The sequence below is a fragment of the Monodon monoceros genome, unplaced genomic scaffold, assembly GCF_005190385.1.
Source record: "Monodon monoceros isolate NGI ecotype Baffin Bay Population unplaced genomic scaffold, NGI_Narwhal_1 Super_Scaffold_5, whole genome shotgun sequence".
Lineage (NCBI taxonomy): Eukaryota > Metazoa > Chordata > Mammalia > Artiodactyla > Monodontidae > Monodon > Monodon monoceros.
This window is the reverse complement of record NW_021703782.1, coordinates 86,246,199-86,390,377: the sequence shown is the minus strand read 5'-3', so window position 1 is coordinate 86,390,377 and position 144,179 is coordinate 86,246,199. Positions and strand designations below refer to the sequence as shown.

General features: G+C 39.3%; 1 protein-coding gene, 1 non-coding gene and 1 pseudogene across 2 annotated transcripts; 1 reads left to right on the top strand and 2 right to left on the bottom strand.

The window, feature by feature from the left end:
- Window positions 1–41,745: 41,745 nt before the first annotated feature.
- On the top strand, window positions 41,746–41,853 carry LOC114884907. Its single transcript, XR_003790968.1, has one exon. It is a non-coding gene; the product is annotated as a U6 spliceosomal RNA (small nuclear RNA).
- Window positions 41,854–66,943: 25,090 nt separating this feature from the next.
- Window positions 66,944–135,423, bottom strand: TMEM38B (transmembrane protein 38B). The gene is made up of 6 exons (XM_029201346.1): window positions 135,221–135,423; window positions 114,378–114,534; window positions 97,449–97,633; window positions 96,548–96,635; window positions 90,781–90,898; window positions 66,944–67,702 (listed from the first exon to the last, which is right to left on the bottom strand). The coding sequence occupies exons 1-6, from the start codon at window positions 135,330–135,332 to the stop codon at window positions 67,481–67,483; spliced, it is 882 nt and encodes a 293-aa protein (XP_029057179.1). The 5' UTR covers window positions 135,333–135,423; the 3' UTR covers window positions 66,944–67,480.
- Window positions 135,424–137,957: 2,534 nt separating this feature from the next.
- On the bottom strand, window positions 137,958–138,305 carry LOC114884473 (annotated as a pseudogene).
- Between the last annotated feature and the right edge of the window lie 5,874 nt (window positions 138,306–144,179).

The window sequence follows — 144,179 nt, the reverse complement described above, 5'->3', positions numbered from 1 at the left end:
CAGCAATGCCTCTGAGCAAAAGGGGTTCAAAAGTTGGCAATGAGAAAAATATTTTTAGGAGGGAAGAAAAGAGGGTTTCGTGCCTCCCTCACCCAACAGCTTGGAAGTGGGATGTTAAAGGAAGCAGAGTTTAGATCAATATTTAAGGAAAGTGTTTGTAATAGCAACTGATGGGCTGTTTCCAGAGTGGTGAGGCCACTAGCTTCAGACGCTAAAAGATCACTGGTCAAGAATGCCATAGAAGCGTTTAGGGTGTCAACGATGCTGGCTTGATTTGTTTAATCAGAAGATTTTATAGATGGTGATTTAAATAATTCAATACTTAACTCGGGGGAAGTGGGGTGGGGAACAGCTAGGTCGGATCTTTGTAGGTTCCTGGAGGGACAGAGGTCCCCAGTAGCCCACGGAGAAAGGGGGTGGAGTGCTTTCTCCTCCAGCGCCCTCTTGTGGTGACCCGCTCATCCGCATTTGGGCTGTAAAAGAGCCCACGCCTTTCAAGGCTGAGTCAGTCATTCAAGAAGCCACAAACTCCCATCACTTCCTCGTGCTCCGAAAGCCTTTCTAGAAGTATGGTGAAAAAAGTCCCACAGCTAACCAAGTGACCCTTATTTCAATCTTTTTTTTGGCCTAAAAGTACTTTTTATTTTTACACTGAATTTAACCTCATGGCCAAAGGCATTTGAATGCAGGTGTGCAACAGACTTTCATTACAAATTGTCAAGTAGCCCTAAATACCATTTAGCACACCAAGTGGGCTTGGATTCTGCCCATAATTCCCAAAGATAATACTTTGTACCTTTCCTGGAGCCATTCGGCAAACATTTAGTAAACTCATCGTGTGCCAGGAACTGTGTCAGGCACTGAGGACGCAGAGATGAACCAAGCAACAATTGAGAGACAGAGAGAGAGAGAGAGAAAGGTGCTCAAAGTAAAATTACGTATCAAATGTGAGAAGAGCCAAGAATGAAGCACAGAGCATAATCTGTGGGATTCCACAATCCTTCAGAAATAGGTGATATCTCACCTTGAAAAGGAAAGTCAGAATTGCTCCAGATGGAGAAGGTGACACAGGATGTGACAGGAGCTGACATTTGTAGGGAAAGATGAAAGAGGTGAGTTTACTAATGTGTCAGGAGGTTAAATTGAAAAGAGAGGTCTCCTGGAGAGGTAAGGAGAGTTCTGATCGTGAATGGTTGTTCGTGCCAAGCCTAAGAGTTTGGGTTTTATCCTGAAAGTCACGGGGATCCATGGGGGTTTTCAAGCAAGGATCCACTGGAATTTGTGTTTTTTATTTTCATCTTTCTGGCGTAGTGAGAGGATGGACCAGAGGCAAGAGGGACAAGTGACAGGAAATTATAACCATCTCTTATAATTTAATCTGTCTCATTTAATTCTGGTATCATCACCATGATTACCTGTCCCTCATCTGACAGATAACCCACTGTGATGCAGATCTGATTCTGTATTGGAAAGATTCCCTGGTGTAGCTGAAAGAGTATAAGGGCTGGAAACAGAAGCCCCGGATTAGAATTATGGCTCCTTTACCAACCAGCTGTGTAACCTTGAAAAAGCCACTTAACAACACTGATTCCTGGCTTGCTCAACTATAAAGAAGGAACACCTCCCTCCCAGGGATGTTGTGACCATCCTGAGACACAGATGTGAAAGCTCTTGGGAAATCACAGAGCTCTGTGAAAATGCTAATACCACTGCCCTCTTGCTACACTGGGATAAAGAGGTTATCATTCCCCTTGGCATTAACTTTGCAATGAGGATCCACCCAGATTTGGATTTCATTTTTGCATCGTATGAAGAGAGTCTCAATAACGTGTCTTTTGACAAAACTGTACTACATGAAACAAAGTGCCAGTCTTTCTATATTTACCTGTTTCCCCAAGCAAATGAGGTTGTTCCAAACCACACTCTGCCACTAGAGGGAGCTCATCCTTTAGCATCAAAGAAGTCATTCAGCTTAAACTCAAAATAGAGATCATCTGTTAGGGGAGACAAAAACCTGGAGAGGGTTGCTTGGCTTGGTGGTGGTGGCGGGGTGTGTGTGTGTATTCTAATCATTATTCATCATTAGTCCAAGAGTAAAATCTGTGCAGTTAGGCAGACTAGAGTTCAAAATCCCAGGGCCACCATTTCTTAGCGTATGGACTTGGGCAACTGACTTAATTTCTCGGAGCCTAAGTTCCTTCATCATACCTACCTGATGGTGATGATTATATGAGATATTAGACACAGTGTCCAGTGAGTACCGAGCACAGAATTGGAACTCCATAAATTTTAGAATCCTTTCCTTTTCCCATTCTGTTACAAATAACAATAATTGAGAAATATATTTAAGTGATATTGAAAGGCAAACAGGAGAAAACAGAGTGGAGAGAGGCATGAAGGGATGGCAAACGCACTTGGTGTTAGACGTGGACGTCCCTCATCCTCACAGCTGCTGAGTGAAGGCATCCATGGATGTGGACACCGTTTTATAAGCCCCCTGGCTAGACCAGGCAGTCACAAACAGATGGGCAGCTCGGAGTAACTGCAAAATGAAGCAGGCATATGGACCGCAACTAGGGCTCCCTCTCCTTCTGTTGGAGCCATTCCCCTCAATCCTGCAGTCGTTACCCCGAGCTGGGAGGGGGAAAATGCTATTTAATCGATTTCATGTCACCCTATCTTATGTTTCCAAAATCACCATATCAGTTCTGCCTTGTATTTCCACAGAGCCTCCTCTTTTAGTATTCTAGCAAATGGCTCTGACAAAGGTTAAGCCTAGACCCTGCCAACGCAACTGGTGGAAAAAGAAGACTTCAGTCAAACAACCGGGTTCCCTTGATTGAATTCCAATTATTTGATAGGGCGATTTTTCTTGTCTGAATTCATTTTATTTTAAACTAAACCAACAGAATCAAATAGATCTTTTGGTTCCTCTTAGACAGAAGGAAGGGGAAATTCACATTTGTTAAGCACCTGCTGTGTGCCAGGCTCTGTGATAGGCATGTCACTAACACTGCCACATAACACTCACAACCCTGTAAGGAAGAAATGCTTGTCTCTGCTTTCCTGGCGTGGCACCTGAGCTTCAGAGAGGTTGAGTAACTTGCCTGAGGTCACACAGTTAAGTGTATGGGAAAACCAGGTCTAGAGCTTTTAGGTGCTAGACACAAAAGTCTGAGTTTTTCCAACAAGTACACACCAAATACGATAAAAGTCTCTCTGAAAGCTTCCACTTCCAAACGTCCCTGTGTGATGTGCCCCTTTTTAGATCTCAACCATCTCAATTCTAAGTCTTTCTTGAGTTTTCCTTGTTAAAAATTTTCCCATTTAACCCATCTCAAATGATCTTACCCTCTTTATTCTCTGTAACAATGCCGCACAAAAGATAAGAATAGCCTGTTTCACAAGCAAAGAAACTGAGGCTAGGAGTGACTTAACCATCTAAGGCCACTCAGTTGGCATGCCTGGAACCATAGGAAAACAACTTTCTCTCATGTAGAAACTGCCTCTAGGCTGAGCTGGAAGAGCTCCACAGTGTCCCGGACCTCTGAATACAGAATCCAGGAGTCTAGCTTGAAACTGGAGTGTCATCCTTAACGCTTTTCTGAACCCTCATCTCAATACCAATTAAACATATCTTGAATTAGTCTCTGTCTCCACTGCCAGTGCCCCATGTCAGGCTCTCATCTGGATCCCTGCACAAGTCCGCCACCTGCTGATCTAACCTCCAATCCTCCCTGGTCAACCCAACTCCTCACTGTCAAAGAGGACTCTTTAAAAAATTAACTCCAGGTTTCCCTGGTGGCGCAGTGGTTAAGAATCTGCCTGCCAATTCAGGGGACATGGGTTCGAGCCCTGGCCCGGGAGGATCCCACATGCCGCGGAACAACTAAGCCCGTGCACCACAAATACTGAGCCTGTACTCTAGAGCCCGCGAGCCATAACTGCTGAGCCTGTGTGCCTAGAGCCTGTGCTCCACAACAAGAGAAGCCACCGCAGTGAGAAGCCCCCACTCGCCACAACTAGAGAAAGCCCACGTGCAGCAACAAAGACCCAATGCAGCCAAAAATAAATAATTTTTAAAAAATTATATATATATATTTTATATAGCAGGTTCTAATTAGTCATCAATTTTATACACATCAGTGTATACATGTCAATCCCAATCTCCCAATTCATCACACCACCACCATCGCCACCCCGCCGCTTTCCCTGATTGGTGTCCATACGTTTGTTCTCTACATCTGTGTCTCTATTTCTGCCCTGCAAACCAGTTCATCTGTATCATTTTTCTAGGTTCCACATATATGCGTTAATATATGATATATGATATTTGCTTTTCTTTTTCTGACTTACTGCACTCTGTATGACAGTCTCTAGATCCATCCATCCTCAACAAATGACCCAGTTTCGTTCCTTTTTATGGCTGAATAATATTCCATTGTATATATGTACCACATCTTCTTTATCCATTCATCTGTCGATGGGCATTTAGGTTGCTTCCATGACCTGGCTATTGTAAATAGTGCTGCAATGAACATTGGGGTGCATGTGTCTTTTTGAATTATGGTTTTCTCTGGGTGTATGCCCAGTAGAGGGATTGCTAGTAATTCTATTTTTAGTTTGTTAAGGAACCTCCATACTGTTCTCCATAGTGGCTGTATCAATTTACATTCCCACCAACAGTGCAAGAGGCTTCCCTTTTCTCCACACCCTCTCCAGCATTTGTTGTTTGTAGATTTTCAGATGATGCCCATTCTGACTGGTGTGAGGTGATACCTCATTGTAGTTTTGATTTGCATTTCTCTAATAAAAATATTAACTCCATCAAGTCACATGTCTGATGAAAACAATGACACCCCCATCATCACCAAGGAAAGCCATTATTCCTTAACCTGAAAAAGAGCCTCCTTTATACTCTGACCCAGGCTGCCTCTCTAACCTCACCAGTTTCATCTAACACCAACAACCCTTCCCACTCAATTGCTTAGTGAAGCAATATAGTATTGTATCTATAGCTAATGCTAATCCATTCTCTACTTCTTCCTTTTAGTAATGGAGCCCTTGAGTTTTCACTAAGTACAAGGTCTCCCTTGCAGATAGCTGTGACCAAGTGACCAGGCTGTGACCAACCGGATGTAAGGGAAAGTGATGTGTGCTACTTCTGGGTTATGTCATTAAAAAGAAGATTCTTGCTCTTCACTTTTTATTTGTTCTCAGGGGTGAGAAAATGTATGTATTGGTAATAAACCAGCTTCGACCGTGTAGATGAGGACAATACCCTGGGGGTTGACGCAGCAATAAGACAGAAGGAACTTGGGTCCCTGAGGGTCAGCAGGGCATACCACCATTGTGCTTGGTTTGGGCTTCCCTGGAGATAAGGATTCCACTGCATTTATTTCAGAGGTGATTCCAAGAAAAACCACTAGGGAATGGGGAAGTGAAACAGAGAAGGGAAAGAAACCAATGAAGTGTGCTCATTACCATACGGGCCTCTGGAGCTCAGTCACAATGGGGAATACTGCGAGAATGAAGAATGTGACTCAGAGTCATCCTGCCCAAGGAGCGAGGGAGCTGGGGTATTTATATACCAACACTTGTGGAAATTGATTGAGGGATACTGGAGGAAGGGAGCATTCATCCCCTGGTACCTTGAGCTGTCTCACTCCAGGCAGAGTGCTCTGGGGACAGAGAGAGCCCTCAGGCAGGCACAGGTATTAGAAGGTAGATGATCTGAGTGGACAGAAATGGTAAGTCTTGAGGGGACTTGGCTACCTCACCATACAGATGTGTCTGCTACACTCACCCACCTCTCCATCCCTTTGTCTTAGCTTGGAATTTTAGGAAAGAGAGAAATAAAACTATTTTCTTAAGTCACCATTATTTAGTTTCTGTTAACGCATACATCTCTGTTAATCAACAACCTACTTTACACAACAGCACGAGACCACCTGCATTCAAAGCCCACCTCTGCCACTTATTAGACGCAAGGGACTGAACTTCTCTGGCCCCCAGTTTCTCCTTCTGGGAAATGGGTCTATGTATGCTACTTCCTCGTGGGGCTGTTTTTAAGGGTACATGGGATGATACATGCAAAGCACCCAGCACACTGCCTGGCCCAGAGTGAGCCGGCTGCCATTCTTGGTTCACTCCTAGAAGCCCTTTTCAAAAGCTGCTCTTGAATTTCCTTTGGTAGTCCACAGAGTCTCCAGGACTGGTCCCTCCAAAGACAGAACACAATAGGCTGTCCCAGACCAGCGCCAAAGAATGTTATCAGCAGAGGCTCAATCTGCTTAGATGCTGCTGCCCCCAGAGTCAAAAAGAAACTGGGACCAAACGCCAGGGCCAAAGATCAAAGCCAGGAAATGGCAGCCAATCTCGGAAGAAAATGACAGGAAAAGAGACCAGGCCACAGGGAAGCCAGGAGAGGAGGGAGGAGATACCAGCGCTTCACATGGAGTTTACATCAGAGGTTCCCCAGGCTGCTGAGCTTCTCTGGCCCAAGCATCCAGCCAGGCAGCAGGGAGCCAGCTCCCCACAAGGGCTTGGCCTGGCTGGTTCTCAGCTCTGCTCAGTTAGTACCTCCCTCATCATGCACCCTGGACATATGCAGAGGGATGGCCCTCACCCCCTCCTGTTTCCCCCCCACCCATTCCCCCAGCACCCATGGGAGCAGAGAACAGACCCCTGAAGCCCAGAAGCAGCAACTCCTGCCTTGCAAAGACCAGTCAATGGGGGCCAGGAATCATTTACAATTGCAGGGTTGCCCAGGGTAAATGTCTGATGCCTCCTGATGGCATCGAGAGAGAAATGACTGCAAGCAAGTGCTCTGTCATTAAGATTAGTTGAAATTGAACCTAGGGGGTTATTGTTTTAACTGTTACTCTCCATGGGTGCTATCACAGACACAGAACTGGTCATTAATATTAATTATTTAGTCCACTTCTATGGAGCACTTCCCTGAGCCAGGCTCTGTATTAGCCCAGGGTCTCAGAGACTAGGAGACAGGCTCCATGACTTTGATTAAATCATGTCCAACTGGGGAGCAGCCAAGCAATCAAGTGTATGATCAGCCCGTGATTTTTTAAACATTGACTGATAGTAAGTACCTGGATCTACAAATTTGCGGCTTCCTGGGCCTCACTCCCATCGACTTAATCCAGGACCTGCATTTTTTAAAAATAGACTTTATTTTTTGGAACAGTTTTAAATTTACAGAAAAATTGGGAAGATAGTACAGGGAGTTCCTATACACCCTTTCCCCAGTTTCCTCTATCATTAACATCTTATGTTCCCATAATACATTTATTAAAATTTATGAACCAATGTTGATAACATTTTTATTTACCAAAGGCCAAAGTTTATTCAGATTTCCTCAATTTTTACCTAGTGTCTCTTTCTGTTCCAGAATTCCATCAGGATAGCACATCACATTTAGTCATCATGTCTCCTTAGCCTCCTCTTGGCTGTGACGATTTCTTAGATTTTCCTGGTTTTGATGACCTTGACAGTTGTGAGGAGAGCTGGTCAGGTGTTTTGTAGGTTGCCCCTCTACGGGAATGTATCTGATGTTTTTCTCATGATTAGACTGCGGCTACAGATGTGGGGAGGGAAACCACAGAGGTAAAGTGCCCTTCTCATCACATCATATCCAGAGTGCATACAGCCAACATGACTTATCACTGTTGATAATGACTTTGATCACCTGACAGAGGTAGTGTTTTTCAATTTTCTCCACTGTAAAGCTACTCTTTTTCAAACACTTCCCTACTTTACTTTTTGGAAGGAAGTCATTATGTGCAGTCCCCACTTTAAAAATGGGGAGTTGTTGGCCCTACTACCCAAAGCAATCTACAGATTTAATGCAATCCCTATCAAATTATACCCATGACATTTTTCACAGAACTAGAACAAATAATCCTAAAATTTATAAGGAACCATAAAAGACCCAGAATTGCCAAAGCAGACCTGAGGAAAAAGAACAAAGCAGGAGGCATAACCCTCCCAGACTTCAGACAATACTAGAAAGCTACAGTAATCAAAACAGTGTGATATTGGCACAAAACCAGACATATGGATCAATGGAACAGAATGGAGAGCCCAGAAATAAACCCACACACTTATGGTCAATTAATCTTCCACAAAGGGAGCAAGAGTATACAATGGAGAAAAGGGGCAAGAATGTACACTGGAGAAAAGACAGTCTCTTTAGCAAGTGGTGCTGGGAAAGTTGGACAGCCTCATGTAAATCAATGAAGTTAGAACACAACCTCACACCATACACAAAAATAAACTCAAAATGGCTTAAAGACTTAAATACAAGACATGACACCATAAAACTCCTAAAAGAGAGCATAGGCAAAACATTCTCTGGCATAAATTGTACCAATGCCTTCTTTCTCCCAAGGCAATAGAAATAAAAGCAAAAATAAGCAAGTGGGACCTAGTCAAATGTACAAGCTTTTGTACAGCAAAGGAAACCATAAACAAAACGAGAAGATAACCTACAGACTGGGAGAAATATTTGCAAATGAAGCAACTGACAAGGGCTTAATTTCCGAAATATACAAACAGCTCATAAAACTCAACAGCAACAACAAAAAACAAACAACCCAATCGAAAAATGGGTAGAAGACGTAAATAAACATTTCTCCAAAGAAGACATACAGATGGCTAACAGGCATGTGAAAAGATGTTCAACATCACTAATTATTAGAGAAATGCAAACCAAAACTACAATGAGCTACCACCTCACACCAGTCAGAATGGCCGTCATTAAAAAGTCTACAAATAACAAATGCTGGAGAGGGTGTGGAGAAGAGAACCCTCCTACACTGTTGGTGGGAATGTAAGTTGGTGCAGCCACTATGGAGAACGGTGTGGAGATTCCTTAAAAAACTAAAAACAGAGTTGCCATATGACCCAGCAATCCCATTCCTAGGCATACATCTGGACAAAACTATAATTCAAAAAGATACATGCACCCCAATGTTCATTGTAGCACTTTAACAATAGCCAAGACATGAAAGCAACCTAAATGTCCGTCGACAGCTGAATGGATAAAGAAGATGTGGTACATACATATACAATGGAATATTACTCAGCCATTAAAAAGGATGAAATAATGCCATTTGCAGCAACATAGATGGACCTAGAGATTATCATACTAAGTGAAGTAAGTCAGACAAAGACAAATATCATATGATATCACTTACATGTGGAAGCTAAAAAAACGATACAAATAAACTTATTTACAAAACAGAAACAGACTCACAGTCTTCGAAAACAAACTTATGATTACCAAAGGAGAAAGGTGGGGGGAGGGATAAATTAGGAGGTTGGGGTTAACATTTACACACTACTATATATAAAAAAGATAATTAACAAGGACCTACTGTATAGCACAGGGAACTCTGCTCAATACTCTGTAATAACCTATTTGGGAATAGAATCTGGAAAAGAATAGATATATGTATATGTATAACTAAATCATATTGCTGTATACCTGAAACTAACACAACATTGTAAATCAACTATAAAATATTAAAAAATTTTTATATACAATAAATATAAAATAAAAAATTAAATAAATAAATAGATAAATAAATAAATAAAATACAAAGGCAAAAAAAAGAAATGGACACATTAACAAAAGTTGCTAAATTGAATTCACTCATTAATTCCATATGTGTATTGAGTTTCTCTTGCCATCAGCCAGGCATTGGGCAGGTACTAGGGATGAAACACTGATGAAAGAAACAGACATGGCCCTGCCCTCAAGGGGCTTACAGTCTGATGGATGCCCATCACGACCCACATGCTGCATCTGAGTCACAGCTGAAGAGAGTAACATCTCCTTGTAAGAACACAGGTTTCAGGGTGATGCAGGGGCAAGAGTCAAGCCTGGTCTTTACTCTTACTGGCAGTGTGAGCTCAAGAAAGTCAGTTCAGTCCATTTCCTCTTTTACAGGTGCTAATAATGCCTTCCTCACAAGCTTGTTCAGTCATTCCTTTTTTCAACAGACATGACTGGATGTCTGCTATGTGGAGGAACTGGGGTCATAAACACGAAAAATATAGTCTCTGGCTTTCCAGAGCTCATTGCAGGGGAGACAGACATATAATCTGCTGAGAAATTTCCTGCTCTATCTCCCCAGGGTCTGTTTGGTACATAACAGGTATGCACAAGAAATATTTTCCAAATGGATAAATGTAAATAAAAACGCCATAAGGCTGTGTGGTAAGTGTATGCCAGCATAGATAGTCTTTCATTTACTCAGTCAATGGTTCAAAATTATTTACTGAGCATCTACTCTGTGCCAGTCACTATACTAAACTAGACCATAGGAAGAAAGGAGTGGACAAAACAAAGACCCATGGAATCTTTGCCCTGATGCGGTTTTCATTCCACTGGAGCTAGATGGATGATAACCAAATAAGTAAATCAATGCATAACTTTCTACCAGGTAGTATTGTGCTATGAAGAAAAATAGAGCAGGATAAGGAATCAGAGAATGGCAGGAGTGGAGGTGGTTGGACCAATCAGGATACATTGAGTTTGCACTGCAGAAACAAACAATGCCAACATTGCAGGGGCTTTGCGTGACATAAGTTTATATTTTGTTCTCATGGGGTCTGCTGTGGGTGTGGATGAGGAGGTTCGAATGCTGGGTTCCTGCTCAGCCTCCTGGACTTGCTTCCTCTGACCTTCCCTGCTCCACCATCTGGGTTGGAAGCTCCCGCTGTGTGCTGCCCCACAGTCCCACTCAGGGTCCACCAATTTCCAGTGCTGCCAGCCTCAGCGCGAGGATCCAGGGCCCAACAGGGCAGGTGAGGCGAGAACCCAAGAGGCAAGCACCCACAGCCCAGTGTCACATGTGGCGCTTCTGCTCCAGGTTCACTGGCCAGAGCTAGCCAGCCGCCACACCGAAATTCCAGAACTCAGAGAAACGTGATCCTTTGAGCCCACAGAACTTGAGGAGAAACCGATATTCTTTTCTTTCCCCTAGCATCATTGAGCTAAATTATTCAATATTTGTGAACATTAGTAACAGTCTAATGTCTACGAAGGATTTCTTTTTAAACACATGGTCATGAAGGCCTCTCGGAGGAGGTGATTTTTTAGCAAAGTCTGAAATGAAATGATAAGTCACGCAGAAATCTGGGGAAAGAACGTTCCAACCTGAGAGAACAGCCAATGCAAAGGTTCTGAGCTGGGTATGCTTGGCATGTTCAAAGCTGTCAGAGTGGCAGAATGTTGGGAAGTTCAGAAGCCTCAAACAGAGGATATTTGATCTAGGGCTTACAGAATGAACAGGAGTTTGCCAGACCTAAAAGCGGTAGTGTGTTCCAGACAGAAGCAGAGTAGGGGCAATGACAGTGTGAGGACAAGATGAGATTATATGGTCAAGAGTGCTTTATAAAGCAGAAAGGGCTCCACTCACACCAGTTGCTCTTACTCACCAAGAAGCCAAACAGAAGAGGGAGCAAAGCTACTGGAACAAATGGTAAAGAAAGCTGAAGAATCTGGGAGGTAGCTTTGTCAGGGAAAATAAACTTATGAGAGATTAAAGGAAATCGGTCACAAACATTGGCATTAGTAATAGAGATGTAGCCTTCATCTGAGAGGTCCTTTTGGTGCTCTAGAATCTTTGGAGAAAGTTGTGGAACCTGTACATACTTGATCAGAAGCACTTTGTTGCTGGTTCTGCTGCCATTGCACCTGCTGCCACTTTACAAGAAAACTCGGGGAAAATCATGATAGGAGATTAAGCATCATACTAGAAACTAGTCTGATTAGATGCATATTAGTTCAGGTCTTCCAGAGACACAGAGCCAATGGGGGCGGGGGAGAGAGGGAGAGGGAGAGGGAGAGGGAGGTGATGAGGAATTGGTTCATGTGATTATGGAGGCTAAGAAGCCCCACAACCTGCCATCCGCAAACTGAAGACCAACCTAGCAAAGCCAATGGTGTAAGTTCCAATCCAATTCCAAAGGTCTGAGAACTAAGAACACAGATGGTACAAGTCCCAGCCTGTAGGCAAAACACTGATGTCCCAGCTCAAGTAGTCAGGCAGAGGGAGAGAATTTCCCCCTTCTTCCACCTCTTTGCTCTGTTCAGGCTCTCAATGGACTGGATGATGCCCGCCTAAACTGGGGAGGGCAGTCTGCCTTACTGGGTCCACTAATTCAAATCCTCATCACATCCAGGAACACTCTCACCAGACACACCCAGAAATTAGCATCTATTCTGGACACCCCATGGTCTAGTCCAGGTGACACATAAGGTTAATCATCACAAGATGCCAGTTCCCAAAGAAAGACACGAACAAGTCGACCCATCCTTCAGAGCCGAAGCTGACAGTCCTGGGCTCAGGAAAACCAGAGAACTGATATTGACCCCCCAGGGACCTCTCTCTCCAGACTAGGAAAAATTGGCAAGTGGTTACCTTTACTGAAGCAATAGAACATGGAGGTTAATAATACAAGGCAGATCTGGTTCCATCTCATCTCTGCCATTTACTACGTGTATGTCCTTGGACAATCACTTCCCTCTCTCAGCCTACTTCCTCATCTGTAAATTGAAAATGATAATAACAATACCATCTCCCTCAAAAAGCTGTGGTAAGAATTCAAAGATAATGCATGTAAAACACTCAATAAATATTAGTTATTATGGATACATTTAAATACTATTCTTGGGCTTCCCTGGTGGCAGAGTGGTTAAGAATCTGCCTGCCAATGCAGGGGACACGGGTTTGAGCCCTGGTCCAGGAAGATCCCACATGCCGTGGAACAACTAAGCCCATGCACCACAACTACTGAGCCTGCGCTCTAGAGCCCGTGAGCCACAACTACTGAGCCCACGAGCCACAACTACTGAAGCCCGCGTGCCTAGAGCTGGTGCTCCACAACAAGAGAAGCCACCGCAATGAGAAGCCCGTGCACCGCAACGAAGAGTAGCCCCCACTCTCCACAACTAGAGAAAGCCCGCACACAGCAATGAAGATGCAACGCAGCCAAAAATAAATAAATAAATAAATAAAATAAAATAAATTATAAATAAATAAACACTATTCTTAAGAATCCTATTACAGTTAGAAAAGGGTTCGTAGAAAGTTTGAGAAGAAAATGTATAATGACATGATTTAATTGCAGATATTCAAATTGTGACAGAAGGAGGAAGGAAGAATTCAACTTTATTAAGCACTAACCATGTGACAGACACTCTTAGACCCTTTAAATCCGTAGTCTCATTCACTGCTCACAACTCTCTCTGAAGAGTGAATTAGGCACTTATTGTCTTCATTTTTCAGAGGCTAAGTTTCAGGAAAGTTCAGTAACTTGTTCAAGGTCACAAAACTCCTAAATGGTATTTTTTTTTCTGACTGCTAAAACCTGTTCTCTTTCCATTACAGCTAATATGTTCCTGTATGTTACCAATATTCTTGCTGTTGTTCTCAATACTAAGGTTAATCATTAATCTCTCAAAAAACACATCCAAAGTCAACTCTCTAGGCTCAAGAGCAATTCATTTCAAGGATAAGTGTGATTCTTGGTAATGAGGTTTTCAAGAAAATCATAGCCCTTACTAGCAATGTAACTTGGGGGTGAATTCCCTAAACTCTCAGAGCCTTTATTTGTTCACCTGCAAAATGGTGATCATAATACTTTGCAAAGTTGCTATGTAGATTAAATGAGATTATACTGGGATATGGGAAAGCACCCAGCATAGTGCCTGGTTTTTTAAAAAATAAATAAATTTATTTATTTATTTTTGGCTGCCTTGGGTCTTCGTTGCTGCGTGTGGGCTTTCTCTAGTTGTGGTGTGCGTGAGCTACTCTTCGTTGTGGTGCACGGGCTTCTCATTGCAGTGGCTTCTCTTGTTGCGGAGCATAGGCTCTAGGCATGTGGGCTTCAGTAGCTGTGGCATGCAGGCTCCGCAGTTGTGGCTTGTGGGCTCTAGAGTGCAGGCTCAGTAGTTGTGGTGCACGGGCTTAGTTGCTCCATGGCACGTGGGATCTTGCCAGACCAGCACTCGAACCCGTGTCCCCTGCATTGGCAGGAGGATTCTTAAACAGTGCACCGCCAGGGAAGTCCCAGTGCCTGTTTTTTAATCTAAGTCTTCAAATCAGTCCTACTGAAATATTGGGCTGGCCAAAAAGTTCATTCGGGTCTTTCTGTTTGCAAATCCCTTACAGTGAGATACGATTAAAATGATAACCTAACTTCTAATAGCCACGGTTACTTTTGTAGCTGTAAACAAAATGATTCCTTGAACAAATTCTTTTGGGGAATTAAGAAAGTAAGGGAGTTCATCTTTCCTTTTCCAAGTTAAGAATAAACAGAAGGAATAAACAGTAGAAACTAAACTAAGTTCATAACCCAATATTATAAATTTCTTATTTTTACCTACCAGGGAATGTGTTTCACTTTTGCTGTGTGTGAGTATGTAGGGGATATCCAAAAAAAAAAAAAAAAAAAAACATGCACACACTGGATTTGTTAAAATAATATCTATGTTGAATTGTTAGCTTTTAAAATTGACTATTATTTGGGATGAAGACAGGAATCCTAATACAGGTATCAAAAATATCTCCCAGATGTCCAAAATCAGTGCTTTCCAGCGTTGCCTGATGCTAAGCATCACCTGGAGAGCTGACTCATTCCCTCTAGTGTGGGAGCAAGAAATCCATGCTTTCACGAGCACTCCAGATTATTCTTAAAACCAGGCAAGTTAGGAAAATACTATTCAAACCCAACTTGCGAGTTTCAAGATGTATCACCTCCCCCATGAGTCTACTAATTTTGTCCTCAAGTATTTTCGGCAATGCAGCTACCAAATCACTAAACAATTCCCTAATGTGACTAACAATTAACTTCTAATAAAGAAAAGTACTGCTATGATTAATTTCAGAAAAGAAAGTACAAAATGAAAACTGTCTGTCTCTCTGAGCGGTGAAGAAAATCTTCTGACCGCGTTGGAGTGGAGAAGCCCACTTCGAGCAGAGAAAGTGATCCAGTGCGTCTCTTTGACCAGGTGGTTTCAATCAGGTCCTACCTGCCACCCAGGTAAGTGTTTTGCAACATTAGTAACTCTTGTCATCGAGCCGGAAAGAAAGTATCACAAGAGGGCAGAAGGAGATGACTGAGGGGAAGAAATTATGAACAGCTGAACTAAATGAAGTTAATGAGGATTCACATAATATCCTAGGATTTACGGAGCCCTTTTTACAAGCATCTTCTCATTTAACCTTTAGAACAAGGTTTCTTGTTTTCTTTCTACAGTCAAAGAAATCAAGACTCAAGCTAATGATCAAATTGTCCCTGGACACTCGGTTCTTCAGATTCTAGTTTCCTGGCTCTTTCAACACTTGGAGCTGCTTTGACAGACAATATTGGACTAGAGGGAAGGGATTGCTAGGAAGGAATGCAATGAAGAGGGCAACTGGCATGAATCAAGCAGAATAAAATATAAGTAGAAGAAAAGGTTGAGGAGTTTTTAGCAGACATCAAGAGAGAGGGCATTAGAGGATTCAGAAAGCAAAAGTGACCAGTGACTGCAAGTCAACCTCATAAATGTTGAAGCTGTGCTAGGGTGAAAGCTTGTCAGGGCAGACCCGACACTGAAAGGTCCTCAGCAAGAGGGAGAATATTCCCATTATTCTCACCAGGTGCCAGCCCCAAGAGCACAAGGGGTGCAGCTGACCTAGAGGGTCACCGAAGGGTCATCACTCTGAATGCGGTGCCCTGGGCCTGAAGACCGTAAATCAGAGACAGACGTGCAGGGCTGTGGGGCTGGAAGGTCCCCTTCAGGGTCTCTGCTCCAGCCCCCTGGCCACTGTCCTGACCCAGTCCTCCTCAACTCTGCCCTGGTCTCTTGACTGGTCTCCCTGCCTCCAGCCTCTCACGCTGTCTGCGAGGTATCAGTATCATTTCAAACTGCAACCTGAGGACTCAACTGGATTCCTCCAGTAAAAGACATCCAGTCACTCACATGATGCCTGAGATATGGTTAAGTGTCGCAGTTAATAACTCTAGCACTAGAGTCATCAGATGGCCTGGATTCAAATCCCAGGTCCCCTCTCACTAGCCGTGGATCCTTAAGAATTTACTTATCCTCTCTGAGCTTCCTCTGTGAAAAGGGGATAATGGGGATACCAGTAGTACCTGCCTCACGGCCTGTAGTGAAGCACTTTGCACAATGCCTGGTAAGTGGTACGTGATCAGTAAATGGAGGCTGTCATTACTACCATCAAAAACAGTAACCCCGGGCTTCCCTGGTGGCACAGTGGTTGAGAGTCTGCCTGCCGATGCAGGGGACAGGGGTTTGTGCCCCGGTCCGGGAAGATCCCACGTGCCGCGGAGCGGCTGGGCCCGTGAGCCATGGCTGCTGAGCCTGCGTGTCCAGAGCCTGTGCTCCGCAACGGGAGAGGCCACAGCAGTGGAGAGGCCACAGCAGTGAGAGGCCCGCGTACCGCAAAAAAAAAAAAAAAAACAGTAACCCCAGGAAGATATATCTGGATTGTTTGCCCAGCACATCCTTAACTAGCAATTGTCCCAGTACGGAAGCAACTCCTGGCCACCACAAAATGACTCTGGGCCTCCATCAACCAGTCGTTTTTAAGGGCCTACCAGGAGCCCGAAACTGTTGTCAGTGCTAGGGAATCTCTATTTTTTATTTTTGTTTTTCTATAAAAATTGCATATATTTAAAGTGTACAACATGATGTCTTGATATACACACACATTGTAAAATGATTACTACAGTCAAGCTAACTGACATATCACCTCACAGTTACCCTTTTTTTGTAGTGAGGACAGTTAAGATCTACTCTGTTAAATTTCAAGTATATCATCCAGTATCTTAACCATAGTTACCGTGCTGTACCTTAGATCTCTATAACTTATTCATCCCGCACAACTGAAATTTTGCGTGCCCTTTGACCGACATCTCCTCTCTTTCTCCACCCTTCCCCACTCTGGTAACCGCCATTCTACTCTCTGCTTCTATGGATTTGACTTTTTTGGATTCCACATATAAGTGAGATCATGTGGTATTTTTCTTTCACTGCGTATTTCCTTTAGCATAACGTCTTCTAGGTTCATCCATGTTGTTGCAAATGGCAAGATTCCTTCTTGTTTAAGGGTAAATAGTATTCCATTGTGTGTGTTGTGTGTATGTATCACAATTTCTTTATCCATTCGTCTATCAACAGACAATTAGGTTGTTATCATATCTTGGCTGTTGTGAATAATGCTGCAAAGAACATGGGATTGTGGATATCTCTTCAAGGTTCTGATTTTATTTCCTTTGGATATATGCATTGCTGGATCCTGAAATGCACTGCTGGATCCTGAAATGCACTGCTGGATGATGTGGTAGTTTTATTTTTAATTTTTTGAGGAATCTCCATACTGTTTTCCATAATGGCTGTACCAATTTACACTTCCATCAACAGCGTAAAGGGTTCCTTGTCTCCACAGGAGAAAGAGAGCCAAGAACATTACAGAGAAATTGTAATGGCCAGGCCTGGATGTGGCAATGTCATTTCCAACCATAGGGCTCCTAGGAAGAGCACATGCAATGGTAACCATGCAGCCAGGCCCTGCTAGAGAAGTAACTGGAAAAGTAGAAGGTGTTGCTTCCTAAGAGGTGAGTAGGGTGTGATTAAAAGATATAGAGGAGGGCAGTTCCCTCCAGCCCAGCTGTCCGGGAGAAGCAGGGGTGGCATTTCTCTCTTCAGTGGTCAGTCCTGCATTTCCAAGCAGTGCAGTTCTCTACCCACAAGGGAGAGGGAAGGCTGGACAAGCTCAGCTTCAAGCAGAAGCCCGCCTTTGCCCAAAGGCTTCTGCCCGTCATCAGACTGCTCTCCCGCAGGCAGGAGCCGAGCAACTACTAAAGTGGAAGGCTCTGTGTCCCTCCTCGTCCTCATGCTTTCAGTGCCCTGGCCTTCCTTCCACAGTGGTAGCTGCTACAGAACAGGGCTGTTAATCTTCAGGATGGGAGTAACAGGCAGAAGCGCAGCCTCGGTACAAAGGTTCCTGACTCTGATTCACAGCCAGGACTAATAGCAATAACTATAATGCCCAACACTTGCAAAATAAGGCTTCGGTACTCACCTCTAATAAATTACTGACTGCCTCTCTTTTCCCACCCCCAGCTTCCATTGCTCACTCTTATCTCCTCTGTGGATTCCCAGCACCTGAGGGTTATATAACACCACAGAGCCCAATTTCCCAAACCTGACTGCTGACATGAATCATCTGGAGTGCTTGCTAAATATACGATTACCAGACCTCCCCCCTGGAAATGCTAGTTCTGGGAAGAGGCCCAGCAATCTGTATTTCTAAGCAGAGTTACAGGTAATTCTTACCTTCGGGAAACGTTGAAAAACTCTGATAGAACACATAAGGCCATGATAAATAATTTCTGAAAGTTCCTCAGCTGGAAAACACAATTCTATGTAGCCATTGCCTTAGAGTTTGTTAAACTGCTGATACTTGTGCATTACTTAGCAGTGATTTCATTTGACTCCTTTAATCACCAGGGGGGTTAAGTGGACATTGGAAGCAAAGAAGGTAAGTGACTTACTTAAACTTGTCCAGGAGAAAATGGTGAAGTTGATGACAAAGCCAGGCTTTCGGACTCCAGAGTCAGCCGTGCTCTTGCCCCCTCGTTCTCCTGCATTCCTTCATTCAGTGAATCTTCATCAAAGGCCTTCTGTCTCCCAGCGGTGCACTGGGTAGAGACTACGGAAAGGATGGGAAGGCAGGCCACGCTGTCTAAAGCAGCGGTGAAGGTTCTTCGCCAACTTCCCATCCTCCTGGGGCGGGGACGGGGCGGGGGTAGGAGAGGGGAGGACAAAGATGCAGCTGGGGTGGTGGCCGGGAGGCTGGCCAGAAGCTACCGGAGACTGTGACACCGGCCGCTGATCGGGAGGGGCTGGGGCCTGGACTCCAACCACACAGGGTGGCTTAGAAATTATTAAAGGTCGAAGAAGGCAAGCAATCAAGTTCACAGAGGTCAGCCAGAGTATTGGTGATCCCCGACCCCTCGACCAAACTCTTGGCTTCTGTCCGGTCTACGCTCCTGCTGGGTGTGAGGGTGTCTGTTTCCCACCACCTGCTCCCCACCGCAGCTGCTGCCCCCTCCTCCTGAAAGCCTCCTTCCCCAGTCACCACCTTTCCCCGTTTTTCTTCATACCCCAGGCCGAATGCCTGCCCCTCCAGGAAGCCCCTGTCTGCACTTCCCTTGGAGTCGTTGGCATTGAACCCCTCATACTGATGTTCTCTGCCAATTAGACTACGAGTCCCATGAGGGTGGGCGGGAGGCCAGGTACAGCCCTGCAGCTCAGGACCGAGCAGTCAATGAAGTGGCAGCACGCTCTCTTGACACCCGGGGCGAGGCCCACTCAGCCCCGTGAGGCGGCCAGAGCACAGGTGGTCTTTACCTACTTTCTGGATTGCTCGCTCTGGTTTGCATTCTCTTTCTCTCTCCCCCACTCCCACCCCCTCCTCTCTCCCTCCCCTCTCCCCTCCCCTCCCCCACTCCCACGTGCTTTCTCTCTCCCCCACTCCCAGCCCCTCCTCTCTCCCTCCCCTCTCCCCTCCCCTCCTGACTCAGATCTCTTCCAGTGGGGTTTCTCTGAAGCACTCTAGGTCTCAGCACGCACTCTCTCTCCATCCCTCCCCTCCACAGGCTCGCGGCCATCACAGGCTGAGGTTCCGGCAGGAGGTGAGGCCAGTCCCACCGCTGTCCCGTCTCCAGGTGGCACACGCGTTGCCAGTCACCACGACCAGCTTTCGTCAGGAGCCGGTTTCCTCTTTATCGTGGGTTTATGGACCACAGTGGACAGCGGGCATCATTTAATCCACCCCACAACCTTTCCATTCGATCCCTGCTCTCCACTGGTTTCCCTCCAGATCCTACGGCTCAAAATGTGCTGATAGAGACTCATCGCAGCTGCAGGAAGTAGCCCAGGACATACCAGCTGCAGCGACAGGAGCTTCCCCGAGGAGTGAGGGAGCCTCGGTTCATGAATCCAAACAGTTCAAGTTCACACAGATGGGCCTATTCCTGTCTGGTACGTTTTCTCAAATGAAACAGTCCACAGCGCGTCTCTGTTAAACGGGAATTTTGCTAGTGTCTCAGAATTTTCTTTGAAGCCTGAAGCTCACAGGTGGCCACAAATGGGTGCGGGGTCCCTTTGTTCATCACGCACCTTCAGCCTAGATGAGCTTGGGAGAGTCAGAGTAAAAGGGTTTTTTGGACGAGAGTTGCCCATCTGGCAGGAAGTTGCCCATCCCCTCTGCGTGAAGGAAGAAGCGGGGGGTGTGCTCACCCCACCTCAACCCCCAGGGAGAGGCCTGTGGCTGCAGAGTAGAGGGAGAGCCCCCTCCTCGGAAGGTGAGGCACGGGTGAGTGTAGTTTTCCCGTGGGTTATGTGTACTCCACCAAGAGTACGTAAGCAGGGGCCATCTTGGAAGGACCTCCGCAGGAGGACTGCCTGCAGGCTGAAGAGAGGCCCGCAGGAAGAGTCTGGAGGTGTTCCCTCTGAGCCAGAGACTACATCCTCCATGCCACAAACCCCTGGAGGTTGGGGGGTCAGGGCTGGGGCTTCAGGGACTCACAGAATCTCTCCTTGAGCATTTGGGCATCTGCCACACTGAGAACATCAAGACCCAATCGGGCCAGCAGCTGTCAAACAAGAAATGATATTTCCCTCTACTTACTCCTGCCCAGAAGCAGTAGGTGAATGGAGAGGAGAGAGCAGGAGCTGGGAGTCAGGGTGAAAGAACAGACCTCCCCTCTCTTCTCCAAGGCAGGAGGCTGAGCCTGAGTCTGCCCTGAGCTGGGGATTGGAGGACAGAGAGAACTGGGTAAGAGAGTGAAATTTTAATCTAAATCAAAGTGAACTTTTTAATACTCTAAAAATGAGTCTGTTCTGATACCTGAAATTGCCATAAAAGCTAATATCTCTTTTTGACACATTATCCACAGATAGGAAAGGGGCTCCTAATAGAGCTGGTTTAAAGAGTACTGGCTGGGAAAAAAATGATGTGGGGATTTTACTCTACCACATCCAGCCCATTCAACATATAGGCAAGTTATACTTGTAGTTCGGTTGTGCTCAGATGTAAGGCATGCTAGAATCCTGCAAGAGATGGGGGTTAAGTGTAGACTATGAGCGGGGAGGAGAATCCAGAAGATGGGGCCAAAGAGAAGGGGTCTGGGGAAGCTAACCTGGCTCAGGACCAGGCTGGTGTGGACTGGTAGGTGGGCCCCAGCCCAGCTCCCAAAGTCTGGTTCTTCACATAACTGTGTTGGGCAGTCTGACTGCTCGGGAAGATGAGGCAGCAATGGGAGCCCAAGGCTCAGAGGTCAAACACTCAGGAGGTAGCGAACCTGGCTCTGGAAGGTCCCAGGCAATAGGTGGGGCAGGCATGTTCCATCACCTGGAGGGGCGAGGAGTGCCAGTGGGAACTAAGCATGGTACCTGGGCTCTAACCAAATTCACTGAGGTTCAAGGAGGGACTTCCAGCCAGCGGTGGGACTGGAGAATTAGAAAGGGCAACCAGTAAACTACAAGACAGAGAGAGAACTGAGGCAGAAAAGAGTCCCATGGTTGGAGGCAGAAGGGCTCCATCGTGCAGATGGTTCCACGAATTTGCTTCCAGGGAAATGTCTCCGTACAGCCCCCTCTCTGCTCTCTGCTCAGCCCCTGACTGGGTTAAAAATCTCTTCTTTGCTTCATAGCATTCTGTGCTTCCCTCTAATTTAGCCTTTATCATACTGTTGTGGAAATGTCCCTTAACCTTTCTGTCTCCTTCACAGGGCCTGGGAGAGAGTCTATCTAGAGCAGGAATCCAGCAAATGTTTCATAAGTGAATGAGTGAATGAATAAAGAGCTACCTTCATAGGTACCTTGAACTAGCTCCTGGTGGTGCATAGGTCTGAAATTTGGTTACCAAAGAGACTTTAGTAGGTGGGTTAGGGGATGGGTCAAAGAAGAAGCTGAGAGTGGTGGATAGCTGCTGGAGCCTGGATCTGGGGTAGAGGCTGAATTCCTTTTAAGGACCATGGTGTTAAGGGAAAGGAATACAGGAGCTTTCTCGAGCATGGTGAGCTCAGGACTTGAGGAAGGGGAATCCTGTAGGTGGAAGATGTCAGGGAACCCAGTGGGAAATTGTTGAGGAAGGCAGAGGTCAGGGAAGCAAGATGGCACCTAATATCGCGGTCTTTCTAGAGTGCTTCACAACTGACCCTGAAGTGTTAACAGCATAGGGGCCATAACAACGTGAGTATATCTTCTGTATTAAATAACACAAGGACCACCATTCGTCACTGATGCCCTGCACGGTGGCACTACATCTTGTAGGTAGAGGAATCACATCCAAGGGGCAATGATCCAGCTCCTACTGAATCTAGTTCCCACTGAATTACAGCTACAGAAGAATAATGTCACTTGGGAACATATGCTAAGAACACCTTCCCAATAAAATTCTTTAAATTAAAAGGCAGTATTTAAATCAGAATTAGCATATCAATATCAATGAGATGCAATTGGTTCCAACTGCCAGAGGGACACATCAAAACCCATATCACCATGCATGTCCATATTACCACAGGGAGTAAAGCTGGACAGACAGGGAGAGGATGGTCAGACATCACACCCAACATAATTTCAGATCTCTGAGCGCCATGCCAAGATTCTGCCAAACCTTATGGCATCCAAGAGATGGGAGTTAGATAGAAAAAGCATATGGCTAGGGTGGGAGGGGGCTGGGGATAAATTGCACGAGAAACAGACTTGCTTTTCCAGAGGAGGTCTGCTTCAGCATCTGACTGTTGAGACAAAAATATGCTGTTTGAACCCCCCCCCCAAATGTCCTTAGTATTGCCTTTTAACACCAGGAATTGTGTCCTGGTGGATGGGGGCTGCATCCAGCCTACACCTTACACACTCAAAAAGTACAGACATGTGGACGGGTACACACGGGGAATGCAATTCCCAGAAATCTAGACCTTCTTGGGTGCTGTCAGAGGCATCTGGCAGGAGTAACTTGATTACTTGATTCAAGACCCACACTACATGTTTTGCAAGTATAATTTTTTTTTATTATTTCTTAGGGGGTAAAAAAAGTACACACATAAAATTAAGGTTTGGCATATTTTTAGTGTCTTTGCCAACTGTTACATGGGGGAGGGGTGTTAGCTTCGGTTCTTTAAATTATGTATAAAAAAACAAGTGGTCATAAGTAATTTGAAAAGAAAAAAGGAAAAGTAAGCTATCACAGAAAGCCAAAAGGCTATTACTACTGAGTGAGGAAAAGCCACTGTAGAAATTTCAGAAGTAGATGAATATGGAGCTCAGAGAGAACTGGGTCAAGCATAGCACATCCAAGCAACAGCCTGTCTTTCCGTATTTAACATGAGACTAGGCCATAAATCTAACAACCGTTAGACGTGGTGCCCAAGGGCATTCCTTGGTTCAATAAGATATGTGACATTGAGCAATCACACTCTCTCAAAATTAATTAAGAGTTTTGGAGGACCTACAATACGTCTGCTACTATGCTAAATTTTGTAATCATGCGCTTTTTAAAATCCTCACTACAACTGGAATGTAAAATTGTTATTCCCAACTTCCAAGTGAGGACACTGGAAGAAAGAAAAGTGTCATAACGTTCCCAATGTCACACGGGGCCCTGACACATCAGGACTGGCCAGGGGATGGAGCGTCTGAGTTAGGGGAAGTAATCCCAAGCAGGAAACCAGCAGAGGGAAGAGAGGAACCAGGGCAGGACAGCAGCAGGGACATGTGATGTTCTGCCCAATCTGACCTCATTTCATCTCACCCACCTAAGCTTCTGACCCTCAGAAAAGCTGACTGAGGTTTCAAACACAGGTCATGATGATGACAAAGAAGATTGATGAGGATGGGGGTGATGGTAATGATAAGAGCATGTCAGTGACGATAAATAAAACAGTACTATTTATTGAGCCCTTTCTATGTGCTAGGCATTGTCAGGTATTTTAAATCCTTTATCTCATCTCATTCTCACTATGACCTTGTGAGGTAGAGATGATCATTATACTCCATGTTACAGATGAAGAGACTGAGGCTCAGAGGGAAACGAGTTCCCCAAGGTAACACAGCTAGTAGGTAGTCAAGCTGAAAATCACACTCAGGCCTACAGACTCCAAAGGCCATGCTCTTAACCAGTACACTTACTTGATGGCCTTCCTGCAGCAAGTTAGCCACAAGTCCAGAATGGATCTACTATCCCACATTGCGCCTAGGGAGGAAGGTGACCAAAGTAATTCCAAAGGTTCCATGCAAATATGAAAAGCTACGATCATGACTTTGTCATTATCAACACAAATACATTCAAAGTATGTTTGCCTTTGAAATTTTGGTTATTTTTGTTGATGGACAGAAGTTTTCATTTTGTGGACCCAAACTTGAAACTCTTTCTTTTATGATTATTTTTCTGTGACCTCAATGCTTGGAAAGGTATTCTGCTGCAGGGAAAAAATTGATAACAACTGTATTTTACTTTAGTCTGTTTTCTTACTACACATTCTTAAAACTCTTGAATCCATCTGGAATTCATTTTGAGTATGGTAGTAATCAAATTTTAGATCTACTTGTCTATCTAGCCCTATTTCTGACAAAAGTCTTCTTATTGCTTCTCCCCGCAATTACTATCACAAGATAAGGCATTCTTCTCTCAACGTTGAAGTTTTCCAAATGCTCTTCCAATTATTTGAATTCCTACCAATACATCCATGACTCTCAATCTCTCTAAATTATGTAGAGGTAACTCAATATCAAACTTTTTAGCAGATAAATTTGACCAGAAAGGGAACTGGCTAATATAGCAGGTATTTGATATCCCCACTCCCAAATTTCCATGAAAATGGCAACAAACTTTAGTTAACACTCCATTAGCAATCTGTAGACTGACCCCAGCAAAGACCACTAAGACTGGCATTACCCCAGGGGATGTACGACATTTAGCGAACAGCTAATTAGTGTTAATTGTGGAAGGACAGGCAGCGCTGAGTTTTGGAAACAGGATGCTCCAAGTGGAAACAGTAAAATCACATCTATGAAATAAATAATACTGAAGGTCAGAGGAAGAAAACATCTTTTTTAAAAAAAATCCTTTTGTGAAAGAGATTTACTCCAAGTAGCAGGAGAAATTTTTAAGCATTTATGTCATACTCTCAGCAAGATTCAAGAATGTATTGCATCTATGAAACTAAAGCAAAGAGTTATGAAGAAGTAATAATTTGACACCAAGAAAGACTGGATAGAGATAAAAACAAAACTGTGGAATTAAAGCTGTAATGGAAGCAAATAGATACTGCAGAAACTCAGATTGCCGAAGTGGAAGAGGAAAGTAGAAAAATAAACTTTTTTTTAAACATAAGAAGACATGGAGGATATACTGAGGAGATTCAGACTATGTATGATCCTAATGTCTGCAATATTCTAACCTTTATAACAACTTTATTGAGATATAATTCACCTACCATGTAATTCACCAATTAAAGTGCACAACTCAGTGGTTTTTAGTATATGTACAGAGATGTGCAGCCATTATCACAATCAATTTTAGACTACTTCATCAACCCAAAAAGAAGCACCATACCCCTTAGGAATCCCTAAGCTCCTCATCCCCCACCAGCCACTAGTACAGGCAACTAATAATACACTTTCTGTCTCTATGGATTTGCCTATTTGGATATTTTATATAAATGGAATCATAAAATATGTGGCATTTGTGGCTGGCTTCTTTCATATAGCATATTTTTGAGATTCATTTCATTCAATACTTTTCATGACCCAATAATGGACATTTGGATTGTTTCACCTTTTGGCTATTATGAATAATGCTGCTATGAACAGTCATGTACAACTTTGGGTTTTTTTTGTCTGTTTTTGGCAGAATTGCTGGGTCACATGATAACCATATGTTTAAATTTTGAGGAATTGACAGGCTGTTTTCCAAGGCAACTGCACCATTTTACGTTCCTACTAGCAGTATATGAGTGTTCTAATTTCTTTACATCCCTGCCAACACTTGTTATTATCTGTTTTTTTAATTATAGCCATCCTAGTGGGTATAAAGTGGTGTCGCATTGTGATTTTGATTTGCATTTTCTTTAATCAACTAATGATGTTGAGCATCTTTTCCTGTGCTTATTGGCCACTGGTATATATTGTTTGGAGAAATACCTATTCAGCTTCTTTGTCCATTGTTGATTATGTTGTCTTTTTATTATTGAATTGTAAGAATTCTTTAAATATTTTAGATATAAATCCTTTATAAAATATATGATTTGCAAATATTTTCTTTGACTCTGTGGATTATCTTTTCATTTTATTGATGGTGTTCTTTGAAAACTTTTGAAGGACAAAAGTTTTTAATTTTGATGAAGTCCAATTTACTATTTTTTCTTTTGATGCTTGTGCTTCTGTTTCCATATATAAGAAACTATTACCACATCTGAAATCACGAAGATTTATGCCTATGTTTTCTTTAAGAATCCTATAGTAGTTCCTCTTACATTTGGGTCATTAATACACTTTGAGTTAATTTTCCTATATTGAGTGCAACAGGGGTCAGCTTCATTATTTCGCATTTGGATATCAAGTTGTCCCAGCACCACTTCTAGTCTTTTGAGTCACTGTGTTCTTTAATAGCCAAGAGAAATAACTCAAAACCTCAACCCATACAGCTGCAGGAAGTTCAGTACTATCACCACTATTTTTAAGGATTCCTGCACTGAGAAATGTGTCATGCTTCATCATCTCTCTTTCTAAACTCTTGCTCCTGGGTTTTTTCTATCATAGATGCTGTATGGCTCAGAAAGTAAACGCCCATGAACTGCACACATTGCAAAAGAAATCCAAAGAATGCCTTGCAGTTCACTTTCCTCCTGAGTAAAGGGATCCCAAACAGGTTTCTCCCACAAGCATACCCTGGCTGGAACCATATGTGTCACATATACAACCTTGCCACTCCAGCCATAGCGGATGGCACCAGGGAGCAGTTGCAAAGGTATGAAGAAGGCCACGAACTTTTAAGATGGCTTGATACAGACACTGCTTTAGAGGTATATTCCACATGCGTGAGGGCAAACTGAACCCAACAAATACTCTATTTTGGGAAACGTATATGCTCCCACTAGTATTGTGAGATTAATCACTACAACTTGATCACTACAACTGATCACACCAAGGATGATTTTGGCTTAGACAGATACTCTTAATAATGCTAAATTGTCTAGTAAATAGGTGTAACATTTTATCTTTTTTTAGGGATCTCACTGTGACTCTGTGGATATGATGTCTTATTACAATAAAGTCCTAAAAGTAATCCTTTCCGTGATGGAATAAACCCTATTTGGTTCTTTTATGTCATTTTCCACTCACTTTTTCTTTGTAAGATTTCAGATTCTTAAGAATGGTCTACAGATTTCCTTTTAATCCACCTCTGTTGAGACTAGATTATGCTACTTTTTGATTGGCTTTAAACTCATCAGGTTCCATATTCTAGAACAGTACAGATGATATGGAAGTTTTCCAATTCTTGTCAACTGGGGAGGAATTATCCACAATTACCTATAACCTAGGGTGTGTTTTCTTTTGAGATTTAATAATTTTATTTCTATTTTTTTCCTTGATTATCATGCATTCAGGCTTTCTATTTCTTAGAATCAATTTTGATCATTTACCCCTCCCCAGGAAACCATCCATTTCTAAGTTACTCTGTTCCAAATGTCCATATTATTGACTTTTAAGTTCTTAATATTCTGCATATCTGTTATTATATTACTGTTCTGAGCTATACTTTTTTTTTTTTTGGCTGCGTTGGGTCTTCGTTGCTGCGCGTGGGCTTTCTCTAGTTCCGACGAGCGGGGGATATTCTTCGTTGTGGTGTGCAGGCTTCTCACTGCGGTGGCTGCTCTTGTTGCGGAGCACGGGCTCTAGGTGCACGGGCTTTAGTAGTTGTGGCGTGTGGGCTAGTAGTTGTGGCTCACGGGATCTAGAGTGCAGGCTCGGTAGTTGTAGAGCACGGGCTTAGTTGCTCCACGGCATGTGGGATCTTCCCAGACCAGGGCTTGAACCCGTGTCCCCTGCATTGGCAGGCGGATTCTTAAACACTGCGCCACCAGGGAAGTCCTGAGCTATACTTTTATTTACATATTTTCTCTATTTCTTCTATTGTGATTAAAATTTTGAGAAGTTTGTCTTTTCTTAAAGAACCAGTTCTGATAATTATCGACAAATTCCACTGTCTTCTACTTTTAAGTGTATTTCTTTATAATTGCCCTATTTACGCTTTTTTTTAAAGTAGTTTTTGTCCTTTTTCTAGCTTCTATTAATTAAAAAATTAATCCTCGGGCTTCCCTGGTGGCACAGTGGTTAAGAATCCGCCTGTCAATGCAGGGGACACGGGTTCGAGCCCTGATCCAGGAAGATCCCACATGCTGCAGAGCAACTAAGCCCGTGTGCCACAACTACTGAGCTTGCGCTCTAGAGCCCGCAAGCCACAACTACTGAGCCCACGTGCCACAGCTACTGAAGCCAGTGAGCCTAGAGCCCATGCTCCGCAACAAGAGAAGCCACCGCAATGAGAAGCCTGTGCACCACAGCAAAGAGTAGCCCCCGCTCACCGCAACTAGAGAAAGCCCAGGCACAGCAACAAAGACCCAACACAACCAAAAATAAATAAATAAAATAATTTTTTTAATTAATAATTTTTCCAAAAACTTTAATTATATATTTTTTGTACCTCAATCTTTATAAATGGATTATTTATAAAGCTCTATAAGGGTACATTAATTTGTGGTTAAATCTAATATTCCATGGATCCTTGAAAGGACATGTTTTTTATTTGTATAGCATTAATATAATAATGTTAATTAAAATATTTAGATAATCTCATCCCTTTTTAAATTACTTCTGTTTAAAATTAATAATGTGTTGAAAGTTGTTATTTTTTCTTATATTTGCAATGTTTTTTGCTCTGTATATTTTGATGCTTCCTTAGCACATACATTCTCATTACTATTGAATCTCCACTCCCAGTCAGTGTTTCTCATCGACTGGCAGCACCAGCCTCACCTGGGAATTTGTCAGAAATGCAAATCCTCATGCCCCAACCCAAACTTAATGAATCAGAAACTCTGTGGGTGCAGCCCAGGGATCTGTTTATTAACAGACCCTCCAGGTGATTCTGATGCACCTTAGGCAGAGAAACCCTGATCTATATCAGCTCTTCTAGCAGTATAAGATGATTCCAAACGACTCAGTTAATGATTACTATAACCACTCTGCTTTCTTTTTTGTTTCTGTTTTCCTGACATATTTTTGCCTTTTATTTTATTGTTGAACATAGCAAACCATTGAATTTTATTTTGTAATCAAATTTCAGAAGTTTTAACTTTTTTTAAACAGGAAAGGTTAAACTATTTACATTTATTCTCATACTTACTATGTTTGGTCTATCTAATGCCATTTTATGCTTTCTGGTTTTTATTTCTTTAATATTTCCTTTCTGTTCTAGTTTTCTATAGGTTAAACCTTATTTTACTCTTCTAAAAATATTTGAAATTCTAGTAGTAAAACTTCTAGCATGTAAAGCTTCCAAAAGCATTCTCAAATCTGTATTTATTTATCAAATACAAAGACTGTAATTTTTACTGTAATCTATTAAAAACATGAAAATTAGCAGTTGCATTTTCCTTTGGCCTCTATTCTTTCTTTTCTGCTTTATTTTAAATTCAGATAGTATTATTTTCTCTTTTAAATATATGTAATAGGTATAATTTAATATACAGTCCTTTGCCTTCTGTGCAACTACTTTTATCACTATTATTTAAATTAATATATTCAATGTTCACCACAGTGAAATACCTGTCTCAATGATCTAGAACACCTTGTTACTAATTTGTTAAGCAATATTATGTGGGTGGTATATTTCTCCAGGTACCAAACATACCTGAAGTTGTCTTCCTATTCCCTTCATATGGGAGGCACAACATTTCCCAGTAAGTTCTATATATACTACTACGTTGTCTTCTGGCATTTAGTGTTGCCAATACTTCTAGCATCAACCTACTTTTTGCTCATTTGTCAGAATTGGGTTTTTTCCTTTCTTATCAGGATGCTTGCAGGATTATTTCTTTTTCTTTGAAATCCAATTTTTTTAATTTTTTAAGTTTTTTAAATCCAGAAATCCTTTTTTTCATATTTTCCTTAACCTCGTCTACTCCATTTAATCTGGATTCATTTTCTAGAACACCTATTAATCATGAAGTTAATTTCTGCTTTTTTTGCTTATAGCTGTCATCTTCTTTGATACTGTTTTAATATCTTTGTCCCTTTCCTCTGCATTCTAAGAACATCTAAAGTTTATCTTCCACCTCACTTAATTGCTTTTTCTTTATAGTATACTCCACTTTCTTGAGTCCTATATGGATATTATTTTAGCTACTTTATTTGTTCATCTGTAGGCATCCTTTTGTCTTCTTACTCCTTTCCTTCCCCATAACAGCCTGGTCAGTTAAATAGAAGCAAGTACCTTGTGTATCTTGTTAGGAATTGATATTTTTTAAATGTATTTTCAGCTTCTTGTACAAAATCTATTTCAGAGAAAAGTGAATTTGCTTAGTCACAGTACATTACCATGCTTCTCTTGTTCTGAGAATTTTTCCATAAACCTTATATTGATTTTTCCTCTGTTCTCATCTTTATGAAGGAGGCATACACTTGTCCAGGATTGAAGCATTACCAAGAAAGAATTGCTTCGGGACTAGTCAGAGTTTGGGTAATGAGTAGTAAAAGAGGGTGCCCTTCCAACTCCTTCACTTTCCCAGGTTCAAATCCAAAGGAGAAAAAAGTTGCAACAGGTTATAAATGCAGACATTAAACAACCTAGAGATTAAACAGGGCCACCTGTGGAATTAACATCTGTAACATCAAAGACAGGAAAAGACCTCATGCTGTGCCCTCATTAGGTACATTCCTGATCCCACAATATTTCAGAACCAGAAGGAAACTAAGATCCAGAGAAGTCAAGCCATCTCCCCAGCTGTGACATAGTCTACACTTGAATCTAGGTGCCTGACCTCCAAACTCAGCTTTTCTTCTTTCCCCTGAAGTATCCCTGTTTTCTCTGGGGTCAGTTCTGTTAGTTCATTCTCATTTTTTGCTTCTAGTCTTCATGAGTCTGGCAATCAGTAGTTGTCCATTCATATTGCTGAAGAAAAGACTAGGTTGATTAATGGAGAGATGGGTGTATGTTTGCTCAGCTATGACCAGCATCGCCCCTGAGTGAGAGGAGTGAATGTGGGCTCTCAGTCTGCAGGTGGAGTGTGTTCACTAGGAAGCATCTCTTTAGGGTGTGAGAATGGGGACAGGCAGGCGGCACCATCCCCAGTGCCCACTTACCCCAATGTCTATATAAAGAAGACTGTATTCTGGGTTACAATAGTCCTTTTGTGGGGCCTGACCTCTTGCATCGAGATTTCTTGATTTCTTTAGAAAATATTCCTCTCTCTTCAGCTTTAGATGGAAAGGACACCCACTCCTCAGGGGAATTTGAGGAGGAGAATAATGAGGGAAGCTTGAAAAGTTAAGCAGGGCAGCCATCCCACAGGCAGTTTGTTCATTATCTCCATACTGTTGACGTTGGGAGATGGGGAGGCTCCCCTTCCAATGAAACTTGCCTATCCTCTGCTCTGCTGCTTTCTCCAGGGCAAGACTGAGTCCTGGCCCTCTCCACTCTGGCTTGCCCACGAGTTTAAACTCAATCTGCCTTCTATATTCTAGAAATTCTTCAAAATAGTTGATGTTCTAATGTGCCACACCACTTTCTCATTGTAACGAATCGATTTATTTTATTACTTCTTTACACTGAACTAACTTATTCATGTTGATACTCTTAAGGGTGAAAGAGGTTGAATGCTTGTGCTCAGTCTGCCGTCTTGAACTGAAAGCTAGGTAGAAAATTTCCAACAATTAACGTAAGAGGTGGAGAGTTACAGAGAATATTAAGAATATTATTTTAATGTAACTTGGTGCAGCCACTATGGAGAACAGTATGGAGGTTCCTCAGAGAACTAAAAATAGTAGAGTTGCCATATGATCCAGCAATCCCACTCCTGGGCATATATCTAAAAAAAACTATAATTCAAAACGATACATCCACCCCTATGTTCATGGCAGCACTAATTACGGTAGCCAAGACACAGAAACAACCTAAATGTCCATCGACAGAGGAATGGATAAAGAAGATGTGGCACATATTTACAATGGAATACTACTCAGCCACAAAAAAGAATGAAATAATGCCATTTGCAGCAACATGGATGGACCTAGAGATTATCATACTAAGTGAAGTAAGTTCGAAAGAGAGAGACAAATACCATATGATATCACTTATATGTGGAATCTAAAATATGACACAAATGAACTTATCCACAAACCAGAAACAGATTCACATAGAGAACAGACTTGTGGTTGCCAAGGGGGAGGTGGGGTGGTGGAGGAATGGGTTGGGAGTCTGGGATTAGCAGATGCAAACTATTATATATAGAATGGATAACCAACAAGGTCCTACTGTATAGTACAGGGAACTATATTCAATACCTGTAATAAACTATAATGGAAAAGAATATGAAAAAGAATATATATATGTATAATTGAATCACTTTGCTGTACAGCAGAAATGAACACAACATGGTAAATCAACTTCAATAAAATAAAGTTTTTAAAAAAATGAATCTTTTTTTAAGATACTTTCCTTAAGTGCCTTAAAATTATATAAATATATTTTATCCTAAAATTTAAAAATTTATATTTATGTGTCATAATCCTAGTCTATACAATTCTATATGCTTGCTCTATAAATTCTATAAGTTTTATAATTTATACATTTATAATTTATATTTATGTAAACTATTTAAAAGTCTATATTTTTTAAAGTACCATGTATTTTTTCATAATGATAAAAGAATGTTTTAAGAGTGTGTTAGGAAAATATACTTATCAGAATAGTGATTTAAAACTCTGTCCCCAAAATTCTGTAACTATGTATGGTGACAGATGTCAATTGGACTTATCATGATCATTTCATGATATATACAAATACTGAATCATTGTGTTGTACACTTGAAACTAATATAGTGTTGTATGTCAATTAAACCTCAATAAAAAATAAATTTTTATGTCAGACAGAGAAACACAAATACTGTAATATCACTTACATGTAGAATCTAAAATAATACAATGAACTAGTGAATATAACACAAAAGAAGCAGACTCAAAGATATGGAAAACAAACCAGTGGTTACCAGTGGGGAGAGGGGAGGGGGGGAGGGGCAATATAGGGGTGGGGTAAAAAAAGGGTTATTATAGAATACATTTAATAGATATAACCTGTAATTTATGCAAATAACCTGAGATATTGACTGATGAAATTTAAATGAAGCTATTTTCTTATAAAGAACCATTTGGTAAAAAAAAGTGATAATAAATGTTTTAAATAATAATATAAAAAAATGAAAATCTGTCCCATGAAGCCCTGAGGTTCAGCAGAGGTGGCTCAAGGATGAAAGAGGAGGATGAGGGAACAGATGCCCAGTGTCCCTGCTCTACTTCAGAAAGACTACCACTCTTTCTGTCACTCTCATTTATTTCATGTATTTGAGGTTTTGTATAAGATTTCATCTGAAAAATGATCGCCGTTGCCTAAAAAACTGTTTGAAACACAGTTTTGTAAGCTTTATATTTGGTTTATTCAGGGACACTGTGATTTATAAATAAGCTTTTTTGTTTATTTAATTATCACTAAAGAGTTGGCTGCTCTTAACAATCACAATGTATTTCATTCTATCTCTTGGAATGTTTTTCCTCCTTGATTGCATCACAGGTTTCTCCTGCCACCTGGTGGCCACACGTGTCTATTGCAGGGGCAATTTTTTAATTTAGCTGGTATCTGCTGAAGTTGCAAATACAACTCACAAAGCGATGAAGATTCGTAGAGGGCTTTTTTAACACCCAGTTACAGGTTACAAGACAATTCTATTGTTCCTTAGGTTCCTTAGGCTCCTGGAACTCTGGAGCTGGATGGGCTTATGATAATTATTTGTCTTCCATTTCAGATGCAATCTCTGTGAAGACTCAATAAATATTTATTAAGCCTTTTATTAAATGATTTCTTAAATTAATTAATGAACAAATGGATGTGCAATGCTAACAAATGCACACACTTCTCACTGTATTCCCTGCCACCATCTCTATTATCTGGATTTTTGTGATAATTCTTAACTGTTTTTCTTATATCCGCCTCCTCTTCCATCTTTCCTCCTTTTAAAACTTAAGACATAGTATTTATCACTCCTCTGCTCAGAGCTCTCTGGAGTGAAGCCAGAGTTTTATAATGGTTTACAAACTCCTGTATGGTCAGGGCCTCTGATCTCATGCACCACACTTTGCCTCCATCACTCCACTCCAGCCACACTGGCCTCCTTGGTGTCCCGCAAACAAGCCCTAGCTCCAACTCTTCTGGGACCTTGCCCCAGACACCTGCCTGGCTCACCCCCTCACAGCCTTCCACTCTTTGCTCCCATGACATTTTCTCATGGAGGGTTTCCCTGACCACCATATTTAAAATTTTCAACATGGAATTCCCTATCTCCCTTTCCAGCTTTACAATAGATGATGTAATTTACATATTGTATTTACTTTCTATGTCTTCTAATAAGCTCCATGAGGAGGGGTTTTTGGTCCATTTCATCCATTGCTGTATCCCCAGTAGTCAGCACTCAATATTTATGGAATGAAATCCCTGGTTCCCAAGTAGTTTGATTCCAGCGTGGTATCTCATTCAAGTAAGATAATACAGCAGCCAAAAATAATTTGAACCTTTTACTGTGGTCTTAAAAAACTCTAAAGAAGATTGCAGTCATAATCCAAGCAAAATGTCTTAAAATTTTCCTTTCCACCCTTAATTCTTACATTCCAGCAGCTGTTTCCTCTAAAACCTTCACTTCCACATCTCTCCCTGAAACTTCCCCAAGTGTCCTGTCCATGTAGGTTCTTTATTTTCCTTCCTCATGGGCCAATTCGCCCACATCCTCACCAGGACTCACTTCCAGGACTTTTGCTTCCACCACCTCTGAGGCACACTAGGATGACTGCCTATGGAGAAGTGGACCAAGTCCTCTAAGAAGCAAGGTTCCCTCACTCTGAGTGCTCTTCCCAAGGTAATTGTAATAAAGAAGTTTTTTTGGTGATGATTTGTTACAAATGCAACCTCAGAGAGCAAACAGGCCAGGGACCCCAAAATTTTCCCAAGGAGTCACTATATGTGTTTGTTAGTTGAGGCACTTGTAATGCTGTTAACTTACCTATGACCAGTGGGGTAGAAGTTAGAGACTTCCCTTCCCTCTGAACTCTAGTCTGAGAATCTTGACTGTTCTGGAGAGTTTGGAGGCTGGGGGACTGGAGCACCAGGGGTCACTCTAGAAGAGAAACTGAGTCAAGCCCTGACAGCCCTGCCCCCATACTCATGTGCTCAGCTCTCTGCTAGGAAGGTCTGGCTACCTAGAGAAGCATATTCCAAGGACACCCAGGCTACAAAGCTCTCAGTTCCAGGGACCTGGTTATCGCAGTTGGTGGCCAAGACTCTAGAGTTAAGAGAAAAGGCACTTATTTGGAGAAAAACCCAAGAGTGACAGGACCCCAGAGCTTCTGTCCTTGAATCAGGGGAACTAAAGAATGCGGGCCAGAATTACCACCTGAGCCATCACCAGAAGGGAGAGGGAAGAGCTAGGACCGAAGGTGAGCCAAGCACCCAGGAATTCCCTTGGGAGCAAGTCTTACGCAGGAAAGGAGATCAGGGGAGCAATACTGGGATCAGTCAATGAGTCATGATGGGGTCACTTGGTCCCAATCTGGCCTGAGTATCCTGACTCTAAGCACATGAGGCCCCTACAGCAAAGCCGTCCTTGGTAGAAATGAGCACAAGATCTGGAGCAGAACGAAGCCTGCAAGTGGGGCCATCAGAGGACACAGAGTAGTCAGAAAATTCATTCATTCATTCCTCCCACAAATATTTATTGAGTGCCTACCATTGCCAGGTACTCTTGGGGCTGACATCCTAGTCAAGTGACAAATCTCTATTTGGGACAAGTCACAACCACAGAATGTCCCCAGTAACCACTCAGCTGGCTCCCCCATACACGCTCGGTCCATGCCTGTGGTTAACTCTTGCAACAAACTGCTTACACTAGATATTTCTTTTAACCCTAGAAAAAGTTTAACAACCAAACCAAAATCATCGTGCCTTGAAAAATAAAACAACGTCCATAGCTGACTTTATTATTGTTATTTCCTAGAGCTCTAGGCAGCCTACTCAGGATTCCAGGATTCCACAGAGCACAATTTAAAATCCTTTGTCCTCTGTCAGGCTGACCTTCCAAAAAACAGGTGGGCACACTCTCTATCCCCCAAGCAGCAATAGCAGGGAGATATATCAAAGTAGAGTGAGCCAGGCTTCATTACCGGAGCTCTGAGGCCCGAAGTGGGCCTCCCAGAGGGTCCACGTGGACTTATAAATAGATACAGCAAAAGACTAAGTAATGAATTTGTGCAATTGGAGGAAAAAGCTCTAAAGCAGTTCTGGCAATGCGGAGACAAACATTTAAAAAACAGTGCCTGTGCACACACCTCACCTGGCAGATATAATGGCTTCATATACATTCATGAGCTTTGGTCTCCCAGCTCTTCCTCTTTCTCAATCACAATCATAAAAGACAAAGGAAAAGTGAGAGGGGAGAGAAAGATAAACTTTAAGGGTCCAAACTGCAAACACAACCTACAGTTTGTAAATTGCTTGGAGACCTTTGGAGGGAGAATCAAGGAAATGAAAAGTAGAACATACAGGAATATTGCTGTTTAGGGGAAAGTCTCTGCTCTGGGCATAAAAGTCTTGTCTGGAGAATGGTTGAGAGGCGCAATACTGACTGAATGTGAGATTGCTTTGTATAAAGGACGGGCCTCGTTCTTTACTCTGCATTCTTCTGCCTGTCTCCTGTGGCCACCCTCAAGGTCATTTACTTGTGGAAGAACCAAGGCTCTATGGTTTTTACTATATTAAACAAGCAAGGGCGCAGGAGTCCTGGCTGTGCTTGTTGGCCCCTGCTACCCACACCTTCCCAGGTAGATCTTTTTCTTAAGTGAGGTATAGTTGATTTACAATATTACATTAGTTTCAGGTGTACCAAGTAGATCTTCTGAGAGGCCCACCTGCCACAAAGTTGTGGGGGTCTCAGAGCTCAGACCATGGAGTCAGATTTCCTGAGTTTAAATTCCGGCTCGGCCACTTTTTGTTTAACCTGCACTTTCTTCCATAAAGGATTTAAGGTCACCTGCAAAAAGGCTTTTCTTTCTTTTTTTTTTTTTTGCAGTACGTGGGCCTCTCACTGTTGTGGCCTCTCCCGTTGCGGAGCACAGGCTCCGGACGCGCAGGCCCAGCGGCCGTGGCTCACGGGCCCAGCCACTCTGCGGCATGTGGGATCTTCCCGGACCAGGGCACGAAACCGTGTCCCCTACGTCGGCAGGCAGACTCTCAACCACTGTGCCACCAGGGAAGCCCAAGGCTTTTCAATTCTGTGCATTTGTGCACGTGTTGCCTGGTGATTTGGGTAGGGGAATTTGCTTTAGAAATAACTATAAACACACACACACACACACACACACACACACACACACACACACACAGTGAGGAACTCAGCTGCCAGTAACTTGAGGTCAATTTATTGTTATGTGCCGGGGTTTGTGTCCTTAAAGCCAAGTGCATGTTCTAACTTAAGCTGGAAGGAATGCAGCAGTGCGGCCGAAAGGAATGAATGAGTGATCACAGGCCAGCTTCCGTTTCCACACCAGGCTCTGTGCTTAGACCAAAGGCAGCGGAGAGCCAAGCAGCCAGTTCAGCGGGGTCACGGGGCTCGGCTGCCCCATCCCTGTGAGTGAATCTGACCCCAGGCCCCGGCAAGCTGTTAGGGGGCTCGGGGCTGCCAGAGGAGCAGCTTTTCAGAAGGGATGTGAGATGAAGGTCGTACCCATTTGTGTTTAGCCCTGGCCTCGGCTGCAGCGCTGAGAAGCCTTGGCACAGGGCCAACTTGGATAATTACATTTCACCTGCCCAAACTCCCCCATGGCTTCCCCCGAGAGGCGTATTCCTCTTCCACGGCTGCAGTGATCCAGAACATAAATACTCTCTCAAAGGCAGTAGTCTATGCCTGGGCAGCTGAGGTTTTGTTCCTTAAAAGGAAAATCCTCTTATAACGACACACTTACTCTCATTCCTCCATTCCTTTGCCAAACATTTATTAAGCAGCTACTTAGTAAGTGCTAAGCATGGTGCGGAGTGCTGGAGTGCAAAGATGAATAAGACAATAAATTCTCTGGCCCTGAGGAAGCTCACAGTCTAGTAGGAAAACCATCAGCATGAGTGGTAAACGGCTTTTAAAATGGAGTATAGCTGGAGAACCGAAAAGAAAGATTCCAGATCTCCTTAGAAGAGTCAAGGATGATTTCCAGGGTCGGCAATGTGGGAACTGAGCTGTTAAACAGAACCTCAATAAGCAGATAAGGAAGAAGAACATGCAAAGCAGGGGACAAATACAGATGCAGAGCAAGGGGGTAGGAAAGAGCTAGGAATCAACAGAATAGAAGGCAGAGCGGCAAAAGTAGATGGTACAAGAGGGGTAGGAAGTGGAGGAGGCTGGAAACGTAGTCTCTGGTCAGACTGTGAAGAGCCTGGAATATCATGGTAAGGATGTGTCTGCAGTGTTTGAAGATTTTGAAACCTTGGAACAACCGGTCCATCCGTTTTTTAGTAAAGTCACACTGTGGCAGCGGGGAGAGGAGAGTGGGGAAACTGAAGAGCAAAGGTCAGAAACAAAAATACGGCACGATCATTCTAAACCCAAAAAGAGGTAGTGGGAGAGAGGAGCAGAGAGATATGAGCATTCGGGAAGGGAAATCAACAGGTTCCTAGTGCCTGGTCGGATGAAAAGTGAGAGTAAAAGAATTGAGAAGAGTGGGCAACTGGGTGGATGATGGGACTATTAACCAGGATGCCACAGGAGGAGGCAGGGCAGGGGGTGAAGGGCTAAGGCAGTGACCACAGAAGGCAGCTGCGAATGCAGATCTGGGCTCATTAACTCTGGTAAGTTCTCTGCAAGCACCGTCAGCTGCATTTTATCAACAAATTTATCCCTGGCGGCTCTACGCCCGGGTCCACAAACCTGAGCTTACAAATCCCCTAGAGGGCTTGTTAAAACACAGATTTCTGGGCCCCGCCCCCGAGTTTCAGAGTTAGTAGGTCTGGCGTCCCCAGCCCAAGAATTTGTATTTCTAGCAAATTTCCTGTGATGTTGATGTGACTGACCTGGAGCTCACACCACGAAAACCTCTGCTCTGGACTTTGGTTTGGGCTGTTTTCCCCACTTGATCTGAGATTTTCTCTGAGTGGGTAACTAAAAGGACTGATACAGGTGGAGATGATAAAAAATGTTCCCTTTTACCAGCAGAATTTCAAGGATTCAGTTCTAACCATTAAAAACAAGTGTTTGTATTTGGTGGCTGATTTATCTCCCATTTTTTTCTTACTCAAATGACAGGTTTTTTAAAAACCTTAGCCTATAATATATTTTTTGAAGGAACATAATTTTTGAAGGCCAACTCTATGCCAGGCGTCATGCTAAGCACTTTTCCATACACTGTCTCATTTACTTAGTCCTATCAATAACCCTGTGGAAGTCAGTACCATTAGAATTCTCATTTCTCAAGTGAGGATACTTAGGCACTGAAGTAGTTTAAATTAGCCCAAGGTCAAGTTGCCATTAAAAGGCAGATTTACTAGAATCTACGCTCAATACTCAGTATACAGCATCCTTTACCATCCCATATTTTGTAGGCCAGCTATTTCATAGAACAAGACCAGAATTTTCCACATCCTATTATGTCATTAGTCTACAGTGGTTTCCTGAATCTGTTTTCAAAAATCTGCCAGCACATAGCTGGCAACCACGATGGAGTATAATAATCATCTTTCAGCTTCTTAATAACCCTTGTGCATTGAACAATCAAGAGAACAGAAGGGTCAAGTGGAAGGCAACGCCCTGTAGTGCTATGAATGTGTTTGAGGATTTTCTGTGATGATGCCTGGGGGATACGTGGGTATTCTCAGCATATTAGAGTGTAAGAGCCTCTCACAACATCTGTTCCAACAACATCTCTAGACAGTACATGCAGTATCATCCTTAAAAGACAGTGTTCAGAAAGCCCTGAGCAAATGTTAAGATTTTCTGCCCACCTCCAAAGAGGATAGCAAACAAAGCAAGCAATTCATGTTCCAGCTCTCTATATACAATCATTTAGTATCTAGTAGTTATTTAGCCCCTAGGTTACATGCCTAAACTGTGAGACAGAATGTGTCCTGTGAGACCACAGGACATCAGAAATTTATGACCTGTGTCCCAAGGTTATTTTAATGTAAATTCCTAAAAGCTGGGGAGTACAAGTATGGCTGCTTGAGGAAGCCACATGTACCAGGACACCTTTCTTCTGGGGATATGAAGCCCTTTGAAGGGCATATTTGAGTGCCCTTCTGGAAAAGACGGTGCTAAAGAAAATCAGGAGGAGGACTCTCCCCAAACTATCCCAGAACCAAGCCTGACCCAAACAGTCCAAAGCCCAATAGCAGGGGGTACCTGGAATTAAGTTTTGCTGTCATAGGCAAAGAATCTGCAAGGTAAGCCCTCACACGTAAGCCTTCTCCCAAATCTCTGTCCATATTGCTGGACTCTAATATCACCACTAGAGCCTGGAATTGAATCTCAGTTCTTGCGGTTCAGGTCTGGGAATCTCACCCTACTTGATTCCTGGAGCCCCCTTTTTCCAGGGCCTGGACACTCGCATGCATAACCGTCCCAACACCAAAACCATCTCCACACCTGCAGCTGGCTAACATCTTACTTCAAACTGGGCAGAACAGTGCAAACAGAATGCTAGCTCCTGTCTAAATTCCAGCAAAATCTTGGCTTTAGCCCCTGCTGCCCTGCTCCAGACACCACAACACTGTCCCCTGGATACAGACGCTGTGTCCAACATTGCTAGTCCTCACCAAATTTATCTCCTCTTCTTCCAGTCTCTCTTGCAGTTAGATGTGACTCTATGATTTAGTTTTACCAAAGGGAAGTAAGAAATGGTATTCCAAGTTTAGTCCATAAAAACCTCGTATGTGCCTCTTTCCCCTTCCAGGGCAACCTTGAAAGTCGTTTATTAAAAATGGCAAAGTGGGGCTTCCCTGGTGGTGCAGTGGTTAAGAATCCACCTGCCAACACAGGGGACACGGGTTCGAGCCCTGGTCCGGGAAGATCCCACATGCCGCGGAGCAACTAAGCCCATGCGCCACAACTACTGAGCCTGCGCTCTAGAGCCTGTGAGCCACAACTACTGAGCCCACACGCCTAGAGCCCATGCTCCACAACAAGAGAAGCCTCCGCAATGAGAAGCCCGTGCACCACAACGAAGAGTAACCCCCGCTCGCTGCAACTGGAGAACGCCCGCGTGCAGCAGCGAAGACCCAATGTGGCCAAAAATGAAAAATAAAATAAAATTAATTAATTAAAAAAAAAGGCAAAGTCGTGCTCACTTCAGCAGCACATATACTAAAATTGGACCAATACAGAGAAGATTAGCATGGACCCCTGCACAAAGGTGCCATGCAAATTCGTGAAGCATTCCATTTTTTAATAACCTATAATGGAATATAATCTGAAAAAAATAACTGAATCACTTTGCTGTACACCTGAAACTAACAAAATATTGTAAATCAACTATACTTCAATTTTTTTTAATTGCAAAGCCTTTCAGCCTGGCTCCCTGAATGCCTGTGCAGGGCATAGTTCCCCACCAACTTGAAATGTCTTGAACTCTTCTTGTGAGTGAAAATAAACTTGAATGTATTTGAGCCATTATACATTATGGAGACTTTGGTTACTACAGTTGGCCTATCCAACTAATACAAGTGGAGCAAGCCCCAATCCACAACACCCTTTAGAGAATCATCCACGAGGACCCTCCTCATTGGTGAGTTAACCTCCTTGGCCCTGTAATCAGTCTTAGCTTGCTGGTTTCTCCCACCCTGCATGGCTGAGATCCCAGCTTCTTATCTTCCAATTCCATCTAAATAAGCACAGCACTCTATAAACTCAGGGATGGAAAAAGCTGGATTTATGGCAAGGAGATGTGGGAGTGTACACATGCACAGCCCTGAGCCTGTTTCTCTCAGTCTGCTCATCCAAGGGTGGCTTGAATGGCACCCCTCAGTGAGGGAATGTAAGCCTATAACTTCAGTGTCACTCTGTGAAGAGATGACAGGATCCAAAAGAATGCCAATCAATATATTACTCACTTTCCTTGCTTTTCTAGAGTAGATTTTTTTTTTCATTTGTTCTTGTGATAGTAGATGTGGAAATTGCCTTCTTTGGGGTAATTAAGAACTTCTGAAACCAAGTGGAACTTCCGTTAACCCAGTTTATAAACAATGTTAGGGGTGTTCTGGGTCCCTATCTGATGTGCTTTTCTTGCAATGCTTAAATGAGGCTTAGAACCTGAGCCCTTGAACCAGCAGAGGGCAGAGATGAGACACAAGAGAGAGGCTTGGGGAACATAGTAAGACCAGTGAATTATCATGAGCATGGGCCAACTGTTGAACTTTATTTGCTGTGAAGGGAATTCCTTTATCAGAAGAAATGCTATGTGGAATACTATGATGGTATATAAGGCATTCTGTAAACCCAAGGATGATAGTTTAGCAGAAGCATTGCATTCAGGGAAATTAAATCCATGTCCAAAGTGTCTATTCCAATAAGAACAAAGTGCTGCCCCTCCCATGATGGAAGCAGTCCAGTGTAATCAAACCAGTGCCATACTGGAGGCTCAGTATCGCTCTTTACTGCTGGCAGATTGGGCATTCAGCAGCAGTATAGCCAAGTTGGCCTTGCTGAGAAGTCCATGTTGTTGAGCTCACACATAACCTCCATATGAATTTAGGACCAGCCTTTCCATTTTTTGCATAAAAAGATTATTGGAACTTCCATAGGGATTGCACTGAATTTGTAGATTGCTTTGGGACATACTGCCATCTTAACATTAAGTCTTCTAATGCATGATATCTTTCCATTTATTTGGGTCTCCTTTAATTTCTTTCAGCAATGTTTTGTATCTTCTTAAACTTGTTGAGACTTGTTTTGTGGCCTACCATATGATCTATGATGGAGAATGTTCCATATGCCTTTGAGAAGGATGGTCTGCTGCTGTTAGATGGAATAGTCTGTATACATCTGTTAGGCCCATTTTGTCTATAATGTTGTCCAAATCCACTGTTTTCTTATTGATTTTCTGTCTGGATGATCTATGCATTGTTGAAAGTACAGGATTGAAGTTCCTACTATTACTGTAGTGTTTCTTACTCCCTTCAGATCTGTTAGTATTTGCTTCATATATCTAGGTGCTCTGATGTTGGGTGCATATATATTTACAACTGCTATATCCTCTTAATGAAGTGACCCCTTTATCATTAGTTAATGACCTTCTTTGTCTCTTGTTGCTGTTTTTGACTTAAAGCTTAAAGTCTATTTTGTCTGATATAAGTATAGTTACCCCTGCTCTCTTGGTTTCCACTCACATGAAATATTTTTTCCTATCTCTTCACTTTCAGCATATGTGTATCCTTAAAGTTTAAGTGAATCTCTTGTAGGCAGATATAGATGGGTCTTGTTTTCTTATCCACCTAGCCACTCTATGACTTCCCATTGGATAATTTAATCCATTTACAAGTAGAGTAATTTTTGATGACTTACTAATCAAGTGAGGACTTACTAATGACATCTTATTGTTTTCCGGCTGTTTTGTAGTTCCCTTATTCCCTTGCTCTTCTCTTACTACCTTCCTTTGTGAACTGACGATTTTTCATTTTGATATGCTTTCTCTTCTCTTTACCTTTTGTGTATCTACTGTAGGTTTCTGTTTTATGGTTACCATGAGGTTCACATAAAACATTTTATAGATATAGCAGTCTATTTTACACTGATAATGACTTATCTTCAATCACATACAAAAATTCCACCCTTTTACTTCCCCCCTTTTGTTTCTGATATCACAATTTATCCCTTTTTATATTGTGTATTCATAAATTATTATAGCTACAATTATTTTTAATACTTTTGCCCTTTAACATTTATACTAGAGTTAAGTGGTTAGCACACCACTATATTACAGTATTAGAGTAACCTGACTCCGACTATATACTTACCTTTTCCTGTATATTTTCATGTTTTCATGCTACTAATTAACATCCTTTCATGTTTTCATGTTATTCATTAGCATATTTTCATTTCAGCTTGAATAACTTCTTTCAGCATTTCTTACAAGGCAGGTCTAGGGGTGATCGACTCCATCCAGCTTTTGTTTGTCTGGGAAAATGTTTATATCTCTTTGATTTGTGAAAGACAGCTTTGCCAGTTAGACACGATTGGTTGGAAGTTTTTTCTTTCAGTTGTGTATATTTCACTTTGAATATATCATTCTACTCTCTCCTAGTCTGCAAGGTTTCTGCTGAGAATTCTCCTGGCAGGCTTATGGGAGTTCCCTTGTAAGTTACAAGTTTCTTCCCTCTTGCTGCTTTTAAGATTCTCTTTTTGTCTTTAATTTTTGACAGTTTTATTATAATGTGTCTTGGAGAATAATCAATTTTAATTTGAGATCATTTGATGACCTATGAGCTTCATGAACTTGAATATCTATATTTCTCCCCAGATTTGGGACATTCTCATCCATTATCTCCTTAAATAAACTTTCTTCCTTCTTCTGCCTTTCTTCTTCTTTTGGGACTCCAATAATTCACAGATAGTTTCTTTTTATGGTTAATTTTGGTCAGTTTCAGCTCTTAGCACAGTAGTAGCTACCTATTCCCCCACCCCTAGCCCTCTAGCAAACAGCTGTGCATGTATTGCAGGAACAACCTGTACATAACTTGCAGGAGCCAGGGTTGGCCAAAAAAAAAAAAAAAAATGGGGGGAGAAAGAGAGAGAGAGACCCTGTCCTCCAATTATCAGGGATCTTTGCTTTGATTGCTGATTGATGCTTTTGATCACAAAGGTGCAGACAAAGAGGTAGGGAGCCATTTTTGTTGCACCACCCCCCATTGTTGGAAGTCCCTCCCCCTATGGATTAAATGACTTCTAGGGGATAGGAAGGTCCAGTGCCCTTTTTTCTAGGACATTCAAAAACAACTGCATCTGCGGAGGAAATGAGAAAATGACTGTGCATGCCCAGGAAAGGGCACAGGCTGAAAATAGACATTAGAAGACATTACATTTATTCCTCAGGCTAATCCTTGACACAAAAATAATCTGCAACAAACAAAAGAAAAAGCAAAGTAATAAAAACATTTTTTTTAAACCAGCAAACCCTAGGGAAGGGGGAGAACCTGATTTGCATTTACAACGTTATTAGATTCAAATGTCCAGCTGTCAACAAAATTCACAAAAGAAAAAGAAAAGTATGACTCATTCAAAGGAAAAAATAAATAAACAGAAACTGTCCCTGAAAAAGACCTGGTGGCAGATCTACTGGATGAAAACTTTAAAACAACAGTCTTAAAGATGCTCAAAAAACTAAAAGAAGATGTGGAGAAAGCCAAGTCAACAATGTGTGAAAAAAATGGAAATATCAATAAAGAGATGGAAAACCTAAAAAACAGAAAAGAAATACTGGAGCAGAAAAGTACAATAAATGAAATTTAAAATTTACTATAGAGGGTCAAAGACAAATTTGAGCAGGCAGAAGACATAATCAGCAAAACTGAAGATAGGACACTGAAATTATTAAACCAGAGGAACAAAAAGAAAAAAGATTGAAGAAAAGTGAACACTAACTTCAGGAAACAAGAAAAATCTCAGATAAAAACCTAACCTTACAATGAAAGCAACTAGAGAAAGAAGAACAAACAAAACCCAAAGTTAGTAGAAGGAAAGAAATCATAAAGATCAGAGCAGAAATAAATGAAATAGAGACAAAGAAAAGAACAGAAAAGATCAATGAAATTAAAAGCTAGTTCATTGAAAAGATAAAGAAAATTGATAAACCTTTAGCTAGACTCATCAGGAAAAAATGGGAGAGAGCTCAAATCAATAAAACTAGAAATGAAAAAGAAGTTAGAACTCACACCACAGATATACAAAGGATCATAAGAGACTACTACAAGCAACTATACGCCAATAGAATGTACAACCTAGAAGAAATGGACAAATACTTAGAAAAGTACAATCTTCCAAGAATGATCCAGGAAGAAATAGAAAATATGAACAGACTGATCGCAAGTACTGAAATTGAAACTGTGATTTTAAAACTTCCAACAAACAAAAGTCCAGAACCAGATGGCCTCACAGGCAAATTCTATCAAACAGTTAGAGAAGAGTTACCACCTATCCTTCTGAAACTCTTCCAGGGACTTCCCTCTGGTGAAGTGGTTAAGAATCTTCCTGCCAATGCAGGGGACACGGGTTCAATCCCTGGTCCGGAGAGATCCCATTTGCCACAGAGCAACTAAGCCCGTGTGCCACAACTACTGAGCCTGACCTCTAGAGCCCACGAACCACAACTACTGAGCCCGCATGCTCTAGGGCCTGCGTACCGCAACTGCTGAGCCAACTGCTTCTCCTGCAATGAGAAGCCCACGTACCACAACGAACAGTAGCCCCTGCTCACCATAACTAGAGAAAGCCCGCACACAGCAACGAAGACCCAACACAGCCAAAACAAACAAATAAAAAAACAAAAACAAAAAAAACTCTCCCAAAAAACTGCAGAGGAAGGAAAACTCCCAAGCTCATTCTGAGACCACCATCACCCTGATACCAAAACCAGAGAAAGATATCATAAAAAAGGAAACTTACAGGTCAGTATCACTGATGAACATAGACGCAAAAATCCTCAACAAAATACTACCAAACCGAATCCAACAACACATTAAAAGGATCATACACCATGATCAAGTGGAATTTATCCCAGGGATGCAAGAATTCTTCAATATGTGCAAATCAATCAGTGTGATACACATCAACAAACTGAGGAACAAAAAACATATGATCATCTCAGTAGATGCAAAAAAAGCTTTTGAAAAAATTCAACACCCGCTTATGACCAAAGGAAAAAAAAAACTCTCCAGAAAGTGGGCATAGAGGAAACCTACCTCAACATAATAAAGGCCATATATGACAAACCCACAGCTAACATCATTCTCAACAGTGAAAAACTGAAAGCATTTCCTCTAAGATCAGGAACAAGACAAGGATGTCCAATCTCACCACTTTTATTCAACATAGTTTTGGAAGTTCTAGCCATGGCAATCAGAGAAGAAAAAGAAATAAAAGGAATGCAAATTGGAAAAGAAGAAGTAAAACTGTCACTGTTTGCAGATGACATGATACTATACATAGAAAATCCTAAAGATGCTACCAGAAAATTACTAGAGCTCATCAATGAATTTGGTACAGTTGCAGGATACAAAATTAATACACAAAAATCTCTTGCATTCCTATACACTAACAACAAAAGTTAGAAAGAAAACGAAACAATCCCATTTACCATCACATCAAAAAGAATAAAATACCTAGGAATAAACGTACCTAAGGAGGCAAAAGATCTGTACTCAGAAAACTATAAGGTGCTGAAGAAAGAAATCAAAGATGACACAACAGATGGAGAGATATACCATATTCTTGGATTGGAAGAATCAATATTGTGAAAATGACTATACTACCCAAAGCAATCTACAAATTCAATGCAATACCTATTAAATTACAATGGCATTTCTCACAGAATATGAACAAAAAAATTTTACAACTTGTAGGGAAACACAAAAGACCACCAAATAGCCAAAGCAATCTTGTAAAGAAAAACGGAGCTGGAGGAATTGGGCTCCTTGACTTCAGACTATACTACAAAGCTACAGTAATCAAAACAGTTTGGTACTGGCAGAAAAACAGAAATATGGAACAAGACAGAAAGTCCAGAGATAAACCCACACACCTATGGTCAGCTAATCTATGATGAAGAAGGCAAGAATATATAATGGAGAAAAGACAGTCTCTGAAATAAGTGGTGCTGGGAAAACTGGATAGCTACATGTAAAAGAATGAAATTAGAACACTTTCTAACACCATACACAAAAATAAACTCAAAATGGATTAAAGACCTAAATGTAAGGCTGATACTATAAAACTCCTAGAGAAAAATATAGGTAGAACACTCTCTGACATAAATCACAGCAATATCATTTCTGATCCATCTTCTAGAGGAATGAAAATAAAAACAAAAATAAACAAATGGGACCTAATTAAACTTAAAACCCTTTGAACAGCAAAGGAAACCATAAACAAAGTAAAAAGACAACCTACAGAATGGGAGAAAATATTTGCAAGTGAAGTGACTGACAAGGGATTAATCTCCAAAATATACAAACAGCTCATGCAGCTCAATATCAAAAAAACAAACAACCCAATCAAAAAATGGGCAGAATATCTGAATAGACACTTCTCCGAAGAAGATATACAGATGGACAAGAAGCACATGAAAAGATGCTCAACATCACTAATTATTAGATAAATGTAAATCAAAACTACAATGAGGTGTCACCTTGCACCAGTCAGAATGGTCATCATCAAAAATCTACACACAGTAAATGCTGGAGAAGGTATGAAGAAAAGGGGACCCTTCTAAACTGTTGGTGGGAATGTAAATTAGTACAGTCACTATGGAGAACAGTATAGAGCTTCCTTAAAAACCTAAAAATAGAGCTGCTATATGGTCCAGCAATTCCACTCCTGGGCATATACCTGCAGAAAACCATAATTCAAAAAGATACATGGACCCCAATGTTCATTGCAGCTCTATTTACAATAGCCAGGACATGGAAGCAACCTAAAGGTCCATTGACAGAGGAATGGATAAAGAACATGTGGTACATATACACAATACAATGGAATATTACTCACCCGTAAAAAAGAATGAAATAATGCCACTTGCAGCAACATGGATGGACTTAGAGATTGTTATACCAAGTGAAGTAAGCCAGACAGAGAAGGACAAATATTGTATGATATCACTTATACGTGGAATCTAAAAAAATGGTACAAATGAACTTATTTACAAAACAGAGAGTCACAGATATAGAAAACAATCTTATGGTTACTGGGGGGAAAGTCGGGGGGGAGATAAATTGGGACATTGGGATTGACATATACACACTACTATATATAAAATAGATAACTAATAGGGACCTACTGTATAGCACAGGGAACTCTGCTCAGTACTCTGTAATGACCTACATGGGAAAAGAATCTAGAAAAGAGTGGATATATGTATATGTATAACTGATTCACTTTGCTGTGCAGCAAAAACTAACAGAGCATTGAAGATCAACTATACTCTAATAAAAAATTTTTAAATAACATAAAATATATGCTCAAATAATTAATTAATTTACTAGAGAGATTCAAAGACAAATTTGAGCAGGCAGAAGAAATAATCAGGAAAATTGAAGATAGGGCAATGAAATTATTAAGTCAGAGGAACAGAAAGAAAAAAGATTGAAGAAAAGTTAACAGAGCCTAAGGGATCTGAAGACTATCATGTAGCAGAACACCATCCACACTGTAGGAGTCCCTGAAGGAAAAGAGAGCAAGAAAGAAGAAGAGAGAATATTTGAGGAAAAAATGGCTGAAAACTTCCCAAGTTTGAGGAAGGACATAAATATAAACATCCAAGAAGCTTGAAGAACTCCAAGTAAGATTAACTCAAAGAGACTCATACCAAGACACATTATAATCAAACTTTCAAAAGACAAAGAGAATCTTGAAAGCAGCAAGAGAGAAGTAACTCATCACATATAAGGGATACTCAATTATATTATCAGCAGATTTCTCATCAGAAATTTTGGAGGCCAGAAGGAAGTAGGCCAACATATTCCAAGTAATAAAAGAAAAAACTGTCAACCAAGAATCTTACACCCAGCAAAACTGTCCTTCAAAAGTGAGGGAGCCACTGGCATTTTTCACAGAACTAGAACAAAAAATTTCACAATTTGTATGGAAACACAAAAGACCCCGAATAGCCAAAGCAATCTTGAGAAAGAAAAACGGAGCTGGAGGAATCAGGCTCCCTGACTTCAGACTATACTACAAAGCTACAGTAATCAAGACAGTATGGTACTGGCACAAAAACAGAAATATAGATCAATGGAACAGGATAGAAAGCCCAGAGATAAACCCACGCACGTATGATCAACTTATCTTTGATAAAGGAGGCAAGAATATACAGTGGAGAAAAGACAGCCTCTTCAATAAGTGGTGCTGGGAAAACTGGACAGGTATATGTAAAAGTATGAAATTAGAACACTCCCTAACACCATACACAAAAATAAGCTCAAAATGGATTAAAGACCTAAATGTAAGGCCAGACACTATAAAACTCTTAGAGGAAAACATAGGCAGAACACTCTATGACATAAATCACAGCAAGATCCTTTTTGACCCACATCCTAGAAAAATGGAAATAAAAACAAAAATAAACAAATGGGACCTAATGAAACTTAAAAGCTTTTACACAGCAAAGGAAACCATAAACAAGACCAAAAGACAACCCTCAGAGTGGGAGAAAATATTTGCAAATGAAGCAACTGACAAAGGCGTAATCTCCAAGATTTACAAGCAGCTCATGCAGCTCAATAACAAAAAAACAAACAACCCAATCCAAATATGGGCAGAAGACCTAAACAGATATTTCTCCGAAGAAGATATACAGATTGCCAACAAACACATGAAAGAATGCTCAACATCATTAATCATTAGAGAAATGCAAATCAAAATTACAATGAGATATCATCTCACACTGGTCAGAATGGCCATCATCAAAAAACCTATAAACAGGGCTTCCCTGGTGGTGCAGTGGTTGAGAGTCCGCCTGCCGATGCAGGGTACATGGGTTTGTGCCCTGGTCTGGGAAGATCCCACATGCTGCAGAGCGGCTAGGCCCGTGAGCCATGGCCACTGAGCCTGCGCGTCCAGAGCCTGTGCTCCGCAACGGGAGAGGCCACAACAGTCAGAGGCCCGCATACCACAAAAAAAAAAAAAAAAAAATCTACAAACAATAAATGCTGGAGAGGGTGTGAAGAAAAGGGAATGCACTGTTGCACTGTTGGTGGGAATGTAAGTTGGAGAAGTTACTATGGAGAACAGTATGGAGGTTCCTTAAAAAACTAAAAATAGAACTACCATACGACCCAGCAATCCCACTACTGGGCATATACCCTGAGAAAACCATAATTCAAAAAGAGTCATGTACCACAATGTTCATTGCAGCTCTATTTACAATAGCCAGGACATGGAAGCAACCTAAGTGTCCATCATCGGATGAATGGATAAAGAAGATGTGGGACATATATACAATGGAATATTACTCAGCCATAAAAAGAAATGAAATTGAGATATTTGTAATGAGATGGATGGACCTAGAGTCTGTCATACAGAGTGAAGTAAGTCAGAAAGAGAAAAACAAATATCGTATGCTAACACATGTATATGGAATCTAAAAAAAAAAAGGTCATGAAGAACCTAGGGGTAAGATGGGAATAAAGACACAGACCTACTAGAGAATGTACTTGAGGATATGGGGAGGGGGAAGGGTAAGCTGTGACAAACTGAGAGAGTGGCATGGACACATATACACTACCAAACGTAAAATAGATAGCTAGTGCAAAGCAGCCGCATAGCACAGGGAGATCAGCTTGGTGGTTTGTGACCACCTAGAGGGGTGGGATAGGGTGGGTGGGAGGGAGACGGAAGAGGGAAGAGATATGGGAACATATGTATATGTATAACTGATTCACCTTGTTATAAAGCAGAAACGAACACACCATTGTAAAGCAATTATACTCCAATACAGATGTTAAAAAAAGAAAAAAAGTGAGGGAGAGGGACTTCCTGGGTGGTCCAGTGGTTGAAACCTCATCTTCCAAAGCAGGGGGTGCAGGTTCAATCCCTTGTCAGGGAGCTAGGACCCCACATGCCTTGTGGTCAAAAAAAGACCCCAAAACATAAAACAGAAGCAATATTGTAACAAATTCAATAAATACTTTAAAAATGTTCCACATCAAAAAAAAGAATCTTAAAAAAAAAAAAAAGTGAGGGAGAAATTAAGACATTCTCAAATAAACATAAGTTGAGAGAGTTCAACACCACTAAATCTTCCTTAAAAGAAATCTCAAGGGAGTTGCTGTGTGAAATGAAAGGACACTAGACAGTAACCTGAAGCAATATAAAGAAATAAAGATTTAATAAAGGTAAATACATGTACAATGATAAAACCTGGTATTATTGTAACAATGGTTGATAACTCCACATTTTGTTTTCCACATGATTTAAGAGACTAATACATTTTTAAAAAACAATTATTAGTTTAAAAGCTAGTATTACTGTAACTATGGTTTGTAACTCCACATTTTGTTTTCTTACATAACTTAAGAAGCTAATGCATTTAAAATAATTATTAGTTTACGTTTTGGGGCACAAAATGTATAAAGATATAATCTTGTGACATCAACAACCAAAAGGGGTGGGAACAGAACTGTTAAAAGAGCAGAATTTTTATGTCATTGAAGTTTAGATGGTATAAATTCAAATTAGAGTGTTATAACTTCAGGATGTTAAATGGAATACTCATGATATCCAGAAAGAAAACAGCTGTAGAATATATACAGAGGAAATGAGAAAGGAATTTAAATGCTTCACTATAAAAAATCAACTAAACACAAAAGAAGACAGTAATGCAGGAAATGAGGGACAAAAAAGCTATGTGGCATAAAGGAAACAGAAAGTGACAAGAGTAAGTCTCTTTATATCACTAAATACAAGCATACCTCATTTCATTGCACTTCACAGATATTGTATTTTTTTACAAATTGAAGTTTGGTGGTAACTCTGCATAAACAAGTCTGTCAGCACATTTTTCCAAGAGCATTTGCTCACTTTGTGTGTCTGTGTCACATTTTGGTAATTCTCACAATATTTCAAACTTTTTCATTTTTATGTTATGGCAATCTGTGATCAGTGATCTATGATGTTACTATTGCAAAAATATTACAATTTCCTGAAGGTTCAGATGATGGTTAGCATTTTTTAGCAATAAAGTATTTTTTAATTAAAGTATGTTCATTATTTTTTAGATATAATGCTGCTGTACTTAATAGACTACAGTATAATGTAAACATAGCTTTTACGTGCACTGGGAAAACAAAAACTTCCTATGACTCACATTATTGTGATATTCACTTTATTGTGGTACTTTGGAATTGAACCCACAATATCTCTGAAGTATGCCTGTACTTTAAATGGATTAAGTTTCCCAATCAAAAGACAGAGATTGGTAGAATGGATTTAAAAAATGATCCAACCATATGCTCTCTACAATAGAATCACTTTAGATCCAAAGACACAAACAGATTCAAAGTGAAAGGATGGAAAAATATATGTAATGCAAATAATAATCAAAACAGAGCCCGACAAAATAACTTTAAATCAAAAAGGTTACAAGAGACAAAGAAGGGCATTATACGTTAATAATTACACACTGATGCAAGGTTCAATATAGCATGAAGATAAAACAATCATTATTGTGTTCATAATACTTACACACCTAATAACAGGCCATCAAAATACATAAAGTAAAAACTGACAAAATTGAAGGGAGAAATAGACAGTTCTTCAATAATTGTTGGAGACTTCAATACCCCACTCATAATAATAGATAGAATAACCAAAAAGAAGGTAAGTAAGGAAATAGAAGACTTAAACAGCATAATAAACCAACTAGATCTAACAGACAATACAGAATACTCTACCCAAAAATAGCATACACATTCTTCTCAAGTGCACATAGGACATTTTCTGAGAACACCTGTAACTAGAAGTAAAAAGAAAAAAATATCTCCCAACAAAGAAAGCCCTAGATCCAATGACTTCATTGGTGAATTCTACCAAACATTAAAAAAGAACTATTACTAATCCTTTTCACACTTTTCCAAAAAACTAAAGAGGAGGGAACACTTCCTAACTCATTCTCTGAGGCCAGCATTATCCTGATACCAATGCTAGGCAACACTACAAGGAAAAAACAAAACAAAACTACAGACCAATATCCCTTATGAACACTAATGCAAAAATCTTCAATAAAATACTCCCAAACCAAATTCAACAGCATATTAAAATGATTATATACCATGACCAAATGAGATTTATTCTTGGAATGCAAGGTGGTCGAACATATGTAACTGATCAATGTAATATACCATATTAACAGAACGAAGGGAAAAAATACCCACGATTACCTCAACTGATGCAGAAAAAGCATGTGACAAAATTCAACACACTTTCATGATAAAAAATTCAATAAACTAGGAATAGGAGGAAACTACCTCAAAATAATAAAAGCCATATATGAAAAACATACAGAGAACATCATACTCAATGGTGAAAGACTGAAAGTTTTTCCACCAAAGATCAGAAACAAGACAAAGATGTTTGCTTTTGACACTTCTTTCAAACGTAGTACTAGAAGTCCTAGCCAAAGCAATTAGGAAAGAAAAAGAAATAAAAGGTATTCATAATGGAAAGTAAAATTGTCTTTGTTTGCTGATGGTGTTATATGTAGAAAACCCTAAGTATTACAACAAAAAAGTGAAAAATCATCAATGAATTCATAAAAATAGCAGGATAAAATGTAAACACACAAAAATCAGTAGCATTTCTATACACTAAAAAGGAACAATCTGAAAAGGAAATCATGAAAACAACTTCATTTACTATAGCTAATGTTTAGGAATCAGCTTAACCAGGAAGGTGAAAGACGTGCACAACAAAAACTATAATATATTGCTGAAAGGAGTTAAAGAAGACATAAATAAATGGAAACGCAATCTCCTGTTCATGGATTAGAAGTTTTAGTATTGATTTCAATACTACCCAGTGATCTGCAAATTCAATGCAATCCCTGCCAAAATCTTGATTTTTTTTTTTGAAAAAATAGAAAAACTCAGGACTTCCCTGGTGGCACAGTGGTTAAGACTCCACGCTCCCAATGCAGGGGGCCCGGGTTTGATCCCTGGTCAGGGAACTATATCCCACATGCATGATGCAACTAAGAGTTCACATGCCAAAACTAAGGAGCCCACGTGCTGTAACTAAGAAGCTGGTGAGCCGCAACTAAGGAGCCCGCCTGCCACAACTAAGACCTGGCACAACCAAACAAATAAATAAATATTAAAAAGAAAAAAGAAAAACTCATCCTAAAATTTATATGGAATCTCAAGCAACCCCAAATAGCCAAAACAATTTTGAAAAAGAACAAAGCTGGAGTACTCACACTTACTGATTTCAAAACTTACTACAAAGCTACAGTAATCAAGAGTGTGATACTAGCAGAAAGACAGACATATACACCAACTGGATAGAAACGAGAGCCTAGAAATTAAAACTTACATATATGGTCAAATGATTTTTGACAAGGGTGCCAAGACCATTCAATGGTGAAGGAACAGTCTTCCCAACAAACGGTTCTGGGAAAACTGAATGGCCACATGCAATAGAAAAAAGCTGGAGCCTCCTAACCCTATATACAAATATTAACTCAAAGTGGATCCAAGGCCTAAATGTAACACCTAAAACTATAAAATTCTTAAAAGAAAACATAGGGCAAAAACTTCATGACATTGAATTTGGCAATTATTTCTTTAATAGGACACCAAAGGCAAAGGCAACAAAAGAAAAAATAAACAAACTGGACTTCATGATATTTTTTAAATGTGTGCATCAAAATATGAACAGAGTAAAAAGGCAACCCACAGAATGTGATAAAATACTTGCAAGTCATATATCTGATAAAGGATTAATACACCAAATATATAGAGAACTCCTAAAAACTCAATGATAGAAAAAAAAAAAAAGAACCACCAAATTAAAACATGAACAAATGCCTTGAATAAATATTTCTGCAAAGACGACATACAAATGGCCAATAAGCTCAGGAAAAAGATGTTCAACATCACTAATCATTTGGGAAATGCAAATCAAAACCACAATGAGGGGCTTCCCTAGTGGCGCAGTGGTTGAGAGTCTGCCTGCCGATGCAGGGGACACCGGTTCGTGCCCCGGTCCGGGAAGATCCCACATGCCGTGGAGCGGCTGGGCCCGTGAGCCATGGCCGCTGAGCCTGCGCGTCCGGAGCCTGTGCGTCCAGAGCCTGTGCTCCACAACGGGAGAGGCCACAACAGTGAGAGGCCCGCGTACCGCAAAAAAAACCAAACAAAAAACAAAACTACAATGAGATGCTACATCACACTGATTAGGATGGCTACTATCAAAAAAATAAATAATCTGTTGATGAGGGTGTGGAGAAATTGGAACACTTATGGACCATTGTTGGGAGTGTAAGGTGGTACAGGCAGTGTGGAAAACATTACAGCAGATCCTCAAAAAATTAAAAATAGAATTACCATATGACCCAGAAATTCCACTTCTGGGTATATACCCAAAAGAACTGACAGCAGGATCTCAAAGAGATAATTTGTGCATCCATGTTCATAGCAGCACTCTTCACAATAGCTAAGATGTGGAAGAAACCCAAGTACCCACTGAGAGACGAACGGATAAGCAAACTGTGGTATATACACACAATGGAATATTATTCAGCCTTAGAAAGACAGGAAATTCTGACATGTGCTTCAACATAGATGAACGTTGAGGACATTACGCTAAGTGAAAGAAGCCAGTCACAAAAAGACAAATACTGTATGATTCCATTTATATAAGGTACTTAGAGTAATCAAAATCATAGAGACAGAAAGTAGAGTCATGGCTTCCAGGGGCTAGGAAAGAGGGGAATAGGGAGTTATTGTTTAACGGGTATAGAATTTCAGTTTTACAAGTTATGAAGATGGATGGTGGTGATAATTGCACATTATTAATGTATTTAATACCACTGAACTGTACAATTAAAAATGACTAAGATGGTAAATATTGTTTTGTGTACTTTGCCATAATTTTTAAAAATGAGGGAATTCCAATTTCCAGTTCCACACGTAAGGAGCTTGAAAGTCACCACTCTGTCCTAACAACAAGTAAAAAGGTGAATAGGCTGAAAAATCAAAAACTCTTCTTGGATCCATGAGAAGGGAAGGCACAGGGTAAACCACTGCCCCCAAGAATGCAGAGACGAACAGGCGAATGGAGGGACTTGCAGTATACAGGAGCAGAGACTCACCAGAGGGAAACACCAATTAAACCAGTGCCAGTTGGGAAATCCTGAACCGTAACTGATGAATTGCCGAAGGCTGAAGTGCAGACAACCCTGAGAGTTAAAAACTGCAGAGGGACCTAGTCATAAGTTGTCCCCCACAATATTGTGAGACTTAACCTGCAGAACCTCGATTAGGTTCCCATAGTAAATATTGGAGAAAAATCCCCTTGGGCTTACAGCAAGGGGCTGGGAGGGTGGGGGGAGGAACCATTTTGAAATAAGAACACTCTTTCCTTAACAAGATCTGCCCTAAGAGGAATATAACCAGAGCCTAAACTTATAGGGTATCATCAGAGCCTAACTGACCTGGGGAAGGGAAATACCCAATTTCAGCCCCCTCTAGCCATCCTATCAAACTGAGAAACACTTATGAAGTTCACAGTCCTGAGGCACAGGCCCACTAAAAGACTGAGACCTAATCATAAATCTACAAAATGCTTCCCCCCCGCCTCACCACCACATTCCTAAAAGCCAATTTACAGCAGTTCCTTTTACTCAATACATGATGTCTGGCTCTCAAGAAAAAATTAGAAGGCATACCAAAAGTCAAAAAATACAGTTTGAAGAAACAGAGCCAGCATAAAAACGAGACATGGAAGGGATGCAGGAATTATTAGACTTGGAATTTAAAATAACTATGATTAACATACTAAGGGCTATAATGAATAAAGTTGACAAAATGCCATAACTGATGGGCAAGCAATGTAAGCAGAGATACAAAAATCCTAAGAAAGAACAACAAAAAATGCTACAGATCAAAAACACTATAACAGAAATGAAGACTGCCTTTGAAGAGCCTATTTAGAAGACTGGGCATGGCTGAGGAAGGAATCTCTGAGTTAGTGGATATATCAATAGAATCCTCAAACACTAAAAAGCAAAGAGAATAAAGACTGAAAAAAAGGATCAGAATATCCAAGGACTGTGGGAAAACAACAAAAGCTATAACATACATGTAATGGGAATACCAGAAGGAGAAGAAAGAGAAAAAGGGACAGAAGAAATACTTGAAGTAATAATTACTGAGAATTTACCCAGCTTAATGTCAGACACCAACCCATAGACTCAGGAAGCTCAGAGAATACCAGTTAAATACAGGAAAAAAAAAAAAAAGCCCTCAAAAAAACAAACAAAAAAGTCTGCAGAGTTAGGCCTATCATTTTCAAAATAAAGACAATCAAAGATAAAGAAAGAATCCTCAAAAAGGCCAGTGGGAAAAAACACCGTAACTATAGAGGAATAAAGATAAGAAATACATCTGACTTCTTAGAAACCATGTATGCAAGAGAGATGGAGTGAAATATCTAAATGTTGAGAGAGGAAAAAAAACCAAAACACCAACCTGGACTTCTGTACCCTGAAAAATTTCCTTCAGAAGTAAAGGAAAATAATTTCTCAGATAAACAAAAATTGAGGAAATTTGTTGTCAGTAGATCTGCCTTGCAAGAAATGTTAAGATAACTTCTCTAGGGAGAAGGAAATAATACAGGTCAGAAACTCAATCCATATAAAGAAAGGAAGAGCATTCAAGAAGGAATAGGTGAAAGTAAAATTTAAATCTCAATAAATTTGTTTAAATCCTAATTTTTAAAATTTCAATAAAGACTCCAGCTAGTTATTTTTGTAGAAATTGACAAGATAATGCCAAAATTTATATGGAAGCAAATGGGGCCAAGGATAGACAAGAAAACTGTGAAAAAAGATCAAAGTGGAAGGATTTACTCTACTGGATATTAAGATTTATACAGCTACTGTAGTTAAGCCAATGCATGTATAGCACATATGCAGATAGAATAATATAACAAACAGGGTCCAAAGCATTTTAATGCACATATGGATCTCTGATTTATGACAAAGCGGCACTTTTCAATAAATGATGGTGGACCAACTTGATATCCATAGAGAAAAAGAAAAAAGAAAAAAAAAAAGAAAAATTGACCCCTTGCTCACATCATACAAAAAAATAAATTTTCAGGTGGAATACAGATCTTAGAATAAGCTAAATACAGCTTCTAGAATATAGGAAAATATCTTTATGACCTTGGGATAGGGAAAGGTTTCTTAAATAAGATAAAAAAGGCATTAATCAATCATAAAGGGAACATTGTTAAATTGGACTACATTAAAATTCATAATTTATGTTCGTGGTACTAAACTATTAAGAGAGTAAAAATGCAAGCTGACAGAGTGGAAGAACATATTTGCAATCCAAGGAACCGCCGAGGATTTCATATCCAAAGTACCCATTTACACACACACACAAGCACATACACACGACCCTATACCCAAACACAAGGACAGACAACCCAACAGAAAAAAATGGGCAAGAAACTGGAACAGACACTTTGCAAAAGAGTATATCCAAATGGCCAATAAGCTTATTCAAAAAGTGTTCAACTTCATTAGTTATCAGGGAAAAACAAATTTTAAAACACAAGATACTATTATACCCTCACCAGAATTGTTAAATTTAAAAGATAGAGAATACCTCACATTGGTAAGGAAGTGGGGGAACTGGAACTCTCACACACTGCTGGTGGGAGTGCAAATTAAGCCAACTATCTTGGAAAACTTTTTGGATCTACAAAAGGTGAATGTGTTCATACCCCATGACCCAGCACTTTAACTCCTAAGAATGTAAGGAACAAAAATATGTGTACCTGGGCACCAAGACATGCAAAAGAATATTTTCATAGCCTCAAACTAAGAACAATCTAAATTTCTATCAACACAATGGATTGGTTACACAAATTGAGTATATATAGTCATACAATGCAATATTGGCAATGAAAATGAGTGAATTATAAGTTATACAAAGTACCTTGGATGAATCTCGCAAACATAATATGTACAAAACAAGCCAGACACCAGGATAAACAGTCTAATTCCAATTATATAAAATTCAAAAACAGTCAAAACCAACAACTAGTATTAGAAGTCAGGATATTGGTTACCTTTGGGAAGGGAAGAATAGTGATTAGAAAAGGAAAAATGCTAATGTTTCATTTCTTGAGCTGGGTTGTGGTTGCATGGCTATGTTCTCTTTGTGATCATTTAACAAGACAAACACATGCTTTGTGCACTTTTCTAAATGGTATATATCAATTAAAAAATTTAAATGCAAACCTGAGGTTATTTTCAAGAAATATTAGTTTCTAACAAAGGTTACTTGCCTTGCTAGTTCGCTTTCATCCCTGACTGAACTTCTGTCTCCTTTAGGTAATGGAGCTCCTTCTGAGGGAAGTATCCAGTCAGAGTTTAAATGTGTGTTTTCATTTCTCTTCTACAGTGGGCGTCAGCTGCATTTTGATACAGTCAAGGACTAAAAGTCACCTTGAAGCAAATCTTCCTCTTTCTGCAAGGAATCCCTTCAGTGGGCTCCTGTCCTTGGATAGAGGCTTAGCAAAACTACCAGTATTTTGAATGACATTAAATATGAGCTCTTGTGGAGGTAGTCAGTCACCAAGAAGGAAGCAGGAATAAGGGGTTCCAGGTTTGTGTGCTACAAGGTAGTATTAAGTGAAACAAAGAGAATCGATTGCTAAGAGGTCTGTTAGAAATTAAAACACCTCAGTGGCATATGAAACAGGATTATTGTCCCTCTCTAAACAACTGCCGTGAAAGAACTTCACATTAGCAGTCTTGCTGGCAGCTAAAGATTTGGCCTTTGCCACCTTACTTCAGACCTGATTCTTGGGGGTAACTGTGCCAGCACAAAAAACACTTGTTCCCCCTGGAGACTTTTTTGAGGAGTCTCATCTTCCAAGGAAATACTCAGCCTTATTCCTGCTGCCCCAGCGTTTTGCCCCAACCTACCACCCGTTCACTCAGATCATGGCCACCTCCGAGGTGCGACCATCAACTCAACTTGTGCCATTGCCACTGCCCTGGGCTGGTCTAGAATCCCATGGATTTGGTTTGGACAGGGATTGGACATGAAAGATTCTGGACAGTTTTGGCTTCAAGTCTCCTTTACAAAGAGCAACACATTGCTCAAGATAAGGAGGCAGGACCAAACCTGAAGCCTCTTGAACACATAACCACTTTAGAGGGAGAGAGAAGGGTTTTAAAAGATGGCGTTCAAATGGATTTAATTACCACAAAACTTATCATAATACATACTCTCAATCAGAGGGAAATATAATGTAAGCTTCTGAAAACTTGTATTCAACTGAGAACATGAAAGATCAGACACAGAAGGTGAATGCGCTCATCGGCGTAGTACTGCGGTGATAGCAACGATACAATTACTTAAGCGCATGAGTCAGAATGCCATACAGAGCGACTCAGCTCCTCCATAACAATACCATTATACCACCACAGCATAACAATAAAATAAAACACAGTAACAGTGTAATGAGGAGAGTAGACTTCTGAACTTCCTGTCTTACTGGCTTGTGGTATTTAAATATTATACATAAAAAATGACTAGGGCACATTATTCTTCACTCCAAACTGCAGAACTCTGGTTTTATCTGTAAATTAACTAGACTCTTCTCTGTAAAATAATGTTTCAAACACATTTTCATACACATTATCTTATTTTCAAAACAGTCCTTTAAGGTCATGGCAAAGACAGCAATGTGTCCTCTAACATGAATTGCTCTTTCCTCAGTAGTATAACCCCCAAAACATCAGCTGCTCAAAATAAAGACTATAACATGCTAATGTTTCATTAAGTTTTGTTATTCATATTTTTACGAAATGCATGCATTTTTCCTTAGGTTTGGGCCTTATATAATTCTCCCCAGCTGTATAATTCAACATTTTTTAACTGAATAAGTTGAATCATTTTCCAAGCATACCATTAGTCCTTAGAATTTTTCCTGTCACTTACACAGGCTTTCATTATACCGAATGTCCTTTGCAAATTTAATCAAGATATTATGTACTTCTTCTCACATCTCATTAAGATGTCAATATAACAACGCTGCTTATCAGCCACTGTACCCTATTCCTTTCACTTCATATTATTCTCAAGAAAGGTTTCAGTCTACAGTCTACTGAGATTAGACTGAATTTTTAAGTCAAACTTTACATTACATAAAATATTTATAAAAATACAAATATTCATTATCAACTTTATTCTCTTTACTAATACAACTCTACAGGGGTAAAAATACATCTGAAGTTACTTTGTCTGGCAGGAGTCTCCCCCATTTCCTCTTCCCCATAGCAAACCATAATCCCACCATACAAATTGCTTATTTTTTTATCCCAATTAAATCTTAATTCTCTTTATCAAATGTAGGAAGAACGCAATAGTTTTCAACTTCAATTCAGTGTGCCACTTTGTATTGTCATGGAATATCAGATAGTCAGCCATGTAAATTAAGCTGTACTCATTTTCATACCCGATCACTGGTCCACATTTTGTCACCACAAAGATGCACTTGGATTATATATTTCAATATGGACCACTATCTTCCCAACCAATCCCACACCTAGACTGAGCTTAGAAGACATTTTATTTCGTTCTAAATATATTTTGTTGTCACATTCTTATTCACCATCTCTTTTAAACATCAGAGTTGTGATAAACCAAGGACAAGCCTACATACAGAAACTCCCTAAATAGACATACAGAAAAAAAAGTCTTCAATTCCTATAATGTATTACCTTTAGCACAAGCACAGAAAAAGTGACCACATATATAAGATGTGCAGTGATTTTTTGAGAAGCAGAACAAAAAATTAGGCCTGAGCGACTTGCTGAGTAACATAATCACTACATAGTAGCATAAGGTGTTTCTCTTGTGTTTCTCAGAATAAAACTAGGCACTCCTATATTATTTGGGGTTCCTTGATGGGCAAATATATTTATGACTTGGAGGTAGGAAAAAGGTTCTTAAGACACAGAAAACAATAATTGTAAAATAAAATCCTGGGAAATTAAGACTTCTTTGAAATTAAAAATGTGTGTTCATTAAACGACATCATTATAAAAATGAAGAGGTAATCCACAGCCCAGAAAGAAAATATGTACAAAACACCTATTTAACAAAGAATGGATATCCAAGATACATGAAGAACTACTACTACTTAATAATAAAAAGACAAATCCAATATAATATGGGCAATGGTCTGAAGAGACACTTTACTGAGGGAGATACACAAATGGCCAATAAGAACACACTCAAAAAAGTGCTCTACACCACTAATCATTAGGGAAATGCAAATTAAAACCTTAAAAACTACAAACCACCCATTGGAAATGGACAAAATTAAAATGTTTGACAACAATAATCCTTGATAAGAATGTAGAGCAACTGGAACTCTCATACATTGTTGTGAAGTATAAAATGGTACAACCACTTTGGAAAAGAGGTCTAGTGGTTTTTTTACAACTAAACATAATTCTACTCCTAGGTATTTGCTCAAGAGAAATAAAAAAACATGTTCCCCAAAAGAACTGTACAAAAATGTTCATAGTAGCTTATTCACAATATCCCAAACTAGAAACAGCCCTGATGTGCATCAATAGGATAAACACACTGCAACATATTCATATAGTACAATGCTACCAAGGAATTAAAAAGGAATGAACTCATGATAAATACAGCAAGATAAATTTCAAAAACATTATGTCGTTTGAAAGAAGTCTTACACCGAAGAGAATATACTGCATGATTTTATTTCTATTCAGTTGGGGGGGAGGGTGTGAATTAACTAGAAAGGAACTTCCTGAGGCACTGGCAATCTTCTATCTCTTGATAGGATTTTAGGCTGTACAGTTGTATGTATTTGCCAACTCTTTAAATATACACTTACAACTTATGCATTTCATTGTATGTGAATTTTACCTTAAAAAAAGAACAAACTGTGGAAACAAAAATAAATTCTATCAAAGAAATATGTCTGTTAAAAACTACAAGTGTGAAACTGTACTAAATAAGAAAAATAAATTAAGTAATTTTTGGAAAAAAGTACATAATCTAAGTCAAGTATATGAAGAAACAGAATGACCCTTGCACTTAACACAGATGTCTGCCCGGCCTGCCCCACCCACTTCCTTCAGGTCTCTGGTAAAATACAATTTTAACAGAAAGGCCTTTTCTAACTGCTAATTAACAAGTACCCCCAATTCTCACTTTCTATCCTTGTGTGCTGCTTAATATATATGCATAACCTGTAGTATTACCACAAGAACACATCTGTTTGCTTATTGTATGTCTCACCACCAGTAAAATGTAAACACCAAGAAAGCAGTGGGGGAAAGAGGGTATTCTTGTATATGTTATTCCATTTCTAACATATCACTCAATTGCAATCAGCTTGTGATCTGAGGTAGATTTTAATGGAATGATGTAGGCCTTACAGGAATAAGACCAAAAAATACACTACAGAGGGAACGTCTCCCCTATTGTCTCCACTTTTTGGTCTCTGCCTACAAGAAACCTGGAATTTCCACTGAAATCCACTCACTCTACATTATCTGGTCCCTCTCCAGCCCTTGCACACTCAGCAAGGAAGTGTGACTAATCTGATAAATCAGAGTTTGATATTAATTTGGCCATATTTTACTTGACGGTGAGATCACTGAGTTAGCCAGCCCATGTTCTTGCCACCTTCTTGTCTCCTTTTATTTATTTATTTTTACATCTTTATTGGAGTACAATTGCTTTACAATGGTGTGTTAGCTTCTGCTTTACAACAAAGTGAATCAGTTATACATATACATATGTTCCCATATCTCCTCCCTCTTGCGTCTCCCTCCCTCCCACCCTCCCTATCCCACCCCTCTAGGTGGTCACACAGCAGCGAGCTGATCTCCCTGTGCTATGCGGCTGCTTCCCACTAGCTATCTACCTTACGTTTGGTAGTGTATATATGTCCATGCCTCTCTCTCGCTTTGTCACAGCTTACCCTTCCCCCTCCCTATATCAAGTCCATTCTCTAGTATTTAACGAGACCTACCAGATCTTGACTTTCTCAGTGCCACCTATGACTGTGTGAAGCAGGCCCACAGGCTTCATTCATGCTACACTGTTGGGTAAGGAGTCTAACAATCTGCTTCGCAAATCCAGTCAAGTCTCTGCAGGCAGCATGAATATATTAAGGGTGGGAGGTTTCAAACCTAAGCCATGTCCTCCAGTACAGCTTTTTCCTAAAAACCTTGAATTAAAGGTTACAGGATACTTGCACAGATTAATAAAAGTTTGTTCCATAAAGGTCGTACATCTCATTCGGACAGTAATCACTGAATATATACCATATATCAGTCGAAAGGCCAAAGGAGTTATAAACTCCTAAATCAAGAAAAACAGAAAAAACATAAAAATGATAAAATATTCCATTGGTGCTAAATTACTTAGTTTAATAAATCTGTCTTTAATACAAGTGTAAAATAAGATTCCTAACATTTCAACTACAGTTAAACCCAAACTTCAAAACTAAGTCAGTAATTAGCAACATATTAACTGTGAAAAGTTTTTAACTACAAGAGTGTCAAATGCAATACAGGACTCTTAAATATTTAATGCCTTCTGTCAGAATATTAAAAATAAACTTCTTAGCATCCCAAGGCTATCAAAGGTCCTCCCCCCCCCCAAAATTTTTTTTAACAAAAGTATAATCCCTGCTGGTGTTTATATTTGTTAAAATTTTTAAAAATCAAGACTTCTAATTTGAATATGGTTTGAGTAGTTCTATACCATCCAAAGATGCCTGATACATACTAACTTTTTGCAGGCGCATGGTATCAGTAGAAGAAATCATGTCAGTCATAAAGTTTCAAAATTATAACTGGGCTTTTAAACTACAAAATAAAATAAGAAAATCTAACATGATTTAGTACCTTTTCTTCTTCTTTTAATTATTTTTGCCAATAAGGTATCAAATTTCACTTCATCATTCTTCATTCAAATAGACTACTACCATACAAGATTTTAGTTTGTTTCTTCTTAATTAGGTGGTTGTTATCAAATGCCCGAAGACAATTCTCATTAGAGCTGAGCATTTTTACATAAGGGTAACTAGTTTTAATTTAAAATAAAACTAAAAATATATGTACATGTACATTAAAATATAACCTATGTAAACTAGTAAGAGACATTCAACCAGAAAACTGAAAAGTACCCATTAAAAAGAAGACAAAGGTGAAATTTTTAAATTGAAATAATACTTAAGAATATATGAAATGCTGAGAAGAATAATTTCTCCTACAGTTAAAACAAATGTGTTTTAAGGAGAGAGAAAAAAATAAGCTCCTCAAAACTTGCAAAGCAAAACATGGACTTAGTAACTTATTAAAAACTATACCCCTGATTTTCTTTTGAGAAAAAAGAAATAGTTTAAACAAGGGCATGAAACACACTTAAGATTAAGACTAATAATACTCTGCTCTCACTGAAAAATACTACTAGAAAAAAATTAAATAAAATTTCAGATATTTCCATTTAATGTGGGCAAAATATACAATGTTTATTTCTGAAATATAAGCTAATAATTTATTTTCATTCATAATATAAAGTGATTTAGGTAAAGTTTACTTTTCTTAGTACTCAAAATTAAACAGGAATTGTTTTTCATATCTAAGAATTATAATGGTAATGTGTAATAAAAGTTTAATTTTGCTAAACTAAAGCTCAGATTCAAATAAAAAACATGTATGAAAATATCTAGATTAAACAATAAAACTTTAATTTTTGTTATTTTGCAATAACAGTAGGTTTACTTTTTCTAACATTCAAAAACACTAGGCTTTTATCAATATAAAACTATTTTAAAAATCACAATAGAATCTTTTATATATAACTTAGAAAAACCATTTCACATGATACACTCATAACACTCAGGAAATTACAATCCAGAAAGGGAGAGTCTCCCTGAAACAGAAAGAAGTTCTTTCTTTTTGTCACCTCCAATCCTTATATATAATCTTTATTTTACATCATTTACATAGAAATATTTATCACAATCTGACAGGTAGATAAGACAAAGAAAATTTTTTGCCTTCTGAAGTTCATCAAGTAAATTTAGTCTTCTTAGTATGCTTCTTATGAACTTTATCTGAAGCATCAGCTACAGGTTTTGAGGTCGATGAACCAGTACCACTGAGAGACGAGTTTGTTTCACTTCTCTTTTCACATGATGAAAACAGCTGCTGCCAGCCAAACAGCATCCAACTCAATGTATCCTCAAAAAAAGCAAAAGGCATAACAGCAGTCTCTGTAAGCATCATGGTTATCTGAAAAAAAAAGTTCAATTTTGAATTTAAATACAAATATTTTCTGTTTCCTAAAAATGAGAGGGGAAAGTGAAAAAGAAGAAAATATTCAAAACGCTTTTTTATTTATTGAGGTATAATTGACATATAACATTATACTAGTCTCAGGTGTACAAAATGATTCGGTATCTGCATATATTATGAAATAACCACCACAATAAGTCTAGTTAACATCCATCACCATACACAGCACACAAAAATTTTTTTATGTGATGAGAATTTTTAAGATCTACTCTCTTAGCAACTTTCAAATATGCAATACAGTATTACAATAGTTACCATGCTATACGTTACACACTGATGACTTGTTTATAACTGGAAGTTTGAACTTTTTGACTCCTTTTAACCCATTTCACCAAGCCTCGTCACCACCCCCCCAATCCACTTCTGGCAACCATTAATCTGTTCTCTGTATCTATGAGCTTGCGTTTTTTTAAATTTTAGATTCCACACATAAATGAGATCATACTGTATTTGTCTTTGTCTCATTTTTTTCACCAGGCATAATGCCCTGGTTTTGATGTTAGCTGTGGGCTTGTCATATATAGCCTCTATTATGTTGAGGTACATTCCCTCTACACCCACTTTAAGAGTTTTTATTGTAAATGGATGCTGAATTCTGTCCAATGCTTTTTCTGCATCTATTGAGATTACATGGTTTTTATCCTTCATTTTGTTAACGTGAGATATGACACTGACTGATTTGCAGACGATGAACCATCCTTGCATCCCTGGAATCAATCCCACTTGATCACGATGTATAATCTTTTTAATGTATTGTTGAATTTAGTTTGCTAATATTTTGTTGGGGGTTTTTGCATCTATGCCCATCAGGGATATTGCCCTATAATTTTCTTTTCTTGTGTGGCATCCTTGTCTGGTTTTGGTTTCATGGTAATGTTGGCCTTGTAAAATGAGTTTGGAAGCATTCCCTCATCTTTTATTTTTGAAAGAGTTTGAGAAGGATTGGTATTAATTCTTGTAATGTTTGGTAGAATTCACCAGCAAAACTGTCTGGTCCTGGATTTTTATTTGTTGGGAGGTTTCTGATCACTGATACAATCTCCTTACTGGTAACTGGTCTGTTCAGATTTTCTATTTCTTTGTGATTCAGTCTTGACAGGTTGTATGCTTCTAGAAGTATGTCCATTTCTTCTAGGTTGTCCACATTGTTGGCATATAAGTGTTCATAACAGTCTCAATCCCTTGTATTTTCGTGGTATCAGTTGTAACGTCTCTTCTTTCATTTCTGATTTTATCCACCTGAGTTCTCTTGTTTTCTTTCTTGGTGAGTCTAACTGAAGGTTTGTTAATTTTGTTTATCTTTTCAAAGAACCAACTCTTAGTTTGGTCTTTTCTATTGTCCTTTTAGTCTGTATTTCATTTATTTCTGCTCTATGTTATTTCCTTCCTTCCATTAACTTCGGGCTTCATTTGTTCTTTTTCTAGTTCTTTAAGGTATAAAGTTAAGTTATTTGAGATTTTTCTCATTTCTTGAGGTAGGCATTTATTGCTATGAACTTCCCTCTTAAAACTACGTATGCTGCATCTCATAAGATTGGAATGTTGTATTTCCATTTTTGTCTCAAGGTATTTTTTTGATTTCTCTGTTATTTCTTCACTGACCCACTGGTTGTTCTATAGCATTATGTTTAATTCCCACATGTTTGTGATTTTTCCAGTTTTCTTCCTAGTAAACAATTTCCAGTTTCATACTATTCTAGCTGGAAAAGATTCTTGATACGATTTTCATCTTCTTAAATTTATTAAGACTTGTTTTATGACCTAACATATGATGAATCCTGGAGAATATTCCATGTGTGCTTGAGAAGAATATGTATTCTGTTGCTTTTGGATGGAATGTCCTGTCTATATCTTTAGTTAAGTCTATCTAGTCTAATATGTCCTTTGGGGCAATGTTTTCTTCTTGATTCTCTGTCTAGTGATCTATCCGTTGTTGTAAGTGAGGGGGCTTCAATAAGTCCCCTACTGTTATTGTTTTGCTCTCTATTTCTCTCTTTATGTCTGTTAATATTTGCTTTATATATGTATGTTGGTACATAAATATTTGCAAATGTCATATATCCTCTTATTAGAAATGACCCCTTTATCATTATGTAACGCCCTTCTAATTAGTCTTTGTTTTAAAGTCTGTTTTGTTTGATATAAGTATAGCTATCCCAACTTTCTTTGGTCTTCCATTTGCATGGAATATATTTTTCCATCCCTTCACTTTCAGTCTATTTCTCTCTTCACATCTGCAGTGAGTCTCTTGCAGGCAGCATATAGATGGGTCTTATTTTTTTTTTATCCATTCAGCTACTCTTCTGAATAGAGAATTCAGTCAATTTACATTTAAAGTAATTAATAAGTATGCACTTATTTTCATTTTGTTAATTGTTTTCTGGCTGTTTTGTAGTTCCTCTCTGGTCCTTTCTTCTTCCCTTGCTCACTTCCATTATGGCTTGATGACTTTCTCTAGTGCAATGCTTAGATTACTTTCTTGTTATCTTTTGTGTATATACTACAGGTTTTTGCTCTGTAGTTATCATATTTTCATATAACAACTTATGTTAGTGACAGTCTATTTTAAGTTGATAATAACTTAAGTATAAATGCATTTTAATGTTCTACATTTTTACTCTCCCCCTCAATGTTTTTTTGTTTTTGATGTTACATTTTACATCTTTTTATCTTGTGTGTATCCCTTAATTATTGTAGTTACAGTTATTTTTACTACTTTTGTCTTTTACCATTCATACGAACTTTATAAGTGATTAATCCACTACCTTTACTATATATTAACCCTTACCAGTGAGATTTATATTTTCATATGTTTTCTTGTTACTAATTAGCATCCTTTCCTTTCAGCCTAAAGAAGTCCCTTTAACATTTTGTGTAAGGTCAATTTAGTGGTGATAAGCTCTAGCTTTTGCTTGTCTGGAAAAATTCTTTATCTCTCCTCTAATTCTGGATGTAACTGCCGGGTGGAGTAACTTAGGTTGGGAGTTTTTTTCCTTCAGTGCTTTGCATATATCATGCCACTCCATTCTGGCCTGCAAAGTTTCTACTGGAAGTATCTGCTCATAGTCTTATGGGGGTTCCTTTATACATAACACACTGTTTTTCCATTGCTACTTTTAAGAATCTCTCTTTGTCTTAAACTTTTGACATTTTAACTATAATGTGTCTTGGTGGGACCTCTTTGGCGGTCCCTGTATGTGGAACTCTCTGGGCTTCCTGGATCTGCATGTTTGTTTCCTTCCCCCAGATTAGGGAAGTTTTCAGCCATTCTTTCTTCAAACAATTTTTCTGCCCCTTTCTCTCTCTTCTTTCCTTCTGGGAGCCCTGTTATGTGACTGTCAGTCCTCCTGATGTTGTCCCATAAGTTCCTTAAGCTATCTTCACTTTCTTTCATTCTTTTTCCTTTTTGCAGCTCTGACTGGGTGAGTTCCACTGCCTGGTCTTCAAGTTCACTGATCCTTTTTGCTGCTTCTAGTCTGCTGTTGAACCCCCCTAGTAAATTTTTTAGTTCAGTTATTATATTCTTCAGCTCTGTGACTTCTATCTAGTACTTTCTTATATTTCCTATTTTCTTTGTTGGAGTTCTCACTGTGTTCAATATGCATTCTTAATTTAATCTTCAGCAGAAGCAAATTAAGTTAGGTTCTGGAAAAAAAATCTGTTCTCTATAAGTTTACACTTAATTAATGGAAAAGAACATAACTCATTAACAATAATACAAAATACCACATTTTTGAGTGCCAAATGAGCAGCATAAGCAAAGAAATACATTTAGTATTGAAAGGAAATAAGAAGATAAAATATCATTTACAGTCTACACCAAATGACCAAGAACACCTATTAATACTACGCACTTAACATGTGCCAGAACTGTGATAAGTGTTTTGTATTACCTTATTCTCTTTAAATGTCATCCAAAAACTACTCTATTATTACTCTCATCATAGAGATGGGGAACTGAGGTTCTGACAGGTTAAGTAACTTGCTCAAAGTCACAGAGCTAATAAGTGGTTAAGCACTTAGGAACACTCAGATTTTGAGTCTGATCACTAAATACACTGCAGTCTATCATTATCTAAAGTCACAGACTTCCAGTAAATTGTAGAATCCTGCCAGTCTGAGGGACTGTAGTAAGTCTCTAGCCATCCAATTTTTTCCATATATATTTATATATATAAGCAACTGAGACACTGAGAGATAGAATGGAGTGCTACCAATCTTTTATCTGGCAAAATGTATAGTGTTCAGAGATGTTTAGATTTGCTCAAAGAAATTATACTGGTGCCAAAATGAATCTGGGACAATGTTATGGACTAGAATGGTTCCCAAAAGCCCATGAATTTCCAAGAGGCAATTCCTCCAGCAGATCTCAGATAATGAATCAAACTAGATATTTTTGGAATTATATTTCATAAGAGGTCCCTACATAATCAGCTTTCCTGAGGACAAAGGAAACAAGAGTAAATTCTTATTATCTGCAATATAGTCTAGGTAGTGGGGAGTTGGAGACAAAGTGGGTGTCCATCACAAGAGGAATGGATAAGTGAAATGTATACTGTGTAATTGTTAAAAATAATAAATCGTAAAGTTATACGGAAAAATTCTTAAAATATACTGTTAGGTGAAAATGAGACAAAGAACAAAAGCTATAACGTACTATCATTTATTTAAATTTAAAAATGTATGCACACAGCATTGTGAATGTACTAAACACCACTGAATTGTATAAACAGCTGATTTTGTTATGCCAATTTGACCACAATAAAAATAAATAACAAATAAACCTTTTTTTAATGCATGCACATAAACTACAGGCCAGCCATGACTAAATAGCTTATATCAGACTCAGTATCTCAACAAAATCAACATAAAAGACACAAATACATAAAACAACAGTAAAAAGACACTGGAGAACAACCAATACAGGTATAACCTGGTGGGGTTATGATCCCTAAAAGAAAGGAAGTTGAACAAAGTGAACTCCACATTTATCCTGGCTTTTTCTTTTAAGGACATGTGTCAATTCACAGCATAGGGAAATGAAATGCAGAAGTCCCAAATGGGTTAAAGGGACAGAGGCTGGAGTCTGAGAAGGCCAAAGCGTCTAGCACTTGAGAGCAATAACAGCTCAAAGAGGAGTGAACCACATTAAGTAAGCCCCCAAGTCCATGCGTAGTCTGTGCTGGAGGAGTTTACCAACGCTAAACTGTGCAAACACAGAAACAGATTTCAAAAACCTGGCAGAGAACAACAGCTGGGAGGCCAAAGCTGAGCAGCCCACTGCTTGGTTCTGGGAAGACAGGTTGGAGTTCAAAGCCAGGCAAGGTGGACCTGCCCAGAGGTACACCTCGGGCTTAAAGTGAGGCCCCAAAAGGGTCACATTCTAGAAGGGCAAATCTGAAACAGAACAGCACTAACAAAGCCTAAAATCCACAGGATTAAAATAATCTGCTTGTGCGTTACACCTGGCTGCCAAAAGAATGTTGAATGTGATCCCTGCCCTCAAAAATCTTACAGACTAGCCAGAGACAGGCAAGTAAATCTGTAATTACAAAACCGTAAAGAGTAAGTGCAGTAATGGAGGTTTGCCCAGAAACGTTAAGTAAGGGATATGGATTTAGAAGTCATTACCATACAAGTAAAACGTAAAGGCATGGCTTAGAATGTAATCACCTGGAGAGAATATAGAGTGAGAAGAGTCCAAATATAATGTTAACCTCCAAGTTTATACCATTACTGGTTAATATCTAAGAAGAATTTCTTTAGATTAAATTATTCTTTAGAATAAATAGTCACAATGAGATGTATTAGCATAATTATCCTGGTCATAGCTTGACTTCATGGACGGCCAACAAAAATCAAAAGAATTCAGGTCAAACAATGGTCCACTGTCAGGAAAACAGCAATGTCTTTTTACAAAATCCAAAAGAGATGAGTGTCAGGATCTAAAGTACTTCCTGAGAACATGAACTATACTAAGTATTTTTCAAGTCGAGTTTTAATAGAATCTCCACTCCCAGTAGACTCATCACTCAGCTAAGGAGTGGGGCTGGCATCATAAATTACTGCTGAGATAGACTTATGAGGTCCATGGATGGATTTCTGTGAATTCAGCCTCTTCTTAGGGTTTATTCAATAAGGTGACACAAATATAATGGTGACAAATGGAATGAACCCTTATTCTTCTATAAATAAAATATAAAACTGTCTCCCTATTCAGCAAACTATTAAAAGAAAAAGCATATTACCTAAATTAAACAGCATTTGACTTCATAGTCTCTTGCTTAAAAAGGGAAGTAAACCAAAGAATGTAGAAGCCCTAATCTGACATTTAAACATATCCTAAAATAAAAATTAATTCCAGAAAAGAAATTGTTTGAGCTCTGCCACATTTTTTTTTAACATCTTGCAGTATAATTCCTTTACATTGTTGTGTTAGTTTCTGCTGTATAACAAAGTGAATCAGCTATACATATACTTATATCCCCATATCCCCTCCCTCTTGCGTCTCCCTCCCATCCTCCCTATCCCACCTCTCTAGGTGGTCACAAAGCACCGTGCTGATCTCCCTGTGCAATGCTGCTGCTTCCCACTAGCTATCTATTTTACATTTGGTAGTGTATATATGTCCATGCCACTCTCTCACTTCGTCCCAGCTTACCCCTCCCCAACCCCGTGTCCTTAAGTCCATTCTCTATGTCTGGGTCTTTATTCCTGTCCTGCCCCTAGGTTCTTCATAACCATTTTTTTTTAGATTCCATATATATGTGTTAGCATACAGTATTTGTTTTTCTCTTCCTGACTTACTTCACTCTATATGACAGACTCTAGGTCCATCCACCTCACTACAAATAACTCAATTTCATTTCTTTTTATGGCTGAGTAATATTCCATTGTATATGTGTGCCACATCTTCTTTATCCATTCATCTGTCGATGGACACTTAGGTTGCTTCCATGTCCTGGCTATTGTAAATAGAGCTGCAGTGAACATTGTGGTACATGTCTCTTTTTGAATTATGGTTTTCTCAGGGTATATGCCCAGTAGTGGGATTGCTGGGTCATATGACAGTTCTATCCTTAGTTTTTTAAGGAACCTCCATACTGTTTTCCATAGTGGCTGTATCAATTGACATTCCCACCAACAGTGCAAGAGGGTTCCTTTTTCTCCACACCCTCTCCAGCATTTATTGTTTGTACATTTTTTTGATGATGGCCATTCTGACCCATGTGAGGTGAAACCTCATTGTAGTTTTGATTAGCATTTCTCTAACGATTAGTGATGTTGAGCATCCTTTCATGTGTTTGCTGGCAATCTGTATACCTTCTTTGGAGAAATGTCTATTTAGGTCTTCTGTCCATTTTTGGATTGGGTTGTTTGTTTTTTTGATATTGAGCTGCATGAGCTGCTTGTATATTTTGGAGATTAATCCTTTGTCAGTTGCTTCATTTGCAAATATTTTCTCTCATTCTGAGGGTTGTCTTTGCATCTTGTTTATGGCTTCCTTTGCTGTGCAAAAGCTTTTAAGTTTCATTAGGTCCCATTTGTTTATTTTTGGTTTTATTTCCATTTCTTTAGGAGGTGAGTCAAAAAAGGATCTTGCTGTGATTTATGTCGTAGAGTGTTCTGCCTATGTTTTCCTCTAAGAGTTTTATAGTGTCTGGCCTTACATTTAGGTTTAAGCCCAGGTTTATCTCTGGGCTTTCTATCCTGTTCCATTGATCTATATTTCTGTTTTTGTGCCAGTACCATACTGTCTTGATTACTGTAGCTTTGTAGTATAGTCTGAAGTCAGGGAGCCTGATTCCTCCAGCTCCGTTTTTCTTTCTCAAGATTGCTTTGGCACATTATTTTTATAATATCTCATGTTATATCATTTCAGAATATTCCCAGAAAAATGTGACCTAAACTATAAGTTCCTCAAGGCACAAACAGTACTCATGTACTTTTATATCCTCTGTAGTGCATAGCAATGAAAGTATAATGAATGAACATAACTTCTATCTCATATGAATAATTCAAAGACTATTACAATGTATCTATATAAGCAAAATTTGCATAATTAATCTTTCTCTCCACCCAGAAAATACTTCTTCCTGCCTCCATCTGCCTAAATCCAAACAATCCTTTTCAGGGCAACTGTGAAGTGTCTACTCCATTAAGCCTCCCCCAATGCCCTCCAATAATTAACTTCTGGTACATGGCATATTCAGCCTGGTTTTCTGGTTACTCTATGCTTTCTTCATTGGTGATATCACTCACTCAGACATTAATAATTATTAACCTAAATGACTGTCAAACAAATCTTCTGATCCTCATTTTTATAAATGTTTTCAATAAGTTGGTTAAATAAACTGTTCATCTGGTAGTATAGTCTTAGATAAATAAGTATGAGAGAATTAAATACAGAGAGACCTATGAAAGAGCATTTTAGTCATTTATCAGTTAGTCAACAAATATATATTAAAAATCTACTACATGCACCAGACAGAATGCCAGGGATACACTGCTGAATAAAACAAACTTAGTCCGTATCCTCATAAAGTTTAAAAGTACAATGCCTCATATTTCCTTTTAGACAATAACTTTTTTTTTTTTTTGCGGTACGTGGGCCTCTCACCGTTGTGGCCTCTCCCGTTGCGGAGCACAGGCTCCAGACACGCAGGCTCAGTGGCCATGGTTCACGGGCCCAGCCGCTCCACGGCATGCGGATCCTCCCAGACCGGGGCACGAACCCATGTCCCCTGCATCGGCAGGCGGACTCCCAACCACTGCGCCACCAGGGAAGGCCTAGACAATAACATATTGAAGACAGAGTCTGTGTCTTATTCAAAGTTTACATGTCCAACTGTATCCCCCGAAAGGGCCTAATACCATTGTCCCTCATTCATGTATTCAACAAAATACTATCTGAATACACCTCTCAACAGCATGCAGCATAACTGACCAGTCCATCCTTCTTAATACCATCTCCTGGTTTTTAGTAGCTTCTTTCCCATTTCTCATTCTGGATCTCCCCTATCTAAATATTAGAAAATCTCATGACTCTGTACTCTCTCCTGTCTCACTCTATGCTTTTGTCCCTATGTAATACAACTGCCACCCTAAGTTAATTTATAAACTGAATACAATCTCAATAAAAATACCAACAAATTTTATTATGGAGTTAGACAAACTGCCAATAAAGTTCATATCAATATGCAAAAAAAGCTGGGGAAAAAACTGAAAATAAACAAACATGCCAGAATATCCAGATAAGACTGAAAAAGTGCCCAGTTCTCTCTCCATACAGGATATGCAGCCAGACTTTAATTTTTGCCACTCTGATGAGAAATGATATCTGAGTGTAATTTTCATTAATATATTCCCAAATGAGCATCACATGTTTTCATATGTTTAAGGGACATCATATCTTTGTTGTGTGAATTGTCTGTTGATAAATTTCTTTCAATTTTTTATTAGGTTTTTAATCCTTTATCCCTTAATTTTTCTTAACAGTTCAAGAATGTTTATGAACTGCTGAATGAATATTCAGGGTTCTACTAGAGATATTTTTTACTTTTTAAGGCTAAAATCTTATTATGAAATATTTCTTAGTGATAAAAGGTATTTGGAATAGAGGAGTTTTTTTCCATTTTTTTTATTGAAGTATAGTTGATTTATTATGTCGTGTTAGCTTCAGGTGTACAGCACAGTGATTCAGTTTCTCATATTTTTATATATGTGTGTGTGTGTGTGTGTGTGTGTGTATTCTTTTTCAGATTCTTTTCTCTAACAGGTATTACAAAGTATTGAGTATAGTTCCCTGTTCCATACAGTAGGTCCTTCATGGTTATCTTTTTTATATATAGCAGTGTGTATATGTTAAACGTAAAAGCTTTTGTGCAGCAAAGGAAACCATAAACAAAACAAAAAAACAACCTAAGGACTTGAGAGAAACTATTTGCAAATGAGGCACTAACAAGGGATTCATCTCCAAAATATACAAACACCTCATACAGCTCAATATCAGAAAAACAAACAAACCAATCAAAAAATGGGCAGAAGTCTACAAAGACATTTCTCCAAAGGAAACATACAGATGGCCAACAGGCATATGAAAAAATGCTCCATATTGCTAATTATCAGAGAAATGCAAATCAAAACTACAATGAGGTATCATCTCACACCATTCAGAACGGCCATCATCAAAAAGTCTACAAATAATAAAGGCTAGAGAGGGTGTGGCAAAAAAGGAACCGTCCTACACTGCTGGTGGGAATGTAAATTGGTACAGCCACAATGGAGAGCAGTATGGAGGTGCCTTAAAAACTAAAAATAGAGAGGAGCTTCAAGATGGCAGAAGAGTAAGACACGGAGATCACCTTCCTCCCCACAAATACATCAGAAATATATCTACATGTGGAACAACTCCTACAGAACACCTACTAAACGCTGGCAGAAGACCTCAGACCTCCCAAAAGGCAAGAAACTTCCCACATACCTGGGTAGGGTAAAAGAAAAAAGAAAAAAAAGAGACAATAGGGACAGGACCTGCACCAGTGGGAGGGAGCTGTGAAGGAGGAAAGGTTTCCACACACTAGGAAGCCCCTTCGCGGGCGGAGACTGCCAGTGGCGGAGGGGGGAGCTTCGCTGCCACGGAGGAGAGCGCAGCAACAGGGCTGCGGAGGGCAAAGCGGAGAGATTCCTGCATAGAAGATCGGGGCAGACCAGCACTCACCAGCCCGAGAGGTTTGTCTGCTCACCCGCCGGGACGGGTGGGGGCTGGGAGCTGAGGCTCGGGCTTCGGAGGTCGGATCCCAGGGAGAGGACTGGGGTTGCCCGCGTGAACACAGCCTGAAGGGGGCTAGTGCGCCACAGCTAGCCGAGAGGGGGAGGGAGTCCAGGAAAAAGTCTGGAGCTGCCGAAGAGGCAAGAGACTTTTTCTTGCATCTTTTGTTTCCTGGTGCGTGAGGAGAGGGGATTAAGAGCGCTGCTTAAAGGAGCTCCAGAGATGGGCGCGAGCCACAGCTATCAGCACGGACCCCAGAGACGGGCATGAGACGCTAAGGCTGCTGCTGCAGCCACCAAGAAGCCTGTGTGCAAGCACAGGTCACTATCCACACAACCTCCCCCACCCTGGGAGCCTGCGCAGCCCGCCACTGCCAGGGTCCCGGGATCCAGGGACAACTTCCCCGGGAGAATGCACGGCGCACCTCAGGCTGCTGCAACATCCTGCTGGCCTCTGCCGCCACAGGCTCACCACGCATACCGCACCGTTACTAACCCCCCGCACACCGCCTAAGTGAGCCAGAGCCCCTGAATCAGCTGCTCCTTTAACCCCGTCCTGTCTGAGTGAAGAACAGACGCCCTCAGGCAACCTACACACAGAGATGGGTCCAAATCGAAAGCTGAACCCCAGGAGCTGTGCGAAAAAAGAAGAGTAAGGGAAATCTCTCCCAGCAGCCTCAGGAGCAGCGGATTAAATCTCCACAATCAACCTAATGTACCCTGCATCTCTGGAATACCTGAATAGACAATGAATCATCCCAAACTGAGGAGGTGGACTTTGGGAGCAACGATATATATATATTTTTTCCCTTTTTCTCTTTTTGTGAGTGTGTGTATGCTTCTCTGTGTGATTCTGTCTGTATAGCTTTGCTTTTACCATTTGTCCTAGGGTTCTGTCTGTCGGGTTTTTTTTTCTTTTATTACTTAAAAAATTTTCTATGCTTTTTTTTTTTTTTTTTTTTTGTGGTACGCGGGCCTCTCACTGTTGTGGCCTCTCCCGTTGCAGAGCACAGGCTCCAGACGCGCAGGCTCAGCGGCCACGGCTCAGGGGCCCAGCCGCTTGCGGCATGTGGGATCTTCCCGGACCGGGGCACTAACCCGTGTCCCCTACATTGGCAGGCGGACTCTCAACCACTGCGCCACCAGGGAGGCCCAAAAAATTTCTATTCTTCATAATTATTTTTTATTGTAATAACTTTATTTCATTTCATTTTATTTTATTTTATCTTCTTTCTTTCTTTTCTCCCTTTTATTCTGAGCCGTGTGGAGGACAGGCTCTTGGTGCTCCAGCCAGGCATCAGGGCTGTGCGACTGAGGTGGGAGAGCCAACTTCAGGACACTGGTCCACAAGAGACCTCCCAGCTGCACGTAATATCAAATGGCGAAAATCTCCCAGAGATCTCCATCTCAACGCCAAGACCCAGCTCCACTCAACGACCAGCAAGCTACAGTGCAGGACAACCTATGCCAAACAACTGGCAAGACAGGTACACAACCCCATCCATTAGCACAGAGGCTGCGTAAAATCATAGTAAGGTCACAGACACCCCAAAACACAACACCAGATGTGGACCTGCCAACAGAAAGACAAGCTCCAGCCTCATCCACCAGAACACAGGCACTAGTCCCCTCCACCAGGAAGCCTACACAACCCACTGAACCAACCTTAGCCACTGGGGACAGACACCAAAAACAACCGAATCTATGAACCAGCAGCCTGCGAAAAGGAGACCCCCAAACACAGTAAGTTAAGCAAACTGAGAAGACAGAGAAACACAGAGCAGATGAAAGAGCAAGATAAAAACCCACCAGACCTAACAAATGAAGAGGAAATAGGCAGTCTACCTGAAAAAGAATTCAGAATAATGATAGTAAAGATGATCCAAAATCTTGTAAATGGAATGGAGAAAATACAAGAAACGTTTAACAAGGATCTAAAAGAACTAAAGAGCAAACAAACAGAGATGAACAACACAATAAATGAAATTAAAACTTCTCTAGACGGGATCAATAGCAGAATAACTGAGGCAGAAGAACGGATAAGAGACCTGTAAGATGAAATACTGGAAACAACTACTGCAGAGCAAAATAAAGAAAAAAGAATGAAAAGAACTAAGGACAGTCTCAGAGACCTCTGGGACAACAATAAACGCACCAACATTCGAATTATAGGGGTCCCACAAGAAGAAGAGAAAAAGAAAGGGACGGAGAAAATATCTCAAGAGGTTATAGTTGATAACTTTCCTAATGTGGGAAAGGAAATAGTTAATCAAGTCCAGGAAGCACAGAGAGTCCCATACAGGATAAATCCAAGGAAAAACACGCCAAGAAACCTATCAATCAAACTATCGAAAATTAAATACAAAGAACAAATATTAAAAGCAGCAAGGGAAAAACAACAATACATAAGGGAATCCCCATAAGGCTTACAGCTGATCTTTCAGCAGAAACTCTCCAAGCCAGAAGGGAGTGGCAGGACATATTTAAAGTGATGAAGGAGAAAAACCTACAACCAAGATTACTCTACCCAGCAAGGATCTCATTCAGATTGGACGGAAAAATTGAAAGCTTTACAGACAAGCAAAAGCTAAGAGAATTCAGCACCACCAAACCAGCTTTACAACAAATGCTAAAGGAACTTCTCTAGGCAGGAAACACAAGAGAAGGAAAAGACCTACGATAACAAGCCCAAAACAATTACGAAAATGGGAATAGGAACATACATATTGATAATTACCTTAAATGTAAGTGGATTAAATGCTCCAACCAAAAGACACAAACTAGCTGAATGGATACAGAAACAAGATCCGTATATATACTGTCTACAAGAAACCCACTTCAGACCTAGGGACACATACAGACTGAAAGTGAGGGGATGGAAAAAGCTATTCCATGCAAATGGAAATCAAAAGAAAGCGGGAATAGCAATTCTCATATCAGACAAAATAGACTTTAAAACAAAGACTATTACAAGAGACAAAGAAGGACACTACATAATGATTAAGGGATCAGTCCAAGAAGATATAACAATTGTAAATATTTATGCACACAACATAGGAGCACCTCAATACATAAGGCAAATACTAACAGCCATAAAAGGGGAAATCGACAGTAACACAATCACAGTAGGGGACTTTAACACCCCACTTTCACCAATGCACAGATCATCCAAAATGAAAATAAATTAGGAAACACAAGCTTTAAATGATACATTAAACAAGATGGACTTAATTGATATTTATAGGACATTCCATCCAAAAACAACAGAATACACACTCTTCTCAAGTGCTCCTGGAAGATTCTCCAGGATAGAGCATATCTTGGGTCACAAATCAAGCCTTGGTAAATTTAAGAAAATTGAAATTTTATCAAGTATCTTTTCCAACCACGAGGCTATGAGACTAGATATCAATTACAGGAAAAAAATCTGTAAGGAATACAAACACATGGAGGCTAAACAACACACTTCTTAATAACCAAGAGATCACTGAAGAAATAAAAGAGGAAATCAAAAAATACCTAGAAACAAACGACAATGAAAACACAACGACCCAAAACCTATGGGATGCAGCAAAAGCAGTTCTAAGAGGGAACTTTACAGCTATAAAAGCCCACCTTAAGAAACAAGAAACATCTAAAATAAACAACCTAATCTTACACCTAATGCAATTAGAGAAGGAAGAACAAAGAAAACCCAAAGTTAGCAGAAGGAAATAAATCATACAGATCAGAAATAAATGAAAAAGAAATGAAGGAAATGATAGCAAAGATCAATAAAACTAAACGCTGGTTCTTTGAGGAGATAGACAAAATTGATAAACCATTAGCCAGACTCATCAAGAAAAAAAGGGAAAAGACTCAAATCAATAGAACTAGAAATGAAAAAGGAGATGTAACAACTGACACTGCAGAAATACAAAGCATCATGAGAGATTACTACAAGCAACTATATGCCAATAAAATGGACACTCTGGAAGAAATGGACAAAATCTTAGAAAAGCACAACCTTCTGAGACTGAACCAGGAAGAAATAGAAAATATGAACAGACGAATCACAAACATTGAAATTGAAACTGTGATTAAAAGTCTTCCAACAAACAAAAGCCCAGGACCAGATGGCTTCACAAGCAAATTCTACCAAACATTTAGAGAAGAGCTAACACCTAACCTGTTCAAACCCTTTCAAAATATAGCAGAGGGAGGAACACTCCCAAACTCATTCTACGAGGCCACCATCACCCTGATACCAAAACCAGACAAAGACGTCACAAAGAAAGAAAACTACAGGCCAATATCACTGATGAACATAGATGCAAAAATCCTCAACAAAATACTAGCAAACAGAATCCAACAGCACATTAAAAGGATCATGCACCATGATCAAGTGGGGTTTATCCCAGGAATGCAAAGATTCTTCAATATATGCAAATCAATCAACGTGATACACCATATTAACAAATTGAGGAGGAAAACCATATGATCATCTCAACAGATGCAGAGAAAGCTTTTGACAAAATTCAACACCCATTCATGATAAAACCCCTCCAGAAAGTAGGCATAGAGGGAACTTTCCTCAACATAATAAAGGCCATATATGCCAAACCCAGAGCCAACATCATCCTCCATGGTGAAAAACTGAAACCATTTCCACTAAGATCAGGAACAAGACAATGTTGCCCACTCTCACCACTATTATTCAACATAGTTTTGGAAGTTTTAGCCACAGCAGTCACAGAAGAAAAATAAATAAAAGGAATCCAAATCGGAAAAGAAGAAGTAAAGCTGTCACTGTTTGCAGATGACATGATACTGTACATAGAGGATCCTAAAGATGCTACCAGAAAACTACTAGAGCTAATCAATGAATTTGGTAAAGTAGCAGGATACAAAATTAACGCACAAAAATCTCTTGCATTCCTATACACAAATGATGAAAAATCTGAAAGTGAAATTAAGAAAACACTCCCATTTACCACTGCAACAAAAAGAATAAAATATCTAGGCATAAACCTACCTAAGGAGACAAAAGACCTGTATGCAGAAAATTATAAGACACTGATGAAAGAAATTAAAGATGATACAAATAGATGGAGAGATATACCATGTTCTTGGATTGGAAGAATCAACATTGTAAAAATGACTCTACTACCCAAAGCAATCTACAGATTCAATGCAATCCCTCTCAAACTACCACTGGCATTTTTCACAGAACTAGAAAAAAATTTTCACAATTTGTATGGAAACACAAAAAACCCCGAATAGCCAAAGCAATCTTGAGAAAGAAAAACGGAGCTGGAGGAATCAGGCTCCTTGACCTCAGACTATACTACAAAGCTACAGTAATCAAGACAGTATGGTACTGACACAAAAACAGATACACAGATCAATGGAATAGGATAGAAAGCCCAGAGCTAAACCCACGCACATATGGTCACCTTATCTTTGACAAAGGAGGCAAGAATATACTGTGGTGAAAAGACAGCCTCTTCAATAAGTGCTGCTGGGAAAGCTGGACAGGTACATGTAAAAGTATGAAATTAGAACACTCCCTAACACCATACACAAAAAACACTCAAAATGGATTCAAGACCTAAACGTAAGTCCAGACACCATCAAACTCTGAGAGGAAAACATAGGCAGAACACTCTATGACATAAATCACAGCAAGATCCTTTCTGACCCGCTTCCTAGAGAAATGGAAATAAAAACAAAAATAAATAAATGGGACCTAATGAAACTTAAAAGCTTGTGCACAGCAAAGGAAACCATAAACAAGATGAAAAGACAACCCTCAGAATGGGAGAAAATATTTGCAAATGAAGCAACTGACAAAGGATTAATGTCCAAAACATACAAGCAAATCATGCAGCCCAATATGAAAAAAACAAACAACCCAATGCAAAAATGGGCAGAAGACCCAAATAGACGTTTCTCCAAAGAAGATATACAGATTGCCAACAAACACATGAAAGAATGCTCAACATCATTAATCATTAGAGATATGCTAATCTAAACTACAATGAGATATCATCTCACACCAGTCAGAATGGCCATCATCAAAAAATCTACAAACAATAAATGCTGGAGAGGGTGTGGAGAAAAGGGAATGCACTGTTGCACTGTTGGTGGGAATGTAAATTGATACAGCCACTATGGAGAACAGTACGGAGGTTCCTTAAAAAACTAAAAATAGAACTACCATACGACCCAGCAATCCCACTACTGGGCATATACCCTGAGAAAACCATAATTCAAAAAGAGTCATATACCAAAATGTTCATTGCAGCTCTATTTACAATAGCCAGGACATGGAAGCAACCTAAGTGTCCATCGACAGATGAATGGATAAAGAAGATGTGGCACATATATACAATGAAATATTACTCAGCCATAAAAAGGAAGGAAACTGAGTTATCTGTAGTGAGGTGGATGGACCTAGAGACTGCCATACAAAGCTTTTTTTGCATCTACTGAGATGATCATATGTTTTTTGTTCCTCAGTTTGTTGATGTGTATCACACTGATTGATTTGCACATATTGAAGAATTCTTGCATCCCTGGGATAAATTCCACTTGATCATGGTGTATGATCCTTTTAATGTGTTGTTGGATTCGGTTTGGTAGTATTTTGTTGAGGATTTTTGCGTCTATGTTCATCAGTGATACTGACCTGTAAGTTTCCTTTTTTATGATATCTTTCTCTGGTTTTGGTATCAGGGTGATGGTGGTCTCAGAATGAGCTTGGGAGTTTTCCTTCCTCTGCAGTTTTTTGGGAGAGTTTTTTTTGTTTTTGTTTTTTTATTTGTTTGTTTTGGCTGAGTTGGGTCTTCGTTGCTGTGCACAAGCTTTCTCTAGTTATGGAGAGCAGGGGCTACACTTTCGTTGCGGTACGCAGGCTTTTCACTGTGGTGGCTTCTCTTCTTGTGGAGCACGGGCTCTAGGCGTGTGGGCTTCAGTAGTTGTGGCACACCGGCTCTAGAGCGCAGGCTCAGTAGTTGTGGCGCATGGGCTTAGTTGCTCCACGGCATGTGGAATCTTCCTGGACCAGGGCTCGAACCTGTGTCCCCTGCACTGGCAGGTGGATTCTTAACCACTGAGCCACCAGGGAAGTCCAAGATACATAAATCTTCAACTTTATCGGATACTGCCAAACTCCCCTCCCAAGTTGTTTTTGTTTAGACTCTAAATCCCTTTAAAGTAGTTTATACTCCTCGTCTTTACTTCCTCTTATTCACCTCAGTCTATCAAAAACTTTTTTCTATGCTCTAACAGTCCATTTGAAACTACTTTTACCAAGGTCACTAAATACCTCAATTTCAAAATCCAACAGCCTCTTTTCGGTTTTAATCATTCTTGACCACTCAAATCTCCCTTTGCTTTATCTATTTCACAATAACTTCTTACACTGAGGAGCCAAAAGATATTCCATGCTTCTGAAACTTTTCTCAAATCATCTCCAATGGGAGAGACTGACATTAGGTGCAGCTAAACTAACTGGAATCCTCAGGCAGGGTGTCAAGAGGAAGATAGGCAGGCGTGGGGCAGGGAGGAGACTTCATGTCTACATGGGATGGTGCCACAAGTCCATAGCTAGGCTGCACATTTCAAGGGTGAGAATACCTGAGTTTTACCACAGAGCAGCTTCTAGTGGGTGAGATGACAACAGAGATTCTAGAGGTCGAGCAATACTGGTGGCACTTACTTTCTGTTACTCTTTTTATACTTGTATTATAGATACCTGTGCCCTTGTCTTACTTGTGGGAGATATTCTCTTTGAAAAGAGGAATCATATTTATTAGCATCTTTGTATATGTCAAAACACTGGATTATTATCCAAAACAAACACACAATGCAAATTTCCTAACTATATAAATAATACAAGAAAAGCAAGGTAAAGAAAAATAATTAGTGCCGATTTTTTCTCTGTATATTCTGTCAATTCATTATTTTATACCTAAGAAATGAAAAACTATAGTAGCTACTCAAACAAATCACAAGCTATTTAAAAATCAGTATAAATCTGAAGGGAATCTGGGCAAAAGGATGAGCTAAAAATGAATATTCTGCTTAGAAGTTGGTGGATATTTAGTAAAATGTTGGGGAATATTATTCTAAATTATTAGAATATTATTAGAATATTATTCTAAAATGTTAGGGGAATAATATTCTAATTAGGAAGATTTGAGGAATACTATGAGAAAAGTTCAATACTGTATGTTATTCTACTTTAAAATACCTTTTTATTATCACTTTGCGATATGGTATTTAAATTTAGGTGCTATAATAAATAACTGTATGTCTGGCAGTAATTGTAAGAAAAGCTATCATTTTTATGCTACAAATTAGGCCTTCAACAAAAACTGATCCTTGCAATTCAAAAAATTTAACAGATACCAGTACCAGTTAATCTAATTAAACCCACAACACACATTCATTTTCTTTAAAGATTAAAGTTAGAAACTCTCAAAATTTATATAGCTCCCTTCATGATAAAAACACTCAACAAACGAGGAGGAGAAGGGAACTAACATAATCTGATAAAGGGCACCTATAAAACACCCTCAGCTAATATCATATTTGTTAGTGAAAGACTGAATGCTTTCTCCCTAGGATCAAAAAGAAGATAAAGATGTTCATTCTCTCTATTTCTATTCAACATTGTACTGGAAGTTCTAGACAGGGCAACTGGGCAAGAAAATGAGATAAGAAGACATGGAGATTGAAAAGGAAGAAGGAAAATTATTTCTATGCAAATGACATGATCTTGTAGAAAACCCTAAGGAATCCATTAAAAAAAAAAACTATTAGAGCTAATAAATAAATTCAGCTAGGTTACAATATACAAGATTATATAAAAAATCAATTTTATTTCTACACATTTTCAAGGTACAATCTGAAAATAAAACATTTAAAAAACAATCTCATTTACTATAGCATCAAAAAGAACAAAATACTTAGGAATAAAGTTAACAACTGAAGTGTAAGGCTTATATACTGAAAACATCATTGAAAAAAATTAAAGAAGACCTAAATAAAATTTTAAAATCTATGTTGATGGATTATAAGACTTAACATTGTTAAGATGACAGTACTCCCCAAACTGATTTGCAGATTCAATGTAATCCCTATGAAGACATAAGCTGGCCTTCTTTGCAGAAATTGTCAAGTTAATTCTAAAATTCATATGGAAGTTCAAGTGACCTAGAGTGGTCAAAACAATCCTGAGAAAGAAGAACAAACCTGGAAGACTCACAGTTCCCAATTTCAAAACTTACTGCAAAGCTGAAATAATTAAGATAGCATGGTACAAATATAAAAATAGGCATAGAAATGAATGGGATAAAAGTGAGAGTCCAGAAATAAACTCTTACATTTACAGTCAACTGATTTTCTACAAGGGTGCCAAGACAATTCAATGAGGGAAAGAACAGTCTTTTCAATAAATGGTGCTTGAACAACTAGATATCCCATACACAAAAATTAACTCAAAACAGATCACAGAACTAAATATAAGAGCTAAAACTATAAATCTCTTAGAAAAAAACATAGAGGTAAATCTTTTTGACCTTAGATTTGTCAATGGGTTCTTAGATATGACACCAGAAGCATACACAACAAAAGAGAAAATATGCAAATTGGACTTTATCAAAATTTAAAAATTTTGTGCTTCCAAGGACACTATGAAGAAAGTGAAAAGACAACTCACAGAATAGGAGAAAACATTTACAAACCAGAAATCTAATAAGGGTCCAGTATCCAGAATACATAAAGAAATCTTACAACTCAACATTAAAAAGACAAATGCCATGATTAAAAAAGGGCAAATGATCTGAATAGATATTTTTCCAAAGAAAATATACAAATGGCCAACAAGCACATAAAAAATGCTCAACATCATTAGTCATCAGGGAAATATAAATCAAAATCACAATGAATTGCTTCTTCACACCCACTAGGATGGCTATAAAAAAGATATGCATTGGTTAAGGATGTGGTGAAATTAGAACTCTCACATACATTGCTGGTGGGAACGTAAAATGATGAAGCCACTTTGGAAAACAGTCCATTAGTTCCTCAAAAGATTAAACGTTGAATTACTATATGATCTAATAATTCAATTCCTATATGATACACCCAAGAGGAATGTAATATATGTCCACACAAAAACGTGTACATGAATGTTCATAGCTCATTATTCATATTACCCAAAAGGTAAAACAGCCCCAAATCCATCAACTGATAGAGAAATAAAATGTGGTATACCCACACAATGGAATATTATTTGGCAATTAAAAGGAATAACGTACTGATACATACTACAACATGGATGAACATCAAAAACATCATGCAAGTGAAAGAAACCAGTCACAAGCCACATATTGCATGATTCCACTTACATGAAATGTCAGAATAGGCAAATTTATAGACAGAAAGTAGATCAGGGGTCGTCTACAGTTGAGGGGATTGAGGGAAAATGTGAAGTGACTGCTAACAGGTATGAGGTTTATTTTGGGGTGATGAAAATGTTCTAATATCAATTGTGGTAACAGCTGCACATCTCTGTGAATATACTAAAGACCACTGAATTGTATACTTTCAATGGATGAATTGTATGGTATGTAAAATATATCTCAGTAAAAACGTTACCAAAAAATGCAGCTCAAAATTTGATGACTGGGCTTCCCTGGGGGCGCAGTGGTTGAGAGTCCGCCTGCCGATGCAGGGGACACGGGTTCGTGTCCCGGTCTGGGAAGATCCCACATGCCGCAGAGCAGCTGGGCCCGTGAGCCGTGGCCGCTGAGCCTGCGTGTCCGGAGCCTGTGCTCCGCAACGGGAGAGGCCACAACAGTGAGAGGCCCGCGTACCGCAAAAAAACAAAACGAAACAAAACAAAACAAAAAATCTGATGACTGTTAGAAGAAGGCACATATGAAGAGATTTTGCCTCAGATATCTGAAGTACAACAACCACAGATCACCTCCACTGCAGAGGCTACTGGAATAAAAATAAATGATCCCTACAGTGATTTGGTTCTTTCCAAGATATAAATTTATATAATACATACTGTTTTCCTTCTAAGCATCTCATAGGTAAGTTTTTAGCCAGAAACATCTAGGCTGAGATAAAGATATCTATAAAATTTCTCTAGGCTTAAATAATAATATTTTAAAATCAATTGTCTACTCGTGAATAGTGAATATATAAAAATTTTAAGAAGAAGAATAATCAGAATTAGTCTCATCATACAGCTGAAATAAAATTCATAAGATGTGTCAGAGGGCTTCCCTGGTGGCGCAGTGGTTAAGAATCCGCCTGCCAATGCAAGGGAGCCCTGGTCCAGGAAGATCCCACATGCCGCAGAGCAACTAAGCCTCTGCACCACAACTACTGAGCCTGCGTGCCACAACTACTGAGCCTGTGCTCTACAGCCCGCGAGCCACACTACTGAAGCCCGCGCTCCACAACAAGAGAAGCCACCCCAATGAGAAGCCCGTGCACCACAACGAAGTGCAGCCCCCGCTCACCGCAACTACAGAAAGCCCACGTGCTGCAACGAAGACCCAACACAGCCAAAAATAAATAAATAAAAATAAATAAATAAATAAATAAGATGTGTCGGACACAGTCACAGAATGGTATATGTCATCTCGAACCATATCAACAATCGGTACAATGAAGACGAGGAAATCAGGATTCAGAGACATTAAGTAACTTGCCTATTCAGGGATTAGACAGCGAACCTAGGGTTTGAATTTAAGACTGCCTGTCTCTGAAACCTATGGTCTTATACCATCTTATACTATTTCCTAACTTCAAAAAGGGGTAAAGCATCCAACCAGACAACAGTAATTAAAGAGACTGACCACAAATATGTCCTAATATAAAAATATAAAAGTTTTAAAGTTTAAAGGAACCTCAGAGAACATCTACTCCAAGAACCTCATTTTACAAATGACACAACACTTTGCAGTCTCTGATCAGCCTTGGCTATTTCCACTACTCTCTGGCCTCCAATGTAAATACTACAAGGTTATCTGCAGATCCTTCCTGATAGCCTCAGCATAAATCAAATGAGGAATCATAGAAGAGCTATGTTTCAGTAAGTCATGGATGTGCTGAATAACTCCCCAAAATTGATATTTTTAGACTATAATAAAAAATAAATTTTTCCGTTACTTGCCTTATGCAGAATTTTGGTTACACAGAATTTGTAATACTACTTTATTGCTACTTTGAACTCTTACCTTTGTGGCCACAAGAAACATAGTATAGAGGAACATAAGATTATGCCTTGATATTGCCAGATGATTGGTTTGCTGGAATGTGAAGATAACTGACCCCAGCAGGGTTACCTTGGCAGGGCTGAAAATAAAACACATTTTAACTCAATAAGTAATAAATATTATTTATCTTTATATTTCTCAAACAGTATTCTCAAAATATTAATTTAATGAGTTATTAATAGATGTAACACAAAAATGAGTTCTGTAAATATAAAGTTTTGGAAATGCTGAGTTACATAAAGTTAAATACCTTTCTTCACAGCATAAAGTATCAAAGTTTAGAATGTCCATACATACTGTGACTTTCTGATAAAGAGAGTACATTTCTATATGTAATATTTCTGAATTGACCACATAACACTTTTTCACAAAGGATTTGAAAGTCCCACGTTCCACAGCATGATTTGGGAAAAGTATGTTAGCCCTGAAAAACTTTATAGTGCTAACCAAGTTCCTTGGGTGGGATGGGGGATGGAAAAGAAAGTCCTGATTTGCAGCATTTCCTCATTTCCACAGTGTAAATACAGTCGCCCCGTGGTATTTGCAGGGAATTTGTTCCAGGAGCCCCCACATTTACCAAAATCCACTGATGCCCAAGTCCGTGATATAAGATGATGTAGTATTTGCATATAACCTATGCACATCCTCCCACATACTTTAAACCATCTCTAGATTATTTACAATACCTAATATAATGTAAATGCTATGTAAACAGTTGTAATTACAGTATAAGTACTATGTAAACAGTTATCGGTACATGGCAAATTCAAGGTTTGCTTTCTGGAACTTTCTGGAATTTTTTTTCTAATAGTTTTGATCCACAGTTGGTTAATCCACTGATGCAGAAACCATGGATACAGAGGCCCAACTGTACTCCCACAGCCCACTTCAGGCTGCTGTGTGGAATGGCTCTCATAAAACAGTATGAGCCAGCTCCAGCACATCACTTAGCTAACTCCAGCACAAAGTATTAGCGTTAGCCAATACATTACCCAACACATTAAAACTTAAAGTCTATTAACATATAACAAGCACTACTTTCATGTCATATACTTGCCACATAAAGTATATCTCAGTAACAGATCATTTTCTAGCTCTTTATGCTTAAAACTAGAAAAAGATAAATAATAAACTCTTAGAATGCCACAGCATAAAATATGACAAATTTAAAAGCCCCTATAAACCACTTTATGAAAAATAAGTAGTTTGTTTAATCAGTACAAGCTAAGGATTGAGTTCAAAACAGTTAGGTTTGGGTAACAGGGGTTTGGCTACCAATAACTGGGCAGCATTCCTGTTTTAGAACAGCGGTCCACAAACTTTTTGAGTGTGCATCTCTAGTGGTAAAAGTGTTTTAAGACACTCCTTAATATATATCAATTAATTTATAAATTATGTACAACTGTATCATAAAAGGTACACCAAACTGACTTTTAAAAGAATGAGATAAAAAATAAATAGTTAATTCCATTAAGACATTGTCTTAATGTCCTTTTGCTACTCTGTTTCTAATAGTTTGGTTTCTGAACCATAGTGCCTCATCATGGGCATCTTAGCATACACATATTCTACTCTGGATTGTGTTCTCTTAGAGCATAAATTCAGAAGCGATGAATCTGAGGAGCAAGGATTCTGTAAACAATAAATTGAAGCAGGGGATTGGAGCAGGGCTGGGATTTAGGAAAAAGTCAATGATGAGATTGGTTACAAAGATCAGAATGCATTTAGAAAATTCTTATACTTATTATATTAGTTTCCTGTGAACCTAGTAAATAAGCTATCTGCTTCCAAAATACAATGGTGGAATAAGCATAGGTAACAGCTATAAGCATTCCCATGCCAAAAGAGAGAAAATGGAAGGAAGAAAGTGATCACAGTCCTATGCAATTTCAAAATCCAGCAGGGCAAATTCCATTAGGTTTCAAGCCCCAGGAATAATCTTCTGTGGCCTGAGGCTCCATCCTCTGAGTTTACAGCTCTAATCTCTGCATTCATGGCTCTGGCTTTTGCACCTGTGACTCCAGCCTATGGGTCTGGCCTCAGGTTTCTAGGCCCGCAGGTCCCACCTTAAAGCCATTCTTCCTTTTCCCTGAATGGTAGCACATATCGACAGCTAAAAATTTTATCAGCCTGTTTCTACCTGTAGAATTTTGGGAGTCTGGCTTCTTTTATTTCATCTTGTCTCTGTCCCTTTCAGTCCAACCTGGCAGTGTTTCTGCTGATACACTTTCAAAAATCTTTTGGGTTTCCTATGCATGGCACAGGGGATCCACGCCATCAGTCAAGATGGTCTTTCACAGATCTTTCCTGGATAATCTCATCTCTATTCCAGGCTTCTGCTATGATAGCTGAATGGATCCATGAATCACACGCCTAATCTCTTTTAACACTAGCAAAAGTTGTCCAGCCACACCCTTAACTTTCTCTCCACAGCAGGCTTTTCCTAAGAATGACTCTCCTAATTTTATCATCTTTTGCAATCTGTATAGGCTGAGAATTTCCCAAATCATCAAGTCTTGGTTTCTTTGTTTAGCAGTTATTCCCTCAATTCAACTCTTTCCTCTCACACTTCACTATAAGAAGCAAGAAGAAACCAGCTCAGACTGCCAACACTTTGCTTCTGAAACGCAACTAAATATCCAAGTTCAATGCTTACAATGATGCTTTCGACACAACTGCAGCCATATAACTAAATCACCTTTCTTCCAGTTTCCAGTATCATGTTCCTCAATTCCTCTAAGACCTCACCAGCACCTCTAACATTCATATTTTTACCAACATCCTGTTTATTACAATGTATGTATTCTCTAAGACCATACAGGCTTTTTCCACTATGCAAAAGTATTTGGTAATAAATATATGAAAACATATATATATGCATACACAAAATATCATAATGGATCCCAATGATCTCACTTGACAAATTGTTAATCATTCATTCATTCACATAATATTTACTGTCTACTATGTGATAGGTGTTTAGGATATAAGAGCAATCAAAAAAGACAAAATCCCTATACTTCACCTCTTGTATTCTTTGAAGCATGGAGGAAAGCCAAAGGGAGAGAAAAATAAACATAATGAATAAGTAAATTATAAAATATGATAAATGCTGTGGGAGAAACAGAGGGAAGTGTTGCAGTTTTAAGCAGGGTAGTCCTCATTGAGAAGGCAAGCTCTGAGAAAATCCTCTGAGCAAAGTGGATAAGGGAGGTGGCCACCTGAGGAAGAAGATTCTAGGCAGAGAGAAGTTAGTTTTAAGCCAGACAACACCTGGCTGGCTCAAGGACACAGTGCAGTGAGCAAGGCAGAGAACAGTAAGAGCTGAAGTCAGAGCAAATTAGGTGCGGGAGAGACACAGGTCTTGGAGGGTCTCACAGGCCATCTGGGGAGTCACTGCAAGGTTCTGAACACAGGAGAATCACAATTTGATTTCAGTTTTACAGTCCCAAGAAATGTTTCATGGAAGACGTTTCAAAGCACATACTCAAAATAAGAAAAATTTCCCCTGAATAACACTAATGCTTTATTTATAACTTATTATCAATCAAAGCTCCTTTGTTCTATTTCTAAACTACCTCATTCAAGCTTTAAGGGGTACATTCCAAGGTAAACATCCTGAAATCTACTGGTTCACTCAAACATATACTTCATCATTCATACTGCTTCTCAACCTTCATTTTTAATCCATTCTAATGAGCTTATTTTCACATGAAGACTTCCTCACCTTGCTTATTATGGCCACTAAACCCTAAGGTTTTCCTTATTGAATTGTGGGAATAGTAACTGTATTTCTCTATTTCATTTTCAGGTGCATCAGGGATATATTTGTGACTTATTTAAGATTGGGTCAGTGTCTTTAGAGAACACCTAATGATTAGATTCTCTTAAATAGGTGCAAAAGGTAGTCTGCATCGTACAAGCATAGAATGGGTTATTTCCTCTAATCTTTTTCTTATTTTTATATGTATTGCGTTGGCCAAAAGGTTTCTTCAGTTTCTTCCGCAGATGGCTCTAGCAGCACTTAATTGTCTTTAACTTTATTCGAAACAATTTTGTTAGATTGTATGTGACAGCTGTCACATCAGTGTGCAGTTAAAAAAAGACTTATCAAAATTAGTGAATTTTTGTGTGGCCATTTTAACAGTGAAGGTGGAAGAAAAAAAGCAACGTTTTTGGCATATTATGCTTTATTATTTCAAGAAAGGTAAAACACAACTGAAACACAAAAAAAGATTTGTGTAGTATATGGAGAAGGTGCTGTGACTGATTGAACATGTCAAAAGTGGACCGTGAAGTTTCATGCTGGAGATTTCTCGCTGGATGATGCTCCACGGTTGGGCAGGCCAGTCGAAGTTGATAGAGACCAAATCGAAATATTAACTGAGAACAATCAACATTATACCATGCCGGAGATAGCCGACATACTCAAAATATCCAAATCAAGTGTTGAAAATCATTTGCACCAGCTTGGTTATGTTAATTGCTTTGGTGTTTGGGTTCCACATAAGTTAAGTGAAAAAAATCTTTTTGTCCGTATTTCCGCATGCAATTCTCTACTAAACTTAATGAAAATGTTCCATTTTTAAAACATATTGTGATGGGCGATGAAAAGTGGATACTGTACAATAATGTGGAATGGAAGAGATCGTGGGGCAAGTGAAATAAACCACCACCAACCACACCACAGGCCAGTCTTCATCCAAAGAGGCTGATGTTGTGTATATGGTGGGATTGGAAGGGAGTCCTCTATTATGAGCTCCTTCCGGAAAACCAAAAGATTAATTCCAAGAAGTACTGCTCCCAATTAGACCAAATGAAAGCAGCACTAGATGAAAAGTGTCCAGAATTAATCAACAGAAAATGCATAATCTTCCATCAGAATAACGCAAGACTGCATGTTTCTTTGATGACCAGGCAAAAACTGTTACAGCTTGGCTGGGAAGTTCTGATTCATCTGCCATGTTCACCAGACATTGCACCTTCGCATTTCCATTTACTTCGGTCTTCACAAAATTCTTTTAATGGAAAAAAAGTTCAATTCCCTGGAAGACTGTAAAAGGCACCTGGAACAGTTCTTTGCTCAAAAACATAAAAAGTTTTGGGAAGATGTAATTATGAAGTTGCCTGAAAAATGGCAGAAGGTAGTGGAACAAAAGGTTGAGTACATTGTTCAATAAAGTTCTTGGTAAAAATGAAAAAAGTGTCTTTTTTTTTACTTAAAAACTGAAGGCACTTTTTGGCCAACCCAATAGTTAAATTCACCTCTCACTTTTAAAGCAACTAACAGGGCTTTACGATAATGTATTGACTGTTACCATAAGCTTGACATTTTACTACCAGGAACTATGAATAATTTGAAATCTGGGTGAAAGTTAATGAAAATGCCAAGAGCCTGCAACTGATTCCAGAGAATTCTCTTCCTATGTAGTTCTTGCTCCACAAATACACACTCTTCCCACAGTTCTACAATAATCCAAGAGTTTTTGTTTGGTTTTATTTTCTAAGAGGAGGAACCCACAGAAAAAGGAATCAATATTTATTTTAAAAGCTACATTTAAGAGAGCAGACTTCTTGAAAAACTTAGGTTTCCTGGTTTTCTTCCCATTATCCTTTTATTTATTTGTTTGTTTCATCCACATTTAGAGATCCCAAAATGTGTTTTTAAATAAACTGGTAAGATCTAAGGATAAAAGGCTAAGTCTCAGTACAGTCTATACCAACTCACTAGGACATCTTCAGCCATTCATCAGCTTCTGGTTTCCAACTGCCTTTTACCAACTGCTCAAAATTCGTGATAATGCTACCACCTGCACCTAAAAAGAACAAGATAAAACAAGAATACTTAACCAATTTTCTTGAGAAAATATATGAAATAAAGCCATAATTCTATCTTTTGACTTAAAATTCCAAAATCAACTCCAAAATATGATTCTTGGGAGGGAGAAAAAAGTTGTCTTGTACATTTATGATACAGAGACAATTACAATTCTTTCATGGCAACTGTCTATTGTACTACAAATAAGGTTAAAATTGGGGCCTCAGACAGAGATGTGGCTAGAGATTTGTTTCTGACCTGAAAAAATAAACTTCTCTGCTTTATCACTTCCTTTCCTAATTTTAGTTTTAGGTGCAGTACACTATAACAACAGATTGAGAAATTTATTCAGTTCCAACATACAATAAAGGTAGGTAATGCAGAGTGAACATGAACCCATAATCAATCACATTTACTATTTCAGGTTATTCAGGATGAAAAAAGCGAGAAAAAAAAAAAAACAGAGCAAAGTTTTTGAATTACACGTGCCACATAATTTCTTATGTAAACTTGTTTTATTTATGGTGGTGGCTACACATTAACTACAAATCCCTCTGGTTATGGCTTCTAATCAAACCAATAATAAATATTCTATTTTTAAGACAATCAGGCTCAAAAGAATGGCTGATGACTAGTACTAGTGAATAGTGCCAGTTTTGAATTAACTTTACCAGCCAACAGAAACAAGGCTTCCATCTGCCAAAAAAGACTGTTATTAAAGTATGTGGTCCCCATTAATTTAACTAGAGAATTGTTCAGTAGTTGTAGTACACCAATAACAGAATATTTATGAACATATTGTTAATATTACCTCGGGCCCATCCAATAGCTATCATGACTATCCAGCCATTTTTGTAATAGCTATTAGCATGGGTGACTCCACCTACTATTTTCCAAGTTCTGGTCACTTCCTTCATTCCCACAGCCAAGAGTTGAACAGGTAGGAATGAATATCCCTGGGAAACAAGGTCACGGGGGCAAAAAAATACAATATACCTGAAATTAAAATTTAAATATTTTAATACATGAGTGGAATCAGAAGAACAAAAATAAAAATCCAGAATATCAGCAATAACAATTTGATAAAACACAACAAATGGAATTATCCATATAAACATGGAATTTGACTGCAAGAAGACCACAGATTGGGTAAAGTCAATTTTTTTTTTTTTTTTTTTTTTTTTTGGCTACTCCGTGCAGCATGTGGGATCTTAGTTCTCTGACCACGGATCAAACCCGTGCCCCCTGCAGTGGAAGCACAGAATCTTAACCAATAGACCACCAGGGAAGTCCCAAAGTCAATTTTTTAAAATCACATGAAGCACATAAAATAATCTGCCAACAAGTCATAATCAAAGGGGAATATAAATTTTGTACTTCTAAGTACTCTATAAATGCAAAAAGTATTCACTGAGTTCCTAATTTGTGACTACACTAGTCTAGAAGCTAAGTGCTGAATCCACCAACAAAATTAAGCAAGTGTATAATCACTTCTGGTTTTGGGCTTCTCTAGGTAGGGTGCCTTTGTCTTTGGAAAAGGAATTAGAAAAGGGACCTTAGTAGCTGAGCAAGGGACACCATTTCAATCCCACTTACATCTTCACCTGTGCCCCTTTGTGCATAAACTGCAACCTATACAGAGAAAGGTCATTGCTCTCAAGGAGACAGATTCACTCGTGTTAAGGAAAAACTTATTTTCATACGGCTAAAAGAATATGAAGCTTGTTCTTCAATTTAGTTGAGTAAGTTTAAGTTTTAACCAATTAAATTGTGACGTTAGTTTAAGAATAATTCACTCCTCCTCAGGTGAATTATTTTTTGAAGCCTCATTTGTTCTAAACACCTGTTCAACAATTTAACAGTACTGTTGATTGGAAAACACAGCACTTTTTCCCCCCATTCCTAAAATACTCTCTGGCAGACAATTTTGTGCTTAAAGCAGAACATTTATCTTGATACAGAATACACTGCAAGAAAGAAGTACTCTATCTCTTCTAAAAGAAGTTGTTAACCTTATTGTAATTCATGGCTCATAAAGTCTGAATTCCTAACAGTATTCATGGAATATGAAATCCTGTTTGCCAAAACACTGCTTCAGGGACCCAATGTAAGATGAAATGGTTTGTTCAGCCTGAAGCACCCTCTCTTCTTCAACTCCACTTACCAATTCCTTCCTATTCTTCAAGATGCACTTAAATACTACCATATACATTGACTTTGGGAGTTTTGTTTTATTTAATATTCTCAGTTCAGACTAAATTCTGATGGTTCTGTACAACTAAAACAACTGGTTCCTATACTTCAACACAGCTCTTTAGACATTTTTCTTTATAATATATAAAGGCTATAATATTCAAATTATAACAGTCCTTAGATGGCAGGAATCATTCATCTTGTTACCCCCTGAAACTCAGCATAATAAAAAGTAGCCCTGGACTTCCCTGGTGGCACAGTGGTTAAGAATCCGCCTGCCAATGCAGGGGACACAGGTTCGAGCCCTGGTCCGGGAAGATCCCACATGCCACGGAGAAACTAAGCCTGTGTGCCACAACTACTGAGCCTGCACTCTAGAGCCCATGAGCCACAACTACTGAGCCCACATGCTGCAACTACTGAAGCCTGCGGGCCTAGAGGCTGTGCTCCGCAACAAGAGAAGCCACCACAATGAGAAGCCCACGTACCACAACGAAGAGTAGCCACTGCTCGCCACAACTAGAGAAAGCCCGTGCACAGCAATGAAGACCCAATGCAGCCAAAAATAAATAAATAAATAAGTTTATTAACAAAAAAACAGTAGGCCTGAGTTAAATCATTTATTAACAGTTAAAAAATTAGCAGGAGGCAAACCACAAAATATATCAAATCAAAGAATCATCTGATAATTAAAGAGTTTGAGACAAAGGAATAAATTATCTAAAAGTAGTAAAAAGCTTTTAAAAAATGACTGGTATTATATAAAATCTTTAATGTTCATATAACATTTTGAAAGCCTCTATACAAGTCTCTCTTTAAATATAGAACAAATTTCCAGGAAGTTGGCTAGGTGCCAGGGGAAAAAAAAAAGAGTTACACCTAAGTAATTTTTAAATGTATTTTTTAATAAAATAAAAATATTTTGGTATCCACTCTAGATTAGATTAAGACAGGGAGATTTGGTTTCACTTTAGCAGTAATGAATGCTCAAAATACTCAAACAAAAAAACAACAAAACAAAAATAATACACACGACCCCATTTTCATTCTCTACACCAAGACTATCTTCAACATGAGTTAAAAGGCTACACTATCACAAGAGCAATCTTGGACTTCTTTTTTTTTTTTGGCTGTGTCACGGGGCATGCGGGATCTTAGTTCTCCAACTAGGGATAAAACCCGTGCCCCCTGCAGTGGAAGCACGGAGTCTTAACCACTGGACCACCAGGGAAGTCCCAATCCTGGACTTTTTATATTCAACTATGTGACATTATGGCATATGGTCTAAAATTTATAATTACTGCTATTTCTAATAAATAAGTCTTTATTGCATCAATCAGATACATAAGTCCCCTATATCTGAACCTTCAAGTTATGAACCTTCAAAGATGTGAACATGCGTTCCCATGTCCAATCACATAAGTTAGTTCACGTGTCTGGCATACACTGTCACACGCATACGTCCTCTACAAGTGGTTGTGTTCTGTGTACTTTACTGCACAGGACTGTATACAGTACAGTAGTACAGTATCTTTATTTCAAGCCCCGGATATCCGGGAGCAAGTGTTAAAAGCAGCAGTGATGTAGCTGGTACTGCTAAGAAGAGCCAAGCGATAAGGACGGAAACAAAAGTAAAATAATTGAGTGGAGTGAGGCGAAAAGATGGTAGATGTCGCTCGTTCTTCTAACACGAATCATTCAACCATCGGCACGATTCTAAAGAACAAGGACAAGATCATGTTAACACGAAGTCTGCTATGCCGGTGATGTCAACAATAATATTGAAGAAGCGTGGAAAAGTGATGGAGGAGATGGAGAAACTTCTCAGTGTGTGGATGCAGGATCAGCATCAGCGCTGAGTCCTGCTCAGCTTAATGCTGATTCAAGAGAAAGCTAAAAGCCTTTATGAAGACTTGAAGAAGAAACATGGCAAAGAACCAGAGGGCACACCTTTTAATGCCAGCCATGGCTGGTTTCATCAGTTTAAGGCAGAGCCAACCTTCACAACGTAAAACTAAGTGGCGAGGCAGCAAGTGCAGATACGGTAGCCGCTTGAGAATTTCCTGAAACACTTCAAGAAATTATTGATGAAGGTGCATATTTACCCAAGCAGGTGTTTAATGTGGATGAGACAGAACTGTACTGGAAGAGGATGCCAGACTGAAGTTACATCAGTAAGGAGGAAAAGCTGATGTCAGGCTATAAAGCAGCAAAGTATAGGCTAACTCTGTTGTTTGGTGGCAATGCTTCCAGCGATATGCAGCTGAAGCCTCTCTTAGTTTATCATTCAGAGAACCCAAGAATCCTTAAACACATAGCCAAAGGCTCTCTTCCTGTTGTATGGAAGAGTAATAACCCCAAGCCTGAGTTACACAGGCCATTTTCCAGGACTGGTTTTTCTAGCACCTTATCCCAGAGGTAGAGAAATATTGCTTGGCAAAGGACATCCCATTCAACATTCTTTTGGTACTCCGGGCCACCCCCCATTCATGGATGATTTTCATCCCAACCTCAGAGTAGTGCATCTGTCACCAAATACTATGTTGCTCATCCAACCTATGGACCAGGGAGTTATACCAACTTTCAGGAAATATTATTTACATCACACTTTTCATCAGGCAGTAAAGGCGAGTGACGGATCAGGAACAACCCTGCAACATTTTTGGAAGGACTGTAACATCTACAAGGTCATAAAAAATATCAACTTTGTTTGGCATGAGGTTATGGCCATCACCACGACTGGGGTTTGGAAGAACCTTTGCCCACAGTTTGTTCATGATTTTCGTGGATTTGAGAAGGTGGATGAGGAGTCCAAAGAGGTCTTCAGCAACTTAGTGACCCTCAGCGAATAGCTGGCGCTAGATCTGCAAGAGGACGACTTCAATGTACTCCTTTGCTGTGCAACACGAGGAGCTTAGTATTGAAGACCTGATGCAATTGGAGGCCCAGAGAAAAGACGAAGGGACAAGAGGAAGAAGAAGTAACCGAAGAACTGAAGAGATTCATGATACAGGAAATGGCAAGGGGATTTTCTTTATTTGAGGAGGCACTGTTAGTTTTTGAGGCACAGGACCCGAATATAGAACGGTACGCAAAGGTTGCAGCAGCCATTCAGAATGCAATCCAGGGCTACACTGTCATCTACGATGAGAAAAAAAAAAGAGCGACTACCCAGACACCACTGGATCGTTTTTTCAAGAGGGTAGATAGAATTAAATCCAGCAAGGAACCAGAACCTGTGCCATCAACGTCAGGCGTGAGTGGAATTGCGGCTTGCCCTCTGTCTCCTGTTGCTGACGATCCTTCAGCTCTGCCATCTCCCACCTCCTCTCCCTCTTCCAGTCAGTAATGCTTCTTGCCTGTTCATTGATGCCAGCCCCTGTATGCCAGCTGTTGTACTGTACAACTGTACTTTTCAAGGTACTGTGCTGTAAGATTTTAAATGTTTTCTTTACTTTTGTGTTTGTTTTTTATGTATTATTTGTGGAAAAGTATTATACACCTATTACAGTACCGTACTACATAGCCAATTGTTAGTTAGGTACCTAGGCTAACTTTGCTGGACTTACAAACAAGTTGCACTTAAGAACGAGCTCTCAGAACTGAACTCGTTTGTATGTAGGGGACTTACTGTATTTCTAAAGTATATCTACAATATGCTAATATTTTAAACAGAAAACAGTTCTTGTTTCAATTGTTAAATAGCCACAGGGCAAAAGAACAACTGTTTATTGTGCTCAGTAGACTTACAAGTAAGCAGATCAGACCAGTGGTGCTCTAAGTAGCCATTCCTGCTCTATAACACAAGTCACCTTTTAAAAATTCCATCAATGACTCACTCAACAAACACTCATTAAGAAATCATCATGTCCCTCCTTCTGTAAAGATTATAATTTCACCTTTAACTAAAATTGTAACATCTATGGAACTTTTAACTTGAAAAGTGCTTAAAGAAAACATATCAAAAATGAAGGACTAGGGCTTCCCTGGTGGCACAGTGGTTGAGAGTCCGCCTGCCGATGCAGGGGACATGGGTTCGTGCCCCAGTCTGGGAAGATCCCACATGCCGCAGGGCGGCTGGGCCCGTGGGCCATGGCCGCTAAGCCTGCGCGTCCAGAGCCTGTGCTCCGCAGCGGGAGAGGCCACAACAGTGAGAGGCCCACATACGGCAAAAAACCCCAAACAAAACAAACAAACAAAAAAAACAGGAGGGGCTTTCAAAAGGGTCAAATGCCATAGGAGGTGAAAAAAAAAAAAAAAAATGAAGGACTAGAACATATCAGACATGAAATGGAACGAAAAGGCAATTTATTTCTCATACATTTTTAAGTCTAAGTGACTTAATCTAAGTAATTAACATAGAGAAAAAAATGACAAAGAAGAGTGCTAAATAACAGAAGTTAGTCTAAAACAGGATACAGGAATTCAGCTTGGTGATTTGACACAGAATGCGCAGTCCCAGCTATGCCCCTTCCTCCTGCCGTTTTCTTGTAAACAAGGTACCCTCGGGAAGGTCTGTGGGAGGCTTGCTTTAGGGTCTTGGTGCTCCGGCCATGTGTGAGGCCTAAGCCTCTTAGGTGGAAGAGCCAAGTTTAGGACACTGGACCACCAGAGACCTCCCAGCCCCATGTAATAACAATCAGCAAAAGCTCTCCAAGAGATCTCCACCTCAACGCAAAGACCTGGCTCCACTCAAAGATCAGCAAGCTCCAGTGCTGGACACCCTATGCCAAACAACTAGCAAGACAGGAACACAACCCCACCCATCAGCACAGAGGCTGCCAAAAATCATAATAAGTTCACAGACACCCCAAAACACAACACTGGACATGGTCTTGCACACAAGAAACACAAAATCCAGCCTCATCCTCCAGAACACAGGCACAAGTCCCCTCCACCAGGAAGCCTACACAACCCACTGAACCAACCTTACCCACTGGAGGCAGACACCAAAAACAACAGCAACTACAAACGCGCAGCCTGCTAAACGGAGACCCTAAACACAGTAAGTTAAGCAAAATGAGAAGACAGAGAAATACTCAGCAGATGAAGGAGCAAAGTAAAAACCCACCAGACCAAACAAATGAAGAGGAAATAGGCAGTCTACCTGAAAAAGAATTCAGAGTAACGGTAGTAAAGATGATCCAAAATCTTGGAAATAGAATGGAAAAAATACAAGAAACATTTAACAAGAACCTAGAAGAACTAAAGAGCAAACAAACAGGGATGAACAACACAATATATGAAATTTAAAATTCTCTAGAAGGAATCAATAGCAGAATAACTGAGGGAGAAGAACGGATAAGTGACCTAGAAGATAAAATAGTGGAAATAACTACTACAGAGCAGAATAAAGAAAAAAGAATGAAAAGAATTGAGGACAGTCTCAGAGACCTCTGGGACAACATTAAACGCACCAACATTCGAATTACAGGGCTCCCAGAAGAAGAAGAGAAAAAGAAAGGGTCTGAGAAAATATTTCAAGAGATTATAGTTGAAAACTTCCCTAATATAGGAAAGGAAATAGTCAATCAAGTCCAGGAAGTGCAGAAAGGATAAATCCAAGGAGAAAGACGCCAAAACACATATTAATCAAACTATCAAAAATTAAATACAAAGAAAAAATATTAAAAGCAGCAAGGGAAAAGCAACAAAAACCATACAAGGGAATCCCCATAAGGTTAACAGCTGATCTTTCAGCAGAAACTCTGCAAGCCAGAAGGGAGCGGCAGGACATATTTAAAGTGATGAAAGGGAAAAACCTAAAACCAAGATTACTCTACCAGGCAAGAATCTCATTCAGATTCAACGGAGAAATTAAAAACTTTACAGACAAGCAAAAGCTAACAGAATTAAGTACCACCAAACCAGCTTTACAGCAAATGCTAAAGGAACTTCTCTAGGCAGAAAACACAAGAGACGGAAAAGACCTACAACAACAAACCCAAAACATTTAAGAAAATGGTAATAGGAACACACATAGATAATTACCTTAAATGTACATGGATTAAATGCTCCAAACAAGACACAGACTGGCTGAATGGATACTAAAACAAGACGCATATATATGCTGTCTACAAAAGACCCACTTCACACCTAGGGACACATACAGACTGAAAGTGAGGGGATGGAAAAAGATATTCCATGCAAACGGAAATCAAAAGAAAGCTGGAGTAACGATATTCATATCAGATAAAATAGACTTTAAAATAAAGACTATTAAAACAGACAAAGAAGGACACTACATAACGATCAAGGGATCAATCCAAGAAGAAGATATAACAATTGTAAATGCGTATGAACCCAGAACAGGAGCACCTCAATACATAAGGGAAATGCTAACAGCCACAAAAGGGGAAATCGACAGTAGCACAATAATAGTAGGGGACTTTAACACCCCACTTTCACCAATGGAGAGATCATCCAAAATGAAAATAAATAAGGAAATGCAAGCTTTAAATTACACATTAAACAAGATGGACTTAATTGATATTTAAAGGACATTCCATCCAAAAACAACAGAATACGCTTTCTTCTCAAGTGCTCATGGAACATTCTCCAGGATAGATCATATCTTGGTTCACAAATTAAGCCTTGGTAAACTTAAGAAAACTGAAATCATATCAAGTATCTTTTCTGACCACAACACTATGAGACTAGATATCAATTACAGGAAAAATCCTGTAAAAAAATAAAAACACATGGAGGCTAAACAATACACTACTAAATAACCAAGAGATCACTGAAGAAATCAGAGGAAATCAAAAAAAACCTAAAAACAAATGACAGTGAAAACACAACAACCCAAAACCTATGGGATGCAGCAAATGCAGTTCTAAGAGGGAGCTTAGAGCAATACAATCCTACCTCAAGAAGCAAGAAACATCTTAAATAAACAACCTAACCTTACACCTAAAGCAATTAGAGCAAGAAGAACAAAAAAATAAAGTTAGCAGAAGGAAAGAAATCATAAAAATGAGATCAGAAATAAAAAAGAAATGAAGGACATAAGAGCAAAGATCAGTAAAACTGAAAGCTGGTTCTTTGAGAAGATAAAATTGATAAACCATTAGCCAGACTCTTCAAGAAAAAAGGGAAAAGACTCAAATCAACAAAATTACACATGAAAAAGGAGAAGTAACAACTGACACTGCAGAAATACAAAGGACCATGAGAGATTACTACAAGCAACTGTATGCCAATAAAATGGACAACCTGGAAGAAATGGACAAACTCTTGGAAAAGCACAACCTTCCGAGACTGAACCAGGAAGAAATAGAAAATATAAACAGACCAGTCACAAGCACTGAAATTGAAACTGTGATTAAAAATCTTCCAACAAACAAAAGCCCAGAACCAGAAGCCTTCACATGCAAATTCTATCAAACATTGAGAGAAGAGCTAACACCTATCCTGCTCAAACTCTTCCAAAATATTGCAGATGCAGGAACACTCCCAAACTCATTCTACAAGGCCACCATCACCTGATACCAAAACCAAAGATGTCACAAAAAAAGAAAACTACAGGCCAATATCACTGATGAACATAGATGCAAAAATCCTCAACAAAAAACTAGCAATCAGAATCCAACAGCACATTAAAAGGATCATACACCATGATCAAGTGGGGTTTATCCCAGGAATGCACAGACTCTTCAATATATGCAAATCAATCAACATGATACACCATATTAGCAAACTGCAGGAGAAAAACCATATGATCATCTCAACAGATGCAGAAAAAGCTTTCAACAAAATTCAACACCCATTTATGATAAAAACCCTCCAGAAGGTAGGCATAGAGGCAACTTACCTCAACATAATAAAGGCCATATATGACAAACCTACAGCCAACATCGATCTCAATGGTGAAAAACTAAAACCATTTCCACTAAGACCAGGAACAAGACAACATTGCCCACTCTCACCACTATTATTCAACATAGTTTTGGAAGTTTTAGCCACAGCAATCAGAGAAGAAAAAGAAAGAAAAGGAATACAAATTGGAAAAGAAGAAGTAAAACTGTCACTGTTTGCAGATGACATGATACTATACATACAGAATCATAATGATACCACCAGAAAACTACTAGAGCTAACCAATGAAGTTCATAAAGTAGCAGGATACAAAATTAATGCACAGAAATCTCTTGCATTCCTATACACTAATAACAAAAAATCTGAAATTGAAATTAAGGAAACACTCCCATTTACTGCTGCAATAAAAAGAATAAAATGCCTAGGAATAAACCTACCTAAGGAGACAAAAAACCTGTATATAGAAAACTATAAGACACTGATGAAAGAAACAGATGGAGAGACATACCATGTTCTTGGAATGGAAGAATCAACATTGTGAAAATGACTCTACTACCCAAGCAATCTACAGATTCAATGCAATCCCTATCAAACTACTAATGGCATTTTTTACAGAACTATAACAAAAAACTTCACAATTTGTATGGAAACACAAAAGACCCTGAATAGCCAAAGCAGTGTTGAGAAAGAAAAACGCAGCGGGAGGAATCAGGCTCCCTGACTTCAGAGTATACTACAAACCTACAGTACCTTCAGTAATGGTACTGGCAGAAAAACAAAAATATAGATCAATGGAACAGGATAGAAAGCCCAGAGATAAACCCATGCACATACGGTTACCTTATCTTTGATACAGGAGGCAAGAATATACAATGGAAAAAAGACAGCCTCTTCAATAAGTGGTGCTGGGAAAACTGGACAGCTATATGTAAGAGAATGAAATTAGAACACTCCCTAACACCATACACAAAAATAAACTCAAAATGGATTCAAGACCTAAATGTAAGGCCAGACACTATAAAACTCTGAGAGGAAAACAAAGGCAGAACACTCTATGACATAAATCACAGCAAGATCCTTTTTTGGCCCACCTCCTAGAGAAATGGAAATAAAAACAAAAATAAACAAATGGGACCTAATGAAACTTAAAAGCTTTTGCACAGAAAAGGAAAACATAAACAAGATGAAAAGACAACCCTCAGAATGGGAAAAAATATTTGCAAACGAAGCAACTGACAAGGGATTAATCTCCAAAATATACAAGCAGCTCATGCAGCTCAATATCAAAAAAAACAAGCAACCCGGGGCTTCCCTGGTGGTGCAGTGGTTGAGAGTCCACCTGCCGACGCAGGGGACATGGGTTCGTGCCCCGGTCCGGGAAGATCTCACATGTCGCAGAGCGGCTGGGCCCATGAGCCATGGCTGCTGAGCCTGCGCGTCCGGAGCCTGTGCTCTGCAATGGGAGAGGCCACAGCAGTGAGAGGCCCGCGTACCGCAAAAAAATAATAATAATAAAAAAAAATACAACAAGTAACCCAACCCAAAAATGGGCAGAAGACATAAATAGACATTTCTCCAAAGATGATATACAGATTGCCAACAAACACATGAAATGATGCTCAACATCACTAATCATTAGAGAAATGCAAATCAAAACTACAATGAGGTATCACCTCACACCTGTCAGAATGGCCATCATCAAAAAATCTACAAACAATAAATGCTGGAGAGGGTGTGGAGAAAAGGGAACCCTCTTGCACTGTTGGTGGGAATGTCAACTGATACAGCCACTATGGAGAACAGTATGCAGGTTCCTTAAGAAACTAAAAATAGAACTACCATACAACCCAGTAATCCTACTACTGGGCATATACCTTGAGAAAACCATAATTCAAAAAGAGACACGTACCACAACGTTCACTGCAGCACTTTTTACAACAGCCAGGACATGGAAGCAATCTATGTGCCTATCAACAGATAAATGGATAAAGAATATGTGGCAATATATAAATGGAATATTACTCAGCCATAAAAAGAAGCGAAATTGAGGTATTTGTAGTGAGGTGGATGGACCTAGAGTCTGTCATACAGAGTGAAGTAAGTCAGAAAGAGAAAAACAAATACCATATGCTAACGCATATATATGGAATCTAAAAAAAAATGGTTCTGAAGAACCTGGGGGCAGGACAGGAATAAAGACGCAGACATAGAGAATGGACTTGAGGACATGGCGAGTGGTAAGGGTAAGCTGGGACGAAGTGAGAGAGTAGCACTGACATATATGCACTACCAAATGTAAAAGAGATAGCCTGTGGGAAGCAGCTGCATAGCACAGGGAGATCAGCTTGGTGCTTTGTGACCACCTAGACGGGTCCGATAGGGAGGGCGGGAGGCAGATGCAAGAGTGAGGAGATATGGGGATATGTGTATACGTACAGCTGATTCACTTTGTCATACAGCAGCAACTAACACAACATTGTAAATCAATTATACTCCAATAAAGATGTTAAAAATAAAATAAAATAAAACAGGATCCAAGCAGGATGCGAGTTCACTGACAAATGAAAGCTAACCCAGTTTAAGTAGGAAAGACGAAATTAGAATTTAGGTTAATACCAAGAGCTGAGCTTCCCACGGTTAGTCTCTGAGAACTGTTTTCACCCTTCCTTAATTTCCCTCCTCTGACTACCAAAACAGTATGACTTAACTCGGCCAAAACAGAACAGTAAGTTAAATACAGTTCATATTAGTCCAATACAAGAGCTTTGCTCTTGCTCTTACTACTCTAACAAATTAATAATTTTATGTATATGCTTTGAAAAAGACTATTACAGAATGACAGACCTATAAAACTATACCTTTTTTTGTACTCTTCCTCATAAAAATGCAGTCTCAGGCAAATGTGCAATATATAACTGATACTTGGAAGTTAAAGGAAAACAAAATGGGGCATAAAAATCAATACACAGAGAAATTATAAAATATTTATTCCCCCCCAGAAACAGTTTTCAAAAAGAAAAATCCTATGAAAGGGTACACTGTCTTCCAAACTATTAAACATACCAAGTTATTGTTTCCCTTTGCCAGTAGATGGTGCTAATCTCCAAATGTGAGCACTATGAGCTACTGTACTAAAGATGACCTTGCCAATAAGTACATTCACATACTCCCTTACTTTAGCTTGCTAGAGTTTAAAGTACATTACAAACATCATTTTAATTTCCCAAATTAAAATCAAATGAAGCAAAGATTACACATTTGTTCTCAACATTAAACCTTGAAAAAGAAAACAGTAAATATACTATGCCTTTAAGCAAGCATCATTTTTTATATTTAAGGGTCTGTGAGCACAAAGACAATGCCAGTATTTCCCAAGTCCAAAACAATACACTGTATAAGTGCAGACTAAAGGACTAGGTAGCCTAGGTTTGAATGCTGGCTCCAGCTACTAGATATCTGTGATTCCTTGGGCAAGTTATTTAACCCTTCTTGCCTCAGATTCCTCATTTATTAAATGAAAATAATAGAGAGCCTACCTCACCAGTTTCTTGTGAGGTTAAATGAGATAATAAATGTAAAGCACTTGGAAAAGTGTCTGTACTACATCAGTGGCTGCTCTTGCTGTTTTGTAATGCCCAACAACTAGAATCAATAAAAATGCTCATCAGAAGAATAAATAAAATACAGTTATTAATATTAATAGATTATACAACAGTGAGAAGGAATGTACTATAGCTACTAGCAAAACACAGATGAATCTTAGTAACATAATGTTGAATGAAAAAAAGTCCTAGAGAACTATACAGAGCATAATACCCCATTTTAAAATAGGGCCAAAAACAAATAAAACTAAAAAAATCTATTGTTTATATATTCATATATAAAATATACACCTTTTTAAAAAACACAAAGATAAACACAGGGTAGAGGTTAACTGTGGAAAAAGTGCAGACAGATGGGATTTGGGAGAGAAATATAAGTATATATATAAGTTATTGGTAAAGTCCAGTTCTTAGATTAAGTGCGATACAGTGGAGATGTAAATTATTATAACCATTTTGGGAAATGATTTCTCATTATCTAGTAGAGCTTACAAATCACTTTCCCTGGGGCTTCCCTGGTTGCACAGTGGTTGAGAGTCCGCCTGCCGATGCAGGGGACACGGGTTCGTGCCCCGGTCCGGGAAGATCCCACGTGCCGCGGAGCAGCTGGGCCCATGAGCCATGGCCGCTGAGCCTGCGCGTCTGGAGCCTGTGCTCCGCAACAGGAGAGGCCACAGCAGTGAGAGGCCCGCGTACCGCAAAAAAAATAAATAAATAAAATAAAATAAAATAAATCACTTTCCCTATAACTCAGTAAATCTACTCTTAAGCTATATCAAGAGAAAATCTTACCCATGTACATCATGTTCCTAGCAATACTGTAACAGACAAGATACTAGAAACAACTCTATGTCAACAGAGAAATGGATGAATATACGATGACAATTCATTCTGATAAGCTATACAGAAGTGAAAAGTAATAAATTACAAGCATACACAATAGACTGAATCTCAGGAACAGAGGCTGAACAAAAACAGCAAGTCACTGAAAAATACATACATACGATTCCATTTATAAAATTTTCAAAAACTATATTATTTAGAAAAATATATGTCAGAACTGCATAGAAAACTAAAGGAATGAAAGGTACAAAATTAAGGGTAATTGTTACCTATGAGTAAGGAAGAGAGAAGATGGGATCGGGCTGAGGGTGGAGGGTCACATGGGGACATCAAAACTAACGGCAACTGTTCTGGGAAGATGGTGGCAGCAGTAGTTGCCTAGATTTTGATCTCTTCAAATCCCCTCATAAAAACAGGGCAACTAGATAGCAAAGCCAAAATCCCATCCATAGCACTTACAACAAAACTATGTGACAAGGTATCCCTTTAAATCCCAAAATGCAAATGGGTAAAGGCAAATCACCAGCATACATAGAACTAAACTGCTTGGCAGGAAGAAGAAAGCAGCAAGGTGGCAACTAATGGACCTAAGAACAAAACAGCTTCAAAATAGCTAATGGGAATTCACTAGAAGGCACAGCAGGCCAATCTGGAAAACAACAACAGCTGAAACTGGAAGGATTCTTACATTTCCAATACCAGGTGAGACAAAGGGTCCATGATAACGTCTGAAGGGGTTGGACCAATGTAGTCCCTGTGAACTTTGAAAACTGATCCACCCAGGCTCCCTTCTAGAACAAGTCCAATAATAAGAAGAAACTGCTGATGTAGAATCAAAACCGAGCAGGATAGAACAAAAGAAGGGGAAGGTCCAGACCAAACTGGGGAAGGGGAAAAGACCCAGGAAATCTCAGAAAGCAGGTCATCATCTTTTAATAAAATATTTTTGTAAGTGGCAATTCTTTTCTTAATCTAAATGATGGATATACAAGTTTTTATTATATCATAATTCTTTATACTCTGCATATTTTTATAAATGTTCCTTTGTACCTACTCAATATTAATTAAAACTTTTAAAAAACACATATTGTTCATAATGAAAACTCTTCTTGGTTAAGATCATGCTAAGTTGAAATCCAGACCCTGTCATTTACCAACTCTTCAGGCCTCAATTTCCTCTTATGTAAAATGGGCATAATAAAAGATCTCAAGTTAACAAATAATTAAATACTATACTATTAATTCACTACATAAAAATGCATTTCTTATTTTCCATTTCTAACATATCTTTTTGTTTCAGCCAAGGAAGTATATATTTACAGACAAGCACTTTTATTTCATTTAGTGTATCACTAACCAAGATCTGTAATTTCTTGCTACTAATTACAGAACTCCCATATAACAGAACACAAGCTGTCCGTTCCTTTAGCAATGTACTTACTGAACTTAGAACAATACTTGGCACACAGTTAACAAAACAAAGTCCCTTCTCTGACAGGCTGTTATTCTAGTGGAGTGAGACAAACCAACATGAGAAGAAATAAACAGACAACACATCATACAGTAATAAATCTAGGGGAAAAAAAAGAAGTATGATGTGATAGTCATGGGAGAGGAGGTGTTTTTTTCAGAGACGATCTCTCCAAGAAAAGAAAATCTGAGCCTTCTGGGAAAAGAACATCACAGAGAAAAGAGAGCAAGCACAAAGGCGCTGAGGCAGAAGAACATCTTTGTGTTCAAGAAATGGCAAAGCCAACGTGGCTAGCGCAGACTGAGCAGGCGTACAGGAGAAAGACATTGCAACAAAGAGAGTGGAAGGGGAAGATTTTATAGGGTCTTATAGGCTACGTTAAGAATTTTGAATTTTCCTCGTAGTAAGATAAGAAACTATTGAGCATAGGAGTAATATGTTCTAACATTTTAAAATAATCACTTTATCTACTATGTGAAGAAAAGACTCAGGGGGATAATGAAAGAAGCAGCTAGAACACTTAGGAAGCTACTGCAACTGTCCAAGCAATAGTGGTAGTTAGTATACAGGAGCAGAAGTGGAAGTGATGAAAAGTGTCAGATTCTGGATATCCTACTTTTCATATAGTTTAAGCATCTACACACATAAAAAGAATTCTCCAAAATGTTAATATCCTTTTAAAATATTGCTATAGAAATAAAAGTCCTTGAGAAAATGTTCTAAAACACATAGCAACTGGAAGAATATACTTTAAGAGATGGTTAAACAAATCAATGAGAGCCAGTGGCTGTTAAGTGGCAAGGCTCTAAAGTCAAACTTCCTGGTTTTGGGTCCTAGCTCAATCACTTACTAAATATGAAAATTTCAGCAAAGTTCCTCTATGCCTCAGATTTCTCATTTTTCAAATGGAAATAATAATAGCTACTTCATTGGACTCTGGTGATTAAACATGACAACGAATATAAAGAATTTAGCTGACATATGGTAATAACTCAATAAATATTAGCTATCAAATTTATTGTTCTACTCTTAATAGTTTCTACTGCCACTAGTTCCCACTACGTGTCCCATTGCTACTACTATTTATAATATTCCCTTTTATGACTGGTTACATATTCATTTAAAATCATCACAATAAAAATTAACTTCAAGTGCTCCTAATGTTACGTATTTCATTGCTATGGTTTCTAATCAAAAGCACGGTTTTTGCTTTAGGTATAACAAAGCTCTCTGATTTGTATTACACTTTTTTTTTTTAACTTGATGTATCATTCCTCTTAAAGATAACTGAAGCTGAATTTGCAAGAATCCAAAGCAATTCCTACTAACATTTTTTTCTTCACTTCAAAACTAAATTCAAAATAAAATTAATGTTAAATTTCATAAGGCTCTGAAAAATCGAACAAAGAGTATGACAATTACCAAAAACAATTACCATAAATATCATAATCACTTGGACTTTTTGTGTAGTTGGTCACATTCTTGATTATCACGTTGTATAACTGTGTGTATAGGTTAGGTTCACAAGATCAACTGTTGGGGGTCAAATATTTGATGCCCTTTCATATTTGAAATGCTTCCACTAAAGATACATAAGACAACAATACCTACCTCTGGGAGAGGATAAGGGAGAAGGGTGAGAAAGAGACATACTTTGCACTTAAAACCTTTGGCATTATTTGGGTTCCTTCCTTTGCACATGCATTAACTTTTAAGAATATAAAATATTTTTTAAAGAAAAAAATTCCATTTACTAACAATTTACAGATTTTTTTAAATGTCTCATAGTTCATTCACCACAATGGCAGCTTACCAGATTGAAGATGCCAGTAATATATTAGTGCTGTTTGCAAGAAACCTCAATGGAGGCTCCCCAAGGAGTACACAAGATAAAATTCCTCCACCAAAGCAGTGGAGCATAGCAGTAAACCAGCTTGACAGAGGATTCTTCCATGCCATCGCTGCTGCTCCTGAAATGATAAAGTACATATGTCATCTGAGATACTGTATATTAAACAAGTCCTGAGGTACCAGTGGCACTAAACACACTTAATTTCATAATTTTCTAGAACATACTCATAAGTGTGACAATCATGATCATCATAAAACATATCTTTTGTTCTTTAAATCAACACTGGAAATATTTTGTTAAGACATGGGTGACTTGGGCAACTTTAAAATACTCTGTTCAGGATCTTATGGCCAGTTTCCTAGTAGTACATTATTAAAGACAATCTCCCCAACCACTGTCTCCTTTCATTCCCAACCCTACTGTAAGTATGCCGGTTAATATGTCAAAGTGATACATTAAGAAAAATTTATAATCTTAAGTACGTAAGAAAATAAAGCCTGAAATAAATAAACTAAAATTTCAATATGACAGGCTTGAAATAGAATAACAAAATAAACCCAGAGGTGAAAGGCTGATGAGGAACAGGTATTTACATCATCTCAAATGTCTCCTAACAAATTATTTATTAATTACAGAGGGAAGTAATAACTTTACAGTGGACAAACCTTGCAGACATCACTGTAAACTAACAATATCAGGTGATTCCTGATATTATGCACTAAGACCACATCATCACTTCCATAGTATTTCTACCAAAAATGTATAACCTGAACTAATTTAATTATACACACTCAAATTGAGCATTATTCTGAAAAAAAACAACAACAGGGCTTCCCTGGTGGCGCAGTGGTTGAGAGGCCACCTGCCGAAGCCGGGGACATGGGTTCGTGCCCCGGTCCAGGAAGATCCCACATGCCGCGGAGGGGCTGGGCCCGTGAGCCATGGCCGCTGAGCCTGCGCGTCCGGAGCCAGTGCTCCGCAACGGGAGAGGCCACAACAGTGAGTGGCCCGCGTACAGCATAAAACAACAACAACAACAACAAACACCTAGCCTATATTTTAACAATGTCAAGGTCAAGGAATACACACAAAAAAGGCTGATGGAATGTTCCAGATTAAATGACATTAAAGAGACAACTAAATGCAACGCATTTCCTAAATCATATCCCCAAGTGAGAAAGAGCATCTATAAGAGACCTTTTTGGACAACTGATGAAATCTAAATATGGATTGTGGCTTTGATTACAGTATTGTATCACTGTTAAACTTCCTGATTTTGATAACTATAATGTGGTTCTTAAAATTAACACACTTAAGTAATCAGAAGTAACTGGGCAAAATGTCTCCAATTCACACTCAAGTGGTTCTGAAAAAATACTATGCATAGACAAAAACATCCAGAGAAATGGTAAAGTACAAACTTCTAGTTATAAGATGAATAAGTTCTTGGGATCTGATGTACAGCATAATGACTGCAGTTAATAATACTGTATAGGGCTTCCCTGGTGGCGCAATGGTTGAGAGTCCGCCTGCCGATGCAGGGGACACGGGTTCGTGCCCTGGTCCGGGAGGATCCCACATGCCGCGGAGTGGCTGGGCCCGTGAGCCATGGCCGCTGAGCCTGCGCGTCCGGAGCCTGTGCTCCGCAACGGGAGAGGCCACAACAGTGAGAGGCCCGAGTACCGCAAAAAAACCCCAAAAACAAACAAACAAAAAAATAATAATACTGTATAATAATATCTTATATACTTAAAATTTGCTGAGAGTAGATTTTTAAGTGTTGTCACCACACATACACACACACACGTGCACACACACACAAGGTAACTGTGAGGTGATGAATGTGCTAATTAACTTGATTGTGGTAATCACAATGTATTTGTATATCAAATCATTACATTGCACACTTTAAATATATATAATTTTGTCAACTATATGTCAATAAAGCTGGGAAAAAATAAAATAAATGGGGCAAAATGTCAGTAGTTGGTGATTCTGGGTAAAGTATATACAAGTTCCTTGACCTAGTCTGGCAACTCTTCTGTAAGTGAAATTATTAAAGGAAAAAGTACAAAAAAAAAATTTTTTTTAACCCAGCCAGAGAAATAGAAGCAAACTGTAAAAATGAAAGTAGAAACTAATTAGATGCTAAAACAGGCAGATAGAGATAGGCAATCAATAAAGCCAACCCAAAGCTTTTCTTGGAAAAGACCAATAAAACAGAACATTGTTCAGCAAGTCTGAAAAATGGAGGGGAGAGGGGAAGGAATGAAAATAATACATAATATTAGAAGCCAAAAAAAAAAGGAAATAATTTTAGAGAGTTTTTTTATTATAAGAAAACATGCATTTAATCTAATAAATGTGAAGATATAGTTGAAATGGACAATTTTCCTAAAAAACGATATATTAGCAAAATTCCCTTACGAACAGGTAGAAACTTGAACATACAAATAACCACGGAAAAAAGTTAGAGGGTAATCCAAGATCTATCTATCCTAAGAAAGGTGCTAGACCCAGATAAATTTATGCAAAACATTTACCAAATAATTTTTGATTACTCATTTTTATGTTATATAACCATTATAGAGTTTAGAAAAACTTTAATCAGTCTATAAACAACATAACTGCAGCATAAAAAATTATAGAGAAAAGAAAGAAGAGAGAAGGAGAGGGGAAGGAGGAAGGGAAAGAGTCAGGGAGGAAAGGAGGAGGGAAAGGAGGGAGGGAAGAAAAAAGAGAGGAAGAAGATACATTATCATTCTAACTTATGAGTATAGTGCACAAATACATCAATAATAAATTGAAACCTAGTTTTTCAAAAGAATAATATATCATAACCAAGTAGATTTTATCCAAAGAATTTAAGGAAGTTTCAATAGTTAGAAATTCATTAAAATCATTCATTATAGGGCTTCCCTGGTGGCACAGTGGTTAAGGGTCTGCCTGCCAGTGCAGGGGACATGGGTTCAAGCCCTGGTCCGGGAAGATCCCACATGCCGCAGAGCAACTAAGCCCGTGCGCCACAACTACTGAGCCTGCGCTCTAGAGCCTGTGAGCCACAACAATTAAGCCCACGCTCCTAGAGCCCATGCTCCACAAGAGAAGCCACCACAATGAGAAGCCTGCACACCACAACGAAGAGTGGTCCCCGCTCACGGCAACTGGAGAAAGCCCATGCAGCAATGAGGACCCAACACAGCCAAAAATAAATAAATAAATACATTTTTTTAAAAAAGACATTTTTTCCAAATAAAGTCACGTTAAAAAAAAAAAGTGCCTACCTCGGAATACAAGTTTGTTACCTTTAAAAAAAAAATTATGTACTATACTAACAAATTATTATGATCACTCCTTTAGACAGAAAGTAAAAGGTCATTTGATAAAAATTCAACATTCCCCTTTAAAAAATCTAGCAATCTAAGAACAGAAAAAAGCCATAAAGGAAAAGATTTACAAGTTTGACATCATCAAAATTTAAAACTTCTACATAACAAAAGACTGGGATAAAATTTTTTAACCAATAAGGCAAATTCCAACAAATCAGTAGAAAAAGACAACAAACACAACAGAAAAATGGGCAAGTCACAAAGCAGAAACTATAAATGACTAATAAATATACCAAAAAACTAAACAAAGGAAAGTCCTCAACTCATCAGTAATCAAGGAAAAAGAAATTTTAAAAATATGTTATTTCATACAACTTCAATTGGCAAAAAAATTTACAGCTTAATATTAACAAATTAAGGTGTGAAGAAATTCACATACTCTTGTGAGAATAAAAACAAGTAAAGCCATTTTGAAAAACAATTTGGCAGTTATCAATTAAAATTTTAAATTTAAAATTGACTCAAGTGCCCAAGGAGTGTCATACAAGAATATGAAAGCAGTGTTGTTCATAATGCTGTGAAAAAAATGAAAACAATCTAAATGACCATCATCAGAGGAAGAGTTAAACCATGATCATTTGCACTATGGAATACTATACAAGAGCAATTCAAGAGTGTGGTAGATCAACGTCAACATGGGAAGATCCCCAAGACATGCTGTTGAGTAAAAACAAGAAACCAAACACAATCATGTTGAAAAAAATTACAGCATGTAATTATTTATGGGCAAAAATGCAAACACTATTCATTTCTATAGGTACATACATTTACATGGAATGCACAGAAAAGGGTCTGCAATACACCAAAATGTTAACTGTTATTATCTCCTGAGAGAAGCTTAGGAGTAGGGAAGATGGTCAAAGGGGCTTTAAATTTATTTAATTATATTGATTATATTATTTAATTATATCTGAATTCTTTAAAATAAAGTGTTTGTTAATTGTATAATTAAATTAAAATTTAGCAAATTATGTCATAACCAATCTGAGGAATATAATGCATCGATTCAAAACAATGTAGCAGCTTTACATGCACTGACGTGACAAGAAGAAAACCATATTTATATGAATATGTACAGTAAGAAATCATTTACAGGGGGAAAACAGAAAACTATACATTTCTATAGGTATGTACACATGCAGCTAATGCATAAAAGAAGGTCTGCAAGAATACCCAACCAAACTGTTAACTGTTATTACCTCTTAGGGAGAGGCCCTTTTATGCAAAAACAAACAACAAAACAAACTATACAAATGTATGTGTGAATTCAGTAGGGTAATATCGTCATACTTGTACTAACATGGGAATTCATCTCTATGTGCTCATGGGAAAAAAAAAAAGAGGGAGATAAAAATTTAAATACTGCACAACCCACCATTCCACACAATAAAATGTGCCCAGGAGTGAACATGAGTTGGAAGACGTAAATTTTCGATGGTGTGTATATATCGTCAAATGAAGTGATGCCAAGGTTTAATGATATGCATCTGGTGATAACTCAAGAAATGGTGACTTGTATCAATATGGAAGAAAAACTAGTTTTGAAAAACTTACTAAAAAACAGGATGTCTATCTCCAGTGCAGCAATTTCCCCTAAACTTAAGAATTATTCAAGAGTTATTTTGATGATACATGGCCATGCTGTCTTTATAGAGCCAAACCCCTATGTAAGATGTGACACCACTATGTCTCTCTACACATATATATTGCTATCCATCAAAATATGTATACGGGCACTGTTCGGTATTGCCCTGTACGATGATGACTGTTTAGAACATTGGCTAGTCAGCATAATATATGAATATGATCTTTTCTTTTAGTCAGTGGACACTAGCTGCCTTACTAAGCCATTCTCACATTGAGAGGCAATACAGAGTGCTTAAGAATCCAGACTCTGGAGCTTAATTGCCGAGGTATAAATCCTGGCTCCAGCACTTACTCTCTGTGTGAAGTGAACAAGGTAACTGCTTTCCCACATCTTAAAAAAAAACAAAACAAAACAGTAAGCAACAACTATTAGCTATCACTATTATTATAGAAGTAAATAGAAAAGAAAAGAAAATTACCCTTTCCTCTCTACTTCTACCCTTCAGTCACACTCATTTTCTGTAGGGTGGCAACTTCCAGACTTCTTTTTCTGTGCTTATTTACACATGCACACGCTTTTTCCCCCTCAAGACCTTCTTCTCCCCCAACCTTGTCCTTGTGTGTGTTTGTCTGTGTGGGTGTGGGTGTGTCCCTCTCTCTCTCTCAGGCCATACCCTGGTTAGCTCTGCACACACATTCTGGAAATGGGAGCTCTAAGTGAATGAGAGTTACAATGGGCCCATCATTACACAGTTACTATGAAGACACATTCCAAAGTAACTGATTACTTCTGGTAAATATACAATTAGGGAATATGTCTGTATCCTCTGTATCCCTTAGTGTTGTTCTAATGGAAGATTTAGCATTACTATCATCCATCTGACACAACAATCAGGCTTAGGCAAATTCAAATATACCAAAAAAGTTTTCCTTTGACCACTAAAACAATCCAAATCAAATTTACTAAATTTGATGCTTTCACACAAAGTATTCACTCATGTAATATGCATTTCCGATTAAGTCTGTCAAAATAACTTTCCTTTTCCCTCAACTTTCACGGTATTTTATCCTTTCCTCTTAAAGTATATCATGTTCTAGTTTTTGTTCCCAAGTGTTAGCTCCACTATAAGACTGATACCCCTTGAGACTCTAAGAAACTTTAGTATAAAGTAGATGCTCAACAAATGTTTATTGTACAACAGAAAAATATATGTGCAATATTTCAAGAGTGTAAGTATGATAATTTTACTACCATTAATTTCCCTTAGTTTTATCACAAGTCACAGAGATAACTGTGATTACGTACCAGTTTTGTGACTCTTTGTAGGACCTCTAACCTCTCTTGGCTTAAACTTCAAGTTTCATAAAATGAGAATAATACATAACTTATAAGAACTTAAAATAAGAGAATATACATAAAAATACATATTTACTACCTAGTACATGTCAGACACTCTGTTGATTTGTGTGCTGAATGGATTGATCACTGACAAGAGAGAAAAGAGGCAAGGAGAATGCAATCCTTGGGCTGCTTCTGACTCAATTATCTGAGCCCAAGATATAATACTTTTGAGTTCTTACTGCAAAGCTGGGATGAGAATGACACATTATGGCACTGAAAAGGTACTCATAACCCCAACAGTCTTAAATCAATGAAACTAAGATTTTATTAGACCAAAAAAGAAAGGAAAAGAACACAGTTAAAGGGAGGGTCTCTCTCATACCAGTCTTTTTTGCCTGATTTTCAAAATTATGTCAGCCAGAAATATTTCTCTAACTCAAACAGACCTTTCTTTAAAGCTTTCTTCAGTACACACACCACCATAACACATTTTTCAGCATGAGGCAATCTTATGACAAAGTTCTTTGGGTATGATGTTCCTTTGTATATATCGTACTGGCACCAGTCAGTTTAATGTGAAGTTAAATTATGAAAACACAGGACTCCCCTGGCAGTCCAGTGGTTAAGACTCTGTGCTTCTACCGCAGGGGGTGCGGGTTTAATCCCTGGTCAGGGAACTAAGATCCGGCATGCCATGAGACAGGGCCAAATAAATAAAAGTATGATGCTTTCAAAATTTATATTAAAAAAAAATACAGAAAGTTAACCAGAAACATCTGTATATCTTTAGGGCATATAAATAATTTTCAGTAGAAAAAATAGTTAATATGATATCTTTAATTTCTTCTCAGTTTTAAACAAATGTGAGAGGCCCGCGTACAAAAAAAAAAAAGTATAAGATATCTGAAGTACATATAATCACCTGGGGACTTTAACATCAAAATATTTTCATTATGAAATGAAAGCTGAGAAATAAAGTCACATTCTACTCCCTTAAATTCATTTAAAATCACATCCACAAAATAATCCCATTCTCTGGCCAAATGAAGTATTATTAGACTATGTTTTTGTTTTTGTTTTTTGTGGTACGCGGGCCTCTCACTGCTGTGGCCTCTCCCGCTGCGGAGCAACAGGCTCCGGAGGTGCAGGCTCAGCGTCCATGGCTCATGGGTCCAGCCGCTCTACGGCATGTGGGATCCTCCCAGGCCGGGGCACGAACCCGCGTCCCCTGCATCGGCAGGCGGGCTCTCAACCACTGCACCACCAGGGAAGCCCTATTAGACTATGTTTAACATACTTTTACTAACTTAGTTAAAACAAAGACTAGAAAGATATTCTTTAATGTACTGCACACATGACTTCTTTATTTTGATATACTCAGTGTACTTTAGTTCCGCAGTGTGTCTCCGTTTTTAAGAAATAGTTACACTGTAGCTATTTCCAAACAGTTAGCATTCGGCTTGCTGGTGGTTAATATGACTTCCGGAAAGAAGCAGGGGAATGCTCTAGCCTTCTTAAAGCCTCATCTCCAGACGTTAAGTATTTTTAAATTGCATATTAGTAAACTTTTGCCCTAGTCTTTCCCATTTATAGATTTATCTCTTTAAAAAGAAAAATTAACAACATAATCTAGCTCATATGCCTCAAGTATGCTTTTTCATCAAAATATTTTAAAATAATCATGTAGGCAACAATGGCTTAGAGATTACCTGTGACACAATTCAAGGAGTTTTATATCAAGTATGAATCATAGTGGGCCAAGTAAATCCACGGCTGTGGTTATTTCCCCAGTTCCTTAATGTATAACTAGACTAGACATACTTAGCAACTGGCACACTCTGCATATTGATTCTCTGATCCTTGGAATAAGAATCATTATGATAGGAATGATCAGGTAGAAGCCCCTAGAGTTTCTTCTCCTCACCAAGATATTTTTACAAAGCAGTATTACAGAGGTGAGTACCATAACCAAAAACATGAAAGATGAAAGATGATGATAGCTATCACATTCCACTTAACTTGCTTGCTTGGGCTATATGTAAAGCAGATGGATCTTGAAAAATAATTATGAACTATCTTAAATATAGACTGGTAATGACTCCAACTGCAGCTGGTATTCAAAATACAGTATTTTTACTAGAACAAATCAGCATTAACCTCTGTAACCTAGTAAAGAAATGCTTTTTTCTCCATATTAATTTGCAAAGAATCCCAGAAACACTTTGCTTTTACCTGACAGGTTTAACAGTACACTATCACAGTCTTGCCTCAGATCTATGTCAACTCTCCTGCTCTCTAAACAAGTCCACAGAAATTATGATCATATTGACAGTCCACAAAACATCACACTGGCCTGCCACACTGAAGGCATTATACTGACTAGATCTATGGACAGGAAATAGCCAGCACTTTAGATATCTTAATATTACATATGGAAACCAGAAAGCATGTAGTTAAACCCCACTCCTAGGTTTCTGTACCAGAGTCCAGTCAGGAAACAGAAAATACAAAGTTTTATTAACAGAAAGGATTTAATGTAAATAAGTAAGTAGGTATAAAATTGTTAACTAGATTATTGAAAAAGTAAAAAGTAAATACTATGGTGTCACAGAAGTATCAACTATAGAAAGCTGTTACCACTCCTGGGGGAACAAAAGATAGGCTGAAATTATTAAAACTTAGAAGCTTGGAGGAAGAGCTCTTTAGACTCAAAACTGAAGACTCCTGGAGAGGGGACACTGCTCAGCTGGTGCTCTGGTCCACCTCACTCACTGAGTTTTAAGTTCTGAGTTTTAAATACTGAGTTTTAAGTTCTTATCCCAAGCTACCTAGTTAGTGGTAGAGTTTGGACTAAACACTGGTCTTCCGACTTCTGACTTTATGAATGCTTTCTACTACAGCACACTCCCTGATCAATGTTTTGTCAGGTCACTCAAATATTCTAACTTTCCTTTAGCTTAAAAAATATTAAAGAGAGGACCTTCATGATGGCGAAGGAGTAAGACGTGGAGATCACATTCCTCCCAACAAATACATTAAAAATACATGTACGTGTGGAACAACTCCTACAGAACACCTACTGAACGCTGGCAGAAGACCTCAGACTTCCCAAAAGGCAAGAAACTCCCCACCTGCCTGGGTAGGGGAAAGGAAAAAAGAAAAAACAGAGACAAAAGAATAGAGATAGGACCTGCAACTTGGGGAGGGAGCTGTAAAGGAGGAAACGTTTCCACACACTAGGAAGCCCCTTCACTGGCGGAGATGAGGAGTAGGTGGGAGAGGGAAGCCTCAGAGCCATGGAGGAGAGCGCAGCAACAGGGGTGCGGAGGGCAAAGCGGAGAGACTCCCACACAGAGGTCAGTGCTGACCAGCACTCAACAGCGTGAGAGGCTTGTCTGCTCACCCACCAGGGTGGATGGGGGCTGGGAGCTGAGGATCGGGCTTCGGAGGTGAGATCCCAGGGAGACGACTGGGGTTGGCTGAGTGAACACAGCCTGAAGGGGGCTAATGCTCCACAGCTAACCAGGAGGGAGTCCGGGAAAAAGTCTGGAACTGCCTAAGAGGCAAGAGACCATTGTTTCGGGGTGTGCGAGGAGAGGAGATTCAGAACACCACCTAAACAAGCTTCAGAAACAGGCACAAGCCGCAGCTATCAGCACGGACCCCAGAGACAGGCATGAAATGCTAAGCCTGCTTCTGCAGCCACCAAGAAGTCTTTGTGCAAGCACAGGTCACTATCCACACCTCCCCTCTGGGAAGCCTGTGCAGCCCGCCACTGCCAGGGTCCAGTGATCCAGAGGCAACTTCCCCGGGAGAACGCATGGCGCCTCAGGCTGTTACAACGTCATGCCAGCCTCTGCTGCCGCAGGCTCACCCCGCATTCTGTACCCCTCCCGACCACCGCCCGAGTGAGCCAGAGCCCCCTAATCAGCTGCTCCTTTAACCCTGTCCTGTCTGGGCGAAGAACAGACGCCAGAGGGCGACCTACACACAGAGGCGGGGCCAAATCCAAAGCTGAACCCCGGGAGCTGTGGGAACAAAGAAGAGAAAGGGAAATTTCTACCAGCAGCCTCAGGAGCAGCAGATTAGATCTCCACAGTCAACTAGATGTACCCTGCATTGTGGGATACCTGAATAGACAACGAATCATCCCAACATTGAGGCAGTGGGCTTTGGGAGCAACTGTAGACTTGGGGTTTGCTGAATGCAACACCCTGGTTACTGATTTCTATGTTTATCATAGTATAGTTTTCAGTGATTCTTATCATTGGTGGATTTGTTTACTGGTTTGCTTGCTTTCTTTTATTTTATTATTTATTCTTATTTTTTATTTTAATAACTACATTTATTTTGTTTATTTATTTTTCTTTCTTTTTTTTTCTCCCTTCTCTTCTGAGCCGGGTAGCACACAGGGTCTTGGTGCTCCAGCCAGGTGTCAGGCCTGAGCCTCTGAGGTGGGAGAGTTCAGGACATTAGACCACCAAGACCTCCTGGCCCCATGTAATATCAATCAGCGAGAGCTCTCCAAGAGATCTCCATCTCAACACTAAGACCCTGCTCCTCTCACGACCAGCAAGCTCCAGTGCTGGACATCCCATGCCAAACAACTAACAAGAACACAGCCCCACTCATTAGCAGAGAGGCTGCCTAAACTCATAAGTTCACAGACACCCCAAAACACAACACTGGACACGGTCCTGCCCACCAGAAAGACAAGATCCAGCCTCATCCACCAGAACACAGGCACCAGTGCCCTCCACCAGGAAACCTATACAACCCACTGAACCAACCTTACCCACTGGGGGCAGACACCAAAAACAACGGGAACTACAAACCTGCGGCCTGCAAAAGGGAGACTCCAAACACAGTAAGTTAAGCAAACTGAGAAGACAGAGAAATACTCAGCAGGTGAAGGAGCAAAGTAAAAACCAACCAGACCAAACAAATGAAGACGACATAGGCAGTCTACCTGAAAAAGAATTCAGAGTAACGGTAGTAAAGATGATCCAAAATCTTGGAAATAGAATGGAAAAAATACAAGATACGTTTGACAAAGAACTAGATGAACTAAAGAGCAAACACACAATGATGAACAACACAATAAATGAAATTTAAACTGCTCTAGAAGGAATCAATAGCAGAATAACTGAGGCAGAAGAACGGATAAGTGACCTGGAAGATAAAATAGTGGAAATAACTACCAGAGAGCAGAATAAAGAAAAAAGAATGAAAATAATTGAGGACAGTCTCAGAGACCTCTAGGACATTAAACGCACCAACATTTTAATTATAGGGCTCCCAGAAGAAGAAGAGAAAAAGAGTCTGAGAAAATATTTGAAGAGATTATAGTTGAAAACTTCCCTAATATAGGAAAGGAAATAGTCAATCAAGTCCAGGAAGCATAGAGTCCCCTAGAGGACAAATCCAAGGAGAAACATGCCAAGACACATATTAATCAAACTATCAAAAATTACATACAAAGAACAAATATTAAAAGCAGCAAGGGAAAAGCAACAAATAACATACAAGGGAATCCCCACAAGGTTAACAGCTGATCTTTCAGCAGAAACTCTGCAAGCCAGAAGGGAGTGGCAAGACATATTTAAAGTGATGAAAGGGAAAAACCTAAAACCAAGATTACTCTACCCAGCAAGGATCTCATTCCGATTCGACGGAGAAATTAAAACCTTTACAGACAAGCAAAAGCTAAGAGAATTCAGCACTACCAAACCAGCTTTACAACAAATGCTTAAGTAAGTTCTCTAGGCAGGAAACACAAGGGAAGGAAAACACCTAAAATAACAAACCTGAAACAATTAAGAAAACAGTAATAGGAACATACGTATCGATAATTACCTTAAATGTAAACGGATTAAACACTCCAACCAAAAGACACAGACTGGCTGAATGGATACAAAAACAAGACCTATATATATGATGTTTACAAGAGACTCACTTCAGACCTAGGGACACATACAGACTGAAAGTGAGAGGATGAAGAAATTTATTCAATACAAATGGAAATCAAAAGAAAGCTGGAGTAGCAATACTCATATCAGATAAAATAGACTTTAAAATAAAGACTACTACAACAAACAAAGAAAGACACTACATAATGACCAAGGGATCAATCCAAGAAGAAAATGTAACAATTGTAAATGCTTATGCACCCAACATAGGAGCACCTCAATACATAAGGCAAATATTAACAACCATAAAAGGGGAAATCAACAGTAACAAAATAATAGCAGGGGACTTTAACACCCCACTTTCACCAATGGACAGATCATCCAAAATGAAAATAAATAAGGAAATGCAAGCTTTAAATGACACATTAAACGATATGGACTTAATTGATATTTATAGGACATTCCGTCCAAAAACAACAAAATACACTTTCTTCTCAAGTGGACATGGAACATTCTGCAGAATAGATCATATCTTGGGTCACAAATCAAGCCTTGGTAAATTTAAGAAAACTGAAATCGTATCAAGTATGTTTTGCGACCGCAACGCTATGAGACTAGATACCAATTACAGGAAAAAACCTGTAAAAAATACAAACACATGGAAGCTAAACAATACACTACTTAATAACCAAGAGACCAATGAAGAAACCAAAGAGGAAATCAAAAAATACCTAGAAACAAATGACAATGAAAATACAATGACCCAAGGCCTATGGGATGCAGCAAAAGCAGTTCTAAAAGGAAAGATTATAGCAAAACAATCTTACCTCAAGAAACAAGAAATATCTCAAATGAACAATCAAACCTTACACCTAAAGCAATCAGAGAAAGAAGAAGAACAACAAAAAAAATATTAGCAGAAGGAAAGAAATCATAAAAACCAGATCAGATATAAATGAAAAAGAAATGAAGGACACAATAGCAAAGACCAATAAGACTAAAAGCTGGTTTTTTGAGAAGATAAGCAAAATTGATAAACCATTAGCCAGACTCATCAAGAAAAAAAGGGAAAAGGCTCAAATCAACAGAATTACAAATGAAAAAGGAGAAGTACCAACTGACACTGCAGAAATACAAACGACCATGAGAGATTACTACAAGCAACTATATGCCAATAAAATGGACAATCTGGAAGAAATGGACAAACTCTAAGAAAAGCACAACCTTCTGAGACTGAATCAGGAAGAAACAGAAAATATAAACAGACCAATCACAAGCACTGAAATTGAAACTGTGATTAAAAATCTTCCAACAAACAAAAGCACAGGACTAGATGGCTTCACAGATGAATTCTATCAACATTTAGAGAAGAGCTAACACCTATCCTTCTCAAACTCTTCCAAAATATAGCAGATGGAGGAACACTCCCAAATGCATTCTACAAGGCCACCATTATCTGATACCAAAACCAGACAAAGATGTCACAAAGAAAGAAAAATACAGGCCAATATCATTGATTAACATAGATGCAAAAATCCTCAACAAAATACTAGCAAACAGAATTCAACAGCACATTAAAAGGATCATACACCATGATCTAGTGGGGTTTATCCCAGGAATGCACAGACTCTTTAATATAGGCAAATCAATCAATGTGATACACCATATTAACAAACTGAAGGAGAAAATCAAATGATCTTCTCAATAGATGCAGAAAAAGCTTTCAACAAAATTCAACACCCATTTATGATAAAAACCATCCAGAAAGTAGGCATAGAGGGAACTTACCTCAACAAAATAAAGGCTATATATGACAAACCCACAGCCAACATCATTCTCAATGGTGAAAAACTAAAACTATTTCCACTAAGATCAGGAACAAGACAAGGATGCCCACTCTCTGGAAGTTTTAGCCACAGCAATCAGAGAAGAAAAAGAAAGAAAAGGAATACAAATTGGAAAAGAAGAAGTAAAACTGTCACTGTTTGCAGCTGACAAGATACTATACATAGAGAATCCTAAAGATGCTACCAGAAAACTACTAGAGCTAACCAATGAATTTGTTAAAGTAGCAGGATACAAAATTAATGCACACAAATCTCTTGCATTCCTATACACTAATGATGAAAAATCTGAGAGAGAAATTAAGGAAACACTCCCATTTACCACTGCAACAAAAAGAGTAAAATACCTAAGAATAAACCTACCTAAGCAGACAAAAGACCTGTATGCAGAAAACTATATGACACTGATGAAAGGAATTAAAGATGATAAAAACAGGACAGATATACCATATTCTTGGATTGGAAGAACACTGTGAAAATGACCATACTACCCAAAGCAATCTATAGATTCAATGCAATCCCTATCAAACTACCTGTGGCATTTTTCACCGAACTAGAACAAAAAATTTCACAATTTGTATGGAAACAAAAAGACCCTGAATAGCCAAAGCAATCTTGAGAAAGATAAACAAAGCTGGAGGAACTGGGCTCCCTGACTTCACACTACACTACAAAGCTACAGTAATCAAGACAGTATGGTACTGACACCAAAACAGAAATATAGATCAATGGAACAGGACAGAAAGCCCAGAGATAAACCCACACACATATGGTCACCTTGTCTTTGATAAAGGAGGCAAGAATATACAATGGAGAAAAGACAGCCTCTTCAATACATGGCGCTGGGAAAACTGGACAGCTACATGTGCAAGAATAAAATTAGAACACTCCCTAACACCATACACAAAAATAAACTCTAAATGGATTAAAGACCTAAATGTAAGGCCAGACACTGTCAAACTCTTAGAGGAAAACATAGGTAGAACACTCTTTGACATAAATCATAGCAAGATTCTTTTTGACCCACCTCCTAGAGAAATGGAAATAAAAACAAAAATAAACAAATGGGACCTAATGAAACTTAAAAGCTTTTGCACTGCAAAGGAAACCATAAACAAGACGAAAAGACAACCCTCAGAATAGGAGAAAATATTTGCAAATGAAGCAACTGACAAAGGATTAATCTCCAAAATATACAAGCAGCTCATGCAGCTCAGTATCAAAAAAACAAACAACCCAATCCAAAAATGAAAAGAAGACCTACACAGACATTTCTCCAAAGATGATATACAGACTGCCAACAAACACATGAAATGATGCTCAACATCACTAATCATTAGAGAAATGCAAATCAAAACTACAATGAGGTATCACTTCACACCTGTCAGAATGGCCATCATCAAAAAATCTACAAACAGTAAATGCTGGAGAGGGTGTGGAGAAAGGGAACCCTCCTGCACTGTTGGTGGGAATGTAAATTGATACAGCCTCTATGGAGAACAGTATGGAGGTTCCTTAAAAAACTAAAAATCGAATTACCATATGACCCAGCAATCCCACTACTGGGCATATACCCAGAGGGAACCATAATTCAAAAAGACACATGTACCACAATGTTCATTGCAGCACTATTTACAATAGCCAGGGCATGGAAACAACCTACATGCCCATTGGCAGACAAATGGATAAAGAAGATGTGGGTGTATATATATATATATACAATGGAATATTACTCAGCCATAAAAAGAAACGAAATTGAGGTATTTATAGTGAGGTGGATGGACCTAGAGACTGTCATCCAGAGTGAAGTATGTCAGAAAGATAAAAACAAATATTGTACGCTAACACACATATATGGAATCTAAAATAAAATAAATGGTTCTGAAGAACCTAGGGGCAGGACAGGAATAAAGATGCAGACGTAGAGAATGGACTTGAGGACATGGGCAGGCGGAAGGGTAGACTGGGACGAAGTGAGAGAGTGGCATGGACATACACACACTACCAAATGTAAAATAGGTAGCTAGTGGGAAGCAGCCACATAGCACAGGGAGCTCAGCTTGGTGCTTTGTGACCACCTAGAGAGGTGAGATAGGGAGGATGAGAGGGAGACTCAAGAGGGAGGGCATATGCGGATACATGTATAATATATGTATATGTATAGCTGATTCACTTTGTTATACAGCAGAAACTAACACAACATTGTAAAGCAATTATACTCCAATAAAGATGTTAAAAAATATATATTAAAGATATTTAAGTAAGATTCTCTGTACTCACATAAGTAAATTATGGACTGTCATTTCTGAGACATCCTTTTCCACCCCACACTGGGCCGAATCTGCTCTTTTAAAAGCATGCTATAACAAAGAGGCCTTTGGGGGGGATCATAGTTGTTCTATTTTTACCTGGATGTTGATTAACATAGTTGTGCTCATTCTGAAAATTCACTGAACTATACATTTACGATTACTTTTGCACTTTTCTGTATGTGCTTACGTCGGAATTCATAAAGTAGCAAAAGTATGCTGCCATCTTCCCAGAATCCCCAGAACTGATAAATTCTTGTTTTATTAATCTTTTCATCTCCCACAGATTAGAGGAAGGAACAATGACAAACTTTATTCCTGGATTTAATTCCTGAAAACAAATGAGAAACTGAATGGTGATGTGGAAATGACCGAAATCATGGGAGAAAATAACGATGTCAAATGACAACTTATTGAGAAATTGCTAAATATTGAGAAACCTGGAACATTAAATGTATCTGCAAAGAGAGAGCACAGAATAGTTGAGAACTTTGAAATTAGCCCAAGAACTAGCTCCATAATTTACTAAACTATGTGACTTAAGTAAGGTTATTTTATTCCTGTAAGAGTACTCATCTGTAAAATGTGTTCAGTAATACCTACCTAAAGAGATGTATGAGGATTAGAATGAAGACACTGAAATGTTTTCCATGTATCTGAAATGAATGAATATTATTAATGTATAAGAAAGGTAATGCAACCTTATGTGACACTGCAAGGAAAGAGGAGGAGGAGGAGGAGGAGGGGGAGGCAGAGGACATTACAGTGACAACAGCACAGTTGAATTCTTTCAGAGCTATAACAGTAACTTTCATCTTGGTATCCTCAACATCTAATCTAGTACCTACTACAGTGAAAATTTGCTTAATTGAACTACATATGATTTGAGGGAAGTTAGCAAAATAGTGGTCAGAGAATTAAGAGTAAAATAATAGATTCTGTGTGTAAAAATCAAGTGGAGGTCATTGTAGATTAAATTTTCAGGCTGTCTTACAGAAAATAGCAATCGGATATGAATGTAGGATTAATGTGTTTATTTTAATAGGAAAAAAAACAGAGAACACAGATTAAAAATGTAAGAGAGATTACAACTGATGACATAAACATTCCGTTAAAATGGTTTCTGACCAACAATTCCCAAAGCAGCATTTTCCAACTTCCTAATAAAATGCCCAGGAAAATAGAAAAAACAAACAAAAAAAACCCCTACACTACTAGCCAAAACTAAAAGCTATAGACAATCAGATGCCAGAGTTCAAGAGGAACTAAGGTTAAGTATGAGGCAAATGGAAGTAAACTAAGAAATAAAAAAGAATCCAACATATTAAATACCCCCTGATGCTGTGGTAATCTAAATGGGAGGGGATATCTGTATGTGTATGGCTGATTCACTTTGTTGTGCAGTGGAGGCTAACACAACATTATAAAGCAACCATACTCCAATAAAAATTTTAAAATAAATAAAAAATTTTAAAAACACCCCCTGATGGTTTCACTTATGAAGTGCAAGTCACATGGAAAAGGAAGGGGGTAGGGGGGACAATCATCTTTCCTTGGATTTGAAGGCCTACAACCTAAACCAAACAAAAAAAAAGATGCCATCCTTATCAACACCACAGATAGAAAGAGTTAATCCCCTTTACCCACTTGCCCTCAGTAGTCTAGATCTAGGCATAGTCTGTAAGCCATAAGATGTAAACTATAGAAAGTGGGGAGTGAGGTACTGGCAGTGATAGAGTACATTCCAAAAGTCAAGAGTCTCAAGGAGTAACATGCCTGAGGAGATAAGGATAAGAAGAACCCGGGTAGCAGTACATAGATGAATTGTGGTTTTATTGTACTACAGGTCTGTGTTCTAAAGAATCAGTCCCTGGGGAACAGAAAAAAGTTGCCAGTTAAGTAGTTTTATATAAGTATTGGCAAATGAAAATCCCTAATGAATTAAACTAATACATCAAACAGTTTATTCCAAAAATGTAAGGATAATTCATTTTTTTAAATGTATTACATTTTAAACAGGAAAAACAATATGATCAACTCAATAGATTTATATAAGTATAAATACAAATGGCCAGCAAACATTAGTAACTATGACAGATGCAAATGAAAACTATGTTTTCTGATCATCAGAATAACAAGATATTTAGGACTGATAACTGCCAATACTGTGAAAGGACAGTCTAACACAATTCTAGTAAAAGCAGGTTCACTCTTTTGTGTGAATTCTATAATTTTTACATGTTTACAAGTACTGGTACTGGAATATATTTTTACACCATGTGTAACACTGTACTAGCATCCAATTAGTCCAATGGTTCTCAAGGTTTTTGGTCTCAGGACTCCTCTGCACCCCCCAAAATTAGTGAGCAGATGAATGGTTGCCAGGGGCTTGGGGAGGGCTGACTACAAAGGGGCAGGAGGGAATCTGGGGTGGGTGATGAAACTGTTCTCTATCTTGATTGTGGTGGTAGTTACATGACTGTATGTGTTTGTCCAAAATCATAGAACTTTATATTTAAAAGGGTGAATATAATACAGGTAAATTAAACCTTTAAAAAGGCTGACTCCAAAACAAAATTCTTGAAGACCCCCTAAAAAGCTTTTCTTTATGTGGGTTATCAATATTTATTAGCTTATTAGAAATCATAAATGAGACAATTTTTGAATAGTTCTTTAGGTATTCATTTTTTAAATAATAAATGCACTAAATGTTAAAAAATAATATATTTTTCATGAAAAATAACTATTTTCCAAAGCAAAAAATATTTGGTGAGAAAACTCACACTTTTTTAGTAAATCTCTTTCATGTCTGCTTCAAATTGAAAACAGATGGATTCTCATATCTGCTTCTGCATTCAACCTGTTACAGTACGGCAGGTCATGTGGCCTCTGGAAAACTCCATTGTATATTTGTGAGAAAATGAGTGTGAAAAAGATGACATCTGCATATTATTATGAAAATAATTTTGAGTTGGAAGTGTCAGGAACCCCAGGGGCTCCTGGACCACACTCTGAGAACCTCTGATTTAAGCTATACAAGAAAATACCAGGGCTTCCCTGGTGGCGCAGTGGTTGAGAGTCCGCCTGCCGATGCAGGGGACACGGGTTCGTGCCCCGGCCCGGTCCAGGAAGATCCCACATGCCGCGGAGCGGCTGGGCCCGTGAGCCACGGCCGCTGAGCCTGCGCTCCGGAGCCTGTGCTCCACAATGGGAGAGGCCACAACAGTGAGAGGCCCGCGTACCACAAAAAAAAAAAAAAAAAAAAAAAAAAAAGAAAATACCAAATACTGAATATGGCATAATAATAAAATGTACTTATTTTCGAATCAAGGAAGCAGTCTCTTATGCAGATTATCTGTCCCGATTTAATACACTAATATTCCCCTTATCCAGGTCAAAACTGCTACCAAACAATGATTTAGGCTGAACTACAAATTTCAATTTAAATGAAAAATATTTCTGAGGTCCAAGGGTTTTAAAGAAAACAAAAAAACCCGCAAAAAAACAGACCATAAGAGGTACAGCATCATCCTCAATCCCTCACTCACTGACTGTAGGACAAGGCAGATTAAAAGCAGCATGAACACAGAGAAAGTAAGGCAAAGAAAATGCCTGATCTCAAAAAAAGAAGAAAGCATAAAATGAAAAGGCACGTAGAATAAGGGCAAAAGTAAAGCAATACAGAAGCAAATATATCCTGAATGTAAAATACAAGAAAAAACAAATATTGCTCCTTGTGTGCATACTTGAAAGAGCTCAAAACTCTGTATTAAGACCACATCCCCACTGTGCAGAGAAGGGAAGCTACGGCAAATGGTTTTTCTTGTACAACGTCACTCATATGACCCAAAATGGGAATCCACTCCTCTCTGCAATCATTGTCTAACATGCTAAACAAGGTGGGAGACCTCTACGTTAAGGGGAACCTGGGGGTGCCTACTTAAGGCTCTTTATTTCAGCGTTTACCCAACTTTCAAAACCGAAGAGCCGTCCAGAACCATTCACTACCCCAAGCGACGAAGTCAGACGTGCTGTCTCCGGGAGCTTTGTTCCCAGGTCATTTTAAAATACTTTCCAAGGAACTGGTGGCACCGCCGGGAGACGGCGCAACTCCTGGGCGGACGCGGGCAGTCCTGGGCTCCCAACAGCGGCTGCGGCCGCCCTGTCACCTGTCCCGGGAGTCCCGCCCGCGGCGGTGGGGCGCCCCCGCACTCCCCCCAACCCAGCGCCTCCTTTGGCGAGGACCGCCCGGGCCTCATTTTCCCCACCTGTACTCCAGGGGTCGGACGGGCCACCTCTTGGCGCCCCTCTAGCTCGACTATAGGACTCCGGGCGAGGGGGGCAGCTCGGCCGCTACCCCGCTCAGGCCGTACTCGCTGTGAGGGGGATTCCGAGGGGGCCGGTCCTCGGCGCCCCGCACTCACCCGGCTGATGCTTCAGTGCCATCACCGACACCAGGTAGTGGGCGATGTCAAAAAAGGGAAACATGGAAGTACGAGAAAAGGCAAGGGACAGCTCATTCCACGGACAGTCCATCACGACGACCGACCGCCGCAGCCGAAGCAGCCGCGGCGACGGGTTCCCGGCGTGCGCGACGAGGGGAGGGGTAAGTTACGGCCGCGGCCGCCCGCTCTTCGGCTGGGCCTCTCGGAGCTCTGCGCGTGCGCCTTGACACCCGGCGCCGGCGCGCGGAGGGGGCGGGCCGCGTGTCCCAGGAGCCTCGGATGCGCTGGCGGTTGGCCGCTGGGCGGGGTGAGGAGGGCCGGACCTTGTTCTCCTAATAAGAGTCCAGCGTCTTCTGCGTGCTGGGAGTTGTGTAAGACGCGGAGAATGGTCAGATGAATACAACATAAATAATGAATATGCATTATTTCTCTTAACATTTAGTGCATTTATTATTTTTAGAACGAATACATAAAGATCTATTTTAAATGTTTCTCAGTTATTTCTAATATGCTAAGTATTGATACATGAAACCCATAAACGTCTTCAGGACTTTTTGGGATCCTGAAGAAAAATTTTTAAGTCGGCCTTTTTAAAGGTTTAATTTAAATACATTTTATTCACTGTTTTTAGTGTAAAGTTTTATGATTTTGGATAAACGCAGTCCACAAGGGGAGACGCTCAGAATCGGATTTATTTCTGTGAATTGATTTCATTCACCTAACATTTCTCGAGGAACCACAGTATGCAAATCACACCATGACTTATTGGAGATATAAAAAATAATATGATAATATCCTGCCCTCAATAAACGTGTTTTCCCAAGGGAGATTACAAAGCGGGTAATAATAAGTATAGGTGCCATGATAGGGCAAGTTCCAAGGAGAGGAAGGCTATTTCAGGTTAGTGGTAAGGCAAACTAGCCTCTAAAAGCCAAGGGAAAGATGGAGGGAGGTACTTTGGCTGGACTACGAAGTGAGAAATTAGCTCAGAAAAGAAGTCCTTGAATGGCAGACCATAAACCAAGTGGTTTGGCCCCAGAGCCTAAGCTCTTGATCACTACATTTTATGCTCAGACAAATCCGAGCCAGACTCCAGTCTCTCAACCATTATGCTAAACTGCGTTTTTCTTTGTTTTTTTTTTGCGGGGGGGGGGGGGGTGAGGGGGGAGGGAGGGTTGCAATCAAGCAACAAGATTAGGAAAGTTTGGTAAAAAGAGACTAAAGACAGGCGAAAATGGAGGATATTCACAGTTCCAAACAAAATGTAGTGGAGGCTGAGGACACTAGGAGCAGGGAACTGGATGGGGAAAGATGCAGTAGAACCAGAACAGGCTGGGTGTCACCTCAACCTGTCAAAAAAGGATGTGGGGAATGGGTGAGTAGGAGAATTATGGTTACATTCAGAGAAATAGGAAACAAGAATGAGGAGCAGACTTGGGTAGAAAAAAACAAGTTTAGTTTGGCACATTTTTTATTTGATGTGTCAACAGATCATGCGGACACCAGGAAACTGGAAATAACATAATGAGCTTCTAGATAAGTAAGAGCCGCATGGGAGTAAGAACTACAGACTTGCATTGATTTTTTTTATCTGAATATTTGTCTGTTCGTTTTAATTCGTTTAACAAGGGCTTTTTGCTATGTACCAGGCATTTTGCTGGATGTCAGAGGCCCTGCCCTAAATACTAAGTGTTCAAAATGTGGGGGAAATTGTAGTAAATCTCTACATTTCACTACTTATCAAGAAAGAATAGAGTTGCTAAGATACTTTTCATATGTGGTTTTCTAAGCAAGCACCTCTTGTTAGAGAAAGGCTTTTAGACCTCTAGCCAAACTAAAGAAAAAAAAGCAACCGCTGTGAATATTTATACTTTGATGTTTCAGTTTGTTCTTTCATAATTTTTATACATTTCTTTAGCTTTGTGAATTTAGGGGCAGAACCTGGATGTTATTTCTCAAAAGATTTTACAGTTTTAAAAGTCTTTAATTAGACTCCACAAAATATGTGTTTTGTCCTTGAACTTAAAAAAAAATACTATAACATCTCTAAATCATATGTCTATGCCAGTATCATTCTGGGATATAATTAAGTTCATTATTAACACCAATATGGCAATAGTGAAAAGCATCAGAATTTTTTTTAAAAAGATAAATCAAATATTTTGCTTTCCCTAAACATATTAATTCCAACAGAAGAGAATTAATCATCTCAGACTCTACGAGTAATCTGAAATTTGTTTCATTTCCAAACTGTGAAAATAAGCTGGATCCCCATCTGCCTAGAGCCTAAAGAATACTTTTTTTTTAATCTAAGGGAAATGATATCACCTCACAAAAAGACAAGTTCTATCTAAACGTTAACTGTGCTCACTATATTTGCTTCTGGTCAGTGCTTCAGTTATTTAATGAAATGGGCCAAACAGAAGCAAGTGGGCAATAAAATGAGGGAAGGCTTTGAATTGGTAACAGGGAGAGGCAAGATTTGGGGAAATTATGTGCGAAAATTAAAACCTGCCCTGACTTTTGGGAACGGTTTACAAAGTTACATAATTATTGCAGATAAAACAAATCAAATTATAAAGTACTGCTTATCTATTAGCAAGCAAAAGTGGTCTAACTGTATGAATATCTGGAAAAGAGGGTTTTTTGTTTTTCGTCTGGATATCATTACTGTATTATAAAAGAAACAGGGAAATTATTTACATGATGAAAGATTTCAGAACTTCAGTGGCAGCTTCACGTGATGCCATTTCAATAGTGACTTATTTTGGTCGACGTAGTTTCCAAGAATGTCACCATCTGTAAGTAAGAAATAATCCTTGTCGTCTAGAACTACTTTGATGCCTCCATATTCTGGGAAAAGAACTTTCACTATCTGGTTGAATCTCTCCACCCTTTCCTTTAGAGCCTGATCTAACAGCTACTACCGTTGCTTGCAATACTTTTCCTTGTGATTTTTCTGGAAGCATAATGCCTCCTTTGGTTACAGTTTCGGCTGCACTTCTTTCAACTAATACTCGGTCAAATACGGGAAGAAACTTTCTAAATGCCTGTCCTGCCATGACTCTGGTTGCCGCAGTTCGTACTGTTGCTCTTTGGCCGCCGCCACAAAAGGGAGATCCGAAGTCTGACCCTCCGGCCACGTGAAATCAAGAAAAGACCTCCCAGCGCCCTCGCCCCCGGCCCCTCCCCGCGAAAGGGGGCGGCTGCACTAGCGCGCGCCACGGTTCGTTTCCTGGGCTCTGCTCAGGGCTCTGACTCGCGGACCGGTAGGCGGAAGAAAAGAGGAGGTTTTTCTAGGCTTTTCTAGGCCGCGGGCCGAGGTGAAAATACTTACCGTTAGCCCCCCTTCCGGAAATGGAAAAGAATTTTGACTAAACATATTTGAAGCATTTTGAGTACAAAAACATGTGAAACTAATTGTTGTAAACCAGGTTTTTCAACCTCAATGCTATTGACATTTTGGGCTGAACAATTCTTAGTTGTCTTATGGAGTGTGTTATGGGATGTTTAACAGCATCCCTGGCCTCTACCCGCTAGATGCCAGTAGCACGCACGCACACACCAATTGTGACAACCAAAAATGTCTCTAGACACTTTTGTCTAGGGGAGGCGGGAATCGCCTCTAGTTCAGAACTACTTTATAAATTTTTTGGCAGCATGTTCCTCTATTTGTACAAACATTATGGTTATGCATCTAATATTAATCATCAAGTTAATTCTACATAACCCTTCTTGGTCTCAGCTTGATCATCCATCCCCCGGATCGAGTTGGCAACATCCCAAAACCCAGTACCACAAAGGTAATCCTAGCTATTTCTTCTCTGCAATACTGCTTTCTATCCACTGATTGGCATGCCTTTCACTTTGGGAAGTCAAAAACGTTTTAAAAACCATGAAGAGTCCATGATGAGGAAGTTTCATATTAGAGGAGCCAACTACACTTCTATACTTTAGTATTCTGTTAGGGATTTTCATTCTGAAGTTATTCTCATAGGGATTTGATAACTATGCCCTTTCCAGTTACAGTGTAGTAAAATATGACGTTTAAGACAAAATGTTAAATTTAATTTCTATTTTTTTAATGGTCAGCATGATCAAGGAGGATTAACTAAAGAGCACAAATTGTCCTGAATTCAGTCAGTACCGTGAGATCCTGGCACATGAGATTTAAGTGATAAACCAATTCAATTATAAACTCAACTCTTTAGACTCTGTGTATCTAATAATACACACTGATATGGTGACTTGAAAAATATAACTTGGCTCACTTATTACTTGCACTTGAAACTAAAATCTTTTTCTGTAAACATCACTTATACCTCTAATATGAACTATTAAACTAAAAATATTCTCCATGTGTAACAAGTACAAATTTACCTACTTAAAATATCTGATGTTATGAAAAGGAATATCTCTAGTGTTCATCAGTATAAAGACTTCCAAAACTGCAGTCACCCACTGGTGCCATAGTTGCCAGGTGTCTATGGTTACTAGCACTCAAAGTTATAATTCATCTCTGTTCAAGAGTAACAGGTACCATTAAATCAAAGAATAAAAGAATTCTGGAAGTTGAATTGCCCCTTTAAAAAAAGTAACATGGATTGCAAGTCATATAAAACAGTTCAGGACAGCTTAAGCAAAGTGACGGATTTACTGAAAGGCTACCAGGGAATCAGCCATCAATCCCCAAAAAGAGCAAGAAGTTGGGCATTTCTGAGGCCAGCAGCAGTAGGTAGATGTGGGATACCCTCAGTTACTAATGATAGTCAATGTTAATATTGTTCAGTCTCTGTGTCCCCCTATTCGGTACTGCCAGGAAAGAGCCTGCCCTGGCCTGGGACAGATGTCCTCCTCTTGTTGATCAGCTCTGGAGGGATGCTAGGTCACATCCCTAGGTATCAGAGGCAATGTCTGAGAATGGAGGGAGCCACGCAGCCATCACAAGAAGTATCTATTACAATCATTTTCTTTAGACCATTTATTTCAGAGTAGGAAACTCAGAGCTAGAGAGAGATCACAAAGGCAGGCAGTGACAGACCAGGATTTGTTATTATCCTGTTACAGTCTCCCTACTGGGCTTTCTCTGGTCCCACACAACCCAAAATGTTCTCCTAAAGTTGCCTTTTACTGACAGATCCAGCATCCCCACAGCAATGAAAAGGCTACTGGATGAGAGCCAGAAAGACCTATTAGGAGTAAGGACTGTGGGTCAACAGCTAGGATTAAAGGAGTTTGTAGTTTCCAGCATAACCAGTTTGTTGAAGAGGCTGAAATCAGTGGGGCACAGTCAGGAAGTGGATCTAACATCCACCAGACAAAGCCCCCAACTATGATCCTATGTCAGATCTCCCCTTCCCATCCTTTAACTTTATCTCAGCAGATCCCATTACTTCCTCATCATTTAAGATACTAAAATATTAAGAGTCCAATCCAATTAAAATGTCAGTGTTGCATCTAATTCAGAGCTTTTCCCACTCCATCAGCTCAGGTCTGCCTGGCTCAGAGCCTTGCAGTGGGGGAAAGAGGCATGGGGTGGTCTTTCAAACTTTCCTCCTCTTCTGCCCCTTCCACCATCTGTGTCCTCCAGGGTCAAGGTAGTAGGTAGGGGAATTATAGAAAAGGAACAAAAGGCCTTGTAGTTCGCAGGGGTTTGTTATGGCTTTTGTTTTTCTTTTTGCTATCGATATTCTTCTTTATAGTAGGCTCCCAGTGCTGACTCATTCATGGGGTACATTTGTGGGCTCCACAATGATGCCATGGACCTCTGCATAGCAAGGTTTCCTGACACCTGCAGTTGTCAGGAACTGCGGATACCATCAGATGGCTAACTAAAAAGGTATATCCAACCCTGCATGTTGAGTTAAAACATTAAATATGTTTTTTTCCAGCCACTCAGCAAGCGGTTGGCCATGTGTTAGAATATGGGCAAATGATAATGAAGAAATCTGTTTGACATGCTTCTGAAAACTAAATGAAGAAGAGCAAAGTTGAAGGACTGATGCTACTCAGTCTTAAGACTTACTGTACATCTACAGTAATGAAGACAGTGTGGTATTGGTAAAAGAATAGACAAACAGAAGGATGAAAACAATGTGGCTTCTCTTATTAAAGTGACTATGCCCTTGAGATGGGCCCTTCTTTTTTTCTGCCTTGAGCTGGGGCATGCCCTGTGACCATGGGAGAGGGGTCAAGAAAATAGCAGATAACTGAAGGTATCAGCTCTCTCAGACTTACTGCTATGTGAGAAAAAAATAATCTTTTATCTATTCAAATGGAGTCTGAATTGGCTCGGGGAAGAGAAGCACCGCTTTCCTCATACAGAGAGGAGTAGAAAAAGCACTCTAACCTTTTGAATTCCCTCCTGTGAATTTCCTTTAAAATTTTTAATTTCTTGGGCTGTTGGGAGTGAGGTTCTCTGGACTAGTTGTTATCTTTAATTAAGTCCCACTTAGACAGCCTAGCTCCTCTCTTTACAGTGTGAAGGTAACATCTTTTGTCTTTGGAGCTCTACCTGGAATTCCAAGATAATCCCAACTAACATCTTGTTACACCAAAAGACAGGCAAAGGAAAGAAATTTTAAAAACAAGGTCGATGAGTGAGGTTTAAAAGAAAATTCATGGACTTCCCTGGTGGCGCAGTGGTTGAGAGTCCGCCTACCGATGCAGGGGACATGGGTTCGTGCCCCGGTCCGGGAGGATCCCGCATGCCGCGGGGCAGCTGGGCCCGTGAGCCATGGCCGCTGAGCCTGCGCGTCCAGAGCCTGTGCTCTGCAACGGGAGAGGCCACAACAGTGAGAGGCCCGCGTACCACAAAAAAAAAAAAGCTAAAGAGAATATTTTTAATATTAGTCCAACTTCTTATAGGCATTATAATTATTTTAGAATGGGATAATTTCTCAAAGTGCTTAACCATGGAAATCTAACTTTTCCCCTCCAAACAGTTCAGCAAACTGGAAATGCAGCTTGAGAGCCCTGTAGAAAGCTTTTTCTGCTCCACTATAATCAGCCACACCATCAGGTTATTTATAGTGTTCATTCACTCAATAAATATGCATCTCATCTTTCAGATGGGGCCCATCGGGTCATAGCAGCAAAGTCTTTCCCTCCACCTCTTCAGCTACCTCTCCGTTAGGCTTAGCCAGCCAGAGCAACATATCAAATTATATTCTTGACTTTACACCAAGGAGTTCATTTGAGAAGCTTTCTCATCTTGGGAGGTGGTGTACACTAGTGGTAACACAGAACGCACAGTCTTTAGTCAGACATTCTACTTATTGTGTAACCTTATAGAAAGCAGCTGCTAAATCTCTATAAGCCTGTGTCTTCCTCTTTAACCTAGGAAGAATAGTACTTATTTCACAGTGTCGTTTTCAAAGTTAAAAGAGCGTATCACAGATATAGAGAACAAACTAGTGGTTACCAGTTGGGGGAGGGGCAATATAAGAGTGAGGAAGTGGGAGGTACAAACTACTGGGTGTAAGATAGGCTGCTAGGATATACTGTACAACACAGGGAATATGACCAATATTTTGTGATAACTATAAGTGGAGTGTAACGTTTAAAAATGGTAAAAAAAAATTTTAAGGGAAAAAAACAAAAAAACCTGACCTGACAGATAAGCAGGACCTGAGGAAAAAACAATTCAGAGAGCACACATATGAATTGCTTAGCACAGTACCTGACACATGGTGCCTGCTTGATAAATTTTAGTTATGACTCTTCTCCTGTGATATTCAGATCTCTTAAGAGGAACTTAGAAGTTCCTTTCCTACTGCTTTCTTAACTTCTAAAGTTTAGAGATTACACTAATTTTAGAGACATAGTGGTTAAGAGTGCCGTTGCTAAAGCCAGATGTCCTGCCTCAAATCCTGGCTCTGGCCCTTGCTCCCTGAATTACCTTCTGCAAGTTTCTCCATGCCTCAGTTTTCTCGTCTCTAAAAGGGTGAAAATAATACACTGGACCTCATGGAGTTTTGTGAGGATTAAATATGTTAAGATATGCAAAGAACAGTGCCTAGCACATAGAAATCCCATCAATGTCAGTTATTATTACTCAGAATTTACTTACCCAACGTAAGTTCTTTAATTTTCTCTTATGAATAGAATTCAACCTGGACCTAATTTCATGGAAAATACCTACCACATAAAAGCATTCAAATTTGTGTTCTAGTGCATTGACCTAAATAATGAACAGAATGATCAGTGTGCAATAGAAAAAGGATGCAGAAGATGGCGCTGTGGGAAGACACTGAGTTAGCGTCTCCCCACCACTAGGGCACCTGCTGGCCGCTGGTGGGGGACCCTGACACCCAAAGAGACGGGAGGAACCCCCAAGTGAACCGGTAGGACGTGGGGGGACACAGGGGGGAGAAGTGGAGGCCGGACAGGATCAGCGCCCCTGAGGCCGGGGAGATCATGAGAGGAAGGCAGGAGGGGCCCTCTGGGAGGAGAGGAGCGGAGGAAGTTTGCTCCGACGACTCCGGCCCAGGGAGCCTGCTGAGCTCCCAGGCCAGTCCCCTGCCCTCCAAGGTCACCCCCCACACACACATGGGTCCTGGGGGCATAGGAAGGAGGCTGAGGGGAGTTCAGGAGAGGCAGGCGAGAGGAGCCCTCCAGACCACAGTAGCAGGAGAGGAGAGGAGGGCGTTTGCCCCACCCACATGAGCTCAGGAAGCCGGCTGGGCGACCAGGGGTGGGGGGCACGCCTGGGCCCCTTCTTTTCCTTGAGCCTAAGCCCCACCCCCCAGGGCCCCAGGGACGTTTTGCAGTCCTGTGGGTCTTAAGCATTGGCCCCACCCACAGCCCAAACCTCACCCTTGCTTAGGCCCTGCCCTCCACAGCCAAGGCCTTTCCCCCCATCTTCATTTTACTATTGTGGTACTGTTGTACCTTCAGTTTGTTGATTCATCTATATTTTTATTTTTATATTCTTTCT

Coding starts and splice junctions, on each gene's coding strand:
- TMEM38B (XM_029201346.1), bottom strand. CDS start 135,332: ATGGACTGTCCGTGGAATGAGCTGTCCCTTGCCTTTTCTCGTACTTCC. Junction 114,535..135,220: donor GGCACTGAAGCATCAGCCGG/GTGAGTGCGGGG, acceptor TTATCATTTCAG/GAGCAGCAGCGATGGCATGG. Junction 90,899..96,547: donor GAATGGCTGAAGATGTCCTA/GTGAGTTGGTAT, acceptor TTTTATTTTCAG/CCCTGCCAAGGTAACCCTGC.